General features: G+C 38.0%; 6 protein-coding genes and 1 non-coding gene across 18 annotated transcripts; 2 read left to right on the top strand and 5 right to left on the bottom strand.

The window, feature by feature from the left end:
* Positions 1–9,605: 9,605 nt before the first annotated feature.
* Positions 9,606–32,830, top strand: LOC104594126 (EH domain-containing protein 1-like). 8 transcript variants are annotated; one of them, XM_088901923.1, is made up of 17 exons: positions 9,606–9,966; positions 18,552–18,620; positions 18,737–18,816; positions 19,676–19,744; positions 19,821–19,878; positions 20,069–20,124; positions 20,207–20,246; positions 20,392–20,426; positions 21,178–21,291; positions 21,478–21,580; positions 21,708–21,757; positions 30,429–30,557; positions 30,637–30,888; positions 30,974–31,053; positions 31,772–31,898; positions 32,011–32,154; positions 32,252–32,830. In XM_088901923.1, the coding sequence occupies exons 3-17, from the start codon at positions 18,784–18,786 to the stop codon at positions 32,435–32,437; spliced, it is 1,476 nt and encodes a 491-aa protein (XP_088758049.1). In that variant the 5' UTR covers positions 9,606–9,966; positions 18,552–18,620; positions 18,737–18,783; the 3' UTR covers positions 32,438–32,830. The 8 variants fall into 8 exon arrangements, with proteins under 8 accessions (XP_088758049.1, XP_088758052.1, XP_088758053.1 ...); XM_088901926.1 differs by having other exon boundaries at positions 9,608–9,966; positions 18,737–18,800; XM_010254283.3 differs by lacking the exon at positions 9,606–9,966 and having other exon boundaries at positions 18,389–18,620.
* LOC148803373 (uncharacterized) lies at positions 15,069–15,539 on the bottom strand. The gene has a single exon (XM_088895455.1). The coding sequence runs from the start codon at positions 15,537–15,539 to the stop codon at positions 15,069–15,071; it is 471 nt and encodes a 156-aa protein (XP_088751581.1).
* Positions 32,831–41,649: 8,819 nt separating the features above from the next.
* Positions 41,650–41,723, bottom strand: TRNAI-AAU (transfer RNA isoleucine (anticodon AAU)). Its single transcript has one exon. It is a non-coding gene; the product is annotated as a tRNA-Ile (tRNA).
* Positions 41,724–42,780: 1,057 nt separating this feature from the next.
* On the bottom strand, positions 42,781–56,502 carry LOC104594127 (Ubiquitin-specific protease family C19-related protein). 2 transcript variants are annotated; one of them, XM_010254286.3, is made up of 4 exons: positions 55,652–56,499; positions 51,330–51,485; positions 43,649–43,860; positions 42,781–43,437 (listed from the first exon to the last, which is right to left on the bottom strand). In XM_010254286.3, the coding sequence occupies exons 1-4, from the start codon at positions 56,384–56,386 to the stop codon at positions 43,245–43,247; spliced, it is 1,296 nt and encodes a 431-aa protein (XP_010252588.1). In that variant the 5' UTR covers positions 56,387–56,499; the 3' UTR covers positions 42,781–43,244. The 2 variants fall into 2 exon arrangements, with proteins under 2 accessions (XP_010252588.1, XP_088758040.1); XM_088901914.1 differs by lacking the exon at positions 51,330–51,485 and having other exon boundaries at positions 55,652–56,502.
* A 24,548-nt stretch (positions 56,503–81,050) lies between these two features.
* Positions 81,051–81,617, bottom strand: LOC104594128 (uncharacterized). Its single transcript, XM_010254287.3, has one exon. It carries the CDS (start codon positions 81,615–81,617, stop codon positions 81,051–81,053), a length of 567 nt encoding a protein of 188 aa, XP_010252589.1.
* Positions 81,618–87,107: 5,490 nt separating this feature from the next.
* On the bottom strand, positions 87,108–92,699 carry LOC104594407 (GDSL esterase/lipase At4g26790). 3 transcript variants are annotated; one of them, XR_016084403.1, is made up of 4 exons: positions 91,700–92,695; positions 91,104–91,593; positions 90,630–90,939; positions 87,226–87,364 (listed from the first exon to the last, which is right to left on the bottom strand). XR_016084403.1 is itself a non-coding variant. In XM_010254695.2 (3 exons), the coding sequence occupies exons 1-3, from the start codon at positions 92,111–92,113 to the stop codon at positions 87,171–87,173; spliced, it is 1,098 nt and encodes a 365-aa protein (XP_010252997.1). In that variant the 5' UTR covers positions 92,114–92,699; the 3' UTR covers positions 87,108–87,170. The 3 variants fall into 3 exon arrangements, 1 of the variants encoding a protein (XP_010252997.1); XM_010254695.2 differs by lacking the exon at positions 90,630–90,939 and having other exon boundaries at positions 87,108–87,364; positions 91,700–92,699; XR_016084401.1 differs by having other exon boundaries at positions 90,630–91,593; positions 91,700–92,690.
* Positions 92,700–99,238: 6,539 nt separating this feature from the next.
* On the top strand, positions 99,239–104,426 carry LOC104594129 (GDSL esterase/lipase At2g42990-like). 2 transcript variants are annotated; one of them, XM_010254289.3, is made up of 4 exons: positions 99,239–99,741; positions 102,503–102,616; positions 102,737–102,992; positions 104,024–104,426. In XM_010254289.3, exons 1-4 carry the CDS (start codon positions 99,373–99,375, stop codon positions 104,215–104,217), a joined length of 933 nt encoding a protein of 310 aa, XP_010252591.1. In that variant the 5' UTR covers positions 99,239–99,372; the 3' UTR covers positions 104,218–104,426. The 2 variants fall into 2 exon arrangements, with proteins under 2 accessions (XP_010252591.1, XP_010252590.1); XM_010254288.3 differs by having other exon boundaries at positions 99,243–99,741; positions 102,503–102,992.
* The last annotated feature ends 19,257 nt before the right edge of the window (positions 104,427–123,683 follow it).

Genomic DNA, 123,683 nt, shown 5'->3' with positions numbered 1-123,683 from the left:
GTAGTCCATCTAATAAGAGACCCTTCCTATTACCTAAGCTAAGATATAGAATATTGTTCTTTCAGTCTCCACTGGACCTTCTTCCTTGAAATAAAAAAGAAATTATACTAGAAAATCATTCTCTTTTATGGCAAAGGTCTCCTAGAAGGAAAGTTGGAAAATGAAAAGAGATTATCACATGACATCCTTTGCATATATTGACATGTAAGAAATTTAAGGACTTTGTTTGTTTGTTTGGGGTGATTTGGTTAAATTCCTTCTTTTTTTTTTTTTTAGGGGTGAATGAATAATAGGACATCTCCTTCCTCTGAATGAGATTTTTGACTTTTGGGCATTGCTGTTTTTTGATGGATTTAGACATTTAATTGGTAGGGAAATTGCATTTAATAGTGCACATAATTTGATCTTCTTTGAACCATGTGGGCCCTTGGTGGTGTTTTCATTTGACAACATTTTTCTGTAAACTGTGTTTTGCGAAGACTCTCTGATCAACCAACCAAGGCCCACTATTGAATGCTGGTGCTGGCTATATCTGGGTCTTGGGAGAGTCTAGATTTCCTATACTTCCTAAGATATTCAATGGTTATGTAAGAAGTGTTCCTCGTGTGTAATGACCCACCCATATATGTGACAGTAACTAGTTTCACAATACCCGTTACACAGTGATCGGTTAGTGTAGGAAGTTTAGGAAATTCCAACTCATCTCTGGAGTGAACTTCATTAGAACCTAAGGTTCTTTTTTTCCGTTTTTATTGCAAAATGGCTGTTCTCAGACTCAAACCTATGTATGTTCTTATGCTTACCAGCACAGATTTTACCATTTTACAAACCAAAACCTGTGCAAAACATGAATGTGTCGATGATATTATATAAACATCATTTGGTTTATGCCAATTTGAAATTTTGGAATAAGTGGAAAAAACATATACAAAGGTGTGGAAATTTATATGATTTTTTTTGCAAATATATTAATCCATGAAATAGCATTTCAGAAGTGGTTTGCCCTCATTTTTAAATAGAATTCAAGTCATTCAAAAAAGTTGAGAGTGGCTAACTTGAATTCGGCAGCCTTTACTGCCTTGCATTGATAATATCTCCGTACTTGTGTGCTTTATTTCATGGGGATATATTCACAATGCAAAATTGCAAAAGATTGTTAAAATAATATGGGCACAGGTTTGCCCTGATAGAAGCCAATCTCGACTAACTCTACATTCAATTAAGAGGCTTCAAGTTTAGTCACGTGTCAAACCACTCTTTCAAAAGTGAGGGTAGTTAAATAAAAACAACTAAATAACTGATGCTCATCTCTATAAAAATAAAATTGATTAATTTAATCTCTTAAATTAAATAATAAAATTGGGTGTTAAACAAAAAGATAAACATACATAAGTAAAAATATGTATCAGAATACTAGCCCGTACTTAGTAAGGAAGCCATGCTTAATTTATGTATAACAGTAAGGTAAAGGAAAATAAAATGGGTGCATGAGCATCCAGTAGTGGTATTTAAATAACACAACTCAACATTCAATCTGAGGTTACTGTTTTTTTTTTTTTCCTTTGCACCCTTAATTTAATGTCTGCTGAAAGGTCATTGTCTCTCAGTGGACAACTTAATTGCCTTGAATAGTTATCAATTCCACAAATAATGTCATGCCATTCAGAAAGGCAACATCATTTGGATATTTATAGTATAATCTGCTTTGAGTTGGTGCAGTTTTTAATTTTAGGAAAAATTTTTGATTATTACTTTATACTTTGTGTCTAATGTTACTTTAGTCCCCGAACTTTAAAATGCGATAATTCAGTATTTAAACTTTCAAAATATGACAATTTAGTACATGTTGTCAATTAGCTTTTTACCAGTCATTAAGTGGCATTTAGAAAAGACACAAATGCTCTTTGAGTGTCATCTAATTTTCTTTATCAACCATCTAAACATTGACAAAAATTAATAGTCTCAAATCTTTACATTTTCTATTCAAGAAAGTTGGGGTCATCAGAATGTCCACTCAAACGTAACCCTAACTTTCTTGAATGGAAAAGGCAAAGATTTGAAACTGTTATTTTTTTGTCACCGTTTCGATGGTTGATAAAAAAAATTAAATAACACATGAAAGGAATTTATGCCTTTTTTAAATACCATTTAATATCTAGTTAATGGCAGATACTAGATTGTCATATTTTAAAAATTTCAGATATTAAATTATCGCATTTTAAAATTTGGGGACTAAAATGACACTACACCTAAAATATAGGATACTAATCGAGAATTATTAAAAATATTATCGATTATTTAACAGATAAAATTGAATACAATTTAGTGGTTTTCATTGTAGTCAATAGCACGGTTGAGCCTTATCGAGAAATTTAATGAGAACGAAAGCTGGAGATTGAACAGTTGGTGGAAACTTAAATCAACTTTCAACAACTTATCCAAAGGATCGTTGAGATAAACAAGCTGCATTTATTACATAACTGTTCAGAATAAAAAACGACAGAAGGTTCTAGGTCAAACATAGAAATGTTTTCGGGGACATCAGATTATAGCATGTCAGACTAAAACCATGTAGTGTCATAGTGTGTGCCTTAATGTGGCAAATTAGAGCCTATTGAGTTTGAGACGCTACACTTAAAATGAAAATAAATGATTCCGTTGTGGTTTTTTACTTATATTTTAGAGGGTTTTCACCCATATCAATTGTTTTTCTTGTTGTTAGTTATAAAAATTAAAAGTTCCACAAAAAAAAATTAAAAAAGGGTAAATTGTTGAAACCTTTTGATGAAAATTTTATTTGCAATCACCTTCTTTTGTACTTTTTATATAGTTGCAATTAGACCCTATATGTAATAAAAAGGCACGAAAATGTTCAAAATGCTTATATTATTACTTATGACCAAAATATTTATTTTCTAAAATTTTCCTTCATATCAATCACTACACTCAAGCCTCTCTAATTTATTTTTCGAAATTAATTTATTTTTTTTTAAATTTGTCCTTCATATTAGTAGTAAAAGGTAAACCTACAGCTTTAAACTCTGTTTTTTTTTTTTTTGTTAATGAAGTTTGTGTAAGGGGGTTGGGAGTGGCGACTAGCAATTGCAACAAGACCAACCAAACCTAGGTCAATGCAGATTAAAGATAAGTGTTGAATATTTTAGTACAGTTAATGAATATTCTAAAAATTAAGAAAACAATCTTGAATAAGAAATAAACATGAAAACACTCTAGAAATAGATCCAGCTACAAGGAAATAAGCATGTGATTAATAAGATAATTTGGAGGATAAGATAGTTTGGAAGTTTTCTCCGGATGGCATGTTCTCTGTTAGGACAACCTATAATGAAGAGTGTAGTGTTAATGGTAGAATTGGTAATTCCGATGGATATCAGAAAAATATTTGGAGACTGAAAGTTCCACCAAAGATTAAAGTTTTATTTTCCTTCTTCTCAGTGGCAAACTTCCCACAAAAAATAAGCTTATTGTGAGAAGGCTCAACGGCTGGTCTTGGATTCCAACTTGCCCACACTCGTTCTTTTAACGTGTGTAGAACAACTCCAAATCTTCAAGTGTCTAACACTTGGTTTCTTTCCGGTCCAAAGTTCATATGTTGTGTTCGGAACCGATTTGGTTGGAACCTGATTCAGCACGTATATCGCAGTCTCTAATGCATAACCCCAAAAGGATGTGGGTAACTCTGAGTGTATGAGAAGTGACTGAACCATATCCAATAAGGTCATATTCCTCATCTCTGAAACACTGTTAAGTTGTGGTGTAGCAGGAGGAGCTAACTGTGATACTATCTCGTTAACCTTCAAGTAGTCATTGAATTCATCAGAGAGATATTCGCCTCATCGATCTGATCGAAGGGCCTTAATTTCTCTCCCTAACTGTTTCTCGACCTCTTGTCTGAACTCTTTGAACTTTTCAAAGGATTCGAACTTGTGTCTCATTAGGTACACGTAACCATACCAAGAATAATCATCGGTGAATGTAATGAAATACATGTGCTGGTTACGAGTCCTAACACTCAGGGGACCACATACATCAGTATGTATAAGGTCAAGCATGCCTGTACATCTTTCAGGCTTACCGTTAAATGGCTGTTTCGTCATCTTACCCTAGAGGCAAGGCTCACAAGTGGTAAGATCTTCTACAGTTAGAAAATCCAAAGGACCATCATTTACCAGCCTTGTGATACGGTCAACACCGATTTGGCAAAGTCGGTAATGCCACAGGCACGCGGGATTAACTGTATCACGGTTTCTTTTATTGGGGATATCAGCCAACGTAGTTTCGGGTATATTAGTTTCTAGAGAAGAATGTAGAACATAGAGACTGTTCTCTAGTTCCCCGTATGCGATGAATCTATTGTTTCTTTTAATAGTAATCGTATTACTAAAGAAGACAAAATAACTATCCGCACATAGTTTTGAGACAGAAATCAAATTTCTTCTTAAATCTAGTACATAAAGATAATCTTTAAGTACAATTATTCATTCTCTAAAATTTAACTCTACGGTTCCTATGGCCACAACTGCAACACTTGCAGAAGTCCCCAAATAAAGCGTTACTTCTCCTTCACTCAGCCTTATGCTTACTTTGAACCCCTGCAGTGAGTTACACGCATGAGTTGAAGCCCCGGAGTCAATACACTAGGACGTAGAAGCTACCGATAAATTTGTTTCTATGATACAAGATTCGAAATTACCTTTCTTGGATTCCAGGTATTGAGGACAATTCCTTTTCCAGTGGTCGATCTGCTTGCAATAGTGATACCTATCTCCTAGGTGGGTAAATAACTTTCTTACATAGGGGGAAAGTTGCCAACACTTGAATGGGACAAAAATGCCCCTTTTAATAATGGATTTCTATGGCTAAAATGGTCATTGCCTTATTTACCTGAGAAATAAAAGAACATGGGTAAATGCACTTACCTAGGTAAGTGTTGTTTCTTAGAAAAACTTACCCAGGTAATTGCATTTACCTGGGTAAGTAACTTAACGAAAAACAAACGGGGCCTTAATGTAATTTGCTTTTCTAATTCTTGGGGTAGATTTACCCCCCTCCCCCCATCTTGATATTTAACCACATGTTTTTAAATATGTGTAAAGAACATTCTAGAGTAAAAGGGTAAAATGAGAAGACAACTTAAGAAACTTTGGAATGTGCACCCAAAAACTATAAATAGGTGCTTCCCATCCATTTCAATGGGGCCTTGGAACCATTCTTGCCCCCATCACATTAGTGTCACTCCATCCATCCTCCCCCTCTCTCATCCATATCAGGCTCTTCCCATCTTTCCATTCAACCATCCACCATTTTTGCCCTCTCATCACCAGAATTTTCATCTCCGGTGAATTACAATGGCCTGATCCCTTGTTGAAGGGTATATAGGCAGTCCTTTCGGGGGTCCAACCACTTGCTTCCCTTTCTTTTTTCTTTCCTATTTCCAATTCAACCAATTCCTTAGATCTCGGGGTACAGACTATTTCACGTCCACAACCTTACAATTTGTATTCTTTTTTTTTTTTGTGGAAACTAGCCTCAGTAGTAACTGCATAGGTATTTTGGACATTTTCGTGCATCTTATTAGAGGATTTTAGCAAAGGGGGTCTACTTGCAACTATGTCAAAAAAATTCAGGGAAGGTGATTACAATTACCAAACTTTAAAGGGGGCTTTAGCAACGGTAGAAACTTCAAGGGAGGTTTCATCAATTTACCCAATTAAATAAAACAAAACCAGCAAACTTGGATTCACTCCTCACAAAATGGTGCTCACACCATACTCATAGCCATTTGTAACTGTTTATTGGGAATATCTCCATAATTATATATTTTTATTCATGGGAAGATATTCCTGATGCACAATTGCAAGTGAATCCCTAGTGGAGACAAGATTATCCCCATCCTTATAGGGATCGCTACTCCCCGTGATTTTTTAATTTGTTTTTATTTTTTATTTTAGTTTCTAATTTATTTTATCAAGCTCGCCCAATCACCAGATGCCTGGTGGGGCTATAGGTAAGTTCACCGGAGACGAGAAGCACATCACTGTACTTGATTGGCTCCTGCTGTGACGCCCCTGTTCTTAGACTGCAAATCTTACTTGCAGCTACTGATTATATAGATAGAAAATGGACAATCGCAATGGACATTGAAGCTATAATAGTTCTAATTCAACCATTTAAGCTATAAGGGATTAATACACTACGGTGCGATGGAAATTAATCATATAGTAGATTAAAGAATCCGACAAAATTCCAATTGCCGACTTACATAATTGCTTTGCTGTCGGACGAAAATCACTACACACGTGTGTTGCCTCCTCAAGAACGCGATACCCACCTTTTAAGCAAAGTCAGATGAATCCGGCCATAGTATATTGCTCTCCTCCTCCCCCTCCTCTTCCGCCAAGAGCTCCACCATGACCACCTTTGCTACTACCATCAAGCACAAACCACTTGGAAGGCATATGTCGCTCATCTAATCGTTGTTCCACAGAGCTCAATGGCACAATGGCATTGTTAAGAAGTGATGTTAAAAAAAAGCAAAGCACAACAACAATTCCTGTTTATTATATAGAGAAAATTGAAAGTAAATACATCAAGATAAGTGTAGAATGGATGACTTAAGCCATGTTTGTAAATGCTTAAGGCCAAGTTTGATGATTAAGTGGTTGTTAAAAGTGTATAAGTACTTTTTAAAAGTACTTCTTTTAATAATCATTTAAGGCTGTTTGGTGACTCATTTGCCAAATCACTCATTATGTTTTTAACCACTTATTGGAGTGGGGATGTTTGGTAAGCTACTTTCCCCATAAGTACTTATATTGATACAAATGACAATTTTAGCCCATTCCTTTCCATTAACCCTCTCTTAGTTCGGGTGGTAGTGGAATACTTGATCCCAGATTTTTGCTATTAGAGTCAGAAGTGCAGATCTGCAAACTCTTCTAAAGTGCAAATCTGCAAATACATCAAACAGGGGAGTTAAGTTTTAAAAAAAACCCAAGAAAAATGATTTAATGAAAAGAAAAACTCCACAAAATGGCAAAGCGACAGGTCCGTTAGCCATTTTTCCTCACTGCCGATCGTCACCGGTGGACCTATAACTAGGTGCGCCACTACCTAGTTCGCTATGTTCGAATGAGAGGAGAGGGAAGTAAAACCCTTACATAGGGGTATTATGGGTATTAAAAGAAAATACCAGGGATTGATTTCTTCCATTCTATTGGAAGAAGTACTTCTCCAAGAAGTGTTAAAAAAACCAACTTCAAGTCACTTTTTTAAGAAGTACTTCTTTTAACAAAAAAGTACTTCTTCCCCACTTTTTTACCAAATACATAAATTCTTAAAAGAAGTACTTTCTAGAAATGAAATCAAACAAGGGCTAAGTTAAAAATAAATGCTTATTGAATAAGTGCTTAAAAACAACTACTTATTCAAATAAGCACTTATTTGCATTTGGCACCCAACTTTTTCAAATGCTTATTTTAAAATAAGCACTTATTTCATATTGGGTATTTGTAGGGGTGAGCATTCGTTTTTTTTTTGTTCGGTTTTGAACCAAAAAAACCAATATTTCAAAAATCGAATTAGCTAAATGACAAACCAAACCGAAACCAAAATACTGGAAAACCGAATAAACCGAACCTTTTTTTTTTCGGTTATTTTGGTTCTAACCAAAATATTTTTTATATTATTATTTAACTTTCAATAAATTTATTGAGCGGATCGGTTAATTTGAAGTTGTGACTTTTTGGGATGACCATTGAGGAAAAATATTAATTTTCAAACTGAATCTACACTCCACAGAACAGAATAGCCGGGTTCATCAGACGAATTACAAGTATATATATTACAAATATATATTAATGGTAAAAATAATGATTAGAGATTTTCAAAATGCCTTCAACCTTTGGTACTGTCACTTTCAGAATGTTGGGACTTTGGACTTCTGAAGAAGAAGAAGTTAATAAATACCTGTTGGCTGTTGTAAGCCAACTAGTGGTGAAGACTGAAGAAGAAGAAGAACCAAAGAACTCTGCTTGAGTGCAGAGTTCTTGCCTGAACTGCGACAGTCAGAAGTCAGATGGCGGTGAATACTGAAGAGGAAGAAGAACCGAAGAACTCTGCGTCTCTGCCTGAGTGCAGAGTGCCTGCCTGACTGTGACAGACGAAGAACTCTGCTTTGGAGGATTCTCGATCTCTGCCTCTCTGGAGTGATGGGTCTGCTCTTGGCTCTTGCTCCGGAATCGACTAATGACGAAGACGAAGTGCCGAACTGGAAATTGGAGTGCAAAGTCTGGACTCTAGAATGGAACTATGGAAGTCTCAACTCTCAAGTCTGTGTCTTGGAACTGGAAGTGCCGAGTGAGGAAGACGAAGAGACTAAGAGTCTCTCTCTTTCTATTTTCGATTTTCTTGTTGTTTTTGACTTTACGTAATAACATGAACGTGTCTAATACGCTGATGTGTGCGGAATTGCCTATTTTTTGCTAATTTGGTTAATGGTTGGTCTTATCTTATAGATTTCGATCTTCCATTTCATATATAAGTATATGTATTAATTAATTAATTACTAATTTGGTTTTTTGGGTTAATCGAATTGGGAAATATCGTAACATCGAAATAAACAAAAACTGAATAGGATAACTAAATCCGACCAAAAAACCAAATAGGCTGAATGGATTAAACCAAAACTGAAATTTTAGTTTGGTTTTTGGGTTTTAACTGAATTATGCTAACCCTTAGGTATTTGGTAGTCTTTTTCTCTAATAATCACTTAAATAAGCATTTGTGACTATTTTGTCCTTCATTTTCTTTTAAAATTTTAAAATATACACTTTGAAAGCACTTTTAAAAAAGTATTATGAAAGTATTTTTATAAAAGCACTCTTTTACTTTCGTAAAAGAACTTTTATAAAAGAGCTTTCATAAAAGTGCTTTCGTAAAAGTATTTTTATAAAAGTGTTTTTATAAAAATGCTTTTGTAAAAGTGTTTTCATAGAAGTACTTTTATAAAATTCAACTAGGAATAATTTTATAAGTGGTATTTTAAAATTCAATTAGGGATCGTTTTGGAAGAAAAAAATTGAAAATTTGGTCTTAAAACAAGTCCTTATTTTTTAAATTAACACTTATTTTGGGCTTATTTCCCAAATACCAATGAGTGCTTAATAGCCCAAATAAACACTTATTTTTTAAAACGCCCAAGCATGGCCTTAGATAAGCATTTTTCATTTTCAGAACTAAAAGAGAACATTAGTCAGATATGTTGATTGTGAACCAGGAATATTGTTACGTCCATTCCAAGCTGTAAAGCTGTTTTCTCCAACTCTGTAATGCCCTTTCTCCTTGCACACTCCAAAATGGTTTTATCAATAATAATGAAGTAGGCAGCAATTGAACCTGCAGACTGCAGATATAATAAGTAATTGAGCAATATAATTGAGGTTTGCCTTTGCCCAAGGGATTACACGAACCACAGCCAACGTTGGCACCACACTGACGACACATGCAACTGTTGTTGCCTTGGCTCCCACATAAACCCCTTCTTCAATACAACGTTTAGATCAGAGTATTTTTTGTTTTTTAGCAGGAGGAGCAATCAAAATTGATTTCCTTCTTTATATCCAGGTATCTCTCAAATCTATCGGGATCCCCATGTTGGTATTTTCTTCTTTCTTCTTTCCAAAGTGTTCAGACGAAAAGAAAAAGAGAACAAAAGGCCATAAGACCGGGGTTCAGGATCTTGCTAGTTGAAGAAGAAGATCTGAGGAAGAGAGGGGAGTTGGACACACACATATGAGCTGCAAAAACAGAGATCACAGCCATTAATGAATCGCTGACGATCTAGGCGAGACGCCAAATTTCAAGCTTCATCATTTCATTCCAGGCGAGATCACAACAACTAATCAATCGCTGACAATCACCGTCTACCTGTGATTGTTTCATCAAGTAAAGGATCTTCATTTTCTATAGATTGTATATTCATTCACAGTGAATTGATTAATGGGCCAATGAACTTGCTGGAAATTGACAATCACCGATGAAAAAGTTAGATTTCTCATTGCCGAAGATTTTTCACTAAGAAAGTTATATTTTTCCTTTCCCGGCAATGATCGGAAATATTTTTGGGTCACTTATGTTTTAAGAGAAAATGGTAAGAAAAAGAAAATAGAGAAAGGTTAATGGGGTATTTTGGTAATTTAACACCTTTTATCATATGAATTCAAATCTGTGCCCCACCCGCTCTGGCCCCACAAATGCCTCACACGCCCGTAGTGCGCTACCTGTCCCTTCACACGCTTTCCGCTTGTAGCGTGTGCGGGGCTAACGGGACGTCCGTTAGTCCCTCCCGTTACCCCAAAACTCCCAAAACATGTTATTCGAAATTCAAAACCCTATTCCCACCTCCTCACTCTCGTGTTCGTGCAGCTAATTCCCAGACCCCAAGTCCTTCTCCCCTCACCATAGTTCTCTTCTCCTTCTCTGGCAACGGTGATCTACAATGACAGCCGGTGGGTACTCTCCAGCTCAATTTTTTCACACATTTTTTATTTTTTCTTTATTTTTGATATTTTTGTTTTCTAGAAATCAGAGAAATTGGCAACAGAGTTCTCTTCTCCTTCACCACCTCAGCATCTCTGTTTAGATAACCTCTTTGATTTCTTGGACCTATTTCCTCCTCTCAGTGTAGACCCTCCATAACAGAAGACCAACTGCGCAACAGAAAATGAAACTAACTCGTTGAAGAAAAACTTCATATATTGACATATGGAAGGCGATGGAAATATATACAATGTTAGGGAACATTCCAGATGTCAAGAAGTAAGTACGCATGGGTAAACTAATTCGAACCATCTAGAGTTCTGGGACTATAAGTTACAGTTTTGCATATCCTTCTAATACCCCCCTTAAGTTGGAGCAAGGGTAGGTTGGATGCCCAACTTGCTTATTGATGATGCGCGATCCGGCCGGTCTTAACTGTCAACGACCTTGCCTCTGAATCGAGTAGCGGGGGACCTGAAACGGAAGAGATGAAGAAGCTCCAGGGAGAACCCAGTGTAAAGGCTCCGAAGCTTAAGTTAGAATCCTTCAAAGGCAAGATAAACCAGATAACGCAAAGTTTGCATACCTCCTCTTTGGGGGTGGAGAGCCTTTTATAACCACCTCGCGCACTCACTCCTAGACTCCTGTCAGGTCGGGAATGAGTATTTCCATGCTTCTGCCAGTTCAGGCGTCATTGCCTCTGCTGGGGCAGAACCGTCACTGCTCCTTTTGTCGGAGCCGTCTCTGTAACTGGAGGCAGTGGTGATAGGTGACGGTGGCAGGTGGCCGTTGGAAATGCGGCCGTCAAGCGTCAGATCCCAAGTCAGTCAGGTGCGCCGCCCTTGGATACGGACTCCTTCGGTGTCAGGTACGGCGTGGTTCGTCCAGTTCAATGCCCCGGAAGCGAAGTGCCTGGAGCGGTGCATGAGGCAAAGTCTCGAGTTTGGATAAAGGGGGCCCCGAACTATCATAAGACGAGCCAGTTCGGGTCTCTGCTTTGTGTGACTCGGGGTCAAAGGGAGAGTTCGGGCTCCTCGCAGGGAGTCCGACCACTAAGTAAGGAGTTCGGGCACCTTGCAGAGAGTCCGACCACTAAGTAGGGAGTTCGAGCACCTTGCAGAGAGTTTGACCACTAAGTAGGGAGTTTGGGCACCTTGCAGAGAGTTCGACCACTAAGTAGGGAGTTCGGGCACCTTGCAGAGAGTTCGACCACTAAGTAGGGAGTTCGGGCCCCTTGCTAGGGAGCTCGAACCTGTTGGTCCCTTCCCTTTGGCGTTTGTACCCTTGGTACGTTGTTTTAAGTGCCGAGCTACTTGCCTTTTTTGCCACGTGCCGTGATTTGCGAGGTCGGGCCAAATCTTCCTTCATCACTTACTATTGTAGAAAATGGAAGAGGCCCCAAAGGTTTGGTGAGGAGGTCTGTCGGCTAATCTTTGCTGGAAATATGATGAGTAGCAATTGTATTGTTTGCAATGTGTTAGCGAATGAAGTGACAGTCGATTTTGATGTGCTTGGTTCGTTCATGATATACTAGATTGTTGGCGATGTAGAGAGCCGCTTGATTGTCACAATAGAGATGCATAGGACCTTTGATGGTGATTCTAAGATCATGGAGGAGATGCTTGAGCCACAATAACTCTGAAGTAGCTACAACCATTGCATGATACTTTGCCTCTGCAAATGATCGAGACACCACGCTCTGCTTTTTACTTTTCCAAGATATAAGAGATCCTCCTAGCATGGTAATATAGCCTGTGGTTGATCGTTGGGTAGTGGGACATGAGGCCCAGTCAGAATTGCAGAAAGCTTTGAGGGTGAGGTCAGAAGTAGATGGTAGAAATAGCCCATGAGATATTGTGTCTTGCAAGTAGTGTAGGATTCGTAAAGCTGCATCCATGTGCACCTGCCGAGGTTTGTGAAGGAACTGGCTCAAAATATTGACGGCAAAGCTTAGTTCTGGCCTAGTGACTTGTAAGTATACAAGTCGGCCCACAAGTCTTCTATATTGTCCAGGATCTTGAAGTAATGTGCTAGAGTCATCATGGAGTGGTGATAATTGCTCCATGGATATTTTAGCAGGCCTACAATTAAGCATGTTTGTTTCTTGTAGAATATCATGAATGTACTTCTACTGACTCAGGAAAATTTCCGATGTAGATCTTTGAACCTCAATGCCTAAAAAATAAGAGAGAGGGCCCAAATCTTTGAGAAGGAAGCATGAGTGTAGATAATCCTTCGGCTCTTGAATGCATGACTTATGAGTACCAGTGATTATAAGATCATCAACATACACCAAAACTGCTGTGAAGGTATCTGATTTTTGTAGTGTGAATAGTGAATAGTCAGTTTTGGGTAGTGAGAAGCCATATTCTTGTAGGGCAAGAGTGAATTTTTCAAACCACATCCTTGACGCTTGCTTGAGCCCGTATAGGGACTTTTGTAGGCGACAAACTTTGTGTGGCTTATTTTTATCAAATCCTTGTGGGATGCGCATATAGACTTCCTCATGAAGATCACCATTTAAGAAGGCATTATTGACATCAAGTTGGTGAAGAAACCAACCTCGAGCTACCACAACTGCTAACAAGCAATGCATGGTTACCAGTTTGGTGACATGGGCAAAAGTGTCATGATAGTCCAACCCCTCAATTTGAGTATATCCACGGGCCACTAGATGGGCCTTGTAGTGATCAACATACCATCGGCTTTTAGTTTTATTTTGTAAATCCATTTTGAACCAATGGCTCTTTTTCCTGGTGGGAGATCAACGATGGACCAAGTGTTGTTTCGCTCAAGAGCTTCAATTTCTTTGGCCATGGCCTATTGCCACTTTGGATCTTGAGATGCTTCTGTATAATTCTTGGGCTCAATCAACGATGATGTGAGGGCATGGGACTATTGTTGCAAAGATGGGGGTATGGAGCAGATGTAGTCCTTTAAATGGGATGGTGCTTGCCTAGAACGAGACCGAGGTTGTTGATCTATGGTATTGGTCAGATGAAACATCATGATGGGAGTGTTGTGAAATAATAGTGGATTCAACATCCTCTTGGGGGAAAGGAGTAATAGGTGAGGGAACGGGCCGAATTGGATTTGGGTGGCAGTCCTTAAAAGGAAATTGGGTTTAATAAAAATTCACATCTCTAGATACAAATATGGTTTTGGACTCTAGACCATACAGGCAATATCCTTTTGGGGCATACGGGTATCCCACAAATATGCATTTTCGGGCTTGTGTGGCAAATTTATCATGAGTTGGTGGAGCTACCCGAGCAAAACATAAACACCCGAAAACCTTAAAGTGGGAATAAGTAGATCTGTTGAGCAAAACTTCAACTAGAGATTTTCCTTGAAGTTTGGGTGTAGTTTATGATGTAGGCTGCTGTAAGTATACACTCGCCCCAAAAAGTGATTGGAAGATTGGCTTCAAATCTGAGAGCACGGGCTACTTCCAACAAATGTTGGTGTTTGCATTCCGCAACACCATTCTGTTGGGGCATGTCAACACAAGATCATTGATGTATGATCCCTGCTTGTGAATAAAATTGTTGCATGGGTCCAGACAAGAATTCAGACCCACTATCTGATTTGATGTACTTTATAGTAGCATTATATTATGTCTTAACCATGTGACAAAATGAGACAAAAAAAACCAAAGTATTTGTCTTATGTTTCATCAGGTAAACCCACGTGCTGTGAGTACAATCATCCACTATAGTGAGAAAGTAATGTGCCCCACTATGGGAGGGCATTTTATATCTACCCCAAATATCACAATGTAACAATTCGAAAGGTACTGTAGATTGAGTGGTACTAATTGGAAATGGAAGTCTAGTAAGTTTCGCCTTGTGGCAAATTTCACAGCCTCGTTCTGCATCCCTAGGAGAATGACCAAAAATAGTGGTGACCCGAGGAGATGATGCATGCCCTAAGCATTGATGCCATAGCATGTATGTCAATGGTGGGGTAATGTCGTTGGTGGAGTTATGAGCTGAGTTGGATGGTGAGGTAGAAGGTGGGTGAAAGTAGTATATTCCATTCCACATCTTACCCCTCCCAATCTCCTTCCTCGAGACTAGGTCCTGTAAAATACAGAAATTAGGGTAGAAAGTAACTATACAATTCAGTTGGGAGGTTAATTTGCTGACTGAAAGTAGATTGTAGTGGAAATCAAGAACACAAAGAATGTGATCTACAGTGAGCTGAGGTGTGATCTTGCAAGAACCTTGATGTATTATAGGTAATGTGGAACCATCAAGCAAACTAACAAACTTTGGTGAATTTATGGAGTAGCATGTAGTGAGATCAACATTGGACGGTGACATGCGGTCTGATACTCCACTGTCAAGTATCCAGTGTATGGAATTTAAAGATGAGGTATGAGTGTTAGCTTGCAGCTTGCCTTGACCAATGAGTGACAACAGTTGATTATAATGATCCAATGTAAAGACAGGAGCAAGATTGTCTACAGTTGTAGAAACATGTGCTGCAGCAGCAGGTAGCATATTCTATTTCTTAGATCTATTTGATCTGTTATGATCCCAATTTGGGGGATAACCCACTAGTTTGAAGCATCGGTCCCTAGTGTGACCTTTCTTTTTGTAGTGATTACAATAGAGTTTGCTGCGAGACTGAGAATAAGGATCTTGCATGTGATGTCTTGATTTGGACTGGACGACCATGGCTGCGGCCTCAAGATTTTGAATAGTACAATGTGAAGCTACTGATTGATGCCATTCTTCTTGGATGATCAACGCATAAGCACGATTGATTCCAATAATTGGTTCAGTAGCCAGTATGTTGGATTGAATAGAATTGAATTTGCCATTCAATCCCATGAGAAATTGATGCAATTTTTCCCGTTCTCTTTCTGCCACATAGTCTTTGGCCGCACCATAAACACAGACAAGTACAGGAATGAGGGCATACATCTCATCCCATAGTCCCTGAAATTTTGCAAAATATGTAGCTACATTCATCGAACCCTGATTCAAGAGTGTAATGTCACATTTCAACTGGTGGATTCTTGGAACGTTGCCTTGTGAATAATGATCCTCTATGTCTTTCTAGATTTCTTGAGCTGTCTCAATGTATGCTATACTTTCATGGATATTTTTGGTCATAGAATTGAACCAGCCGATCACTGGAGGTCAAATATGGACACGACAGACTTCCATCTACAAAGGAGAATTTGTTTTTCGCCTGGAGAGCATCTTCATTGCATGCCTCCAAGTCGAATAGTTGTTGCCGGTGAGTGGCGCTGAAGCAAGCACTTCCCCTGGATTGTCCGATGGTTGAAGAAAGTAAGGAGACCTTGGATCGCTCTCGGCCATGGTGGTTGTGTTGGTATTCGCCATTAAAGAACACAAAAAAAAAAAATCAAGAGAAGAAAACAAGGAAAACAGGTGGGATGGATCTACCGCTCTGATACCATAATAGAAGACCAACTACGCAACAGAAAATGAAACTAACTTGAAGAAAAACTTCATATATTGACATATGGAAGATGATGGAAATATATACAATGTCAGGGAAAATTCCAAATGTTAAGAAGTAAGTCCACGTGGGTAAATTAATTCGAACCATTTGGAATTCTGGGACTATAAGTTAAGTTTTGCATATCCTTCTAATACTCCAGTTCGAGCTTCTACAACAGAACCCGACAAATCCGACCCCTTTTTCATCCTCCACAGCATACAAACTCCTAGAACCAGACGAACCCACAATGCTCCCCTTCCGCTGTAAACTGATCACCGATGAAGATTAACATGTGATTAATATGAAATATGCCTTGCTTACCTTAACTGATGCAAACAATATCTCTTTCAGCCTTAAACAACAATGGTCAGAGAAATTGAGGAAGAAAATTTAAGTTTGTCTGGGAGAGGGAAATGGAGAAATAATAGTAAGAACGAGCGAAGGGTTATAGTGTGATATAGGGGAAGAGAAGAAAAATGGGAATAATGGCAAGAAATTACATCTAGGAAGGGAGTTCAATTGTTTGTTGGTGTTAGATTTTGTGAGTTTTGGGGGTAAAAGGAGGGGCTAACGAACGTCTCGTTAACCCTGTACGTGCTACAAGTAGAAGGCATGTGAAGGACAGATGGCACACTATTGGCGTGTGGGATATTTGTGGGGCGAGAGCGGGTGGGGCGCAGATTTGAACTCCTAATTTAATGGTCGATGGGGTATTTGTAGCAATATAAAAATTCAAGGGGGTGTTTATCATAAAAAAAGCATAAGGGGTCTTTGTCATTGACCCCATATAATTTACCCAAAATATTGATATACACATACGTACATGTACATACATACATATATAAGCAGGAATCCCCAAGGGCGGAATTGAGAGCCCCATGGGGTGGGGAGTATTCTCCCTATCCTCACCCGTCTTTATCAATAGAGATGAAAATTTCCCCATCCTAATCCCCATAGAGGAAAAATTATTCCCATCCTTGTCCCATTCGAGTCAGATCCCCATAAAGGTTGGAGAAATGGGGAAATTGCTGTCCCTACTAGGGTGTTATTACACACATACGATTAATCCCTTATGCTATGCAGTCATTAAGTTCAAGTAATCCAGGTTCAAGTAAAAACAAAACCTAAGCCAATGATGTTGCTCAAAGAGACAGTCTGACCCTGATTTAGCATTTTAAATTGCTTTAGGCTTAGGCCTTCAGATCAGGTTCGTTCAAACAATTGGTTTATTTTTATCTTTTAGGCTGAGTTTGAGAAAAGTGTGAATACAAATATGTACTATATACAATGTTTATATGATATTTCTAAACCTTATATTTATACTGTATGTATTTGCACCCCTTCTGTAACAGAGCCTTTGGGGTATCAATTATAAAAGGTGTTTGTCAATATGTATGATTTTAGGCCCCGTTTGGTTTGTAGGAATTGAGTATGGAATCAGAATTGAAATGGACTATTCTGATTCCAATTATTTGGTTGAGTGGAATTGGAATCCCAATCCTGTTTTTTTGGTGGAATGTCATTCCCCCATTTGAGGAATGGCCATTCCCTCCACCTCTCTTGGGAATGAAATCCCATTTGTGTTGATTCCAATTTTCATTCTCATTCCTGTCTGAACCAAACAGACTATGAGAATAAACCATTCCAATTCCAAAATTATTTTGTAGAAAAATGTAGAATTTATGCATTTTTTTTTATAAAATGTTGTACTAGTTTTTTTATTAAGTATTATTTTTAGGTAAATAACTTACTTTCTTATAGAAACGGGGAGTTATAAAAACAACTATAGGATTAAAATGCCCTTACCAACACACAAAACCCAAAATTAAAAATGATTTTAAGTTTTTAACAGAGGAAAATAACCAATTTATACGAGAAAATGAGTTGGTGTAAAAGAACTAAGGGTCTGTTTGGTTTACGGGAAAAGGGGCCTGGAATCAAAATCGAAAGGGGTCATTTTGACTCTTCTATTCCAACCATTTGGTTGGGTGGAATCAACATTCCCTCATTTGAGAGAATGGCCATTCCCTCCTGTCTTCTTATTTGGAAATGAAATCCCATTCCATCTTATTCCAATTCTTATTGGAACCAAATAGACTATGGGAATAGATCATTCTGATTCTGATTCTAATTCCAATTCCCACAGTTGACCAAACGGACCCTAATATGCTCCAGACAAACGAACGAGGCATTCAATTTCAAAGCGAAGTGCATTAATAACTGATAAAAAGGGCATGGTAGTAAACAATCATGCCAATTCTTCGGGTATCAGGGGTAATTTAGTAATTTAAGTGGAAACCGTTTTTGGCTCTCGCCTGTCGAGCTGTTGAAAAGCGCGAAAACAGTTGAAAAACCTGATTCCTTCGTTTCCCCCCATTCATTGAGAGGCAGACAGCGATACCCCTGTAAATGTAATTGAAAACCGAGAATAAAAAACAAATCCGTTCAAATTCGTGGATTCGAAATATTTCAAATCTAAGAGAAAGCGCCTTGAATGATGGACATTGTTTCAGGTCCGATCGGTTCGTGTTCGAAAGAACATCAAAAGATCTATCAGGATTGGTTTAACTATGCCGACTCCGGTCAGCCTTTCTGCTCCTGCATTTCTTTCTGCTTCTGTTTCCTTTCTAACGGCCTTGTCTTTATTAATTTATCATATTCCACTTTCTCTTTCCCCTCTTTTTGTTTTCTTTTTCAGATGGCGATGGCCGCCTTACGGGAAACGATGCGACCAAGTTCTTGGCCATGTCCAAGTTATCTCGGTCAGAACTCAAGGAGGTTTCACTAGTTTCACCCTTTTTTTTTTTAATTTATTTTTTACCTGGGGGATTTTGCATTATTCGTTTTTTGATCGGTTTCGGCTTATTTCCTTTTATATGTTGTATCCTCTTCTTATTAGCCCTTGCATTCCACGTTCAAAGTAGCTCTACACTGGAATTCCATGGACCCACCAAGTGGTAACTTGCTTGGTTATCGTTGTAGTGGTTCCTGCTGAATCGATGAATTAGTAGCTGTTTGTGTGGATTTTGAAGAAATCCTTACGGCATAGATACGAGAATTTTATCCATACAATCATTGGAACGACTCTGTTTTATGTAACATTTAGTCGTGATTTTATGTATCTAAGGCTGATTTACATGAGAACTGTGTTTCTAATCTCTTTACTTTTAAATTTGGAGAGCTGTGGATTTGAGGACCTATATGTCCTCTGAATCCATTTGCTCCTTCTATACAAATGGGAACATGTAACAGGACACCCCCTACCCCTTCTTTTTTTTTTTTCTCCAAAAGATACTTCTTTTGGTCACTCACAGGTTTGTGGTATAATCTTTGCTTATACCGTTCCTAGGGCTGGGATTAAATGTTAGTTTATTTCACTTTCAAATATTTGTTTTCTCCTCCAATGTAGTAAATATACTAATACTTATTGGGTTTATGTAATTGTAGATTTTCATGGTCTAAAAATTTTGTTAGCTTGCATACATTGGGATTTGGTTACTAGCTTTTTGGATTTTGGTTGCTAGCTATATCTGTGGAAACTGTAGATTCTAAGTGACAATGTAAATTTCCATTGTGCTGACCATTTTTTAGCTTGTAATTATTTTGTATTAACTAGTCATCTTTTTTTGGTTTAAAGGTCTGGGCCATTGCAGATTCCAAACGACAAGGATTTCTTGGTTTCAAAGAGTTCATTACTGCAATGCAGGTCGTATTTCAATATCTTCTTTTATCTTATTAATTTGATAAGAACTTGGTCTTTACTGAATTCTCATGATGAACAGCTAATTGCTCTGGCACAAGCAGGACATGAAATAACACTAGACCTTCTTAGCAGTGGAAGTAAGCATGGAAGCACATTTTAGCCTTAGTCCTTCTATCATATGTTGAGCTGCAGTGCTTTATTCAGATCAGAGACAAGTATAAGATTGTAACTACTTATTGATAAGCATGCCTATCTAGTTCTCCAACTTATATTTAGCCATCTGATCTAGTTATTTATTAGTTTTGTTCATTCTTTTTTTGGTTGCAGTTGACCTGGAGAATTTAAACCCTCCAGTGATGGAAGGTTTGACCATTTTAATGGCTGTAAGTATTTAATATAATAGCTTATGTGATGCAAGTTAAACATTTGTTGTGTCTTAATATTCATTTTCTTATTGACTTTCAGAAAATTAAACAAGCACCCAAAAAACCTGAATCTGAAAAAGGTAACTAAACTCTTTCAAGCTTCTTCTTAACTCACCCTTTTCATTGACTCCCTTAAAAATTTCTAATTGGTATTATTGTTTTTTCCCGTAATTTTGGTATTGATGATTTTGTGTGGTAACTACCCAACCCAACCATCACCATCAGCTAATTGGTTTTCTTCTTCAAGATCTTCAAAGAAGGTAAAATTTTCATTGTTATAGTTTCATTTTGATATAATTAGATTTGTCTTTAAGCAAATAGGTTTCAATATGTCCCATATTTGTCATCTTCTTTTTCTGTCTTTAGCAACCTTCTGAGTACATATTTTTTCTAGTTGTGCTTTTGGCCTATTGTAAACCTCCAGTAGAACTGTCCATTTGACGATGATCTCACTCGGATTTGGAACCTCCTTGCATTGGATTTTCCAACGTGAAATTTAGTCCCCTGAGTGCCACATATGAATTGACTTTACACATCTATCCTCTATATTATTTATCCCACCAGAAACAAGAAGGCAGTACAATTTTGGAATTTTCTTTAAATGGTGCATGCTTCATGTCATTCTCGTCGGTGTTCTAAAAGATGACCTAGGTTTACAACTTACAAGCAAGGCTCATTTTGTTGGATGCACTTGATGATGGAATCGTTCTGATTGATCATATCCATGCAAACTTTACTTTTTTTTTTTTTCTCTCAAGTATACATTAATGGCAATTAGTTGTCGATAGTCTCACTTTGAATGAACACTAAAGCCCACACTTCTGATATAAGAGACTTTTATTTTATTTTTCTTCATTATTTTATTGGGAACTGTCTTGACTTTCTCATATATTTATATCACGTGACAAATTGTTTTTCTTTTCTATTCATATGCTTCTTTGAGTTGGAAATATCAATGTTTTGGGTTTGTAGCTCAGCCTTTTTACTCTATTTTTTTTTTCACATGTGCAGTTATTTTTAAACTCAGTTACCTCAATAGTTGATGGCTTGAAGAAGCTGTACACTGAAAAGCTAAAACCTTTGGAGGTTACCTACCATTTTAATGATTTTGTATCTCCCTTATTGGTGAGTTAATAATGTACCTGACTTTTCCTTTAATTGAAAAAACATCCACCTTTTGCCCCATCCTTTTTTACCTGAAATATCATGAGTTTTCATTGAGGAGAATAGTTAGATTTGGGAGATGGGTAGATGCTTGTTCTTCTTGGATTTAATCACCTATTTCGTTTGCCCTATCTGTTTAACTTGCAGACAAATAGTGATTTTGATGCAAGGCCTATGGTAATGCTTTTGGGTCAGTATTCCACTGGTAAAACAACATTCATAACACACTTGCTTAAAAGTAGTTATCCAGGTAAGTTAAAACTATCTCGTTTATTTGTTATTTTTTTATTCTTGCACCATTCTTTCATTTTTTCTCTTATATGAGATAGGAAGACGGCTCATGCTATTTTAGTTGATGTTTCCTTAATCTTTGCCAGGTGCTCACATTGGACCAGAACCCACAACTGACAGATTTGTTGTTGTTATGGTATCTCGAATTTTCTTTGTTTTCCTTGTATTCCCGAGACCTTTCAATTTTGAACTAATTAGTTTTTCTTAATATCCTTCATTCCTTGTGACCACATTTTTTTTTAAATTGGTCCTCAGTTGTTTATATCCTTACATTTTTCACTTATATGAGTCCGAGGGTGGCCACTTTGTTCAAAAGGTTAGGATTGTACCCAGTATACCCCTTCCAATGGACAGACATTGGATAATGGCCTTTGTTTTTCACTTATATTTAAATGAAAATTTTCTGGAATCTATTGGGCATTTTTTTCTTCATTTTCTGTTTGGAGAAATAGATTGAAATTGTGGAGAAATAGACTAGTAATTTAGTGAAGTCCCTGCCATATTAGTTGTCTTTTTTTTTATTTATCTGTTATTAGTCTTTCTGGGCCTACTATTATTGCTGTTATTGTTTATTAAGGAGTTTGTTGGGCAAGGGCATAGATGTCATTGTAGATCTTATTATAATAGAAACATATAAATACCTAATCTGGGCGGCAAAAACCAATTAAGATCTGTGCCCTTTCTCTTCTCATTCTTCTTCTATTCTCTTCCCTTCTCTTCCTCTCTTCTTTCTTCTGCTTTTCCCTTATTTCTTTTTGGTTTTTTCCTGCTGAAACTACATCAGAGTATTGATCAACTGTGAACAGCACCTGCCATCTTGGTATCAGAGCCAGGTTTAGGGCTTGTTAGGGCTCCTATGTAGGCTTCTTCCAGCTGGCCACATGAGGATGTATTAGGGCTGGATACTTCAGACTATCTCGCCTGATTCTTGGAGGTTGATTGGAGAAATTCTTGCTGCCCAAGATCTGCAATCTTGGAGATCACCAATAACCAGGAAGAATCAGAGTTCTTTGGATCAGATTAAGGTTTAGGGGCTAAACCTCCAATTGGTATTGGTGCTCAGTGGTTTCTGAGTAGAAAATAGTTCCTTTATGAGATTGACAGCTTGTAGGAAGTGATTGAGATCTTCTGGAAGGAGCGGCTGGGTCTTTTGCTTTTCTCTCTAGGCTGGTTCTAGGGTTTCTACTGAGAACAGGTCAGTTCTAGTGCTTTTTGTCCTACCCCATTTACCTCTACTGTCCTGATTTCACTACAGGTACTGGACTGTTAAGGGAGTAGTTCAGACCTGGAGTTTGTACTGGATTACTTCTTAAGCTGTGTTTCAGACCTGTTAAGGGAGAGTTTTTGAGGCCTTTGTGGTGTGATCAGTATGGACATAGGTGGGAAGGAACCAAAATCCTTTGGAGAAGGATCTATGTGGTCTGGGAGTATGTCAGATAATACTTTTCAGATTACTACTGTTAAATTTGATGGCACAAGTTACCTGGAATGGGCCCAATCAGCCATGATAGCCATTGGGAGAAGGGGAAAGCTTGGATATGTAACTGGAGACATTAAAAAACCATCAAAGGAAGACTCAACCTATGCAAAATGGGTTCAAGAAAACTATCTAATGATGACTTGGCTTTGCAACTCTATGAATCCACACATCAGTAGAAATTACTTATGGGTGAATACTGCTAAGGAATTCTGGGAAAATATGAAGGAAACCTACTCACAACCCCTTAATGTTGCTAGGGCATATGAGCTAAAAGGTGAAGTGAATAACCTTAAACAGGGGGAGAAACCTGTATCAATTTACTTCTCTACCTTAAAATCTCTGTGGCATGGGATTAATCACTTGGAGACCATTGAATGGGAAAGCCAAAAGGATGCAGCAACACATAGGAAGTTGGTTGAAACAAATAGAGTGTTTGAATTTCTTGCTGGACTGAATTCAGATTATGATATTGTAAGGCAACAGTTGCTCACTAGGGACAATGTCACCTTGTCTCAAGCCTATTCACTAGTACATAATGAAGAGAGTAGAAGGAAAGTTATGTTACAAATTCCACCCATGGAATCAGCCTTGGCAGCAATGAAATCAAAACCTATTAGTGATAAGGAGAGGAAAATGAAAAGGGAAGACAAGAGGGACATGGTGTGTGATTATTGCAAGAAGCCAAAACACACTAGAGACACTTGTTGGAAGTTGCATCCTCATCTTGTTCCAGCAAGATTCAAGAAAAAGAAGGAGAATGCCAATGTAGTAGTCACTACTGATTGTGCATTTTCTTCTATTGCAAAACCCACATCCCTAAATGCATTAGCTGCAGTTAGAGCTGTATTAACTTAGTTAGAGTGTGAAGTTGGAGCTTAAGGATCATCTTAGTCTTCAGCTGCTACATCTACTGCTACTCCCACTTCGGCTTTCGCTCACTCAGGTAAAAGAGCTACTGCATATCATGCTTCATCCCCAGGTAGTACTAGCCGTTTTTGGATTGTTAATTCAAGTGCTTCTGACCATATGACTAGTTTATCCTCCATGTTTACTAACTACTCCTTATCTTCTGGAAGAGAGAGTTTCTATTGCTAATGGCTCCCTTGTACCTATTTCAGGCAAGGGAGATATCAGAGTGTCTAATACCATCTCATTATCCTCTGTCTTGCATGTCCCTAAACTTAGCACAAATTTGATTTAGGTTAGTAGCATTACTAAGAATCAAAATTGCTCAGTAACCTTTTTTTCCTGATCATTGTGTCTTTCGGGATCTAGTGACTAGGGTGATTGGGACTAGCTGTGAGACAATGGAATTTACTTGCTTGAACATCCACCTAGAAGGAACAAAGATGTTGGGAGGTCTTTTGTGTCTCAGTCTGTGAGTCAGATTATGCTTTGGCATAATCAATTGGGTCATTGAAAAGTTTTTTTCCTACTTTGTTTGAGTCTGTCCAAGTGTTGGTACCAGAGGATTGTAGACCAACCTATTCTTTGAGCAATAAAAGAAGCATTGTTCCTTTTGGAATTGTGCATACCGATGTTTGGGGACCTTATCACATTAATGCAATGGGGGGTTACAAATATTTTCTTCTATTTGTTGATGACTATTCTTGTTTTTCTTGGGTTTATCTTATGCGGTCTCGAGATGAGGTACCTACTCTAACCCGTGCATTCCACTAGATGGTTTTAACTCACTTTGGAGTAAGGATCAAAATTCTCATATCTGATAATTCCAAGGAGTATTTCGCAAAGCCCTTGGCCTCATATCTACTTAGAGTATGGAGTTATCCATCAGAGTACTTGTCCTCATACACCTTAGCAAAATAGAATAGTTGAGAGAAAGAATAGACACATTCTTGAAATTGCTAGGAGCATCATGCTAACTTCTAATGCTCCTATTTGTTTTTTGAGGGGATGCCATCCACACAGTTGTCTACCTTATCAATAGAATTCCTTCACGGGTTTTAGACATGAAAACACCTTTTAACCTATTGTACCCTGATAAAGACCAATTCACTATTCCCCTTAAGACCTTTGGGTGCACTTGCTTTGTTCAAATCCTTGGGCGTCACCATTCTTAATTTGATCATTAAGGCAACCAAGTGTATTTTTCTTGGGTATGCACAAATCAAAAGGGATATTGCTGTTATGATCCAGTCTCTGGGACTAGGTTTGTGTCTATGGATGTTACATTCTTTGAGGATGTCCCTTATTACTCCAGGACTTCACCCCAAGGGGAGAGTGGTGAGTAGGGTGTTTTTGCTCAGGAAATTCCATTGCCTATTCCTATCAATGAAGGGGAGTGTAGTGAGGGGGGCTATCAAAAGTGTAAGGAGTTGAGAGTGTTCCACAGACGATGGTGGAAGCAGGTTGGTTCCGGTAATGAACAGTCTGGGCCGCCTCCAGTCTCCTCCGTGACACCAGATTCAGGTATTTCACCCTTGGTACCTACAACTTCTGTATATGATATGCCTACTACCATCACTGAACCTCAACCTCCCACAGATGATCTTGACCTTCCTATTGCAATACACAAAGGAAAGCATCACTGCACCTCATCTACTGCACATTGCATCTCTCAGTTTCTTTGTTATGACCATATTTCACCATCATATAAGTCTTTTTTGGTAACCATTGCTTCTGTACCTATCCCTAGAACTGTGTAGGATGCCTTAGTAGTACCTGAGTGGAAGGAAGCAAGGAAGGTTGAGATGGATGCACTTATAAAAAATGATAAGTGAAGTACAATGCAGATGGGTCAATTGAAAGATACAAAGCTCAATTGGTTGCTAAGGGATACACACAAACTTATGGTATTGATTATGTAGAAACCTTTGCACCAGTCGCCAAAATGAACACAATCAGAGTGTTGTTGTCTCTTGCTACAAACTTCTCATGGCCATTGTTCCAGATGGATGTTAAAAATTCTTTCCTAAATGGTGATCTACAGGAAGAAGTGTATATGGAGTTACCCCCAAGCTTCTATAATGAAGATAGTTGAAAAGTCTACCGACTGAAGAAGGCCTTGTATGGCTTGAAACAGTCTTCAAGGGTGTGGTTTGATATGTTTATACATGCCTTGGAAAAATTTGGCTATGCATAGGCCCAATCTGATCACCCTTTCTTTTTCAAGAAAGCATGTTCAGCTTTAACTCTCCTGGCTGTATATGTTGATGACATTGGGGTGACAGGCAGTGATAGTAATGAAATTAAATCTCTCAAGAAGCTTCTTAGTAAGGAGTTTGAGGTAAAAGATCTAGGGGATTTGAGATATTTTCTGGGAATTGAAGTGACTAGACCCAAGCATGGTATCTTCATACCTCTGTCTAACATGCCCAGATATTTCTTATGATGTTAGTGTTGTCAGTCAGTATACGTAGTCTCCCAGAACATCCCATATTCTTGCAGTTGAGAGGATACTTGCCTACTTAAAAAGGTGTCCAGGCAGAGGTATACTCTTCAAGAATAATGATCATATGAAGATAGAAGTGTACACTGATGTAGACTAGGCTGGATGTGTGGATTATAGGAGATCTACCTCAAGGTACTGTGCCCTTGTAGGGGGCAACCTTGTCTCTTGGAGGAGTAAGAAACAAACTTTTGTTGCCTGCTCTAGTGCTGAAGTAGAATACAAATCTATGGCTAATGGGGTAGCTGAAGTGTTATGGTTAAAATCACTACTTGAGGAGTTGGAGGTTGAATATGAAAAGCCCCTATGTTGTATTGTGATAATCAAGCCGCTATTAATATTGATCATAATCCAATACAACATGATAGAACCAAACATACTGAGGTGGATCGACACTTTATCAGAGAAAGAGTTGCCTCCAAAGAAGTGTGCCTTCCTTATGTTGCCTACGATATGCAGCTTGCCAATTTCTTCACCTAAGCAGTTACAAGGGTCAAATTAGAGACAGATTTATGCAAGTTGGGAATGACTAATCTCTATTCCCAACTTGAGGGGGAGTCTGGAGAAATAGACTAGTAATTTAGTGAAGTCCCTGCCATATTAGTTGTCTTTTTTTTTATTTATCTGTTATTAATCTTTTGGGCCTTGTTATTAGTCTTTCTAGGCCTTACTGGGCCTACTATTATTTTTGTTATTGTTTATTAAGGAGTGTGTTGGGCGGCAGGGGCATAGATGTCATTGTAGATCTTATTATAATAGAAACATATAAATACCTAATCTGGGCGGCAGAAACTAATTAAGATCTGCGCCCTTTCCCTTCTCATTCTTCTTCTATTCTCTTCCTCTCTTCTTTCTTCCTCTTTTCCCTTATTTCTTTTTGTTTTTTTCCTACTGAAACTACATCAGAATACGGATTGACTGTGAACAGCACCCACCATCTGAAATTTCTTACTTGAAAACAGCATAGATAAATCTTACCATATTATTAAGACATTGGATACAAAACCAGTGTACCAATGTAGGGAACAATTACATCTTGTCTCTTTGGAATAATTTTTCACTATAAAATTGATGTAGGATCAATAGTTCCGATACCAACTTATGTAGAATTAATAGCTGTGATACCAGCTGATGTAGGACTGACATGAATCAAGGATGAGTCTAGGAGGGTTAATATGGGTTTATAGATGATTTTGGGACTAAAGATATTGGCTAGGTTAGGGTCTAAGGATCTAACTACAACAATTACAGATTTGACCCACATTTGTTAAAATTTATAAATTGTGGAAAACAGGCCTAGCATTGGAAATTTTCAATGAAAATTTCCATGTAGATTAAAAAAATTCTAGGGTTGGAATTTTCTATGTAGGTCTAGGTTATGTATCTGTAGGAGTAAGGCTGTGTACATCTTTCCCTCCCCAGACCCTGCATTGTTAGGAGCCTCGTACATTTGTCCCTCCCCAAGCCATTAACCATGTTTCCTCTACCAATCATCCTCCCGGAGGCCAAATCCTAAAAAACACAAGAATGCAAAAAAAAGTTACTAAACAATTCAAAGAATGGGTAACTGCTAATGGATAATAAATTAATAAGCAACTTTGGGACATATAAGACATTTGATAGTGAGAGGCCAAATGATAGAGATATAGATCCTCGGCCAACAATGGAGGAGAAGAATCCATCAGCCAATCTCACTTTATCTCTACCAGAGAGAAGGGGTGTATGATTGGAAAATGGTTGACCTACCAGCCATATGGCTTGAAGCACCTGGATCAATAATCCATGGGGATTCCAGAGTGTTAGTAGAATACATGGAAAGCAAAGGTACTTGAGGAGGAAGCAAAAGAAGTCGAAGCTGTGGATCTAGAATCTACATGGTGAAGTGCCCTACCATACTGCTCCAAATGGTCACTAAAGGAGTTAATAATATCCTCCCTGAGATCAGAACTAGGAGGACAACCCTGAGTAGAACTCATAGTAGAAAGATTATTCTAAGGCTCTTGAGATGCTAAGTTTGCTGAAGTGAACTTCTGACTTGGTTTCTTGTTCTATTCCTATGTTGATTTCTTGCTTAGTTATTGTGCCCATTTAGGTTTTCCATTCAGTTTCCAACAATTCTCTTGGGTATGCCTAGATTTCTAGCAATGGGTGCACCACAACTTATCTTTATAATCCACTCTTTTCTGACCTTTCTCCCTTTTGTTGAACTTCGGTTATTTCTTACTGCTAGTGCAAGACTTCCCCCTCAGGAGAATTCATAGCTGATCTCCTACTGTCCTCAGATTGCACTAAGGATACACCTCTTGGACAGAAGGGGCGTCCTTACTGCCCAAATCTGCACTCTGACAGGTTCATACATGGGATTCAGCAGTGCCACCCCTAGGTTCTTTCACTTTTCCATTTATATATCCAACTTTACCCCTGGCTGTAATATACAGCCACATCTCCTTCGACCATCCCAAATATTTCTACCATCTAAGGGGGTAATAGTCATTGGGAAGTTTGCTGTATCATGACCACTGTTTAAAACACTCTGATTTGAAGTGGTTCCTGAAGTTGCAGAGTCTTCATAAGCCATAAGTAATCACTTATCAATGATCTGCAATTTCAGCCCACACACACAGGACAGCAGCCCCTACTTTGTAGAGTGATTTTTGACTCAAAGAGAAGTTCCAGAAAGTACAGCACTTGCTGTTACATACATTAACAGGTCTACCAGAGGTTCAACATTCACACAGTTCTGGATCTACAGATCCACAAATAGGGTTCAGACCACCCTTGTATCATTCAGCCAAGGCAGGCCACTGCCTGTTCTTGGTAACCAGACCAAGAACTGAAAAAAAGAAAGGGCTTAGTTCTTGTTCTTGTTCAGTTCGAGTAGGTTTCTGGAGATTCAAGCCCCAATATAGTAAGAAAAAGAGGAAAAAAAACCAATGACCTCTTAGAGAAGATTCAAAACACCATGCACTTATTTCTGGTATTAGTTCTGTTGGGTTCTGATCTAACTGTGTAAGAGAGGAAACGGCCGAAGTGTTCTCAGTGCAGGTTCGACCAGGTTTCTTCCATTCTCAGTCCAATGAAGAGGGGGAAGCTTCAGCTAGAAGAGGATAGGATTTACAGAGCCTAACCTGCTCTGATACCATGATTTCAGAGAAGAAGATTAGAGAGGCAAAATGTATTGCTGGCGGTGCCAGCGTATATATCTTAGGGTAGCTGAACATAACAAAAAATAAAAGAAAATGCAAAAGTGCCCCTTAAGGTACATAACAACTGAACAGTACATCAATTCCCATGCTTGCCATTTCTTTCCAAAGGATGACTTGTCCATTACATGGTTTTTCATGAACAGACTTCCTGATGTAGCAGATCTCTCTATGGAATTGCATTGTATTGAGATTGCACTAAGTTTTTTATTTTTATTTTTATTTTATATTTTAACTAACCATGACAAAAGGTAGCATAGCAACTCTGGTTTTCAATGGATTTTTCTTCCACTAGCATTTTACACTCAAGCTTGGTGGAAGAAGCATAGGAAATTTATAGGAATTGTAGCCTATAACAGCCATGTCCTAGTTCTAGTTTGAGTTATACATAAATACTCCTTGTTGCAAATGTATTTTCATTCTTGGAAAAGTAACAAATATAAGGAATTAGATTACTATATAATCTACTTTCAAAATTAGTGAGGTTGTAGTTGGAATTATAGTTTAATATCCCTTATTGCGAACTTGTTATCATTTCTGAAAAGTAATAATTATAAGAAATTGGATTTTGTTCTTGTCTATGGTTCTGATCTTTTATTTTAATTTTACATTTTTTTTAATTTCTTAGTTATTGATCTCCCAAGATTAGCTTTTATGCATCACAAACAAATTGTTCATATGATCTCTTCTAACTTATTATAATCTTGTTACACAGTCAGGGCATGATGAAAGGAGTATTCCAGGGAACACTATTGCTGTTCAGGCAGATATGCCATTTGGTGGTCTGACAACTTTTGGAACCACATTCTTATCAAAATTTCAGTGTTCCCAGATGCCACATCCAGTAATTTACCATTACAAGCTTATCATGACACATTTTTCCTTCTATTCTTATAGATTAACCATTCTTTTTATGCATGAAGCTGCTAGAGCATATTTCATTTGTGGACACACCTGGAGTTTTATCTGGAGAAAAGCAACGAACACAACGAAGCTATGATTTTACAGGTGTTACATCATGGTTTGCAGCAAAATGTGACCTCATTCTTCTTCTGTTCGATCCTCATAAGCTTGACATAAGTGATGAATTCAAACGAGTAATTGGATCTCTACATGGTAATGATGACAAGATACGTGTTGTTCTGAACAAGGCTGATCAAGTTGATACGCAACAAGTGAGAAAGCTTAGATGTTTTATTTTTTAGTTGTCATCATACTGCCTTTATATTCTTGACCTGGTTACTGGTTGGTCTGTTGTAGTTGATGAGAGTTTATGGGGCACTAATGTGGTCACTTGGGAAAGTTCTAAATACTCCTGAGGTTATGCGTGTCTATATTGGGTATGTGTCTTTCATAATGTTATTTTGCTGAACTAATTTTTCCTTTTGACATGTTTTCATTTCATTTCATCTCTCTCTCTCTCTCTCTCTCTCCATTTCAGTTTGTTTATGCTTTTCATTGTAAGGATCTGGTGGGCATCTTCTGAATCCCTAAATTTATCCATCAATAAAACAAACATTTTAATACATGGTTTATTTTATTGCTAGGACTACAAGCCTGAAATCCTTTAGAGTGCTTTTTAAGAAATCTGGATGTGACCGAGTTTTTGCACTCCTTAACAAACATGTAACAACTGGGAGGAATATGCTTAGGTTTAACTTAATTTAATGCATGTACTGTACTCTGCCAAATTTAAACTTTCTGCAAGTCCATTATTTGTCAATGGAAGATAGATGAAGAGATCAGCATATTTCCTTTATGTTATACTTTTTTGGAGGGGAAAGAGGATTCTTGTTGTCATCTTCTTTATATGTATCTCGAGTGAGATGACATAGAGTTCTTAATTTTCCTTGAAAGTAGTCAGATGTAAATGTCTTGGTTGGTTTCAAATGTTAGTCTAAAATTTACATTTTCTAGAACCTACTTCAGTTTGGGTTTTGTTGGCATTTTTAGATTTCACTTTGCTTAGTATTTGTTTAGATATGCAACTTTGGTTGGCCTTAATCTGAATATAGGTCAACTTCATTTTGGTTGACATTTTGTTCTCGACTTTGACAGTTCATTCAATGACAAACCAGTGAACGAAGTAGCCACTGGTCCAATTGGGAAGGAGCTTTTTGAGAAAGAACAAGAAGACCTTCTTTCTGATTTGAAAGATATTCCAAAGAAAGCTTGTGATCGCAGAGTATATTCACTGTTCCAAACCTCCAATTCTTTTTTCTGATATTTTTTTAGAGTAGAGAAAATTTCATCTGCTTTCTTCTTCGTACATCCCATTCAAAGTGGCATTTTCACAGATCAATGAATTTGTAAAACGTGCAAGAGCTGCTAAGATTCATGCCTACATAATCAGCCACCTTAAAAAGGAGATGCCAGCAATGATGGGCAAAGCTAAGGTTCAGCAGAGACTTCTTGATAATCTAGAAGATGAATTTTCTAAGGTGTCTCACACAAACAGATGCATGCTTACATTGTTACGGTTTTTTGTGATGCATTTTTTATCGTCATTTCATTTCTGCAATTATTTCGTTGTCACAGGTCCAAAAAGAGTTTCATCTCCCAGCTGGGGATTTCCCAAATATTGAACAATTCAGAGAGATTTTAAGTGGTTATAACATAGATAAATTTGAGAAGTTGAAGCCTAAGATGATAAAAGCTGTGGATGATATGCTGGGTTACGATATCCCAGAACTCCTGAAGAACTTCAGAAACCCCTATGAGTGAGAAGCTGTTAGTTAAAAGACATCAGCCGCTGAAGAAATGAGATAAGGTTGAGCAACTGCAAACCATATGCTGTAGGGCCTTGTACATCTGAAAATCCTGCTTTTTTCTTCTATTATGTCATTGTTCTAGTAGCATTTTGAGATTTTTCCATGCTCAAATGTGTCACCATTTGCAACCGGTGGACTTCTGAAGATCCAAATTAAGGAGAGCCAGCCTTTCTCTAAAGGTGAGTCTTGTGACTATGATTGGCTTCAGAATGGCTATTAATTTTTATTAATTTCCAATTACATAAGTTGGAAAATATTGTAACTACTCCTAACATCTGTATTCTTTTATCTGTATGCCTTTTTATATATTTATTCCATGGATGCAAGGGCATGCTACCACCATTCACTTATCCCTTTCTCTATGTTTTTCCCATTTAAATCTTTTGTCTGAGGCTCTTAGCCATCTGTTTATTACGTGCTAGATGAATCTGATATAGATCTTTTGAGTCAAGGTAGATAGAACAGTAAGGGCTTGTAGATTCAAAGAACTGCATGTTACACGCTGCAAAATGATCAGACAAATCGGATAGGGGTGCATCTGAATCCCTACCGGACAAGAATACGAGGCATCAAATTTGATAGGATATCAGATTGATACGTGAAACATATTTTCGAATTCAATTCATTTATGTATCTGAATATCTGATTCAAATTATCATATAATCCAAAACCCATTAAATCTATAAAAAAAGTATAAAACTGGCACAAATCTACAGATGTTCAAAAAAACGATACAAGAGATTATATGCTTGTAAGACAAAATAAGTCATCTAAATCTCAAATCCCACTTCATTCTAAAGAAGTTTAAATTATAATCTGCTGCCCCAGGCTTGGGGAATGTGAATTTAATAAATGTTCAACTATGCCTAATCTGAGTGGGTATGTAGATATCCAAATGAACTTGTGCGCAGCCTTCACATAGAAAAGAACGTAACAAATTGGCAAAAGGAATCCCTTTCAGAAAAATGTAAATAACAGTATCTCCGAGCACCAACCTTACATGGGGAATATCTGCTATGCTTGTTAATGATTGGTGATTTGGCCCGACCTAATAAGTAAAGGACATATAGATGTGGCCTGCTAGCCAGACGATAAATCAGCATGTGGTGCCATGTCAGCTGATTGGGGGACTTTGGGTGTTCATTCACTTTGGAGTCGGAGCACCTCGGTACCCACGTACGCCGATGTGCCACATAACCGAACCTAGAAACTTGCCAGTTGTTTTTGAACTTCTCGGGATCATGTCGCGTAACTGTAGGCCTTGTTCTCACTTTGCCCAAATCGGAGGGAAACGATAAGCCTTATTAGCTGGTACATTACCCTCCTTCCAAAGCGGAACGGGTTCCTACGTTGCGGGCCGAGGATTTCGAGAGCGTTTCGCGAGACCCACGACAACCCAACTATATAAGGGCATCAACCCCCAAGACTCAAGTATGCACGATTACTTGCTCACTAGCTTACTTGCATTCAAGCTTTCAACTCGCAACCAGAGTACAATACTAACTTAAGCATCGGAGCGACCTCGCTGGATTGGCCACCCCAGGTTCTCTGATCCTTTGTCTTGCAGCTTGGTCTAGCTCGCTACGTGACTAGTGTCCAGGTAATCTTCCAACTAGGAGCTTCTATATCGCGTTCCATCAATTGGCATCGTTTGTGGGAACCGATAGAAAGTTCAACCTTACACCTCATCCATCACCTTACTCTCTCTCAATGGCATCTCCAAGCAACACCGGAAAGGGCATCGACATGAGCGTCACTAGGGGGCAGGACCGCCCAGCATCACTCCCTTAAGGCCCTTCAGTGACTATTGGGCAGTTCACTATCCTGCTGACTGCCTTATGGGTCTCCCGATCAAAGCGACTTGAAACCAGTAGATACACCCTTGGTGGGGTTCAGCAGTGAAGAAGTCAAACCCCTTGGCCAGGTCACAGTACTAGTAGAGCTAGGGACGTAGCCAAACATAATAAGATTCGAGCATACTTAGTGGTTGCGACTTCATCCCCTTACAACGCGATCGTAGGTCAACCCATCTAGTACGTCTTACGTGCAATAATATCAACATACTACTTGGTGATGAAGTTCCCGACATATTATGGAGTAGGGGTCATACGAGGCAATCAACTCGAGTCTCACAAGTGCTACGTGGCTGCACTGAAAGGTAAGGCGAAGTTGGTGGATGATGTCAAGCTAGAGCAACCAGCAGACTACATCGAGGAGCAAGCTGCCCTGATGGAGGAGACAGTCCATATACCAATTTCCAAAACTGAGCCGACCAAGACCCTCCAGATCGGTGCTCTAATAAGCGAACCACTCCGAACACAACTAGTAAGCTTTTTTACTTAATAATTTAGATGTTTTCGCTTAGTCCACGGTAGAAATGCCTGGCATCGACCCTAGTGTGATATTCATAAGTTAAATGTGGATCCTTTAGTTAGGCCAGTTAGACAAAGAAAACACAACCTTGCCCCAGAGCGGTGGTGGGTGCCGATGAGGAGGTCAGGAAACTCCCCGCCGTAGACTTCGTCAAGGAGGTTCATTACCCGAGCTGGGTGGCTAACTCCGTGCTGGTGAAGAAGGCCAATGGAAAGTGATGCATGTCTGTCGACTATACCGACCTAAATAGAGCTTGCCCGAAGGATTGTTTCCCCCTTCCCAAGATAGACCGCCTGGTAGACACAACCTTAGGGCACGAGTTTCTAAGATTTATGGATGCCTACTCCGGCTACAACTAGATTAGGATGGGCATAGCCGACCAGGACAAGACCGCTTTTGTAACTAAGCTAGGTTTGTACTATTACAAAGTCATGCCCTTTGGTTTAAAAAACACTGAAGCAACTTTCCAACGACTTGCAAACAAAATTTTTGAACCGTCGATCGGTAATAAGATTGAATGTTATGTTGATGACATGATCATGAAGACCCAATTTTCAGACTCTTTAGTTGATGATTTAAATTCTGTTTTTCAAATTCTAAGAAAATTTAACATGAAGCTCAACCTGAACAAGTGTGTCTTTAGGGTCACGTTGGGCAAATTCTTTGGTTATATAGTGAACTGATGTGACATTGAAACCAACCCTGATAAAATTAAGGCCATATTAGAAGACAAAAGAGGTCCAGACACTAAGAGGCCAAGTAGCCACCCTAAACTGTTTTTATGTCTAAATCGGTGGGCTGGTGCCTACCCTTCTTTAAACCAATAAAAAAGAACAAAGGCTTTGTATGGACCGAAGAATGCCAACTCGTGTTTGATGAGCTAAAAAAGTACCTAAGTACCGCACCGGTTTTGACCCAACCTGAGGAAGGTGACAAGCTGAAGTTGTACCTCTCCGCGAGTGATGAGGTGGTCAGCTCGGTACTAATCAGATAAGTAGACCGGGTCCAACGACCTGTTTACTACGTAAGTAAAGTTTTGTAGGATGCAAAGACCAGGTATCCCCACATTGAGAAGTTAGCATATGTGCTAGTAGTAGCAGCTCGGAAACTACGTCCGTACTTCCAAGCCCATACCATTGTCGTCCTCACCAATAGACCTCTAAGGCACATTTTGCTTAAGCCTAAGGTGTCGGGTAGGTTGAGGAAGTGGTCCATCGAGTTGAGCGAATATGACATCCAGTTCAAGCCACACCCAACAATCAAAGCCCAAGTCTTGGTGGACTTCGTAGCAGAATGTACGTTCAGCACACTGGCCCCTAGCTGATTGAGCTCGCTAACATGTCAGAGGCATCAACCAGCGCGGCACCTATCCTAGTTAGGGTAGGACCAACTTGGGATGAGGAATCCTAGATCCTCCACGTAGATAGCTCATCTAACTAGTGAGGAAGTGGTGTTGGAATGATACTGTACGGCCCGAGCGAGGTGAAGCTAGAATATGCTCTCTGATTCGGATTCGAGGCATTGAACAATGAAGTAGAGTACGAGGCACTGATTGTCGGGCTAAGTCTAGCAAAGGAAATGAGTGTAAAACACCTCGTTGTGTGTAGCGACTCTCAGCTGGTAGTAAACCAAGTCAATGGTGACTACGAAACTCGTGATTCAACCATGGCAGCTTACCTCTCCAAGGTCAGGGAAACCCTACCGTGCTTCCATTCATGGTTCATCAAGCAAATACCGAGGTCCGAGAATGCTGTGGCCAACGCCTTGTCACGATTAGCAAGCACTAGCGACAACATAATGCGGACTGTATACATAGAAGACCTACCTCAACCCAACATTCTCAGTGGGGCAGAAGAGGTCACTCCTGTGTTGCAAGCAAAATCGAGCTGGATTGACCGGCTCGTTAATTATCTATTCAATGGGACCCTACCAGTAGAACACAATGCAGCTTTGAGGGTAGAGTGTCAATCAGCTCGGTATGTTCTTATCGACGGATGGCTGTACAGGAGGTCCTTTACGCTCCCCTACCTACGTTGCTTACGACCTTCAGAAGCTGAATTAGTACTTCACGACATTCATGAAGGACTATGCGGAGGACACTTGGGGGGTAGAGCGCTTGTCCAAAGAGCACTAAGACAGGGCTACTACTCACCTACCATGAAGGCAGACACACTTGAGCTCGTCAATAAATGCGACAAATGTCAGAGGCACGCCAACATCCTCCATCAATCTACTGCTGATTTGAAGTACCTGACCAACCCGTGGCCCTTCGTCCAGTGGGGGATTGACATCCTCGAACCATTTCCGCTGGAATTCGGGCAAAGGAAATTCTTGGTCATAGTGGTGGACTACTTCACAAAGTGGGTAGAGGCTGAGCCATTGGTGAATATTACAGCTCAAAACATGCAGAACTTCTTCTAGAAGAACATTGTGTGCCATTTTGGACTATCCAAGGTGCTGATCTCAAACAATGGAAAGCATTTCGAAGACATTAAGTTCCAGAACTGGGGTGCCGAGATGGGGATTTAGCAAAACTTCACTTCGGTGGCACACCCATAGGCGAACGGATAGGCTGAAGTGACGACGAAGAGGGGAATGATGACGAGCTTTGAACCAACTTGGACCTCATTGAAGAAGTACGCGACCTGGCCTATATTCGGATTGCGGCCTACTAGCAGCAAGTAGCTCAGTACTATAATTCTCAAGTCAGAAGATGACAGTTTCGAGTTGGTGACCTGGTGCTCCGCAAGGTAATGGCACTTGAGCTCGGCGTAGGTAAGCTCAGACCGAACTAGGAGGGTCCATATTGGGTGAGACGAGTGTTTGGAGAGGGCACATATGAGCTCGAGACTATGGAAGGGAAAACAAGTACCTCGAGTTTGGAACGATAACAACCTGAGGAGGTATTATCTATGAGCTCGCAACTTCAATACGACCAAAAAATTTACTAAGTCCACAAGACCACCGAGCTAGTCAAAAGGACATCGAGTTGGAGAGATGATTGTAAGTCGCTCCTAGAGACTAAGGACTATGGTGTTGAGTTAACAAAAGACCTCGGATAAGTCCTAGTTGCCTCTTCGGCATGGGCAGATAAGTCCTAGTTGCCTCCTCAGCATAGTCATGCTAAGACCTAGTTGCTTCTTTGGCAAGGGCAATTTAAGACCTAGTCTCTTCGGCATAGGCAACCAAGAACCCAGTTGCTTCGGCATAGGCAAATAAAATAATAGCTCATGCACAACAGGTTGAGCATATAACCTACAGTGTCTCTGTTCACTTCGGCGTACATTGAGATTGGGTTATTCCTACTTGGGCTTAGCTCATCAGCTTGACACTTCGGGAATAATCCATACTTAGAAAAATTTTGCACAACAAAGATTTTTGAAACTACTCCATTGTATTAATGAAAAGGAGTTCAAAGTACATGCAAAAAAAAAAGTTACATCTACTCAGCCAAGCTCGAACGCTTGGGACATCATATATGTAAGGGGGGTCCAAGAAAAGAGGCAGATAAACATCAGTTGACATGGGGCTCCTCGTCCCCAACAATAACTCCAACAGGCTGGTTGGTCTCCATACAATCCTCGGCAACAACATCTTTGTCTCCCTCCTCCGTTGTCTCTTCACCGAGGAGGTCATCGTCACTTTCCTCCTCGGAGTCCGGGTCCTTGGCAATCTCCCCGGCCATCTCCTTAGTGACTCTAGACGTGGTGATAGCGCTGAGGTCAAGCTTGGGGAACTCATGCTGTGTCAGCCACCTGCTAAGCTTAAAGCCCTTGCGATAGGCCGCTGTGCCAGTCTCGATCAGTAATTTGCATTGCTCCTCTGAAGACTTATACTCCTCGACAGCTTGGACCTTGGCATCCTTGGTCGTGTCATCGAAGATCTCTGTGCACTCCTTCACTAGTGCTTCGAGGTTCTCCTTCTCCTTCTCGAGAGCCTCCCTCTCCTCCTTGAGCTTCTTTTTCTCTTCCCTCAGAAGCACGATCAGCTCCTTTTGAGCTTGTGCATCCTTCCCTAGCTTATGAATTTCACCACGAGTTAAGTCCAGTTTGCACTAAATGCTCTTGAAGGATTCTTCAGCTTATTGAGCCTGCTCCTCAGCTTGTAGAGCCCACTTAAGGTGCATCTCGGATTGGAAAACAAGGAATGAATTGCGGAGTTCACCTATCAAGAAAGAAATAAAAGTTAAGTAAAAAGAAAGAATGACTAAAGGCACCGCCTAAGGACCAGATTACGTACCACCATGCAGTGATTGGCCGCTTTTGCCCCAAGCTGACCCAACGGTAGCTCAACCCATTCCATGACCTTCTTAGTGAAGACTACATCCTTGCTCTTGAGGAGACCATGCTTCGGGTTCATTATACTCTGACACGCTTGGGGGGAACCATCCCCTGCCTAAGTGGACTGGGGCTTGGGCGCTGAGGCCACCTCGGGCAAGTGATGCGGAGAAGCCCTACCTTGGTCTTCCTCGACCAAGTCGATGACAGGAGGTTCTGGGTGCTCAACGACAATAGAGTGCTCGGTGGCGGCAGTGTCATCGTCAGACATGGTGGCAACCTCTTGGGGACAAGACTCCTTCGAGGCCCTCCTCTTATTCCCCCTTTTCATGTTGTTGAAGAGCTCTATAGCAGGGGTGTCAGCCATGGCTCCTACAACAAGTAACGAACAAGTTAGTTGCAAAGTTAAAGATGAAATGTGAAGAAGAGAATACATGTGTGTGTACCAGCTTTCATGAGCTTCTCTTCGAACAAGAAGTCCTTCAGCTGCAAGTTAAGATCAACCCAAGATTGGATTTATCACCGAAGTTTCACTATTCAATTGGACTCCGAGGTTAGTAATAGTCATTCTCCAGTTTGTTGGGAATGACCACCCCCCGGCTACAGAGACTACGAAGTACCGCCTTTTTCAAGCCGACACTTTATTCGGGAAGCCATGCAAGACTTTATACCCAGGTCAAGGAGAGATGTAATATTTGCGCTTCTCGTCCTTAAAGACGCATGCCGAGTTCTTTTTGATGGCACAAAGCGAGCTAAACACCTCAAGAGTTAGAGGTCTATTGTACTCGTGGAATAGGGAGATGTCAACAATAGATTGGATGGAGTTCAGGTGAAGCTGGTCTATGGTGACATTAAAGAATTTAAGCATGTCGACAATGAGAGGGTGAAGTGAAAAACGGGGTCCAGTTACGAGCTGTTCCTCGTAAACAGCGATCTCATCTGGGGCGTGATCCCAAGGGTACTAGCCTAAGGGGATGTTGTACACGTGGTTCTCAGGAAACCTATAGTGGGAGGCTAAAGACTACAACCGTTCGGCCTTCATAGTGGAAGGGCCGAAGCGATCTGGCTTCCGGCTAGGGCGTGAGGTGGATGCCCCTTATTCGTACACCCCGCGGTTTTGCCCTGACGCGTTTGCCATATCCAAAGTAAAGTTCGGACCCTCAACTGAAGCATTTGCCCTGGTAGGACCGAACTCCTCAACATGGATCAAGGTGCCCACCTTGGCCCCGGTGGATTCTTCGCTCTCATCAAAAAGACTATTTACACTAACGCTAGACATATTGAACTAGAGGAAAAAGACAATAGGAAATAGAAACAAGGAAAGATGAACTCACCAAGAAGATCGAAGGAAGCGAAACGACCTCGAACGCAAAGGCAACTAACACTGACCTGGAAGACTAAAGCGCAACCTTAGCAAACTCGAGCACACAATATATGGCGAGAAAAGTGGGCCCCTCTAGCCCTTATTTATAGCCACCACGACTGGGACTCAACAGTCGAGATCTACATGATCCAATGGCTCCCAAGAAAACTGGTTGCACGCCACCTGAGGTCGAAATTGGTTGAGCGCACATCTTGACATCCGTGGAGTTTATAAACGGTGTGGTGTCCGCACGTACCCAGTATACGGTCTAGGGTATTCCTTGGTCGAGCCAAGCGAATCATGAAGGTCCGACCGAAGAGCCACCCTCTGAACCGCCTAGAAGTCGTGCCAAGTCGACCTGGGCTCATCATGAACTCCCCGCACCGGATCGAGAGCCAGACCTAATAATTAAAGGACACGTGGATGCGACCTACCAGCCAAACACCAAATCAATATGTGGTGCCACGTCAGCTGATTGGGGGACCTCGGGTGCTCGGTCACTTCGAGCCAGAGCACCTCGGTACCCACGTATGTCGAGGTGCTACATAACTGAACCTAGAAGCTTGCCGGTTGTCTTCGAACTTCTCGGGATCACGTCGCGTAACTGTAGGCTTTATCCTTACCCTGCCCGAATCAGAGGGAAACAATAAACCTTATTAACTGGTACGTTACCCTCCCAAAGCGGAATGGGTCCCTACGGCAACCCAACTATATAAGGACATCAACCCACGACAACCCAACTATATAAGGACATCAACCCCCAAGACTCAAGTACGCATAATTACTTGCTCACTAGCTTACTTGCATTCAAGCTTTCAGCTCGCAACCAGAGTGCAATACTAACTTAAGCATCGGAGCGACATTGCCAGATTCTCTCATCCTTTGTCTTACAGCTTGGTCCAACTCACTACACCACTAGTGTCCAAATAGTTTTCCAGCTAGGAGCTTACAAATTGTGCTCTATCACTTGTATTACTTGTATATTGTCCTTCAAAGGATATTCTCAAATCTCAATGCACACAGCCGTAACTTGATATGAGGTAGGTGTGAGATGCGCTCTATGACAACCAAATCCGAATTCCACTAACCTCCTCCTTCCTCTTCTCACCAAAAAAATAAAATAAAATAAAATAAAAACCTCTTAAAAGAAAATGGCCCATGCAGGTCTCGAACCTGCGACCTTCGCGTTATTAGCACGACGCTCTAACCAACTGAGCTAATAGGCCTGACGGAATAGCGTTCGGTATATATTGTAAATAATGAAATATTTAGTAAGCAAAATAATGCATACTTTACGCTTACACAAGTACACAACCGAATGTGCATTCCTATTGGAAATCATGTCTATAAAGGAACCAGCAGAGCAGATCCTCAGACCTTAGACGGTGCACGTTAAGTTTTTGGACACATTGATTAGCTGTCCTACAACACATTGTTTTGTCAAGATCTCAAGCGTTAGTTGTAAAGAAGTTGTCATCTACTGCATTTGCCACTACAGGGTGCAGCACCTCCCTTGCGAGAAGGATCATCAGTTTGTCTTTGTTTCTGCTGGTTGGAACCTATCAAAGTACCGACACCAATGGCCATATATATGGGGGTGGTATAAACATCTCTTCTTGGCCTCACCTCACCAGCCATAAATCACCCAAGTCACGTCTACTGTCCAGATCATTGACAGTCCAATGGATTGGCCCCAAATGCTTTCATATCCTCATCTATTACGTACCAATCTATGTTCATTAATGCTATTTTTCCAGGTTCCTGAATCGGTGGTGGCTCCACAATCCACATACACCCTGTTTCTCCTGGGCTGGTTCCTGGAAAATTCGTCTCGTTACATCACAAGGTGTGAAGGAATGAAGATGCATACTCAAACCCTTCTCTTGGACTCCTCTAAGTCCTAACAGGGGCCGGATAATTTCCTCTTTATTCCTCGCTCAAATAGATAAAAATGTCAGTCAAACCCATTAAGAGGAAATTGCTGCAGATACAACCTTAATAGAAACCGATAATTCTCCTTACCCAATAGAAACCTTAACTTTGCTGAGGATTCCAAATTTTAAATTCATTTCGCAAGCTCGTATGATCGTGTATCAACTAGAGGTAAACAGATCAACATTAAGTGCAAGAGGCCCTTAGCCAAAAAAAAAAGAACAATGATGCAAACTTCGTTTGATTTTTGAATAGATTGTTTGGCTGTGCACCTGTGCCACCATATAATCAATTGGAATGGTATGTGGAATTGGGAACCCTGCAATGAAGTCATTCACAAATCACCGATCATAGTAAAGCACAAACAAATATTATTTCCTTCAACTTCAATATTCATTCTACAATCAAGTGTGTCATAATAAACGCAACACCAACCACTTGCATGAGCAAAGAGGAACCCTTTGGGGCATCTTCGCCTCTTATGTACACAAAATCAACTGAAACCAAAATGTATATGACATCCCAATACAACATTGCCTACTTGCTTACCTCTTCTTCTTTATCCTCGTCCATTAGAACACAAGACATATTTCGCCTGTCTAGACTATCCTCACTTATTTTGTGATCTTCTATCAAGCTTCCTTCTCTCTGCATCTTTAGGCCCATATTACATACACTTAAAAAACCTGGCTTCAGTGGGAACAGGGTGATCCGGTACCAACTCATCTTTCTTTCCGGCTTCACCCGTACAATGTTGTCTTGCAACGTTACAATACACACTAGCGAAAGAAAGTTAAAGATGGCATGCAATATATTTACACAGGAACAACATCAGCATTTTGACTCTCATCACATGTCATGATGAGACCTTCAATGTACATGGGAAGAAAGCAGCGGGACCACCGGCACCCTGTTGAGGCTGGCTCTGTCGATGGGACGATCATAAGTACATTATCATGGCGCTGAACTACCCCCATCACGCTTACAGTGCTCCCTTCTTTGATATATCTGACATACAGAGTTTCTTTGGTTAATTCAAGAGCAATCCCTTTTAAAGCAGTGACATAGCATAGTCCCAGATCTGCCTCTTAGAGAAGCAAATTAATGCTCTGCTCCTTGTTATAAATTTCACAAGAAATGGCTTGCAACCTTACAGTTCCTATTTATGGTTTAGAGAATTTAAGGTTCATGGCTTGAGGCAGATCAATTTACAGCTTACCCTTCTTTCAGGCGCATGATGCGGTCATCACTGGAGAGGTTTCGCTCAGCTAGCCAACGTAGAAAACTTGGAGACAATTCTCGGTTTTCCTTGGTTACATCAACCACAGTAGCAGGTCTGACAAATGGGGCAACCTTTGCACCATAACCTGCTTTTACAAGTGCTCTTAACCCTGATTGGAAGTCTGATATATAAAAATCTGCCACATGTTTCTGTTCACAAGGGACAATGAATTGGTCAATATTCTGATAATAAAAGTTTGTTAAAAACCTGAGGACAAGTAAATACACACTTCTAAAATTACTTCTGCTAATCCCTTTGAACCGAGTTAAGCAGACAAATGAGTTTCAAATTTAATATTGATCATGCAGGGATGAATAAGCAGGGAATGTGAAGATTCTAATCATGACAAATAAAATGCACCATTTAACTTGATTTCTAGCCTGAAACACAATACTCTGGACAAAAACCACACAAAGATATGATAGTTCATAGCAGCATGTAGGGCATGATTTATCATGAATAAATGACTTGTAGCATCAAAAACTTGTGTGCTTAAAAAGAGAATGAGATGCAAGCAAATACACCCATAAGAGCCCATGAAAGTTAGGAACTCTCTTGGTAATACAAAGTAGTTTGACATATTACCCATACTTTACACCAAGAACCATCTAAATGGAAAAAGGCACTGATACAGGTAATTAGTTGCACAGCAGTTCATATACAAAGGTATAGATGAATAAACTTAGGTCTTAAGCATGATACTCTTCCGTCATTAATGTACTTACTACAAAACATTTAACTTCATTTAAATTTTGAATCCTTGGATAGTAACTACAACAGTTTCCTTCAAAGGTGAAACTAATATAACATTTTCAACTTTTCTAAGTACATGTTTCCCAGGGATCATTTGAGGTTGACACATATCACTATAACCATGGTGTAGGATATTTTCACAAATTCCATGTCTTTCAACTTATGTTCTCTACTATAGGTGTTAAGTTTGGTTTTGGGGCTCTCTACTATAGGATATTTAAGTTTTATCCATATAATTAAATATTGAAATCCATCCATGAAAAAATAAAACAAAATATTTAAAGTCTCTACAACAATTTTGCTAGCATGAGCATGTCTTGCACCACTGTTCCGGCTCCCAAGACCAGATAAAGGAGGGTTGGCATCAGTTTGGCAGCTGGCACTAAAAACCTGACAACCAAGGATCTTGATATGTCTTTTCATGCTCGTGCTAGGGCAATCTCAAGAAATGGCACGCTTTAACAATGGATATGGTATTAAACATAACGAAATGGCAAAACAGGATTCATATAGCTGACCCTATATAGTTGGGGGCTTGGATGATGATGATGACTGAAAGTCTCTATAACCCAAGAAGTCGAGTTGCAGAGGACAAATAAAACAGCCCATGGCTCACAAGACATAAGAAAACATTACACAAAGTTTGTTATTCCTAGTAAAATATTCTAATTCCTAGGTATCAAAACATTTTGCCTTCTGAACCACTCTATTGCACTTCATTCTACCTGTAAGGCAATGGATTTATATTAGTGCATTAACCGGGCTGACCCAACGTGAACCCGAGTCAGACCAGACTAGTTCCAACCAATTGATAGTGGGGATGATGCATGAACCAAAAGAGTCAAAATTGGAACTTTCTGATTTGTCATATATTTTTTATTTCATTAGGGGTGATATTAGTCATTTTGTTACTTTTTGTGGGGTCTGGCACTCTGGCCTCGGAGACTGATGTTGTCATAGTTTATCTTTAAAATTTCAAAGTCATCAAATAAGTAGCTATCTTTGAGTTGAAGTGGCATACTTATTGCTATAAAAAAAAGTTTCATACTTATCAAAAGAAAAAAAAAGAAAAAAAAAAAAAACAGATGCATTACTGTAATTTCTGTTTTCTTAGTTTGAGTGACCAACCTCTAGACTATATATGATGTGGTTATGTTATAGAAATTAGAAATCAATTAGTAATAAATGCATTCGGTTCAATTGAGTAATTGAATTCTTATATTGGTCTATGCTAAGACAGGTAAGTGACTCCCATGCCCTAGAGTGATTCTAGGCCCCTGGTTTAGTATTTTCGGCTTTCTCTCTTCTTTATCTTCCCATCATTTCCCTAATTCAGCAAATAACAATTATAATCAATAATCCACAAATTTTTCATCAAAGTGGAGGAGCATTCAACATCTCTAAAGGAGTAAAATTGGTAATGGTGCATTTCTCCTATTTCATTAGTTTCAATCTTTTCTATACCAGACCATCTCTGAGAGCCCATGTATTAGCCATCTGCACTAAGTCCTTGTCATCATCCACATTAAATTCAAACCCAAAGCTTTGTTTTAAATGCTCAGAATACCTTCAAATTAAATCGTCTCACACAGTCCACCATCCCAAACATCAAGGTTCAAAATATTGGTGTCGAATCATATCAGTAAGCTTGGATATGGATATGCACCACAATACACTTGGACAGTTGGATACATTGGGGAAACTCTTATAAATCCCAAACATACATCAATAACAATAAATCTAACCTTGAAATAAATATGAATGAGGTATAAACACACAAGAAATACAAATTTTCATAGTTTATATGAAGAGATACATTACAATCATTTACTAAAAATAAATCAAACAATGTTTGAACTTCCAATCTACTAAAAACTCACTACAAGGCACATTAAATTTATTATTGAGGAAAAGAACAGGAAAAGAGAGGGAAGAAGAGAAAGGAGAGGGAGAGAGGAAGGAAGAAGAAAACAAATGGTGAGAGAAAAAATAATAGGCTGGTAACACCAGAACTGATACATCTATATATATACCCTTGTGGCACACAACTAAGAACATTACATCAATTTTTTTTTTTCACTCTTAGAACCAGGCTTAAGGCTCTATTTGAAATTTTCTTTTCAATAAGTAAAAAGATTGTATATTAATAGTCACAAGAAATAAACAATACAAGCATCCCACGGAGAGGCACGAGACACTACCTCTCACTTAGACATTAGAAAAACAGAAATCAATTACAACTGAGCCCAATACAAGCCATCCTTGCTTACCCCTTGTTTAGCTAATCCATCTGCTATAGCATTAGTTATTCTCCTAACCCAACTTCTCATGTTCAAGTTCCTAGTCAGCCATTTAAATTTCTTCATCTCACCTCTATAACACCAAATTATCGAGTCTGGATCTTTCTACCAACCAACCACCAGCTTTGAATCCCCTTCAATCTCCAAATTTGCCACACCCAGTTCACTTGCAATCTGTACCCCCTTTCATGACAGCAAGCAGTTTCGCCCTCATAGAGTCTCCCGATCCCACAGCACCAGATAATAGAACCATAATGTTTCCTTCCTTGCTTCTCAACACCCTCCCTATACCTAAGGGGCCTGGATTGCCTTGGCTACTCACACCAAGGTTTAATTTCACGAAGTCTTCAGCTGGAGGTGTCCACAGAACCTTTTCTTTTACTCTTAAGGATGATTTTTTTGCCATTGCCTTCCAATTTCTCCATAAATCATCAAGGAACCAATGAGAGAAAGAATCCAGTGTCCAAAGCCAATGTATCACCCTCACCAATATACAATCTCTTACATCTTCTTTACTTCTCTCCTTTCTTGAGAAGATTCTAATGTTTCTTTCTTCCCCCAGAGTCCAAATCATTACTGCTCTAGCACTTCTCCACATGATTCTTCCCCTCTTTTTAGGCCAAATCAAGGTAGAAGGGTCAAAAAGCTTATCTACCTCCGCTGGCAAGGTCCAACTGCAACCATACAAAGAGAAAAGCCAGTTCCAAATATCTACAGCAAAAGGACAGGAAATTAGTATGGAAACAGTTCTCTTCATTCAATTTACATATAGTGCACCAGTTTGGGGATGAGCACATGAAAGGTCTTCTTTTTTGTAGTGTATCAAGAGTGTTGATCTTCCCATGATACACTTCCCAACAAAATGCTCCAACTTTAGGACGAATAGGCCAACACCACACTTCCTTCACAGGGAAAGGTTGAGAAGAAGAGGACAAGCAAAGAGATTTAAAGAAAGAAGCACAAGTAAAAGACCCTTTAGGATGAGGGACCCAAATACACTTATCCGGTTTAGTAGGATCAAACAGATTCAAGAAGTAGCAGCAACCCATTCAGCTCTGCAATTTCAGCATCTCTCAACCCTCTTCGGAACCCAAAATTCCAATTGTGACCCAAAGGAAGAATAAGATGAGTCATAAAGTCTGACAGACACTTATTTTATGCAAAGAGACAGAATAAAGAGAAGGGAACAAATCCTTGAGAGCTGAACAGCCAATCCAGACATCTTTCCAAAATTTTGCACCCTCCCTAGAACACACATCATACCTGATGAAACTGAGAAATTGGTGAAGAACACCATGAATAGCTTTCCACAGTGAGGAAAGGGTAGCCCATTGAGACACTCCTGCGTCCCATCCAGAGTTTACCCTGCCATGAATGCTAGCTATCGCATCATGCCACAATTTATCCCTCTCCAAAGGCCACCTCCAAACCCATTTTCCTAAAAGTGCTAAATTCATCTTAATTACATTACCTAGACCCAAACCTCCCTCTTGTAGGCCTTTAGTCACTATCTCTCAACTTACCAAATGATCCTTCTTCTCCTCCCCCGGTTCCCATAAGAAATCCCTCATCACTTTCTCAATCTTCCACGCCTCCTTCTGTGGGATCCTAAAACACAGACAAGTGATATAGTGGCAAGTTTGCCAAAGTTGATCTGATCAACATGATTCTCCCTCCCAAGTTTGCCAAAGTTGATCTGAACAGCGTGATTCTCCCATCCAAAGAGATGTAGTTCTTTCTCCACACTACAAGTCTCTTTGCACACCTTTCAACAATCAATGAGTTTGATACATCATTGATAAATCCATCTTATAGTTCTTCCTAACCATGAAAATGATTTAGAATATATAAAATAAATTATTGGCATAAATTATTGTTTTTTTATAGTTCTTTCTTGCAAATAAAACCATTTATAATTTTTTATAATTTTCTATAGATTGTTGGAACAACCCATAGAAGTTGTCAAAAAAAGAAAGAAAAAACAAATTTTTGACCTATGCTGACAACAATTGAGCTATATCAGCTGTCACTTCTGTTGCTATAACCTTTAGCGGTAGTCATGACCACTGCCATAGGCCTATGATCACCGGCATAGGTCATATTGTTTTCCACTCATTCCACATACACATACCTTTGGATACATGTAGAATACACTCCATATCGGACGTATCATGTCGATATTTGAAACCTTGTAAACATCTTTATAATGTTTCATTAAAAATGGCATCTCTACATTTAATTTCTCATTTTCTAAGGCCAATAGAGAGGTTGTAATATAAATCATTTTCTTTTAGTCTTAAAGTCATCTTAAACCTTTCTTAGCCCATTTGTTACCCTCTTAATCTCAACCACGAATCATGGTAAAAAAGGGTCCCTATGATACCTGAATGTTTATACATTCCTAGCACGCTAATGTAAAGCAATATTTATTCAATATATGACAGCACATACAACACAGACACTTTAAGAGTATAACATTAACACTTCTATAACATGTAAAATAATATATTTATAGATATCCAAAGATTATTTAAATTTGGTAAGCTATGACTAGTAAGTATTAATAAATGAAACTTAGGCTCAGTTTGGAAGGAGTACAAATGCAAATATGTACAATACAAATACATACAAAATTATATAAAATATAAAGGTTTTGCACTCTACATGTTTGTATTTGTACTCCTTCCATAGCTCAGTTTGGGAAGAGTACAAACTACAAATACAAATGCAAAACTTTGTATTTGTAGTTTGTACTCTTCCCACACTAACCCTTGGATGCAAAAACTAAACATAAAAAGCATGACCTAATTGTATTAAGTGGGAAAACTTACCAGCATGCTTGTCTAGGATCCTAGGTATTCATCAGCCATACTTTGTTTACCATATTCAGGTTCATGTATATGTCAATATTCATATCTAGGCATCATACGTATCCGCATACCCATCACCCCCATCCCTGGTGGCAGTGGGATTTGATCCCAAGTCTCCGCTACAATGAGCCAGTGACCCCAATCCTGGTGGTTGCTTTTTGGGTTGATCATGCTCTGCATCTAAAACTAGTCGATGCATCCTTCTCCTTTTATAAAATTTCCACTTGATCACCAGTAAATAATAATGGTAGTAACAACAATAACAATGGCATGAGGAATTGTTACAAGGACTATTTTGTGGCTGAAATCCTTAAAGTTCTTTGCAGATTATTCCTTTGAGGATTTAATGGGGAATTGGTCTGCAGTTGCCCTCACTTCCTTTAGGAAGCCTAGAGTTCAAGTAACTTGGACTCCGCCGATGGAGGGTTTTGTTAAGCTGAACTTTGACGGAAGTAGTCAGGGTAACCCAGGACCGTCTAGGATTAGTGGTGTACTGAGAAATGAGAACAGCAACATCATTGACTTTTTTTCGGGACTGGTGGGAATAGGAGACTGTTTTGATGCAGTTTCCAAATTACATTCAAAAGGAGGGGAGTGGGAGAGAACAACATTCCAAATTACGTGAGGCAAAGCTTTACCTCATGGGGCAGGGCTTATGTTAACAGTGAACAAGCATTCATTTACTCCAAAGGATTCTCACCAAATTAACGATCTGGACCTGCCCATATCATCTCTCTATGTGACAGAAATGTGGTAGGTCAAAAAGAAAATAAGCCTAAACTATCCAATTAAAAATATATTTCTAGTAAAGATATGCTACCATAGCCAAACATGGATATGGATACAAGAAACAGGGATATGACCCTTCATTTCCTACAATTCTATATACAAATTGGGTATGGGTATTCCTAGGATTCAAATTGGATTGGATGTACTTAAATCCAAGTTTGAGCCAATTAAAAATAAGCAACATCCAAATCCAATCCTAAATCCAAATAGATGTATGGGAGGTGGACTCAACTCTGATCAGATTTATTGGATTTTGGATTTTATCCAAGTCCAATGTATCTGTTAGTAAACTACAGCAATGGAGGAATAACAACAGCAAACTGTTGACACATGCCCATATACATGTCCTTTCTGACACATTTAGGCCGTCCATCGTACATGTAGTTGTGTGCCCCTAAATTTGTGTTAATAAACTTTAGGGGGAAATGCACATCATAGTGCATAAGACATATTCACAGATCACACCCAATTTTAGTATTGTATTTCTAATAATTAGATGTTTGTATTCATGAAGGAAAGGAGGGGTAAGTAACCCTTGATAGTTGATACAAAATTTAAAAAGAAAGAGTGGCCTTTTGACAATGCCAGATTTACATCAAGCAAAGCTGACCATTAGCTGATAAAAAAAGGTACAGCTAAACAGGAGTTAAAACTCAAAGAAGGTAAGGTATTTGTGTTAATAAACTTTAGGGGGAAATGGATGTTGATAGGTAAATTATGAAATGGTGAAATTGATGCAGCATTCCGGTACTTCAAGAACACAAAATCAGCCAACCAAACCAATGGAGCATGTGGAAAATAAACATTTGTGTTTCTCCACCATAGATTGAAAGAGAGAACCGTATTTGAACAAAAAAATATATAAAAATAGAGCCTAGATACCACTAAGAAGCTAAACAAACTAACCTCTGAATGCCTAACTCCCCATGAAAATGGACGGTGCTTGGAGCTTGCAGACTTTCCACCCCATCCTTTATACTCATACAATTCTGTAGATACATATACACACCTGGGCACCCTCTGGTACGACGACTCTAATGGAATGCTGCCACAGGTAACAACCTACAGGAAAGACATACAATGTATTACCTTTCAAGATTTTTTTATGTATTTTGAAAGAGATGATAACTTTATTCAAAAGGCAAGAGGACAAAATGAAAGAAACAAGTATTACCGATTTCAGAAACAAAACTGTAAAACAAATTGCAGATATTCCATTGCAGAATTTGATCTATACTTGGATTGAGAAAATGAAAGAAACAAGTTTAAAACCTCACAACACAGAATACTCTTTTTCAGATAAAATAGAATAAAGATAGAGAGAACAAAACAGAAATTTAGGATCCAATAACTCGGTTTTGCCAGTAAACTAAGTGCCTGTTTAGGAGGGCTTTCACAAAGCAGATTCTGGCATTACAAGGTATGCCCCACGTGGAAAGCCTTCAAACCATGTTTATTAAAAAACCTGGAAAGCCAAGAAAACATGTTCATGAGACAAGAAACCAACCATCCAGTGAAGCTATTCCTAGTAGGCTTCTCCAAAATGGCTCAGTCAACTCAGCTCAAGCAACACTGTCAGTTAAGCATCAAAAACCACAACCCTGTCAACAATCAACAAGATGATTATGGCTCCAGCAGCTCTGGCATGGTTTACTCTGATCTATGCTTTCTCTGTAGAAAATGCTAGATGACACAGACACTGTTTACAATTTTGTTGGACAAAAACTAGCCAATAGGAATAATTGGACTAGAAACCAAATGTTTACAAGATCAGAGGTTCAGAAGTACCAATATTTTGCAAGCTTTTGGACATGAATTAGTTAGTCCCAACTCCAAAGTCCAGACCAAGTTAAGGTCTCTAAGTTTCCAAAAACGATTAAGGTTACATTGTAGTTTATATTACCAACAAACTCGATTTACCCTATGCACGATGGGTGAGTTGAGTTGCATAAATAAGGGGTTCAGCTTGCAATGCAAGTGCATCCTTTCTCTAATTCAATGGCTTAACCTCCAAGGACAATTCAAACTTTTCCTCATATAGTTCATCAATATACTTTTTTATAATCTCTAGTCCATCAATATATGAGAGTCCCTCTCAAAGATGTTTCTCTCAAATCCCATTACAAATACTAATGCAAGTCTTTGGAGTGATGAAAATAGAACAGTGTAGTTAAGGTGGCTAGGCAACAACTAGATGCTTTGGACTAGCAAGGTGAGTTGATGTCTAGGTGACAAAAATGAATAACTAAATACATACATATTTTGTATTGTATGAAACTATGAATACATAAGCACTATGGCATTTCATGTTAATTATAAACTATTAATCCCCATATCAAATCAATAAATGAAGAGGTGACTACCAAGACTTGATTTTTAGAAATAATGACAGGACTTTTTAATAACTTCCCTTGTTAAAAGGAAATCACTAATGCAAAACCCTAATTTACCTCTACAAACACTACTATGAACAAAGCTGTATTGTACACGCTCATATGAACATGTTATAGGGGCACAATTAGTTATTTGTCCACACTAAGATGTTAATATTTATACCACCCACCTAGTTATTCACCTAGGGCTGAATCTCCCCAAGGCCTAGATGCCTAGGTGACACTTTTAACTATGCTGAAATACAGTAGTTTTGATCAAGCCTGTCAACACTACCAGCTTCAAGTAGAGTAGGAATGTAGGATAATGATTCACATTTCTTGAAATCTCCACTAATCCTTCATGCAAAGGATTGCCCTAAGAGCATCCATCAATATTTAGTCTAGTGGAATTCCTTTGAATGGGCAACAACATCTGCATAACATCCAATTATCCTTTTTTTTCCTTCTTATGGGTGGAGGGAGGGGTCCAGACCTTGCAGCTATGACAAATAAGCCCAGTGCCCTGGTGGATATTATTACACACATCACCTAATATACCTCTTCTATTTCTGGAATATCCAAGCAGACCTCTTCACTTTATCATACTACAAGCTTAAGGAGCAATTGAAGGTTACCCCCTCAGTTTTTTTATAATAATGATCAAAACAATGTCAGTACCCTAGTAGGTCATTTTCAGTTAAAAACATAAAATGAAGTGTCAAACATGGATTACTCTTACAGTGACAAGCCTTTAGCAACACAATCTAGAGACAGATAAACCAAAACAACTATTGGATCAACATTAAACAAATCCATCTACAATATCGAATAATTGACAAAGAGGCTAATCAAAACATATTTTTCAAGTTACCAAACCCTTAAAACATCATTATTACCATTTACTTTCACCCACCATTCCATATTCAAATGCAAAAACTCCATTTTTCTATTCCTCTCCTTCTAGGGGCATATTTTATGTTTTTGAATGTGTTCAAATATTTTCTCTCTCACATAAGCTCATGTCCTTTACTCCTTTATAGGATTTTTTTCTTGTCCTTTTAAAACCTTTGACCAGGAGTGTTGGTCAGTTAGGTAAGGTCGTAAACATGTCTTCACCCTTTCAGGTCAATCTTGGTTAGGTCTCGGTTGGGTTCTCTCAAACAAATAAAAAAACACTATAAATATCACCCTCACTAAGAATAGCGGTACTGTTCATGACTCATGAGGCAGGTCAGGTTCAGTAATCCTATCCCAATTAGACAGCTTCATGTTGGAATTACTTCAGGTCAGGTTCAGGTTGAGCCAAATCCATGCTGAACCTGAACTGCTGGCATCCTACCTTTTTTTTATCAGTACCACTGGCATCCTACCTTTAATGTGCACCAGATCACTCCTCTTCATTGTCTATTCATTAATCTTCTTTCACATGGCCAAACATCACAGTCAATTTCCTTTATTGTTTCAGGAAGGCAGTAATTGATGGAGGTGTTGGGAAGGGTAAGCTGTTTTAGACTTTTGGGGCCCCACTATTTCAGGTTAACAATTAGGGCTTTTCCCCTTTTTCTTAATGGCATGATCATGACAAGTTTAGTTGTGTGTCTTGTTACCATTTTTTTGATGAGTTATGTCTTGTTATAATAGCTAAATTCAGTTCTTGTTTTGTTCTCTATCTTGCACTCTACTCTCTTTTTTATTGTTTTTTGAGAATTAATTTTTATTTAAATCCAAAAGGTATCAACAGCAATACTCCTATACAAAGTACAAGTACAAATTTTCAGCTCATGTAGAACATTTAATCAAACCTTTGGTCCTTCTGATGTGAATCAAAAACCATATCATGACACAAGTTGAAGTTTAGCCTATCAAAATAAACAATAATGGACGCCCTAAAGAAAATGGCTTGTTCACCTTGCCCATCACTGATCATGACTCACCTTTCCCCCCCCCCCCCTCCCTACTCCAGCAGATTTTGAAAGGAATGAAATTCCGTAACATCCTAAAACAAGATATTATCCATTCTTTAGTGGAAGAATCCTAACAATTGTTATTGATATCTTCCACCATGGAAACAGCAAACCTTCCCCTCTTTTCCAAGATCCCAAGCTACTTTATATGCACAATTTTCCATGATTAAACATTAAAATTTCAAACTTCAAATGCTAAATTCACAAAAAAATGTTGCATGATTTTTCCAGACTGTACTGACATAGAAAAGGACAAAAGGACATCAATCTAAGAAAGGAGGTAGTGTGAAGATTCAATCACTTGCGGTTAAAAAATTATAACCAATTAGGACTCCAGTGAACCAAATAGTGTTACCAGAAAAGCCACCAATAAGCACCAAATAACTGGTACCAAGGAAGGAAAGGAAAATGATTTAGCCAAACGCCTTTCCTACCTGGATAAATGCCAAACTTTTCAAGCAATATATAAAAAAATCATTGGTTCAATTAAGAAGCTAGCTTCTCAGTGTAGATGAACTACACAATGATCTTGCTCTCACATTCCAAGTCCATTTTGTTGAATTTCACAGAACCGGGCGGGGAATGAATTAAAAAAGAGGATAAGAAGCGTAAGGTATAATATAATAGCAAGCTAAAAATTCACATTCAGTAAGAATTGAAGTATTGTTGGTGATGAATGTGTTTATATGTTATATTCCCAAAACCCATAGAGAATCATCAGTAACTGCCGCTGCTACTACGAATTCTGTTAAGATTTGGCAAAATTCAGAGCATACCGCAGCTTTAAAGTATAAAATCAACAAAACATTCTAACTTTCAGAACTTTAAAAATGACAATAGGAAGTGAACCATAATAAATTGTCGAAAGAGGAAAAGGAAGAAAGAAAATTACCCCCGTGACCTTGACATACTGTCCATTTTTAGCACCTCTAAGCTCCGCATCAGGATATCTTCTCAAGAACCCTAACAGTCCTCTCATTCCCCAAGTATAATTCCAGCCAACAAGCAGCACAACCGGCAGTAAAATAGCCCCAACCACCACTAATATGACCGGCGTCTTCACCGTGACCATCATAAATCCGCCCACCAACAAACCCATGACCATGACCCCAATGAAAACCCACATTATCAACTTAGACACCTTAAACCCGAATTTAACCTCCTCAGTCAGACTGGTAACTGCCGCACCGTAGGTAGCCTTGCTGATAGAAGTCGATGTCTCCAACTGCCCAGAACGCCGGGTCCCACCGCCGCCCGAGGAGCCGAGCGGACCGGAGGTGATTAAACCAGTGGGCTGTAACGGCATGGGACCAGAAGATTTCTTCTGCAAGGGACCGGAACTGGAAGATTTGCTGAGTGGGCCGGAGTTGGAAGCGGATCGGAGGGATCCGCTGTTATGCTGAGAGGAGGAGGAAGGGCGAGAGGTCTTGGACGAGGGAGGAGCATTGGAGGAAGGATCGACAGCGATGTCGAACATTTTGCCGAGCTCGCCCGATTTCTTGACGTCGCCGCCGGTATAAGGGACGGCACGCGACGCCACTGTAGGTGGGCGTTCCTTGAGTTGTTCCGGGCGGCCTGAGACGTAGAGGCCATTGCTGAGCTGGTGAGATGGAATTCGTGTTCCCATGAAACGAGGATTAAGTAGAGAGAGAGAGAGAGAGAGAGAGAGAACAGTGAAGTGTGAGAGTGAGTGGGTGTGTGCAGGCAGGTTTTGAAGACGGTGGTGATTGTGGAGAAGGAAGGAGGTGATGGTGGTGGGGGATGACAATTTAAAAGACGAGTGTGGGGCTGTTATTTTCTGATAATGCCGTGCATATCCCTGTCTCGAAATGGTACTACAGTATTTGTTTGCTACTTTGGCGAGCCTTTCACCCTGTTACCGTCTTCGGAGGTTGACGTTTTAGTACCCATTCTGTAAATTACCACTTTACCCCTGCTAATTTCTTTTTTTTTTATATATTTTCAATTTCTGAGAAATCGAATCCCATTCCCACACACGACACCAGGCTACAAAAAATCGATCGAAGCAAACCAAAATCTAAACCGTAAAAATAATAGGGTAAATAAATAAATGGTTGGTCCATTCCTGTTCCATGGCACGGTCCACAGTGAAATGTTGACAGAGGATATGCTTATCATACGGCCGGGACCACTTTCGGATAAAAAAATAAAAACGAATAGAAAAATAATTAGGTCCAGCTGTGAGGAGGGTCCCTCAAAGCCCCGTTGCCTCCCTAAACCTCAAAGACAGAGCATTTGTTTAGGGCTGTTCAGGGGAGAATTTCAATTTTCAAGCTTAGAAAGAGTAGGAGAGTAGTCGGTCGGTCACGTCCTATGGCAGCAGCGTAAAGACGATAATATCCTTTTCACCATGCAATTACAAAATAGAATATATATATATTAAAAAAATAATGAAAACAAATGAAACATCCTCTGAGCTCTGTGATTCTCACTTGCCGACGAGCATCCGAAGTCGGAGAGAATGCTTTAAATTATGAAAGTAGGTTTTTGATTGTTTGGAATGAAAGTTCGGCTTTTGAATTTTGATTTCTCTGATTCGAAATCTCTCCTTGATTGTGCATAACGCATGTACAAGCTTATTAGCTGACAACTGTCCAATCGATCTAGACCGTTCAATTGAAAGCCGCGGGATGTCGGACGGCTCGTGTTTGATTACATTGAATGGGATTCCAATCGCTTTCAAGCTTTTGCACTCCTTACAAGATTGTGAGGTGGGTGGATACGACTAATGTCGGCCCGATTTTGCTTCCTTTTTTTTTCGATTTTTAATCACAGTTCCAAGTTTTCAAGCAAACGTTTTCAGTTTTCTTTCAAAATGGGAATTAATTTACCAATTACGTATGAATTGGATCGATTATGGAAATGTCATCAACCGTAAATCGTTTCCACTCTTCTGGGGCTGGGGGGTGTGGATACTGTTTTGGCTTTTTTCGTTAGTCAGTAGTTGGTAGTGGTAGGGGGATCGAGTAGGGAGTAGGGACGTAGTAGACGGATGTTTCTTTCACAATGTTGGTGGTAGGGCTACGAGGAAGGAAGGAGAGAGAGAGAAGACATTTTTGGTTCTTTTATATGATTGATGATTTCATCCGAGTCCGACATCCCTCCTACTCCAGGGTCCAGCGTAATTGTGGTCAGTTACAATTCCAATTTCCAAACGGGATGATGTTGGGAGCTGGAGCTGGAGCTGGAGCTGGACCACTCTTTTGAATTTTGAATTTTGATTTCCTTTTTTTTTTAATTTTGTTTTCCGGATCTCTCTTTCCTCCCCACTACATATGAATGTGTGACGAACAAGTGACGGGCACGAGTCTGAATCACCTGCCAAAAAAAAATACGTTCTAATACTCAAGGTTTTAAATATCAATATATGTTCAACGTTTAAAATATCGATACAGGCCAATATGTTAATAAGGGCATAGATAAGGATGCATCGTAAAGCCATTGATACGATACAATACATCCGATATAGGGCGTGTCATATCAAAATTTTAAACCTTACACAATACTCTACCAACATTATTGACATCACATATCTCATATATGATAGGTCCCACTTTTATAATGGGTCCCAATTTTGAATTTGGATTAACTGAACACTTTAGTTGTTCACTGTGCTGTGGAACAAATGATGAGGTTCCACACTAATATTAAATTCATGGTTCTCATTGTAATAGATGCTGGCCCATCTATTTAACACTGGCGTGGAACCTTCTCATTGTCAGATCAAGTTGGTAGGATGTTGGGACCTATTTTTTTTTTTGCATGAACAATTTTTTGAAAATGAAGATAGGTAATAAGGGCCAAACCATACAAAAAAAAACAGCAACCGTTGCGATTTTGTAAATCGGAGGAATGTTTGGTTGCGAAAGACGTGTTTCTGTTCTCACACTAACTATTCTTCCCTTTTTTTCCCTTGTTAAGTTATCTCTTTTTATTGTAATGCGCAAGTTTATCAATGAAATCGCTTACGTTGAAAGAAGGATCTATACGGCTATACCAAAATGGACTCTGAGGCAACCAGTTAAAAGGTTACTTCTGGGGATATTAAATTGTTTCTTCCATGAGTTATGAATTAACTATTAAGGCTCAGTTTGTTTGGAGTACGAATTTTATTTGCTCTGGTGTGAATACTGTTTGAGTGTAAATTCTGTTTTTTTTTTTTCTTTTTTTTGGCTCTTATTTGATTTTCTCTTTTTTTTTCTTTGTGAGAAGTAAAATGGAGTTAAGTATTCTCACTTTTCTAAAAGTAGAAGGCTTTTACTTTAAAGAAATGTCTTAAAAATTGACCCAAAAAGAGAACCGTTTTTTGCATGGTTTTCAAAACCAGACCAGAAAAATTGGAAACCAATCATCCGTTTTTCCCCAAAACTGTTGATTTTGATCAGCAAACTGTTGAATCGGCTAGTTAACCATTCAAACGGTTTTGACCATTTTTTATTTTTTTTTATTTTTTAATTTTTTTTGTTAGAATGGGCCGATCGTTCGGGTCAACCCGATAACCGGACCCCTGACTGGTTGAGTCACTTGGTCGGTTTTAAAAACCATGGTTTTTTGCCACCAGGTTCTAGGTCAGTGGTTCAACCATCCAGCTCAAACAAATCAGCTTGTAATGTCATCACAAACATATCATCAGCACACAAACTATTGTCCTCATTGAACAGTTTCACGGTTCAACCATCCAAGTCAAAATACATTGACCAAATCAACATTTTTTTTTTTTTGCAAAACAACAATTCAAGGTGGTAAATGGACCCACGAAGGTAATTGGTTTCCAAGTCAATGATATTTTGAAGGGAAAATCTATGATGCGGGAAAGACATGGTATAGGAAGAGTTTTAATCAATCAAAACCCACCCATGAATTTTGATAAATAACGCCTGATTGGTTACCAAGTTTATTATTCTAGTTGATTGATTAACAGTTATTTTTGAAACATTATTGCTTAAACAAATAGCACCCTATATTTTCAAGAAAGAGTATCTAAGGAGTCATTCATTCCACTCTCAAATAAAAGCAATCTTCCTCATTCACATGTCTATCTATTCTAGGAAAAGTGAATAGTTGATTCCACCCTTAAAGGAAAAAATTATAATTTATGATACATGGATGCCCATTTTTAAAGAAACTCATTGTAAAAACTTTCAATTGTGTAAAACCAATTCTTTTAGATAAAATAGGATATTAATTGCAAATCCAAATAAGAAACTTAAATTAGAAATCAATAAATAGTGAACCTCAAAGGTATGCATTTGTGTTTGCTTGGCAAATTTGTCCACAAGTGCAACGTTCATCGCAAGTGCTATGGTGATCACCTATGTATCAATGATCCTCATCGCAATCCCTACGATACTGATTTTTATGTACTTATAGGTAGTTAACTTCATTTTGAAGAAAGGGATATTGTCTAAAACTCACCATGAGTTTTCAGCATTTCTCTTAAACTCACCACAACTTTTCAAAGCATCTAAAACTCACCATGTAGTTTTTATTTTCCAAAACTCACATTCCATTAGTGCACCCTTAATGTTTCTTAACAGAGGTGTCCACATCAGCATAAATAACAACTTTTATGACCAAATCACCCTTGAATGGCGAGTTAGAGGAAAAGAGTCTTTTTCATTTTTCAATTTTCTTTTTTTTACATTTTTAGTGTTTTGTTATAATTTCTAATGTTTTTTATAATTTCTGTTTTTTTTTACATTTTTCTATTTTCTAAAATCTATAAAATTTCCTGTATTTTTGTTATTTATTTACAAATTTTGTGTTTTTCTATAATTTCTGGTGTTTTTTCTACAATTTTTATTTTTGGATTTTGTTTTTCAATTTCTATATCTATAATTTGAAAATAATTTTTTATTTTGTGTGAAATTTCTATAACTTTTTATATTTTTTTGCAACTTTTGTGTTTTTATGTATTTTATATTTGAAAATATTTTTTGAACTTTTTCCCTTTTTCCATGCCTAAATATTAAAATATATGTATATATTTTATATTTTTCTATGAAGGTTAAAATTGTAATATATTAACAACCGTTAGTCTCTTTAACGTTAAGTTAGTGACATGGTGAGTTTTAGACATTTTGAAAAGTTGTGGTGAATTTAAGAGAAATGCTGAAAACTCATGGTGAGTTTTTGACAATTTCCCTTGAAGAAACACGTGGGTACGTATCAAAGAAAAGGTATGTAACTATGTACTCTAACTGAAATCCCCTATACCAAATGGCTTCTACTTCAGACAAGTAGTGGTGGCAATTGGGCGGGTTGGGTTGGGTTTGGTTTGGGTTGAGTTGAAACTCAACCCATTTAACCCGCCAACCCGTTAATAACCCAATTATGTAAAATTAAATGGGTTGGGTTCAACCCAAACTTGCTTTTACCCAATCCAACCTGCCCAACCCCATTAATCTTATATTTATGTACTTAAAACCAAAAACTAACTCCGTTCTAATAAATAAGTTGGTCATAGCTTACTGGTAATAATAGTTGTTATTTACACAAGTGGTGAATATTCAAATCATGTTACATGCATTATTTTTACATAACCAGCAAAGCCTTTTAACTATGTTCGGGTTTTGGATTTGACGAACCACTTAGGTTCGAACTGGTCAGACCAACTTGAACTATCTAATTGGGTTGTCTTTGAGCTAATCACATCAAGAGTGGTTGAACTGTTTAGATCTGGACCCGTCCGACCAAACCAGGTCTCGATTGGACCGGTCGGACTAGACCCGAACAGGTCGGATTCAGTCCGGTCGTGACCACACTCGATCGGTCCAATTCAGCTCGATCGGGCCAGACCCCGGGTGGACCGGTTCACTTCGGTCGGACCGGGCCGAGCCGGATTTGAGTTGGTCCCAGGCCAGAGGCTCCAAAGGATATAGGTCAGGTAGCATTGTTGACCCAGGCCGGATTCGGGTCGGGTTGTATGGATACGAGCCAAACCAGGCAAAGCAAGTGGGGTGGTTTAGGGTCTGGACTTCACATCGGTTCGACCCGCTTCGGATTTGGCTCAACCCGGATAAGCTTGTGTCAGGTTGGGCTGGGCTGTGTGAATAACGATTGGACCGGATGACCCAAACCGGGAAAAGCAAGCGATACCGAGCCATCCCGTTTGAGGTCTATTTCAAATTCGAGTTGACCTGGATTGGTATATGTTGGATCGGGTTTGTAACATCCTATTTTCCTAAGAAAAAGTGTATAGAGAGTAGGGGTGAGCATTATTCGGTTAAAACCGAAATATTGAACTGAAAATTTTGGTTTTGTTTTTTTTTTTTCAGTTAGGTTTTTATGGTTTTTGGGTAATTTGGTTCGGTTAGTTTGGTTTTTAAGATTTTCAGTTTTGGTTTTCAAAGTTAGAAATTTGGTTAACCGAAAAAATCGAATTAACCAAAATTCATTATATGTAATATATAATATAAAATATATAACATATAATATATAATATGCTATATATTTATATATTAATAATTTAATATATTTATATACAATGAATTATAATGAAATTTCATAATATATTATAAGTTACAATATTTAGTATTATATATATATTAATTAAATTCGGTTTTTAAGCGAAAACCGAACCGAAAATTTTGGTTTTGGTTATTTCAGCTTTTTTGTAATTCGGTTTCGATTCGATTTTTATTTTTTTATTACAGTTTTTAAAATTTAGATTTTTAACCGAATAAACCAAATGCTCACCCCTAAGAGTGTCTCTTTCCACTTTAAAATAAAAGCCTCCTTTTCCACTTTCAAAGATGTAAATTAATCTTTCTAATTTAATCTCCTAATTTAAATACTCATTATAAAGACTTTCAATGGTATGGGCTCCACTCTTTTAAATGAAATAGGTTATCAATTACAAATTTGATTTAATTTTTAAATTTAAATAAGGAACTCAAATTATATAAATAACATGTTATTGTTTACAAATAAAGTTTGATTTTTTCTCTTGTATAAAATATAATCAAAGAAAAAAACAACATAATGATGATAGGTGTCAAAAAGGTAGGTCAAAATGGTGGTCTTATATGTACTCAGTATCCGGTGGTCATTATCTACTATTACGTAAAATAAAATAGAGATAGGACAAAGTTATTTGTTTTGGAATGTGGTAGGAAGTAGGATGCTGTGGTCCTCACTTTATATGAGATTTGAGATATGATGAAAGTGGTGCAAATTCTGTAACAGTTTTGAGAAATTGCACTGCCATTAAATGTAATTCATACAACTCTCAATACTGAAACAGGTGCAAAATTTATATACAGATTTACACTGCAAACAAACAGAGTAGCGTGGTGTTGCAAACCACATAAGTAACGTGTCACAGCAATGTAGTTGTAGGAAATAGTAGGGAATGAGGTTCAAAATTGAAATCAATAGTTTGATAGTTTGGTAAGTGGTCGGGAGGCATTTCATCAGAATCCTATGGTTTATGATAGAATTCATAATTCAAATCATGAACCTCAAGGGTTTTCAATTCCAATATTATGTTTGTATTTTTTTATTGAAAGTCTCATTTTACTTTATTGAAGTTTACACTTTGGGGGTGTTCTTTTTTTGGATTTTGAGAGGGGAAAAGTTGGTCAATGGAAATTTGGTTCTTATTGATCAAGAATCTCATGTTCTTTTTTTATATTTATGTTGGGATTAAGGAAAGTTTATTTTCTTGGGTACTACTTACCCGGGTAAGTGATACCCATCTCCTAGGTAGGTAAATAACTTTTCCATCCAGGAGGAAAGTTGCCATCACTTGAATGGGACAAAAATGTTCATTTTAATAATGGATTTTTATGGCTAAAATGGTCATTGTCTTATTTACATGAGAAATAAAAGAAACATGGGTAAATGCACTTACTCAAGTAATTATTTATTGGGGTAAATAAATTACCGAAAAATGAAAGGGGCCTTTATATAATTTGAATCAATGTGGATGATCTGCCTTCTTCTCATTCCTTTGTTTCTTTTAACTTTTTAAGAGACTTGTGTTTTGTGTTTTAAAACCTTAATAGAATAAGATTTATTTAGGTTATTTGAGACACTTTTGGAAACCTTTGTTTCAAACTTGATTGTATCATCTCGTTTTCTAGTGTACAAGTATTAAAACTCCTATAGGAGACATCTGTTGAAAAACTTGCTGCCCCACACAAGAAATGAACAAATTTCTTTTGTAGTAATTATGGTTTTCAAAACCAGATTGGACCTGAAAACCTAGGAATTGGCCAACTAATCGGTTTTGTTTCACCCTAAAACCACTTTTTAGATAAAAACCGTTGATTTGATCACAGCGACCCACGACTCGGACAACAATTTTTTGCTGTTTCTTTTTTTTTTTTTTTTTTTTAAGTCAGAATGGGCCATTCATTCAAACCAGACGGTCAGACCATTCGATCTGAAAACTGGTATCCATAATGGTTCCCTGTCTGATCAAGTTTTAAAAACCCTGATCTTTGCAGACAATGAATAGGTGAAATTTAGACTAGAATTGGATGGTTCGGTTCAGTTCAGATGTCTTTTTTTTTTTTAATCTGAATCCTGATCATTGACCACACTCCTAGTCTGGTCTGCTCCTGAAGGTGATGCATGTATATTATAATACAGTAATAACAAGAAATCAGTGAAAGTCTGAAACAGTTTAATTTTGATGTAAAATGCATCTACCTGTGTATTCAGGTTGCAACTTGCAAACTATAGTAGTGGGCTACTGTGGTCAATGATTTAGACTATAAAGGATCCTGACTTCCAGTTTTATGGATGATGACCTCTCTAGACGAGAACTTTGGAACCTGGAGTTGGACAGTTTGTGTTACATAGCCTAAGAGAGTCCAACCTGTTTGAATATATCTCGTTCTAGGGAATAGCAAACTTATCACTAGAGAATTAAGTCTAATACATGACATGGCATGACACCAAAGCATTGAAGTGAATCCATTTGGTTCTATCGTATAACACTTGGACTTGGACTTAAATTCTCTAATTAAGCTGCATTTGGCATTCCTTTTTGCAGTTAAAGAACGATTTTTTAACTGTAAAAACGAAGATAAGTACTTAAAATAAGAAATGCCAAATGCAGCCTAACGCATCCTATGCATTCCTTTCCAATTGCCGATTTAGTACATACCATGGTCTCTTAATGGACCATTTTAATGCAAACAACCCATTTTCTCCCAATGGATGTTGGAGATAGACCTTTCAGAATGGGCTTCGTGGGCTTGCGAATGGGTCAGACTCATGTGATCCAAGACTGAGCACAAGTCCATTTGAAAGTCAACCAAGCTAAGCAAGGGGTAAGAGTTGTATCTCTTTCTTGAAGCCAGATTTAACCAATGCTTCTTACTCTCCAGATTTGATGGTTTTTGCCTCGTGGATTGAAACACGAATATGGGGAGCCAAGAGGGGAACCCCCTTAAACTTCAACGTCAATGGGTTAATTTAGGTGCTGTTTGGTTTATTTAGTTCAGAAGACAGTTTGAGCTTTTACATAAAGATCATAGTGGCCCACAAACCATTTGGTTGGGGGTGTGTCTTTCTATGTAAAAATTATATTTGAGAAGGCAAGAAAAGGCAAGAAGTTCCATCTCTAATTTCCCAAAATAAGCTCCAATTGAATTTCTTGCATTTTTTCAGAATGCGGTTTTTTAGCAGAAAGATCTTCCTTCAACCAAATGGAAGAAGACTGAAATACGAATTATCAAACTTCTAAAAAACTGATAACCCACGTAAAAAGATGCATCAAATGGGGCCTTAATTATAAATCAAACCGATCTCTTGACCGAAGAATCGGCAGAGGATGGGTTCAATTTAGCAGAAACTAGACAACTCTGATTGTGCCATGCACCTCAAAACAATTAAGTGAAGGCAAAACCTAAATTCTCAAACCAGTCGTCTACTGGACTAGGCCAGGCCTAGTCAGGACTCAGGACCCAGGAGTAGTTGGGTCCGCTGCATTTTCAACCATCAGAACTGTTTTAAAACCTTGGGTGCAACAAAAATTTGTAAATTTGGGCCGGCTGATGAACAAGCAACTACACGAGTGGAAAACTTGACACCGGGAGGAGGATATGGAAATAGGAAATTCACAAGAAAAAGTGCAAATGGAGTGGTCAATCGGCGTGGACAAAAATTCCAAGTCTAGGACCAGAAGGTCCATCATCCAACGTACAGTCTGAACTGTCCCGTATATCTTGGGGTGGGGGGACACGTAGGGTATTGGTATGACTCCAAACCAAGCTGCAACGTGAAAGATTATCTGAATTCTGAATAAAAATTCATGTTATGATATGTTTTAGATAGACATGGATAGGGTGAATTAAGGTACACACAGCTATTTTATTCTATTTATTTAGATTCATCTCAAATAATTCATATCATCGTTATCATCATCATCATCATCACCTAATGCTATCCCAGTTGTATGGGTCAGTTAACGTTACATGAATCAAATCATTTTTTGCTACTACAGTTCGTATCCTTATTCTTTTTAGTTCTTCAACTTGTAATAGATCACTTCTTATGTATGGTTCAAAAGGTCTTCCATGGAGCTGATCAAACCGTCTTTGTCTATTTTCTCTCATTTTTTCATCTTTTAGAACTACTCCTAAGTTACTTGAAATGATTTTGTTTATCCTTTTAAAATTTTATGACTAATCCATTTGAGCCTGCTCATTTCTCCCATATTCTTTTTTTGGACATGTTTTTTGACCTCTCAATACTCCACTCCATATAGCATACTTGACTTTCAACTATTTTATAGAATTTTCCTTTCAAAAGTGGTATCCACTTATCACATAAGATTCTAGATGCATCCCTTACCCATCCTGATATAATTTTGTGGGTGGCATCCTTTTCAACCTCTCCCTTGTAAAAGGCCATACTGAGTTATCTCTCGGGTCTCCAATTCTAAGTTGGCCCATCTTGCTATAATTTTGGGGGTGGCATCCTCCTCAACTTCTCTGTTGTTATGAATTATCAAATCAAGGTATTGGAAATCCTAAGTGTAATATGTTTTGCACTCCTATTATCACAAAATTTATATATCATGTATTTTGTTTTAATCTTATTTTAAAACCTTTTGCTTTTGAGGTATTTGTATCTTATAAATTTAATCCTTCATTAGTTTCATCAATTAAAAAACATCATAAACAAACAACATGCACCATAGGACCTACGACCTCATCCTAAATAAGTAAATATGTTTAGTCCATTCATTTATGATTAGTGCAAATAAATAGAGATTAATTTCTCAACCTTGACCAAAAACAAGTTGTATACTCATAAGAATTAAATACTTTAATGGTTTATATAAAGTGTAGACAATTAGGGTAGTAATTGGTAAATGTTGAAAATTAATGGGAAGAATTAAAGTATGCAATTTTGCATATTGACAAACATTCAATATACATATAGTGTTAATGTTTATAAATACATAATTTTTATAATCAATTTTTAACATTTATTGACAAACATTCAATGAGAATAGAATTTTTTTAAAGTTAAGATTCAAAATCCATATAATTGTGACAAGTAATTGAAGGATGGAGTGGTGGTGGATTAAAGATCAAAATTTAGATATTCTTACTTGTAGATTTTATACATAAACTTTGAACATTAGAATAATTACAGGAATTTAATGGTGTATGTAAAAGTTAATAAGACAACTTTGAAATTGAATAGTTCCACTAAATTCTCCTTGGGTCTATTAGGGGAGATGGGAGAGAAAGTGAGAGAAATAACATATATTACAAAAAAGGAGAAATTGGCGTGCGAATCCTTTAGCCAGCAAAGAAAATGATGAAAGATGTTCTCTCACAGTTTTTGAAGGTAATTCTTAAATTTTAAGAGATTTAGCAAGGCTTATTCAGGAAGATAATTTTGATTTGCCGATTATCAAAATTGATTAAATTATTAGGTTCTTTGTTATGCTATGTATTTTCTTTGTTTGAGCTTTGTTTGCTTGAGTTTTGGGATAAGGCGGGTTATATCCTTCCCTATTATTTCAAATTTTTCTTTTAAAAATGGGTAATAAAATTTAAGGTGGCCACCCTTTCATCAGAAGTAAAGATTGGGGGTAAAATATATTAAAAGATCTGGTAGAAACTGATACCATAAGCATGTCAGCTGACATTGTGGATACAGGTGTAAATGACTTTGAGTTTTGACCATTCCATCTAGGGGTGTCAATGGACCGCTTTTAGGTTGGATTCCGTTCAAATTAAAATCAATATGGATAGATTGGACGGATCAACAAGATATATTGAATTTGGATGGACTGAATGGACCAATATGACATGTTGGATTGGGCCTGGTCCATCCATAATGAATTTATATTGGATTGAGCCAATATCTGATCCATTATAGAAGATAAGAACATAGGTATCAACGGACCAAATTTGAGTTGAAACCAACGTAAATGAACAGATATTTGAACAGATTGGGCACTCTCTGAACCGACTCATAATGGTTCAAAATATTTATTTGACTGGATTGGACCAGGTCCATTTGTAATGGACTCACATTAGAATGGATTGGATTGGACGAAATCCAGTCCAATTGACACCCCTAATTCCATCCTATCCATAGCCTCAAAAAAACTGATGTGCATTTGTCTATATTGGCTGATAAGAATCAATACTGTAAACCTTGCTTGCCAATTTGAAGATGCCACAACAGTGCGTTTAACAATTGTGGCCAACAGTTCTTCGGATGGTCTCGATTAAGTGCAAACAACAGAAGAAGCTAAACATTCTGGTCAGCCTTTACCAGATTAAGAATCCAATCTGGGCACTCATGAACGAAAACGCCCTGCTCAATGAAACCCCTTTGAGCTAAAGCGTGAGCCATACCTTTGCATGACATTGTTCGTCTATATGAACTCAGTTAGACCTGTTCATGGTCCAGGCTTTAAGCTTGGCCCATGAACATTTTGTACTGCTTCGGGCTGAATTAATTCAAAATTAAGCAAAAGCTAAACCTAAGCCTGGCCCATGAACAAACATCTAATATGTATAACATGGAGAGAGGGTGTGGACAGCTAAGTGGCCAATGTTAGGGGTGATCATTTCAGTCCGGCCTGGAAATTTTGGACTTGGGCCTGGGTTTTCTTTTCAGCCCGGACCCAAATCAGGCCTGTAAATTTTAGGACTGGGCTTGGGCTTAATACTTCAAGCCCGACCCGGCCCACATATATTTAAACTTACACATTTTTTGTATAATGAATACATATGTATACATGTTATTTTACATTATATTATATATTTTATATATAAATATTATAACATGACATGTATAATTTATATTATATGTAATATTTTATATTATACAATGTATAAAATAAGTTTATATGCATGTTATAACATTTAATATATAAATATGTAATGTTTTATATATAAGTGACATTGGCCTGGAATCAGGGCGACCCGACCCGGGCCCATATAAACTCGGGCTAGAACTTATATTTAAAGCCCAAAACCCCAAGTCGAGTTGGGCCCGCGCCTAACTATAACCCTTATCATAAATGCAAAGCCCAGCCTGACCCATAATCACCCTTACCAACGTTCACCTATCAACTAAAATCACCTACACCTTTGACTTTAGTTTGTAAATATTCATTAAGATATCATAGCAGGCAGTGTTAGTTGAGGGTGCCAAAATGGATATTTGGCATGGAAAAAGAAGATTTTAATTTGATATATTTTTTGTTGGTATTATGTTTACATTATAAATGCAAATGATATTTTAATGAATATTTACAAACTAAAGTCTAGAAGCAGCTGAAGCCCCCTTACAATGGCATGCAATGCAAGTGAAGCCCAAATAGTGATTGGTTATATAACCCATTTATACAACCGTGCGACCAGCAGATTTTATATCGAAAAGGCCCACTGATCATATCAAAGAGACCTGCAGATGTGCAGGTTTGAGACAGAATGTCTTACGTGGGACGATAACTTGGGAGTTGAGAGTTGAGACCAATTCAACATCAGGATCTGCTACTCATAGAGCGTTTCTTACACCAATATTATAGCATGTATCAACCACAGATCAAGAACATCTTTTGTACTTTTATATTATTATTCATGGAAATGTTTCTAATACACGATGTGATGTGGCTGTGAGATCGGTGTGAGCAGCACTCTATGAAGAGCAGATCCCCATTCCAATTCAATTGCAAGTCATTTTGATTTTTGAGTGATTCTGAGTATGTTTTTTATTAGGTTATTAGCAAAGAAAAGAAAATAGTCTTATACTTAGGGTTCGTTTTGGCGCGTCTTTCTGTGTGGTCTTTCGGCTGTTTACAAGTCAGGAAAACCGATTTTCGGTCTATTCCTGTTTGGCTCGCATAAGATCTAGCCATTAAAAGACAATGCGCCGAAAAGACGCGAGAAGCCCATTTCAGACTGATTTCGGGAAGCTTCAAATGAAACTTCCCACATCTTTTGTGTATTAATCTCGCGTGGAAAGATGCGGGCAGACGTGCATCTACCAAACTGTCTCTGGGCTGCCCAGATCTTATGTCAAACGATCAATACGTCTTTTGACCGTCAGAACTACAAGAAAATCTTCTAAAAAAGACACGCCAAACAGATCCTTAATTGTTACTTTCATCGTTAGAAATCACATCTAACTCGGTGACTAATCAGATTTGTCTTGACTTCCAACAAGTTGGGCCGGTTTAAGTTGTTCAAATTTGTCTTGGCTTCCATGTTTGAATTTTGAAAACGATTTTAACCTGGGTTTTTAATTGATTGAGGTTGGTGGGTTTCAACTTTCAACTTCACGGTCCACACACACCGTTTGGGACTGGCATATACGCCTTGTTGTTAGGGTTGTCAAGGGACTGGATATTGGTTTAATTAGATCCGATCCCGTACGATTCCATTATAAATGGACCAGGTTCAATCCAATCTGATGAATAATTTAGACCATTCTGGACTTTTTCAATTTAATGTCTTTTTGATTCAAACTGTTTAAAACTTTTAATTGGTTTTGATTTAGATTAAGGTTCAATCCAAATTTGGTCCATTGACATCTATAGTTTTATCTAATGTCAATGAACTGGATATTGGTTCAATTTGATCCAGTCCAATATAAATTCATTACAAATGGATCAGTTCAATCTGATTCAATATGTCTAAATGGTCCATCTAACCCATTCAAATTAATTTTGACTCAGATGGGTCCAAAGCAAACCTGGTCCATTGACACCCCTATTTGTTATTTACCAGAAAGAGGCCTATTAGTCTAACAATAACCCCTCCATAACATTGATGCATGGCTGTTCATTGATACCAATTAGTTGATCAACAGGATTTGCAGACTGCATTGTTGATCATTTGGAATCTATCTATACTATATTATAAAGCGATTAGGTCCCACGTCAGCAGCCCTTTCCTTCTCCTATTCCCCATTCTCTCTTCTCTCCTTAAACCTATCTCCTTTCTCCCTTACCCCTTTCTAGCTCTCTCATTCACTCTCTCTTTTTCCTCTTCTTTCCTACCAAGTCCGCCCATTAAGCCACTTGGCAAGGGAGTTGGTTATCAAGGAAAGAAAGAGAGATTTGGTTTTATAACATCCAGCCAAGTGGCAGCACTTTCCCTCACCTTCCCCTAAATTATCTCTAATTCCTATTTATCCTCTCCCACCTTTGATCTATATCTAAAGAAAGTTTAAATTAAAAAAAATTAAGAATTATTTAAATATTATAATGAAATTATGTAATAAATTTAAAATATTTATTATAAACACAAAAAAAAATATTTTTATGGGTTATTCAATTTAATAACTAAATAATATTTTAAAAATTTAAATGAAAAAATTATTTAAACGCTATTCACATAATAAAAATTTAAAACTAAAAAATATTATTTAAATAATTCAATAACTAAATACTTTAAGAAAAAATATTAAAAATAGCTAACTAATTATATAATATAATATTGAATATTGCGTAATAACTTTAAAATAAATAAAAAATTAAATACTTGACATATTATTGAAATATTTAAATAACTAAGTATTTTAAATAATGAAATATTTAACATTAATAAATTTTAAATAGTTAAAATAACGAAATTATGTAATAAATTTAAAAAATTTCTTACAAGTAGGAAAGCAATTATAATAGATTTCATAATATTTGAATTAATAATATAACAAAATTATATAATAATAGTATAAATTGTAATTTGCAGATTACTAAATTCAATAAATAATTAATATTTTAAAAATCTAAATAATGAAATTATTTTAATAAATCAATAATATTGTAAATAACTAATTTTTAAGTAAGTTAAATATAAAAAATTAATAACTAAATCATATTTTGAATATTAATTAATAAATAAATCTATTTTTGTTTTGTTATTTAACAAAAATATTCAATAATTATTGAAGATTAAAATATTATTATTTAACTATTATATTTAATTTATTGTACTTATTGGATTTATTGTATTTTTGTTATAGTTTATTGATTTATATTTGTTAGAGATTAAACTATTATTGGATATTACACTACTTATTGACTAATTTAATATACATTTAGTATTTATTGTGTTTTCATAATTATTGTATTCAATGTATATTTATTAATTATTTGTTGTATTTTCATTATAAATTTATTTTTTGAAATTGTTTATTTTCATTATAAATTCTCAACAATAATCGGAGATTAAACTATTGGTATTTATTAGAGATTAGTCTATTAATTTAGCTAAAATTAGGAGTGCTCATGGGTCATTTTGGTTTGGTTGAAGGTTGTTTGGCCAACTAAACCAACTTGGTTGGGTTGGGGAGATGGTCACTCGAAACTAGATGTTCATGGGCCAGGTAGCCCAATGGATTGGCCTGGCTCGACCCTTTCTAAATCGGGCTTGGTCAACATTTTTAGCCCAAAGGCTTAGGCTTGGGCTTTAAACATTAGGCCTGACTATTTTTCAGGTTGGGCTCGGGCTCTCCCAAATAATCCTAACCCAAGCTTGACCCGATAATATTATATATAGTAAAAAATATAATATATATATATATATATATTATATAATAATAAAATTAGTAGTGTAAAAGGTATTATATGTTATAATATGTAGAATATTATAAAATATATAATATATTATTAATAATGTATAATTGATATAATATATAATATTTGTCTAGATCAGGTCGGGCTTAGGCTCAAGCCTGGTCATTTTCTGTTTATAAAGGGGAAAAGCCCGACTTGGGCCTACCTGTGTACAAGTCTACCCGGAATTGACTAAATATTAAAATTCTCAATAATTTTAAAATATCTAAATATTTTAAGTAACAAAATATTTAACAAAACTAAATTTTAAATAGCTTATTTATTAATAATAATTTTGAAATATTTATCTATATTTGTATATACTAATCTTAATATTTATTGTATTTTCAGTAATTATTTATTCTATTTTTGATAAATATAGTTTTAACAATTATGTATAAATCTAACTTTGTTTTGTTTTTTAATAGAAAATTTTCAATAATTATTGGAGATTAAAATATTAATATTTAACTTTTAAATTTAATTTATTGTACTCATTGGATTTATTATATATTTGTTATAATTTATTGCTTAATATTTGTTAAAGATTAAACTGCTATTGGATATTACACTATTTATTGACTAATTTAATATATTTTTAGTATTTATTGTATTCCGTGTATATTTATTAGTTATTTGTTGTATTTTTGCTATAAATTCTGAATTATTATTGGAGATTAAACTATTGCTATTTATTAGAGACTAGAATATTAATTTATCTAAAATTTGAAGAGATCATGGGTCATTTCATATCAGTTGAAGGTTGTTTGGCCAACTAAACCAACTTGGTTGGGTTGGGGAGTTGGTCACCGAAACTAGATGTTCATGGGCCAGGTAGCCCTACGGGTTGGCCTGGCTTAATCCATTCTAAATCGGGCTTGGACGATGATTTAAGCCCATAGGCTCAGGCTCGGGCCTTCACAAATAAGCTCATCCCAAGCCCAAGCTGATAATTTTATATATAGTAAAAAATATAATATATATATATATATTAATAATACATAAAATATATATTATGTAATAATAAAATTAGTAGTGAAAAATGTATTATATATTATAATATATAGAATATTGTAAAATATATAATATATCATTAATAATGTATAATTAATATAATATAAAATACTTGTCTAGATCGGGCTTTGGGCTTGGGCTCAGGCCTAGTCATTTTCTGTTTATAAAGAGAAAAAGCCAAGCCTGGGATTACCCGTGTACAGATCTACTCGAAACTGACCGACCAGTAGTAAAACTTGGCCAACTTGAGTTGTATCAATTGACTCAAAAGATTTAAACTTAAAAGTTAATTTTAAATTTAAAAATTAAAGCATTATTATTAAAAATAAATAAATAATTTAAATTTATAATATAAAATATTTTAGACTAAGAAATATGGAAACTTTCCCACTTTCCGTATTAAAAATTATATTTAAAATATAATATGGTCAGGTCAGTTTACAAATGGCCAAACCGAAACTGACCCGACTTGGTCGGGTTGGGAAATCACTAAACTAAAGCTTACCGAAAAAATACTAGAAAACTAACTAACTCAAGTCAAGTTTGGCCGGGTTGGTCGGTTTCATCAATTTGATGAACCATCTTAGCTGAAATTAATTATTGTTATTTTTGTATTACAAAAAAAATATTAAAAGTTGTATAATTATTAATTATATAAAAAATTAAATATAAAACAATTATATACTATTATGTATTTGTATTGTTTAGCTCTTTCTTAACAAAACTTGTGCGTCGCATGGTCCTCCCCCCCTTCCCCCCCCCCTCTCTCTCTCTCTCTCATGTTCTCAATCACTTAACCAACTCCTAAACTATCTCCCCCACCTAAAATTCCTCCTAAAATCATGTTAATCTATATTGCATGCCCAATAACCCATCTAAAAACAAAAAAAAAAATGTGGTTAAATTAATTAGTTAAATCAATTTGTAAAATATTTTTGATATTTTCAATAATTACTGATATTATTGAATATTATTCAATAAATATCAACACCTAAACTATAATTTTTTGTAATTTTCGTAAATTGGAAAACTTACTAAAAATGACCTTGCTGAAAATTACTTATTTTGGTCATTTAATTTCAGAAATGTTTAAAAATTAATTATTGAAATCAATAATTACTGAAAATTAATAATTAATTAAAATATTAATAAAAGGAAATTTAATAATTACAAATTCTTGGTAATTTTTCATTGGAAATTTTATTTCAATAAATATAATTTATTTTTTACATTTTCAATAATTTTGATATTATCAGTATTTTTTATCAACATGTAGTTATTGATATTTTCAATAATTTTGGTCAATTTATTAATATTTAATGATATTATCAAATAATAATTAAAACTTTTCAGTGGAAAATTAATTTCAATAAATATAAATTTATTTTTATATTTTTATTAACTTTGATGTTTACTATAATTTTTTGAGCAATATTTAGTGATTGTGGTAATTTAATTACTAAAAATTATTGATTTTGGTAATTTAATTCAGTGAAAGTTAAATTATAAGACTTCCAACTATTCAAATAAATAATTGAAAAATTCAATAATTTCTATAAGTATTGGACACTACAATTATAATACCATAATTTTTGGAACTATCATGGTGTTTGGAAGCATGGGCGCTTTTTGGGACCGATTTTCAAGAAAAAATGCCCATGCTTCCAAGACCCGTTTTCACAAAAAAAAAAAAAACGCTTCTACCACGTAGGTAGTGAGCAACACTATGCTCTTTGGTAAGGTGATTTTCATCGCCGTTTTTTTATGTATGTGCTGACAGGTAAGCATCTCATAGGATACACATTAGCCAACCGTTGGGGGAAACAGTTCATTGATGCATGAAAATCACCTTACCAAATTTGGCTTTTCATGCATCGGTGGGGTCTCGATTTTTGAGGCATGCCCAATTTTTTAATAATCGGCTCAACCAAACAATGAGATACATGGGTGCTTGTTAAAATGCCTATGTGGATCCGACGTGGCACTGTGTTTATGAAAAATGGCCTCCGCTATATTTATGGGTTTTGAGGGTGTTATGGGTTTGGGGGATGACCCCCTCGGGTAGAAATGGCAATGGGCGGGTTCAAAGTAGGGATCATACTCTTCATCTTGACCTCGAGTTTAATGTTAATCCCTATCTTTGACCTTGATCTTCATCGGAAAAATATTTAGCCTGCATCCCCGGTCCTCGACGGAGACGAGTTCCCCATCGGGGACTTGAATCCCCGAATTTATTAACTAAAAGTTTGTTTTTAGAAAGGTATTTACTATAAAGAAAAAGTAAAATGCAAATAATATTTTAAATATATTTTGAGATTTATAACATAAATAATATTATATATTTAATATAATGTATATACACATATATAATTGGGGTCGAGGCGGCGTGTGGACTTTACTCCCTGATGTAGGCGCTTTAGCCAGGCCTTTGGCGCATTGGCACATGGCCAAGGTCGAAGCCAGTCAATACATCATACAGGGTAGGGGTCAGTGTCCAGCGCGGGACCAATGGTGCGACCACACGCTGCGGTTCTCAGATGTCCTCCCGCCTAGGGCTAAGATCCCATCCTGACTGTCCACAGCGTCCGCCATCAGGCGACCTCAAGTATAAATAGGGTGACATTCCCCCAAGGTAAGGGAGGCCCAATCCAGAACTTGCATTCCCAGTTCTAGCTCTCCAGCTCCTGGGCGACCTCGTTCAAACCCCTCAGACCTCGTCCGCCCTCTTTATTCCACCCTACTAACTTGACCACCGGAGTCCCCACCTCGGGTCCCCACCCGAGGCATCTAACATCCCCTTTCTTCGCAGGTCCCGGTCCTCAGAGTCCTTGGCACTTCTCGGATCACGCTAGCCTTCGGCCTCGGCACCCCTCGGAGTCCTCGGCCTCCACCAACCTACGGCCTGGGCCTTCCTCGGAACCCATTGGTTCTCAACTAGATTTCACCAACCCTCGGGCTTAGAAGGCCCTCGCCCTCAACATTTCACAGATCCTCTTAGCTAGTTCGTCCGAGAGACAAGGTAAATTTACTGTGTTGTCCTCAGCCCATTCTGAGTCACAACAATTGGCATTGTCTGTGGGAACGACTGCTAAGTCTTCCCCCCAACGCTACGACTCAGCTTCCAATGAAATGGCTAGAAGCAAGGAAACTAAGTAGAATTTGGTCACCAGGGACCAATTTCCAATAGTCCTTGATCGGCTCGATGACCTCACGCAGAAGCTTGACAAGGTGCGGCAATCAGCAGGAGGCCACCCGCCAATAGTCCTTGACCGGCTCGATGACTTCACGTAGAAGCTCGACAAGGTGCGGCAATCAGCAGGAGGCCACCCGTAGGGTAGCCACCCCGCTGAAAGCTGGAGGCATTGCCGCGGACGCCCTTCGAGGGCTCTGCCAGCTAAACGCCTAGCCGAACCCCCTCGGTTGATCCCTTAACGTCTGGCGGAAGTATCCGGAGTGTGGATCAGCCGTCGAGGACCCTCCAGCCTTCCGATCAAAGGGAGAACGAATCAGTACGACCTCGCAACCGATGAGCCAAAAGGAACCGAGACGCAGCCATCCTATCCCTCGACCAGTAGATCGCCGACTTACGGGCACAACTCGACACTGTGAAGGATGAAGTTCGGTAAGTCAAGGAGAGTCGAGCTGACACCTCAGCAAGCCAGCACCCCTCCACCAAGATGAACGCCTTCACCGCCGCCATCACCTCGGAACCTCTTCCGCATTATTTCAAAGCTCCCACACTAAAAGCTTACGATGGCACCTCGGACCCAAACGAGCACCTAGAGAGCTTCCGTGCACCCATGCTCCTATACGGGTATTCTGATGGACTGATGTGCCGAGGCCTCTGATGTCCCCTTTCTTTGTAGGTCCCGGTCCTCGGAGTCCTCGGCACTTCTCGTATCCCGCTAGCCCTCGACCTTTGCATCCCTCGGAGTCCTCGACCTCGGCACCCCTCAGAGTCCTCGGCCTCGACCTTCACTGGCCTACGGCCTGGGCCTTCTTTGGAACCCGTTGGTCCTCGACCAGACTTCACCAGCCCTCGGCCACAATGCACCTCAGGCTTAGCAGACCCTTGCCGTCAATAGTTGATAGATCCTCTTAGCCAGATCGTCTAGGAGACAAGGTAAATTTACTATGATGTCCTCAGCCCATTCTGAGTCACAACACTCCCCATTCCCATCCTAGTCCTCAATTAGATATTCCTATTAATCCCATCTCCACCATGTCCCTGCTAAGGCAGTCTCCTTTCCATCCCCGCCTGATGGGGGAGGCCAGGTATTCGAAGGGGATGGGAAAAATTGTCATCCCCATCCTCGGGTTGTATAGTCCCAAATAGCAATAAGTCTTAACATCCTTTTCCCATACATCGCAAAAGGGCCCGCTAGTTAGTAGTTACTGTCATATTCTGCTTAAAGGTAGGTAGGATAACGGGTCTGGATATTGGTCTTACTATCATACACTATGAGAGTGACCTCTATAGTAAAGGATAAAGATAACAATTGACATGTATAATCAAATTGTACCAAAATCAAAGCAAGTATTTGCCTTATAACAGGATAGATTTTGAGTGCAGTATTGCGCTGTAGATGGCCAACTCTCAAGCAGGTTCACAAACCTGAATTGTCGTTCATCCAAAGCCTCCCTTCCTCTCAAAGATTCCAATCCGACTGATTTACGGAATGGGCCTACGGTTGGGTCTATTCAAGAGCGTTTCAAAAGGGTCAGGGACAACAAACTGAGTCAGAAACGTCAAGCTCCCGCTCCCGGTCTAAATTCTGAACCCAGAATGGTGGAATTTGGAAACATTGAAGCCCAAATCTTTGTGTTTGATTTAATAATTCAACTTTGTCGTACTCTTACTATCACCCCCTGACGTCCCTGCAATATTTAGAATTTTTAAGTCAAAGGTCCACCGTCCACGATGAAAATTCTTTACACAAGAACGTGGACCGGAGACCCATTCAAAATTTCAAACAAAGCTGTAGAGTTCTAAGCCCTCAACACCACCCCATCTAAGAATGGTTAGTTCTCCACTTTTCCTCACTACTTGATTGATAACTGAAACTCTGAAAGGTTCAACACTTCAACTTGACATAGACATGTTTCTACACGGTGAACCAAAAGTCTCGATGGCAACTACATCTTCTGAAACATAAAAAAATAGTATACCATATAAAATATAGTAGACCATGTTACGTGCAGTAAATATTAGTGAATACACTGTTTGAAGCATTAGGCTGGTTTTATATTTGATTTAATAAATTTAATTTATTCATTGTTTTTGTTTTGTTTTTTGTGAATGAAAAGCCTGGCATGGCTATGTGTTCGAGGGGTTTGCCACATGACAGTGCGGAGCTTTTCCGTTTTTCTGCTGTGAAAGAGGTAAGAGAGAAATGGGAACCGGCGTTTTTGGGCAATATTCGGCACCGGTGCTGTTTTTTGAGAAAATGACACCACGTAGGTGATACATAAAATAAAAAAAAAAAAAAAACTGTGCTTCAAACAACAAACCAGATTTCCTACCCACTCTATCCATCATGAATTGCAGCCATACATCTGAGATGTGTGGCTCCATTTCACAATAGGTTAGGTAGAGTGAGTAGGAAATCCCGACTATCAAACAATACCACCATTTTTTTTAAAACGGTGCGATGTTCACAGCACACTTGTGAGTTGTGATTCCCATAGACATTGAGCCTCTAACCTCGTAGAACAACCAAGCTTAATTAATTCATTGTTCAATTGAATGAATTGAGAGAATTTTTTTTTGGTAAGAATGAATTGAGAGAGTATCACCGAGACTTGAGCCACTTGTCAATTGTCATTGTTTTTTGATGATTCTGCCGGGAAATTGAGCAACTGACTTGGCCGAACACCCAAGAGCACCAGTATACTCGCCACTACATACCCAAAAAGATTTAAGAAAAAACAGGAATAAAGAAACGAGAGAACAAAGTAAGAGAGAGAAATAGGTTGGTGTAAATAGGCAATTTTAACTTAATGACCATATTACCCTCAATTAAGGTGTCCCAGATTCATGTGGTCGTGCTAGAAGCAACCTACCTAACCAAACTGATTACGAACCGACTAATAACCAAAGGGAGGATCCTTCAATTCCTTTGCTTGTTGGGCTCTTCCCAAGGGGCACTGCACTGGTGAGTGGTGACTGACCTATTTCGTAATTTGCCATGATCTCGTGACAATAAAAGATTCAAGCATTGAAAGAATAAATGCGTTTTGGGGAACAGTGGAAAAAGTTTGAGATGGGTCGGCCACCCTCTCTCGGCTTTAATCGAGCCCCACCTCCACCCACTTCGTTACTCGAGATGCGATAACATATAATAAGCAATTAGATGTTTCCGACTTTCCGTTGTTTCAGCACAACGCACACTCTCTCTCTCTCTCTCTCTCTCTCTCTCTCTCTGTAACAAAATCAAGTGCAGATTTTTTGGAATCAAGAAACAGGCACTTTTATAGAGTTTTGGAATTGCAGCTTCACGAGTTCTATCTTCTATGTATTAGAATTCCTAGATTCTGATAAGAGAGAAAATAACAAAAGAAAGAAAGAAACTCAGAAAACACCCCAAATACAGTTTCCCTCTAACGGCTCCGTTATTCCGAATGTTGGCTGGTTATTGCCCCATATACAAACCATATCAAAAATGGATTGAAACGTAAAAGATAATCAATCCAACAAAAAAAAAATCAGAATGATCAGAGATAAAGAACATTAAAAATAAGGAGAATGGGACTTCTATTGATGTTTCAACACTCAAAGGGAACTCGGAATAAGGGCAAAAGGAATAAATAACAAGTTGAAAAAAATGAAGATGACGCTTCAGTTGCTGCGGATGAAACTTAGAATCCTCCTGATTATTGATCGACTATCCGCTGAAATTTCATCATGTTATCAGAAAAATTCGGTCTGCTTCCATGCCCACCGATTGATTATAAGGAAAAAGAAAAACAGAGAGACCCATAGGAACGAAGAAATGTACAGAGAGGCACAGATTATGAGCAGAAGAAATGGAGCTTCAGAATAATGAAAAAATTACTCGTTCTCTTTTTAATTTTTACATTGCAAAAAAGTTAATTTACACAAAAAAAAAGTTGCGGAAGAACAGGGAAAAACTACATAGCAAAAAAAAACTCCTTTAACAGAGGATTGAACTGAACAAACCTTTTTTCGATTTTCTTCATTTTATTAGCCCCAAACACCCCAGATCCTCTCCCCGATGAAACTCACAAACCTCCTCACAGAACCCTTCTCCATCTCCTCCACTTCTTTATCTCCACCAATGTCATCACTACTCTCCTCCACTACTTCCGACTTATTCAGCTCCTCCCTACTCGGACTTTCTTCCAAGCGATTTCCGTCATCCGAAATATTGACCCTCTTCCTCCTCTCTTTCTTGCTTTTGATGTTGGACTTCTGCACCAAACTATCTTCGAAAGCATCGATTATCTCATGAATCAGCTGATGGTTAGGCGAAGAGTCCCACCGAACCCAATAGCTCGTATAGCACCGGAAGCAGTTGCAGTGAAAAGAAGGTGGGTGATCCCCAGTAAGATTCTTCTGATTGTTCTTAGCTCGACCGCCGGAAGTGTTTGAATAGCTACCGGAGCAAGATAAAAGATAAGCCAATACTTCCCTATCTTCGGGGGGCAGCGCCAAGGTGAGCGTCAGAATCGTCGCAGGAAGGAAAGCGAGGTGGTCAGAGACAACCGGAGGCGATGGGTGAACTTTGCCTTTTCTGTAGAGCTTCTTCATTCCCGATCAGTCTTCTCTCCTTTTTCGATTCTTTTCTCGACAGCTCTTCTATATTCTGGTTTTTAGATGGACAGGACGAGAGGCACACCAGAGGCGAGGGTTGAATTGAACTTTGAAGTTTGAAGGGTCGTTGGGTTAGATTTTACCAGAGAGAGAAGAGAGAGAGAAACGGCCATCAAGTCATCGTAAGAATCTTTGGGGAGCGTTCCTATGCAACGCGGTAATTCCGCACTGTGCAGTACGGTACAGTGATACAGTGTGCATGCGTAGCACGGTATATTGTAGAGATATGATGGGACCTACCACTCCCAGTATTGGTGGCTTGGTGGTGGGTCCAACACCCATGACATGTTACGCGTACATCGCTGTTTGGTTTAAATGGTTCTTACAAAAGAGATTCTCTCACGATTAAAGATCAAGTGGACTAGATGATTTCGGCTGGTTCTGGACTTGTGAAGTGTGGGCCCCTTACTTTTGGACCATTGGGGTGACTTTTCTACCGGTAGCGGGGCCCAGAATAGTTGAACACAAAAACACTGGTTCTTAGCTTCCAGTGTGTCATTTCTGAACCACTGATGGAACGTCGTTCATGCATGTATGACACGTAAGGTACGGTACTTTATACGCGGGGACCAGCAGACCAGGTGGAGCCCAAAATCCCCATTCACTTCGCCGAAAGGCAGGAGCATCTGATCTGATGTTTCCACGCCTAAAGTAGTAAAGCCCAACGAGGATCCAACAAAATAATCTATAATCTACAGGCAGGAGGATTGATACTATACAGTTGACTCCACACTTGTCTTTGATAGGCCTATTTGTATCCCGGCAGTCGGCACAACTGCACAAGCGAGTACTCTGCTGCTGGGTTGGCAGCCTTTACTGCCTTGTATTGAAGAAGAATATCTCTATACTGATACGTTTTATTTCATGGGGAGATATTCTCTTTACTGCCTTGCATTTATTTCATGGGGAGATATTCTCAATGCAAGGTTGGAAAAGATTTTTAGATCGGTGTGGGCATAGGCTTGTCCTGATGGAAATCGATCTCAACGGAATTTATATCAGAGCCCCACGTATCTTGACGGGTCCGGATGGAGTAGGCATGTTAGGTAATTAGAATGAGTGAGTGTGTAATAGTTGTGTGATACATATCCTAGCTAATGTGCTTTTCGTCTAAAGGTTTTTGTTTCATTAGATAGAAATTATTCGTTATTTTATTATCTTTGTTAAAATAATTATAAATAAAAAATAATAGGTTTTTTTTTCATTGTTTTTTATTTTTAATTATTTTGATAAAGATAATAAAGTAATGGATAATTTTTGTCTAATGGAACAAAAATGTTTGTATGAAAGACACATTAATTGGGATATATGCCACACAACTATTACATTTTCACTCATTATGCTTACTTAACGTGACGTTTTGTATGGAGCAAGGTTTAACCAAGTTTTAACTGTTCAGCAAGCTATAGAACCAATGGTTTCCACACTAGTATTAAATACATGGGACCCGCATTTTTTATAATAGGGCCCATAAATTTAATACTGGCGTGGAACCTCGTCATTGGCTCCACAGCTAGTTGAATAGGGGAGCAGAGAAGATGTTTCCAATATGCAACCGTTACATGTTGTGAGGTCCGTGTGAATAAGGGTAAGTGGGGAGTAGATCAATTCAGTGGGTTGTGAAATGAGATCAGCTTCCCTTAGGACAAGCTTGTGCCCACACCATTCCAACCTCCTTTTTCAACCTTGCATTAGGAATATCTCCCCATGATATAAAGCATAGAAATATGGGGATATTCCTAATGCAAGGCTATAAAGGGTGATGGGATCTGCTCCTCAAAATGGGCGCCTCACACGCATATCCACCATGTATTGGGAACATCTCCCATGAATATCTATTAATAAGTACAGAAGATAATCCCAATGTATGATAGGATGTGCGTGTGAGGCGCCAATTGTGAAGAACAGGTCCAGTCTCCCATAAAAGCTATTCAAACGGGTTTTGCCTTTATTGAAGTCGAACTCCTGGGGAGCCGATAATAAGGTTTCATGTCAAAAATAAAATACATGGAACTCGCACCCTTTATATTAGAGCTCATAACCTATTAAACAACCATTCCATTCAGCTAATTTAAATTATCAATTATAACCTTAATCCAACCACATCTTTCACTCTAGACCTTCATTTCTCGTCAAACCCACAACATGTATTAACTCGAAAATATCTCACGTGTTATGAATATATAATTAATTATTAATCATATATGATATATATGATATATGGTATTTAAATTTAACTTTTATAAATCAAATATATAAGCTCTCATTTATATGATATATATATATATATAAACATTTGGATCGGATCAGTTAGATTGCCTAAGACAGCCTAAACCAACTCTGAAAGGACTGAAACACAGTAGCTTCTAGCTTCCCAAGGTGGGTTTCACACACATATACACAGCATAAATTTATTCGGAGGGATTATGAACCAGTTTAGCTAAAATCTTCAGCTCAGCTCTCGCAAGCTGGCTTTATATTGGATTGGAATATTTTAACCTTAACTTATCCAATCTTCCATCCAACCCAACTATTTTTTAGGTGAATGGTGACGTTGGAGGTTTGACCCAATTCAAAAGTTAAACTTTACTTCTATGTCATTAATTATACAATTTACCATTTTTCATGGCAATCTAGAATGGCTTAGGGCGCTGAGCTATGTTTAGTTGGTTAGAAATGGACCAAACGGTGGCTTCAAAAGGAAACATATGAGAACATTTGGATGGTTAGAAAATTCTGTCGCCAAAAAATAAATATTTTATGAGGCTGTGTCTAATTGTTTAAACAAATGAAATGAAGATAAATTCAAGAAATGCAAATTCTTCTTGTGTGTTTGGCTGTCAATGACAAAGCAAAAATTAATCTCACATTTCTTTGGGTTTCTTAACTGCCACAGCTTCTCTTAAATTTGATGGCTACAACTTTTTGGTAAAATAAAGATAAATTCAAGAAAATTGTAATGGGAATGAGTGAGACCAATATTTTTAAAAATCCCTTAAATTTTCTTGGTGCCCTTTAACGTTGGGCTGACAATATATTTTGGTAAGACTCGAGTGCAAATGCAAAAAAAAAATCACTCCCATTTTATCTATGTGCAAATCGAAAATCACCCACGAGGCTGTCCATGTGCCCCAAGGTTTTTAAAACCGACCCGGATAATGAATCGGTAGGGGTTCAGTTCCCGGGTTGAATGGTCCGATCGTTTAAATCGAATGATCGGCTTATTTTGACAAAAAAATTTAAAAAAATAAAAAATGCTCAAAATCATTGAACGGTTCAACCACTCGGGTCAGTGGTTTACTGACAAAATCAATATTTTTTTTTTGCAAAAATCCGATTTTGAGGAAAAAAGAAATCAATCACCTAACTGGTTCCTGGTTTTTTATCCGACCATCTGGTTCGATCCGATTTTAAAAACCATGATATGCCCAGACAACATCAGAAAATCATTTGTCATACTTTGAAAGTCAAAAACTCACTGGTGGGCCTGCACAAATTCAAATGCAAACTAGAGACCATCTCTCACACAGAACTGCTGGAGCGAATCAATCACACAAAGAATTATAGCATGGAGTTGCAAACTTCTCTCCCATGAGGGTAAAGCCACACTAGTGAAATCAGTCATACAATCCATGCCAGTTTATTCCATGATGACCACCATGATTCTCAACAAGGTTGACAAACAGATGGACAAGATCACTGGGGATTTCTGGTGGCAAGGAAACGATCACTGTCATGCCAAACACACCATAGCTTGGAAAAATTTGTGTAGGCCAAAAGCAAATGGTGGGTTAGGTCTCCAACACTGGCAGCCCATGCCCATGAACAAGGCTCTTTTTGGTAAAAAAATATGGCGTTTACTCCAATTACCAAATTCCCTATAGTAATTTTATTTACTCTCAAACAGTTAATTAATAGAAAAATATTTTCTCTTTCTTCCTTTTTTTGTTTTAATTTTCTACTGTTTCCTTTCGATATCCATTTTCTCTCTCATCAAATACCAAAAGCTTTACGTTGATTGGCGGATGGGACATGAAAATTCATGTTTTTGGTGGCTCCGCCTTTGATAGGAAGGAATACAAATACAAATATGTTGAATGCAAAACCTTATATTTTGGTAAGAATCCGAATACAATTATGTACGATGCAAAACCTTGTATATTATATTTATAAATTTTATATATACAATATACATATTTGCATTTATAATCCTCCCAAACTGAGTCTTATGCCCAAATAATACACCAAAAGTATTAGCAATGGTGTAATGCCGCAATTTTTTTTGCTGTTTGAATAAGGTAGGCACAATTTTGTAAGCACGTTCAATGAATACTTAAAATTCTTTTTGACACCTGTCCCTTAAAATACCCTTACCCACATTTAAAAAATATTAAAACCCACTTTTGGCAATTGTCAATATACTTATCAAATACTCATTTAATGTGTTTACTTATGCTGTACTTACAAGATCCGTCCCATTTATTTATTTTATTTTCTGTTCAACCAAATAAAGCCCTGTTCCTCCCATATATGGTGGGGCCGGTGAATCTTGAGAAAGAAAAAAGGCCCATGGGCCAACAATCAGCATGAAAGGATGAGAAAAAGTTTTGGGTAAAGTAGTGCATATTAGTGAATAGGAAAAATAGATGGTTTTGTTTTATTTATCACATGGCATGGAAGGTGATGAAAGAATTTTGCTTACGTGTTAACTTAATGGGTGTTTTACATCCTGCATTCTTCTGTTTAAAAAAAAAAAACAACTGCCATATCAGCAAAAAGCGATAGAGTTTTGCTGATGTGACAGTTGAGAGAACCGACCTTGTTGTTTTGCTGATGTAGTAGTTATTTTGTTTTTAAAAACCAAACTAATTATGTTGTAGAATATTCCTTAAGTTGCCACATGGCAAATCCATATGAGCATTATATATGTTTGCTAGCAACAAATCCGTTTCATATTTTCAATTCATATGGTTCACGACACAGACTGTAGCTTTTCTTAACCCTTCAAGAAACTCTGATCAATTTTGTATCAAATGGGATTCAGTTGCCTGCTGGTGTAACGACTAATAAGTACAAGCCACAAATACAATATTGCTGTATTTGGTTGCTGTGCAGTTTTATTCACATTAGTATAAATGCATGGGAGTGCAAATGAAGAAATGTAAATTTTAATTTAATTTTGTTTTGGATCTTATTTTATTCTGTTTCTTGTCTTAATCTATTTCGTAATCAAATAAAATAAGTTAAAATTTGAAGGGGTAATAGTATATAAGGGCAATTTTTGGGGTTTAATATCAATAAAAAATTAATTTATTTAAAAAAATAGATTAATTTTTTAAAAATAATATCAATAAAAAAATAAAAATACTATTCATCTTCTTCTTACCAAAAACATTGTTTAATAAGATAGATAGTACAAATGAAACATCAAATGGGCAAATTAATAATATAATTAGGTATGTATAGACATTAATGAATTTGGATAATTTATCAGAAAAACACAGAAAGAGCGGTATTCAAAAGGTGATCAGAGATGATACGATTTGTTTTTTCTGTGGGATGGAAGGAATCCCAAAATACATATTTGTTCGCATCGGTGCATGCAAATGGATTAAATCGACCACAGAGGTAACTCATCTCAAATGTTCCTGTTGCGCAACATGCCACTGCAACACTCTCGAATCCTGTTGTCACATAGGATAATAATGTATAAGATAAAATTAAGGAGATAATGGCGAATAAGCACTCTAATAATCTAATAATTAGAATGTCACCTACTTGTGTTAATAATATCTTAAAAACTTAATATCACTCAAAAGGTATCATGGGAGAGGTGATCAATCAGGTGGTATTTATCAAAATTTAAGGATTTTAGTTTTTATAAAAAGAAAACTGATTTTTGAACCTCTTTTATGTTCATATCACGTTGAGATACTATAAAAAAAAATTGTCAAATTTGATCTAATTTATCTTAATCGATTAATTAATATATTAATTAACTGTATTAAAAACACAGAAAAAAAATATTAGCTTATCAATTTATCTATAGAGCTGTGAAAAAAATTCAACAAAAGATGATTTAATTGATCAAAGCTCTCTTGGTACCATGTCTGTCTGGTATCATAGATTTTGCCTATAGTTTGTTATTTTTTCTTTTTGGTTTGAGTTTTGAACTTTTGATTTGCACTTCTTTGTTTTTCTGCCGAATCAGTGGCTCAACCGTCAACTTATAACGTATGCGGCTGGACCGTCCCTCATGTTTCGGATTGGCATCTGTCATTCTGTGGATGAACGGGCCAGTTTGAAAATTCGAATAGGTGTTGGCCTTGCAGATTTGGAGAGAGAGAGAGCATATCCCCATGCAGCATTTTCATTAATGGAGAAGTACGGACAGGTCTATTGCAGAATTTTGATTTTCACTGCAGATTTACAATATTTCAAAAGTTCAAATTACCTCCACCCTATCCATTTATGCATCAATGCCCGCAGGTGAATTAGCTTTAATTCCGAGTTGGCATCTACCTCAACAGTATTTTATGCTTATTAATTCTGACCCTGGGTTGAACCATCATTCTCCCTTTCATTAACCGTTGCATGGGAGTGGGTGCCAACAATCACCCCTTTAAAAGGTGGGCCCTACTTCTATTTTTAAAAAGGAGCTGTTTGAGAATGATCAATGTGCCTAAATTAATTCATTTTTTACTGGATAAGTCTATAAGATAATTGAATAACTAGTTAAATAATAAAAAAATAAGGATAATGGTTAAAAATCCAACTTGAACTCTCAAAAATAGATCTGGCAAAAAGTTGACCCAATCCATGAACCTGACCCAACCCAACCCAACCCGTAAAAACAGGATTAGGGTCTCATATTTAGCTATCTGAATTTGAGAATGACTTAACCTAATCCAACCCGAAAAAAAAAAATTGGTTGGGTTGGACTGGGTTAGGTCATAGGTCAACCCATTGACCTGATTGTTAGGTCCAAATGAAACTATTTGTATATTCTTAGAAGGTTTCTCTCTTTCATCTTTACAAATTATCATTTATTCTTTGAATTGTTGAATGTTCAAAATTTTTCTTGTTTTATATTTGGACTTTTAAAATTAATTCCTCTAATTTTAACATTTTTATGTACTTTTCATTTTATAAAATTTCTATTATTTTTAAGAATAACCTGAATTGACCCGTAGATCAACCTAACCACAACATTTAGGGTTAGGGTTTAGCATTTGCTCACCCAACCCAGTGTTTTTCACTTCCATGTGAGTATGTGACATGTTAAAATAAATACAGTGCTTCTGACTTCTGAGCTACCAAAGGTCCCAGCCCACTCAACCAACGCTGACCCTTCACCAAAAACGATGCTACCCCAAATTTAATTGCCAACTACCCACAGAAAACCGGTACTATTGATCACTCCACTCAATTAACTAACCCTATGACTTATCATATATATAAATATGTTATATACATCCTGGGGTACGTCTAAAGTACAATAGTGTGTGTTAACTTAAGAGAGTTGCTCTAAATAAATAAATGGACTAAAATTTTGGTGGTGGTCGTCTTGACGTGATTCCAATTTTCAATAAATGTCAGGAGACACTGGAGCTTCTAAGACAGCACGCGTATTGTATATGGGTGTTTTGGTCAATTTAACTAAAGATCTGTTTGGTTTACAGTTAGAATCCGGAATAATCTATTTTTATAGTTTGTTTAATTTAGATAGAAATTGAAATGAGTATTAAATTCAATTAAAATGGGATTTTATTTTCAAGGGAGTGGGAGGGAATGAACATTCCCTCAAATGGAAGAATACCAATTCATCAGAAATGAAAATGATATTCCAATTCTACTCAATCAAACAGTTATAATCGAAATGAGCTTTAATATTCCTGTACACCAAACGGGACCTAAATTTTTGCAACAACTCAACAAAAAAACATATCTACATAAAGCTATTTCTTTTTCTTGGTAATTAGACCTGTTCATGGGCCGGGTAGCCTGACGGGCCAGCCCGGCCCCCGGAAGGGCTTGAGCATGTGTTTTAGCCCGCGAGCTTGACCTCAAGCCTAAAAGCCCAAGCCCGATCATTTTACGGGTCGGGCTCGGGATTTGTTAAAAAAGCCCGACTTGGCCCGACTTTTCCTAATTTGTCTAACTCTAACCCTAAATACTTAAAATTTTTCTTTTCATTCTCCTTTCTCACTCTCACTCTCAGAAGCGGCCCTCATTTCTCCCTCTCAACTCTCAGAACCGGCGAACCCAACTGCACCTGCGAACTCAGTCATCGGCGGACGATGCCACTGGAAGTAGTCATCTCTCTCTTCGGCGGTGATCTCTCTCTCTCTCTCTAGCTAGCACCATTTTCATCTTCTTTCTTCTCATTCTCAGTTCTCTCTTTTTAGAACTAGGTCTTCTATCTTCTCAGTTCTCTCTCCAGCTGGCGCCACCAGAACCCAGGCGCACCGTTTTCATTTTGCGAACTCAGGCACCAGCGGCTGGCGCCAACAGATCCAGATCGTCTCTCTCTGTCTCTCTCTCTGGTTGTCACTGTTGTCATCTTCTATCTTCTTTTTCTCAGTTTCTATTCTCACTCTCAAACTCCCAGGAATTGACGAATTTAACAAGCACCATTCTCTCAATCCTCAAAGGGCACCAACACTCAGGCTCCCAGGTCGGGCTTCGGTCTCAGGCCCGAGCTTTAGGCTTTTTATGAGGACCGGGCTCGGGGTCGGGCCTGAAAAATTTATGATAATAAAGAGCAAAAGCCAGCCCTATGAACAGGTCTATTGGTAATACACGTTAAAATGCACTAATCGTGATAAAACCACGTCAGCTTCCACTTACACGCGAGGATGACGTGGTGTGTCCTTATTGGCCTAGTTTTCCTTAGACCTAGAGGATTCGGAATGCGACAATGTTCGAATAGTCAAAAGCTCCACTCACCACTTGTAATGTTTCATCATGTTATGTCCATGCACGTGGGCCCCAACTAGGATTCGGGTCCATGACGGTACTCGTCGAATCTTCTCCGTGGGAGGAATGGTGTCCACCATCACATGCATCCTGTTGGGGCAGAGAAGTAGTTTGTTTCCTACTCCGTACGTCGTAGGTCCACCCTAACACCACCCAACTGCCTTATCTATGCAAATTGCAAACGAATAAAGCGAATGGCCACCTTACGTGTCATATAACCATTGGTCCTTACTAACATTTCACCTTGGCGGTGAGCCGATGAAGCACCTCCATAACTCTTCTGTGCGGATGTGCAGGTCCCACCACGACGTCATGTCATTTAGGGTGGGGCCACAACAATGTATGATCATGTATCCAAGGCAATGCGCATAACCAACCCGCGCCATGCATGAAATTTGTGAGTAGTGAGAAAAAGAACAGAAATTAAAGAGAACAAGGACTTACCAAATGAAGATGGATTCTGAATGATTTCCATGAGGATATCGTATGGGTTTGAGAAGACCAGTTTGATCCCAGGAAGCTCCTGGTTTAGCTTCGCTACCAGACTCTGTAACTTCATATTGAAATCGCCGGCCACCCTGTTGTAATCCTCGATACAACCACTCCCGAACATGTAGTTGAGGGTTCTCTCCAGCGGCAAGCATCCCATTGGAGGAAGTCCACCTAAAGATATCTTCCGCGCTCCCAGACCGTAGAGCTCTTTAATGAAATTTTCAGCAATCTCGCAGAGGAAGTTCTCGTACTCTTCCACCGTGAACTGGGACGATCGGCCTATCAACATGTAGTAATTCTCCAGGAAGTCGTTGGTCCCCAGACTCATCAGATACAAGGCTTCGCTCAATACCTCATTCGCCTTCTGCTCCCCAAGATAGTTCCTCAGTCTTCTTTGGTAGACCTTGTAGTATTCCAATTCCTTCCACAGAGGTATTACAGACTGCAGCGCCCGGAATTACGCAGAAGATGAGATGAAAACAAAGGAACAAGATGATTCTAGGCTTACCCAATAATAGATAACATGCACAAATACACAGGACACTTACTAATACGGCAGAGGTGGCATTGTCGTAGCCGGTGCCGGCAGAGGCAAAACAAACTCCGGTCGCGAAGTCTGTAATGTTATACATTGGATCCAAGTAGGCAGGGACAGTCGGCTTGGCTCCAAGAGCCTCAGAGATGAAGTCGGATGGGATTCTGCCGTTGGAAAACCGTCCTGTGGGTCTTCCTCCCTCAAAATCACGACCGTAGGGCCTGAAGTTGCTCTTGAGTATGGTTGGGATCTGGTTGTTGTTCCCCGAGTCGACTGAGGAGTCACCAAAGACGATAACGGCAGGAACTCTGGCGGTGGTTTGGTGAGCGAGAAGCAGCAGCAAGGCAATATGAGTTAATAAGAGGCATGGAATGGTCTGATGTGCCATTACCGTACTGCTTTCGATCACCTGCACGATAACATGCATACAAGGTTATGAATTATGAAGAAGATGAACCAGGTAGAGAATGAAAGAGTAAAGCTATCTGGGACTCTGGCCGCTGGGAAGCGTTCGTTGCAGGCTTGCAGCTAAGAAGGTTGGGTTTCTTAAATGGTTAAATTCAACAATTATTGTAATAAAACAGATCGGGAGAGCCATTATGTATTGTCAGAAATTTGTGAGGGTTCCGACTTCCTAGCTGCCAACCAGACGGCAGCCACTTTATCGCCAGTTTTTAAGGGAACGGTGGCAGAGACGACACGAGAAATTGTGAGGGCTTCGAGTCACATACTCACATGATCAGGCATGCTACGTTATATTTTAGGCTGTCCTGTCAATGAGCCAAGAGCAGGAAGCCGGGACCAGCTGCATGTCCAGTCTCCTGTTGTGGCCCTTTCACCATTGCCAATTAAGGCTAAGCTCTCACCAATTTATCATATATCTATCTGAGTTCAAATCAGCCCCCAAAACGTGCACATCCCCGCCGTAATACATGGCCGGTATGTGGCGCGGGACGTTGTGGGGCCGGACCGGACCAAATGGTGAGACCGGTTGACTCGGGAACCGGTTCTGTTTCATCCCCAAAACCATTTGTCAATTCAGACAATGGGTTTTGATCATTTTTTATATTTTTAATTAAAAACAAAACGATGAATATATATAGACTCCAATTAATTCTCAAATTATCATGACTCTCTGAACTAACTAACCCCCCAAATATGGCACTAAACACTAAACTCAGCCATGTACTAACACAAGCACTGTAGACGTATTTAGCATACAATGATAGAAAATCAAATTAATCCCTACACGTCACTAACAACGTACCGCACTTAATTTGTCAGACTTCTAATCACCTCATTTTATTTGAATCAGGATCTCCTGCCCACGAGAAATTTTGCCCACGTTTATCTCAATCATATATGGAGAATAGCTCATCTTCTGCATAGTACTACTACGCATCCAATTCACGAGAGAGAGTGTATTGTGGGTAGGCGTGGGCAGGAGATCGGAGTCATTTTACTTACCCACAGTCACTAACAACGTACCCCACTTCTACATACTAACACAAGCACTATAGACGTATTTGGCATACAATAACAGAAAATCAAATTAATCCCTACATGTCACTAACAACGTACCCCACTTAATTAGTCCTACTACTCACCCGATTTTACTTACCCACTAACCACCTTCAAACCATATCCCATTATTGAAAGGTACTATCTAATATCTTGACACGTGGACTCCCTTTAACAGACCTATGACACACACTGTGACTACTATCAAACAACAATGATGTAAATCTCAAAAAATCAATAATGGCCTCCTAATCAACGGTGTAAATACATACTTTCACCTCAGGGTCTTTGCCCAAATAAAAATCTGCGGAGGAGGAGCCCAACGTTTCTCCTATCACCATCCAGCTCTTTCGCATCTATTTAATGGGTTCAAATTGAGCATGAGACTGCTCCATTTTGGCGTCCAACCCCAATGGCTCATGGGGTAAATTGATTTCATTATCACTCTTGAACACTCATGCATATGCTGTGATTTTCTTTCATGCCTTTTGTGAAGTTAACCAGACAACTTATTGGTTGGCGAAACATACTCTCGACTCAGTTTCTCCTGTTAGCAATTTTCTCATTGTGCTTCCTAGGCCTCTAAAGTTCATTTGTTGGCACGGTTTTTGGGAAAAGGTTACTCCCAGACTTGTGTAGCTCACCTTTACTTTACCAAAAAAAGAAAACGCTCATGCATAATTAAACCAGTAATTTTTAGAGGTTTTCTTTATTGGAAAATCCCCTCCATTGCAGCAGATCGAGACATTAGAGGAGAGATTACTGCATCAAGTGGCATTGAATGTCAAGAACATATATACAGTTTCTATGGAAGCAATAAACAGGAAACAAATTCTCTTTGGCTCAGGCCTTGTTTGGGAGTGCTTAAAAATAAGTGTTTATTCAAAATAAGTATTTATTTGGACTATTAAACACTTAAATTAGTATTTAGGAAATAAGCCCAAAATAAGTGTTTTTTTTTAAATAAGAACTTATTTTTTAAGTCTAAATTTCCAGCTTTTTTTAAGTACTTATACAATAAGCACTTATTCAATTTTTTTCTTCCAAAATTATTCCTAGTCGAATTTTAAAATATCACTTATAAAATTATGCTTAGTTGAATTTTATAAAAGTACTTTCGTAAAAGTATTTTCACAAAAGTGTTCTTATAAAAATAATTTAGTAAAAGTGCTTTCATAAGGGTATATTTTGAAAACTTGAAAGAAAATAAAGGACAAAATAGTCACAAATGCTTATTGGAGAAAAAGACTACAAAACGTGTCAAATGCAAATAAGTGCTTATTTGAATAAGCACTTGTTTTTAAGCACTTATTTTTAACTTAAGCACTCCCAGACATGGCCTCAGTTTGGGAAGAGTGCAAACGCAAGTATGTATAATGTAAATACATGGTTTAGAAATATTTCCATTGAACATATTTGTATTTACACTCTTCCCAAATGGAGCCAATTTAATACTAGATTTATATACATTTTCAAAATTTCACAGAAAAAAAACCAGCCATAAGCTTTTTGTAGAGGAGTAAATTGAGTTGTGACGGGTTGTGCTTGTTACCTCTCGGATGCTTCAGAGGTCTAGCCCGACACAGCCCATGGCTCAGGCCCAAGAAGGGGTGGACTCGAGCCAAGCCGAGCCGAATATCTAGCTATTCAACCTTGGCTCGCCAATAAAGTTTGAGGCTCAAGCTGAGCTCGATTCGAGCTAGAAACTTGAACTCAAGTGAAAAGCTCGTAAGCTCAAGCTTGATTGTGAACCACGTGTTTTATAAAAAAATTATTTTTATTTGACATTTAAAAATTAAAAATTATAAAAACTAAGTCATTATTATATATAAAAAATAAAAATATTATATATAATATTTTTTATTTATGTATATATATTATTTTTATACGTATAATACTTTTATATTTATTATTTTTTACATGCATAATATGTATGCATGCATATTATGTATGTATGTATGTATGCATGTACGTATCTATACATATATGCAAAAGCTTGATTAGCAAACGAGCTTATATATTGGGCTCGAGCTCGGCTTGAAGCTCAGTTTAGATCGAGCCGAACTGGCTTTTTACGAGCCAATCTTGAATAGCTTGTGAAAAGCTCAACTTGTGGCCACCCTTACAAGTGGGACCAGATTGTGTTGTGGGCTGGGTTGGGCCAAGCCATGAGAGGTATGTTTAAAATAATAATAATAATAAAAATAACAAAAATTTTAAAATAAATTAACAAAATAGAAAAATTAATAAAATATATTAAAATTCTATTTTATATGAATTTTGATGTATACAATTGTTTATATATGAAATAATAACATAAAATTAAAAAATTACAATACAACTAGAATAAAATAGTATAATAAAATTGAAAATCTATCTATCTATCTATCGATCAACAACCTTGCATTACCCCAACCAATTGGTCCACGCCACCTTGCTTCTCCTTGTTCCATTACCCCAACTTTGCATTCTCCTTGATTCTCTCTCCTCTCCCCCTTCCCACCACTCCTAATTTGCCATCTCAGCACCCTTTCTCTCTTCATTCCTCTCTCTTCCCATTGGGTTCACTCTCTCCCCACAAATCAAACAATATTTATATCTATAGACATTATTTCAAGAAAAGAGAGGGGAATAAGGGGAATTTGATGTTTCCTATATATTTAAGGCATCTTACATTATTGCTAAATAATCCATTAGTTACGAAAATTATTAAAAATTTCTAGAAAATATTCTACCAAAAATAATGAAATAATTATTTCAGAAATAATCCATTCTTTAACAAACATTAAATAATTTAATAATCTACCAAAAGCTGATAAACAACCCATTATTTAATAATTTTTTGTTATTAATAAATGTTCAAAATTTCAACGTTTAGCGTAATTTACATTAATCATTGTAATTTAATATTTTCATTAAATTTTTACAATAATAGTTTATTGATAAAATATGTTACTAATTAGCGTAATTTACTAATTTCTATAAAATCAATAATTATAGTTAATAATTATCAAATATTTTAGGAACACTCTTTAAATAATAATCCATTATTATTTTTCAACTAAATAAATAATTAAAAAATATGAAATTAATCTATGAAAATAATATTCTCTAAAACTATTTAAATAATAATCCATTATTATTTTTTAACTAAATAATTATTAAAAATTTAGGAAATTAATCTATCAAAAATCATTTCATAATTATTTAAATAACAATCCATTATTATTATTTCAATAAATAATTATTAAATCATTTTGGAAAATTATTAAGTCTATTCACACCGATCTAGACCACTTTCTTGACTTCGATCATACCTGGTTTTACATTAATTAAAAACAAATAGTTTACTTTTAATTAAAAATAATGTAATTTACCATAATTACATTAATTTACTATAATTATATTTACTTTTATTAGTAGTAAATAATTTAGGCTTAAAAAGTAAATAATTTACATTGATTTAATGTTATTATAAATAATTAATTTACTACAGATTACTACTAACCAATAGCAATTTCAACATTTTTTTTGGAAATTATCATAAAATGTTGTAATTTATTGTTATTTAATTTACTGTTAGTTAATTAGTTATAGAAAATTATTAGAATTGTAGGTATAACAATTTTCGTTTTAAAACTGGGGCACTACCCTGCCCCGCCTCGAATGGGACAAGTTTTCTCAAATCTTAAACGGGGATGGAGCAGAGGCTGGGTGGGGACAAGGAAAATATTTTTGCTCCAAATTAGAGATGTGGTTTGCATATAATTCCTCGAACTTGATGTAGGGGTGGATTCAAGCCGAGCCGAGTCGAATACTTGGCTATTTGAGCTCGGCTCGCAGGAATAGTATCAGGGTCAAGCTCGATTCGAGATAGAGACTTGAGCTCGAGCTCAGCTCGGTTCATAGTTTGCAAGTTCGATCTCGACTCAAGCTCGAGCTCAACTATAATTTTTTTTTGAAAAATAAAAATTATATGTATAAAATTATTTTTTATTTTTTAAACAAAAAATTAAGAATTATAAAAATTATTTAATATTATATATACAAAAAATAGTTATAAAAATTAGTTACTATTATACATAAAAAATAAAAATATTAGATTAATAAAAATTTCATTGTATATAATAAAATTATTTAATATATATATATGTATATATATAATAAAAATTATTTATTTAATACTAGGCTTGCAAGCCTCATGATTTGAGCTTCATTGGGCTCGAGCTCGACTCGATTAGCAAACAAGCCTATATATTGGCCTCGAATTTGGCTCGAAGCTTGGTTTAAACCGAGTTGAGCCGAGCTTTTCACGACCCGAGCTCGAATAGCTCGTGAAAGGCTCAACTCGTGGCCACCCCTACTTGATGGTAAATTAGTAAAATATCCATAGATTTAATATCAATTTTTAAAATATCTCTAAGTTTTCCTCATATTCTTATAATCGTAGAATCCCATAATTTCATTTATAAAATGCCCCTGAGTTGTCATAATTCAATTCTTAAAATACCCCCAAATTTCCATAATCCTATTTGTAAAATATCCATAAATTAGATTTTTTAGGTATTTGCCTCAGGGTGGGGAAAATTTGGGGATTCCCCATCCCCGGTGGGAAATGGATGCCTCGCCCCAAACTTGCCCCGTCACTGGAGTTGGGGCGGGGATGGAGTAGGGTGTTTTGACTTACGGGGTTGAGGGGTGCCCCATTCCATGCATTATAAGGCCCTCGCTAGTAATATATATCGTGCTGTACCATGGGCCCAGGCCAGCATGGCCCGTGTTATCGTGTCCTGTCATACCAGCCATGGGCCTAAAAACCCAAACCTGACACAGCCGGATTTACAACTCTAGCTTTCTGCTGCATGGAAATAAGCTACAGTCTAAGTTTCGCTCTTTCCAGGAAGTAGGTATATACTTCCACTTTTCCGGGGCCAATATTAAAGCCTAATCCATATCTGCTGACCACAACACATTGCTAGTCATGTTCATTCTGCCGCACAACTGGAATAAGAGTTATTCCAACTTGTAGTTAGGTAAAAGTGTCTACCAACTCATTCAACATTCAAAAATTTTCAAAGAAACAAGGACTCTCAGGCATGGGCCTGCAAAGTTTGTATCATCTGATGGTGACGTCTTTGTCTTAGACAACCCACCACCCCGCCGGCCCGCCGGCCCGTCTTAGACAACCCAGACATTCAAAAATTCATCTGTATGCTTGCAATTAATAATCAAAGGACGGCTTGTTGTTCGACGTAAGTTGCAAGTAAATTCATTGACATTCAAATCTGTCCAAAATAATAATAAAGGTGCAATTGGAACCTGTAGGCTGTAGTCCTGCCTTTCCCTTGTTTCCTCTATCCGCGCTTTCCATTTCATCTCCCACACTCAGGTCCCAATTCTAGAAATAAGAGGAGCCCATCAGCCTACGTATCCTGATTGATACAATCATACAACCACAATCAAGATTTATGCTAGCTTAATTCTCTATTAATTTTCCTTTTACTGTGTTAAAATGATCAATTCAGATATTAACATGAGCTCAATTTTTTTTTCTGCAACATCTAGCACTATTTGCAACAAACCCAATACTGTACGACTTATTATAGCACCCGGGTCCCGATATTAACTCATCATGCTTTACACCTAACCTAACTAGGTGTTGGCTGCCGAGCATGCTCGTGTGGTCAGTCATTTGTATTAGTACAGCATTAACACAGCCCAACCAATATTAATTAATTAAAGAAGAGGATTGACCGTGAAGAATGTCACCACAACCCATAATCAATAAATCACTTTCTTTAATCCTATTTTTTGTTTCCTTCTTCTTTTTAATCAAAACGCTTGTGGAAAGAAAACAATTAATCCTGTGGTTGGAAGGAGTATAAATACAAATATGTAAAGGTAATTTAATTAAGACGGGGAGGTCCCATTTGTCAGAGAAGAAGAGTACTACTGTTGCCTCTTAACAAATCACAAACAGAGCCAACGGTTCTTCCGGCAACCTCATTACTGCATTTAAGCTACTCCCATGCGACCCACCTCCCTCCTAATTATCTGCATAAATATTACTAGTCGTAGCTAGTGCACGCAGCTTCGATCAAAACTTAAATGTTTCAGCTTACAGGGAGTGACAGCAGAAGAGGAGATAGGAGGTGAAGGGTGAGAATGGACCATGAAAGCATGTCGTGGCTTCTTTTGTTGCTGGAATTGTTATTGATGTTGGGCATGTTGGAGGCAAAGGTTCCTGCAGTTATCGTGTTTGGGGACTCTTCTGTTGATTCAGGCAACAATAACTATATCCCAACCATTGCCAGAAGCAATTTCCAGCCTTATGGACGAGATTTCGAAGGTGGAAAGCCCACTGGCCGGTTTTGTAATGGCAGGATCGCCACTGATTTCGTGTCGGAGGCTTTTGGAATCAAGCCAACGGTACCGGCGTATTTGGATCCCACCTATAGTATCAAGGACTTCGCTACCGGAGTCTGCTTTGCGTCTGCTGGAACTGGGTTTGACAATGCTACTTCCGATGTGTTAGTAAGTTGAATACTGAATACTACTGCTCATGCTAAATTTTTGTTTATTTCTTGATCATGAATCATATATATCGATGGGGTGGATGGTCGAGCTACAGTGATCTTGAAGTGGTGATCATATATAGCTGAAACTGAAAGTGCAGCCATCACTTCCAACTGCTGGGGCCTGGGGTTGATTCTTCTTGTGAAGGAATCGTTACTCCTGCTGCTTTGACAGTTCGTCGGTGGTGAGAAATTTGGACAGAAATTTTCCAGATTCCTCACTGTGTGGGTGCATTCAGTCCAGAGTCTATTAATTGGCTACATGATGAAACACGATTCTGCACGGGCGCACATATATACACACACCCACGAAAATGTGAACTGTGAAGGCCTATTATCTTTCCTTCGTTAATTAAAAACCTTTGAGAGAGAGAAGAAGAAGAAGCAAACTTCCTTCAGTTTGGAAGGAATACAAATACAAATGTGGTGCAAAACATTTTAATTTGTACTATTTTATATGTATTTGCGCTGCAGATATTTATATTTGTACTCTCCAAACTGAGCATATGGATTAAACAAGGAACAATACAATCGAAACCACAAAAAGGATACTGCACGGATCAAGGTTTAAAGTATTAATAGATACGACCTAGTGCAACTTTTGCGGGCCCAACCCTAGTCCGAACCGGCCCAATCCAAAATTTTACATGGGCTGGGTTCGGGCCCAAGAAATTAGATTTTTTTATTTTTAGGGATCGAGTGCATCAAATTACAGTTCGGGCTGGGAAAATCAGGCTTGACCTCGGGCCTTAAGCCCTAATTTTAGGGCTGGGCCCGGGTTGACCATAAACCCGGCCCAACCCACCCAACTTGCACCCCTAATACGACTGGTATAGGCATATTATATCATATGATGATCCTCCGAAAATTGTTTTTTATGGTATTTTAAGAAAATGTTTTTTAATAGTTAAATAATATTAAAAGATCTATTCTGAAGTTTTGAAAGAAAAAAATAAAAAAAATATGATGCTTTAGGCTTAGTTTGGAAGGAGTGCAAATACAAATTTATCGAGTACAAAACCTTGTATTTTGTATTATTTTATGTATTTTCACTGTACATATTTGTATTTGTACTCCTTCCAAACTGAGCCTCAGGTACAAAATACCGATACAACCCTTCAGGTGGGGTGTACGATACTTTAAACCATGGCATAGATAGCCGTTGTGTTTAATCATGATTGGGCTACGTAAAGCTGTTGTACATACAACACTTTATTTGTAACAGATCCCATGCCAAATGTACAGTCCGGATGAGTTGGAGACATAACCATGTGCACTGGGTTGGGCTACCTTTCACGAGTAAACACGCCAATGCTAAGTACAGATGGGCCGATGAGACTCACGTAAACACCGGCATGTTCACTTGTGATAGGTAGCCCAGCCCAATGTGCATGATTCCAAAGGAAGTTATATGACATTTGTAGCATAAATTAGAGGTTATATATAATAGAGACTAGAGTATTGGTTCTGGTTCTAATGGCCATCAAGGCTCAGTTTGGGAAAAATGCAAAACCTTGTATATGTATTTGTCCTGTATATATTTGTATTTGTAAATCATTTTGAAAAAACTATAAATATAAATATATACAATGTAAATGCATACAAAATAATGCAAAATGCAAGGTTTTGAACTCGATTTGTATTTGTACTATTTCCAATTGAGTCCAAAGAATAATTAACTACAAATTTTATAGCCTCTTAATTTGAACACTACATGTTTGGTTGGGGCTAATATTAGAATTTATTTTGGAGCACATATGAAAAGGAAAATGAAAACCATTCTGATCTCCAACAAATTGGAAAGAGGTCATTTCAGGATTTCAAGAAATGGGTTCATTTCCATTTTTTTCTCCAAACAACGGGTGAAGAGAATGGATCCAAACGATTAGTTATGATGCATTAATTGTAAAACCATACAACCGGAACGAGTCTATTAGAAATGGGTAGGCTTGAAAATGTGGATCCATCCAATTTTACAAAGCTGCAGAAAAAGAAGAGACGATGCATGCTTGCATGGACTCTCAGAGTCTCAGGTCCTTTTCAGCATAATTAGGTGAAGCCCATTTCGTTTGGGCCACAAAATGTTTAGTACTATCTTCTATTCCAATAAAAAGTAAAGGCAATATCCCATCTTTCTCTCAAGAGCAACCAACCCCATGTGCTTCTTTAAATACTTTGCGACTTATGAGTCGTACAAAAGATTGAGAAATTAATTCCTCCTGATCAAATTGCATCAGCAGCATAAGGCTATTAATGGGTTGGGTCCGATCCGACGGACCTGAATCGATTGGATTGGTTTTGATTTCAGGCCTACGTTGGTTTTGGGTCTTGATATATATATATATGTAAAATAATTTTAATATATTTATTATTCTTGAATCTATTGGGTCAAACCCATTTGTCTAAAAATTACAGAGTACAGACCCTATCAGGTCAATTCCGATTCCAACAGGACTACCCAACCTCCTGACATAGAGATCAGATCTGCTCCTCACGGAGCTCATCTCACACTGACCTCCCAGGCACATCCCACCATGCAGTGGAAACATTTCCTATGATTAACAATATATAAGTACGGGAGATGTTCCGATAAATACTGGGATATGCCTGTAAGGTCGGTGTGAGGTGCGCTGAGTGAGGAGCAGATCCAGTCTCGTCCCTAAAGCATGAAATTAAATGGTTCCATTAATTGATCTAATTCACTGAAGTTGCACTTACAGTCTGTAATACCTCTCTGGAAAGAAGTGGAATACTTCAAAGAGTACCAAAGGAGATTGAGGGGGTACCTGGGGAATTACAGGGCTAAGCAGATAGTGAATGAAGCATTGTACATGGTAAGCATAGGGACAAATGATTTCCTGGAGAACTACTTTGCATTTCCTGGTCGATCATCCCAATTCACCATTGAAGAATACCAAAGCTTTCTCATTGAAATCGCTGAGAACTTCATTCAGGAGATATATCGATTGGGAGCTCGAAAGATATCTATAGGTGGGCTTCCTCCCATGGGGTGTTTGCCAGCTGAGAGAGCTTCAAATATCAAAGACGGGTGTGCCTGCAGGGAGGACTATAACTTGGTTTCCAGGCAGTTCAATTCGAAGCTAGTGGCCCTTATAAACAAGCTAAACTCTCAACTCAAGGGAATCGGGTTGGTGCTCTCCGATATATATTATACCATGCTGGAAGCCATTGAGAAACCCCATTTGTATGGTAAGTTTTGTGTTCCTTTAGGCTGCTTTTGGTTGCAGTGCAAATTAAGGTTCAAAATATTGATACATCCAATACACCGGTAGAGGTGTATCGGACAGTATCGGTAGTTTTTTTTTTTTTTTTCAAATCCAGTTCAGAGGGGCTAGTTTAAGGTGGTCCGTCCACCCCTTGAACCGGTCAAAACCCCAATACACCCTTTGTAGGGGCGTATCGAGAAACTTCCGATACAATACGTATCGATACTTTGAACCTTGGTGCAAATCTGAATCAAATACAAAATTTGTACTTGGTTTAATTTTGCATATGTTTATTTGCAATGATGATTTACACTTCTACTTGATATAAAATTTGTACTTATTTACACCACTTTCCTCTACCTTCAATTCTCTCTCACATAGACTTATGAAGTTGGGCCTCCACATCATCTTGCTTCCCACCTCACTCCCAAACAAATAACCCTACTCCTAAGTCTTACCTCCATTCTCTTGCATATAGGGTAGGATTGCACCGTTTTACTTTTTAATTTATTTTTCACAAACAAGACAATGTCAAATATGAAACAAAAGTAATCCAAAATTTACACTCAGCCTATCTATGCTTTCATACATTTACACTTGTGCAGATGAAATTTCTGCTGCAACCAAACACTACTGATGATGAAAAAAAAAATTTCCATCCATTTTATATTGATATAAATATAGCCTACCCCTATAGAAATCAGAAACCCAGCAAGTGAGTATGGATTCAGTCGTTATAGAACCGTGTTCACACTGTGCTAATAGCCTTTTGGAGGGGAATATCTTTGTATTTATATGTTTTTATCCCCCCCAAAAAAAATAAAAAGAATAAGAATAATAAGAATAATCTAAGTATTGGAGACGCCGGAGGGCAGTACACTGGTTGCAATGTTGGGAACTTTTATGGCAACCTAATGTTGATGAAATGTTTGTCAGATTTACAATTTCCATTGTTAAACCTCAGAATGAAAATATGCATATAAGTTGTTCTTCTGGTCTGATCTTGTGGCCCAGGATTCGAGACAGTGGAGGTGGGATGCTGTGGGACCGGAATATTTGAAATGGGTATTCTTTGCACAAAATCAAACCCACTCACATGCACTGATGCCAGCAAATACATATTTTGGGATGCTATTCATGGAACTGAGAAGATATGTAGTATACTTGCGGATCATCTCATGAGAACAAGCCTGGCTGGGTTCTTATGACTGATGCAGGAATTATTAGTTTTTTTAAAGAAATTATTTCTGCCAAACAGATGTATCTCAATTGAATAATGCTGCTGTCAATGTGCACCTCTGTACATGTTCTACCGTAGAAGTAGGGCTCATTCAATATATAAATAAATAGCCACCTGAAGTCTGAACTGAAGATTTATGGTTTGGTTGGAGAAAACGACTAGCAACCAATCTATTAATTTTAGTAGGAGTTGATTGAGTAAATTTTGTTTTGGACTCTGACTCTCGATTTCCAACTTCTTCTTAATGGTTGGGCCTCTATATAAACCCACATTGATTGGCCTTATAACTAAAGACCACCTGTCTGGTCTTTCTTAATTAGGGGCATATGGGAGGCCCAGTAATAAATTTGCATGTTTCATGCAATTAGGGATGGTCTATGGTCTTTCAAAATGAATGCTTCTATCTTCTTTCAAATCAGATTTGAATACTAAAATATCTATTGATCATCTAGGGGTGTTGGGTTATGTATACAACCACCACATTAACAAAATCAAGGTGTTCTTCAATTTTCATGGTTGTGTTAATATGGTTCACTAATACAACCATTCGTTCTAAAAGGTATTTTCATTTTGTTGCTGATTTTAGAACCAGCAAATCATGGTTCCTGATTCAGCATAATCCTCAATTTTTAGAACTCCATGGAATGTAGATTTTTGAATACAACCACATGGTTCAAAAAGAAGCATAAACCTATATCATATAAATTGCAATATATATTTTATACAAGTGAAAAGATATATAGTTATATTTACTTTTAACATATTATATGCATTCTTGCTTTTTAACATATTATATTTTTAGTGTATTATATATAAATCAATGGGTATATGATCAAAGTTAAATGGTGATAAATTAATTGCTTCTATACATGTAAACTACAGGAAAAAAAATGACAATGTATTGAATCCAAAAAATGAACCATGAATAAAGCAGTTGTTATATGTGTCTCAAAACACAATCACAACATACATAATAGAAGGTCTATGATGATTTAAAACCAATACTTTCATTTTCAGAAAAGGCGGTATGGTTTTGGAATACAAAAACCCTTTTGCTAATCTCAAAACATAATCACCAATTTTTGTATTTCATTGGCCTGATTTGAAGTCAAATATAATTGTTAAGTGCTCTAGTGCATTTTAGTTTACTTTTTTTTTTTTTTCTTTTTCCTTATTTGCAATGTGGGTTTCATTTGCATTTGCATAAATACATGGCTGTGTAAATGGACCAAGTGAAAATTTTGATTTATTTTTTCCTTCAATTTTGACCTTGTTTTGTTTGTTTGTGAGAAATAAATGGGGTGTTTGGTACAATAATAGTGCATTGCTGTTGCATTTTGGACCAAGTGCTCTAGTGCATCAATACAAATTTGTATGAGAGAGATTTTTTCTTCGAATTGGTTAAAATACAAATTGCTATTTCTACCTAAAACATCAAATTTGGTGTTTCAATCACAAATGGCGATGATTAGTCACAAACATATATTTTCAAATCGAAGACACTCATATGATGTAACAACACAAATACATATTTCTCACAAATTTGTATTGATCTCCCTAAAATGCCCAAACACCCCCAAAATTGGAAGTAAAATGATATGTTCCCACTTTATTTGAAAGAGAATGAAAGTGGGAATAGAGTTATTCCTTTGGAAACAAGGAAAAGAGCAAGATGCCATGCCCCCCCACCCCCACTTTGTATGAGAGAGAATTGACATAAGAAGAAGGTGGTACAAATTCTGCATTACTTTTTGAAATGCAAAAATTCCATTATTAGTGTATATAAATCTATATTTATACTACTATTAAAAGTACAAATGAGAGTATATGTGGAACTTTTCTTTGACTAAAATATACTACTTTTCACCTTATTTAATTCCTTTTCATTAAGTTTTATATTTAAGGTATTGACTCCCATCATCTTTCTTTGAATTATTTTCTTGATTAAAATGCCCTTAATTGTGAGGGCAAAAAATGTAATTTGAACTATTTTTTACCTCATTCAATACCCTCTCATTAAATCTTATATTTAAGGTATTAATTCCTATTCCTCTCATTAAATCCTATATTTGAGCTATTTTTATCATTAATGAATTGTATATTTTTTTCTTCAAATAATTTTTTTTTTTTCAATTAGATCTATATCCAATACTTTTAGCAATACAAAACTCATGTTTAAAACCAACCAAAAAATGACACCATTCTTTCATCTTGGTGATGGATAAGTAATTCAACCATCTAAGTTAAATGGATCAATCCACGATGTTATAGTTAAATAATAAAACTTGTAAAATGGAAACAAATACAAAAAAATAAAAAATAAAATATAGAAAACTAGGCACATATCTAATATTTCATATTAATCATATTAAAGAAAAATGTGTATTGTTAAACAATAATTCTCTTTATTGATACTGAAAATGAAATACAAGATTTAAAATTGACCCAAAAATGAAATTGTTTTTCTATTTGGTGGAAGTTCAACAATTCAACCTTTTGAGCCAAATGTGTCAAACCTTCATGTCATAATTAAATAATAATAAATAAAAACAAAAAAAATGAAAATACAGAAATTCACTAATATTTTATATTAACCATATTAAATAAAAATAAGTGTGATAAGGAAGAATTGTTTTTATTGATGATGGAAATGAAATACAAAACATAAAGTCAACCCAAAAAAATTAAATTGTTTTCCTATTTGGTATAGAGTCAACAATTTAACTTTTTGGATCAAATGTGCCAGCCCTTGATATTATAGTTAAATAATAAAAATGTAAAAAAGATAGAAACACACGAAAAATTATGAAATAAGCAGAAATGTTGTAGAAAACATTTGGGCACATCTCTTATATTTTATTAATCATATTAATGAAAAGAATGCGATAAAAAGAGTTGTTTTTTATTTATGGTGGTAATGAAATATAAATTCAAAACTAACCCTTGATGTCATAATTAAATAATAAAAATTAAAAGAAAAAATGATGCAAGGACAAAAAAAATTAAAAAAGATGAATTCATTTTGGGTAGAGCTCTAATATCATATATTCATTATATTAAACAAAAATAAGTATTATAAATAAGAATTATTTTTTACACAAAAAGATAAAAATTATTGAAAATTTTGAAAACATATTATTACTATCGTCCTCATCATCTAAAATTGCCACATGAAAAGCACGTGGACATTTATTAGTGAGACAAAAGTAAAAATTTTGTATCATGCAGAATATAAATTATAGCTTCAGTTTGGAAGGAGCTTAGTACAAATACATACAAAATAATATAAAATACAAGGTTTTATGCTCTACATATTTGTATTTATATTCCTTCCAAACTGAGATAATTACAAACAAAAAGCTGCAAAATGTATATACGGTTCAGACTAACCTTAAGAACACATGAGGAGGTTGTGGATCTGGGTTATATTATGGATCTAAGCGTGATTTTAAATGCAAGCACAGTGAGTCTTGGACTTAGTTGCAGCATTGGTCGCAATTAGCACGACCTAGGCCTGAGAAGAAGATGGGCCTGACAAGTCCATATTAGATGAACAAGTGGGCCAATTCAGGTATCCACAAGGGAGAATTTTTTGTTACTTTCAAGAAAATGAGTGAAGAATGACTTTTTCTCGTGATTGATGGATCATGTGTAGTTTTTTAAATAATTAAGGGATTTTTGGGCTGCAATCCCCCTCAGAAATCTAATTTGCAACCCCCTTCTAGTCTACTAGTAGCCCACTTATAAACCACATCCTGTCCTTAAATTTGGCATCAATCCATGGGCAGGATTCGGTCCACCCCTAGTCTACTAGTAGTTCTACCTAGGGGTGGACTGAACGGTAAAAACTCCTAAAATTAAACTCATAACACAAGAACAAGATTCCATTTTATAAACACTTGTCTGCACCGAAGTAAAAGCAGTGCTTTGGGTCGTCGGTCCTACCAAAATCTTCTCCATCACAGGAAATTTTGGAGGGTAAAATACTAACTACTTTTTTTTTTTCTTTTTTTTTCTTTTTACGTTTTAGCAAATGGATTAAGACTTATTGTACTGTTTGAAAAGTCACTTAGGCTGCGTTTGGAAACGATGTAAATAAGTGTGACTGCAAATATGTAGAGTGTAAAATGGTTCATATAAATTGCAAAATTTGGTTAGTTTTGCACTGATAAATTTACCTTCTTACCAAACAGACTTTTAACTGTAATGGATGCAAAAATGAATTCCAATAAAGCATATGTTTTTTTTTTTTATCAAAAGTCCACTTGAATGCAAATTTACTTCTTTTTTATTGATGTACTTTTACATCTTATTGTCAATGTAAATATGTATTGGTCTATCATTTGTCAATGCATAAATGTAATGTTGCTAAACATAGAGAAAAGTGAACCAGAGTGCAAATTTACCCTGAACCTGGATTTACACTCCATTTGCATCGTTTCCAAGCATAGCCTTAGGCTTCCTCTGATTTCTTTTTGAAAAATAGGAGTAGTAACCTTGTAAAGGTTTCCCTACCTTTCCCTACTTTTTCCTTCAAACCAAACATAACCAAAGTGAATCTCACTGACCAATTTGATGTATTCCTTTTCTGGTAAGCTTTGAGCCCCATTTCCTATGTAATAAGTAACTTTTCCACTTAGAAGAAAATTTACAAAATATAATGGGATAAGTTTTCTCATTCTACCATTTGCTTTTTAGGAGTAAAAAAAAGTCAATTATATAACTTACCTAGTAATTAAAAGAATATGGGTTTATGAACTTAATCAATGATTTTACTTGGATAAGTGGACTTTTGAAAATGAATGGGGCCTTAAAGTATTCCTACATTTTATGACAATTGACAAAATTCTCCACTGCCATTAGTGCATCATTACAATTCGTTCACATATAATTTGTTACATGTTTTATATACTTTTTCTTAATTCCAAAACTACCCTTTTATAGTTGATTTTACCTTCATTCTTCTTCAAAATTTCAAAATAAAACCCGAAGGACAGTTACCCCAACTCCACATGCCTTCTGATGGTCCCTTGAAGCAAAGATACAAAATTTGAAGTGCTCCAATTAGCTTCATCACTGAATGGCGTAAATTTCAAATTTATAATCAGCATCCATAATTAGGCTTGTTTTATCTTTTTCCCATTCAATTATAAGAAGTTTATTAATGGAAGCTTCAGCCCCACCTTAACAGACCTGCTGAGTGCTGACAGGGTCCTTTCAGTTCTCCACGAAACTGAGGGAAAAACACAATGAGATCTTATCAGACATGAGCACTTTGTGAGTTCAAGAATAGGAAAAGAGGTACGAGAAGGCCAAGGAAGAGGAGAAGGAGCTAGGGGGTGTTAATTGTATTCAAAAATCCGATTATAAATTCGAGATTGGATATAATCGAATCGAATTCGAATAATTTGAATATTTAATCGGTCAAATTTAGATATTACTTAATTTGATTTGATAAATATATGAATTTGACTAGTTACTTAATTCTTATATATAATATATAAAATATTTAAATGTTTTATATAATATATATATATATATATATATATATATATATATATATATATATATATATATAATTAAGATAAATTATAAGGACCCCCTGTACTATGGGGTCAGTGAAAAAGACCCCCTAAACTTTGACTGTTAGACAAAGACCCTCTCCGTTAGTGTTCAGTCAGGTAACTTCAAAAAAATTCCCATTTGAATATTTAAATTTTCTAAATACCTAAACTACCCTTTACTAATTTATTTTTCTTTAATTTATAAAATTATCTAACAATTTATATTATTTATCTCTGAGTCTCTAGCCTACTAACACAACACAGAGCTTTTGTGCCCCACATGGAAGAGACGAAAACCAAAAAGCTCAACCCATTTATATCTTTCCACGAGACAAAGGAAAAATCAAGACAATTACCAGTTGCCTTTATTCCATCAACCCAAGGAGTAATCTTCACTAAAATAATATTGACTATTTATCATACTGCAAATATTACATAGAAAATGGTCAAGCAGTGTTAGGATTACAAAACTTACTCATATGCTCATTGTTATACATAAATACCCAGAGACAATAATCCCCACCCTCTGGGTTTAAATAATGAGTCGATTTTGGGCTGAATCTAGAGTCCTAAACACGTGGTTTAGTAAGTTTTTTTTGAAAGATTTTCTAGAAGCTCTGATAGTTAAAAGACGATTCGAGCTTTTGCATTAAGATTTTAATAACTTGAAGACCAATTGGTTAAAACACGTCTGTTCATGCATATTTCCTCATGAAGGCAAAAAGCTCTATTTGGAACTTCTTAAAAATAACCTGAAATGGATTTCTCACATCTTTTCAGGGCTATGACTTTCTGCAATTAAATCTTTTCTCAACCAATAGGAAAAAACTAAAACGCAAACTATCAAACTTCTAAAAAACTGATAACCCACACGAAAAGACACACCAAACAAGGCTACCATTAAGTTTACTTCACTCTCCTGGGCAAGGCAGTGGCTTTTGGCCCTGGAACGGTCCCAAATCTGGGTAGACACTCGACAAATGTATTTATGCAAGTTCTTTAATCACTTTCCATTAACTATTTTGATAAACTGGGATTTTATCTGTCCCTGTAATGGAGAAGCTCCAAGGACCCATGAACGGACTGCATTTACTTCTCACCACGCTTTGCATTCAATGCAAAGCCCTGTTGCTCCTCAACATTCTATTCTATTATTATTCTATTTCGTCTTTTTCTATTTCCTCTGTAAAGACTGAGCAACCCCACCTGATAGGTGAAAGCTGTTTGTTCTTGCATTTCATTGAACCAAGTAAATAAATGCTTGTTCTTGCATTTGCATTTTGCTAGTCTTTTAGCGAGGATTAAAGGTAATTTTTGGGTCAATTAGGTATTAAGAGAGAGTGGCAAAAAAAGAGAATAAAGAAAATTTAGTAGGGGTATTTTAGTAATTTATTGTCTTCTTTCATTTGACTTAATGGCCGAGGAGTTCTTTGTCTAACGACCAAAGTTCAAGAGTCTTTGTCGCAAAAAAGTGCAGGGGGTTTTTGCAATTTACCCTAATAATTAAATTATATAAATAATTGATATATTTATATACTTTATATAAATAAAATATTTATTTTATATATTTATTAATTATATAAAATAATAAATTGATCGAATTCGAATCGAATATTCAAATATTTAATCATATTTAAATTTAAATATTAATTTTCAATATCCATCGGATATCAAATCGAATTCGAATATCAAATTTTCTAATTGGATTCGAATTCGGATATTACCTGATTCGATTCGAATTCTATCCGTTTACACCCCTAGAAGGAGCTTAAAGAGAGGCCAAGAAGGTGATGAAGTGGGTTCAGAAAGCAACATCAAGGATGGATGTTTCTTTGATTTAAAAAGTGATGGATGTTTCTTGAATTGAAAAAATGAAAAATGAACCCAGGTGATGATCCCAAGTGACTTTACTTAAAACATCTAGCTTATGTATTTGTAATTCCTGAGAACATGGTTTTATGAGGAATTATTCATTCAATATCAAGTTTTAAAATAGCAATACTGCCAAGACGGTTTGCACTATTCATTACTCTCGTTACTCTTAGCTTTGTCTTGTACTAGCGATGACCCGTGTGATGCACGGGATGTTGTTAAAAATATACTTTTTAAAAGAGAAAATGAAGTAATAGTGATTCACCTATTTTTCTTACATGCAGAATAGTAAAAAAAAATAATTTTTTTTATTTTTTTGTTATTGAGCTTCAAAATTTCCTTTTCATATAGCTTATATAGTATGAGAAGGACATAAACCAACTGATGGTGGCTAGTTGATACCTTATCTAGCTAGTTGTAGCAGAAACCAGGGTTGGGGTGATGGATTACCTTCCTCTATGTAGCCCTATAAAGCAAGGTTTTAAAAACTGACCCAGAATCAGAACCGTTTTGGCCTTCGACTTCCAGGTCAATGGTTCAACTCTAATCCAAATGGATGACTTGTTCCAACGAAAAAATAAAAATAATAAAAATAAAAACAACCAAAACTGTTGAATGGGTTGAACAGGTTGACGGTTTGACCTTCAGGTCAACAGGTCGCTGACCAATTCAACAGTTTTTGGCTAGTGACTGGGTTTGGGATAAAACGGAACTGGTTACCTAAACGGTTCCTGGCCCCGAACGGTCCAACCGTCCGAATCAACGGCAGTTTGAAAACATTGCTATAAAGCCAAGAGTGTGCTTAGCATTACATTAGTAACCAAGTTAAAAAAAAACAATTTCAAAATTGAACTAATGAAGATAGTGAAAGACTCATGTTAAGTTCTTTTTTACTACATTTTGTTTTTGAACCAAAATAGTCTATGAAACAAATCAACATTAAATTAAATTAATAACAACAGAGGGAAAAGCTTGAACCCAAGGAAAGGAGCAAAACAAAAGAAAAAACCTAATAACCTAAGGAAAGGAGAAATGATTTGTTTAGATTGGTTCACCCCATGTACTGGTGGGCAAGTTTAGGCTTTTTGACATTAATTTGGGTTCAAGCTAAGGTTCATATTTAAGTTGACCCTTAACCTAACCCAACCCATCTAATTTACACCATACTTTATTAGAGTGAGCCAAAAAGTATTAAGAGATATTTAAGAGGAAAATAAAGATTTAATGGAGAGGGTTGATGTTAAAAACATTGACTAAAGGTTAGGGTGGGAGAAGAGAGAGAGAGAGATTGGCGTAAACAAAACTAAGAATGATCTTTTTTGCCATCTTTGAAACTTTATTCTATTACATTTGAGATGCATTATGAGTTCATGATTCGCATTGTGTTTTGAAATTCACATGGGAACTAGCAATCTAACACGAATTTAAAAATCTCCAAGATAAGTTTGTTCACTATGATTCTTGAACGAAGATTCTCAAATGCCAAGCAAGGGTTATATTGGCAGACATGTGGCTCCACGACATCTCAATGCCATGTAAGCGGACTCTAAGAGCATGATAGACACCTTGCATCTGTCACAGACCCCTCGGCTCCACCTCGACAGGGCGAACTGCATGTAGATCGAATGATGACAGGTCGACATAATAGGCAACCTGCCTCCGCCAACCTAGTAAGGATCTAGTTAGCGGCCTGTGTGAAGCTGTGGGTGACCTCCTCGAGTGAGTTGACGCCTCCGACTTCCCCGGGATCACATCGCCACATCAATGGAGCTAACTACCACCCCACCCACTTCGGGTGCGACCAGATAGGCACCCCCCATTTACGTGGAGTCCATCTTCTAGCGTGAAACCACCTCCAAGTCAGACGGGTCGGAGATCTCAGACGTTCTTCGTGGAGCTCACCATTGTTGGCCTATATAAAGGCATCCCCTTTCTTAGAGAAGGTATGTGCGATTTAGCTCTCAAAATCTACTAGCTCTCTCGCTTTCTAAGCTATACACCCAGTTCATTGACTTAAGCATCGGAATGCCCCCCTGGTATAGCAACCCAAACACTCTAATAACTCTTCTCTTGCAACTCAGTTAGGCGAACTACACAGTTCAGCGTTCGAGTTGTTTGCCAGTAGAGAGCACCAGATCAAGCACTATCAATTGGTGTCGTCTGTGGGAACATGCTACACCTTGTCAACAACGAGGTGTTGATGGCACTATCTCCCAACTTTTACTTCAATGGCATCTTCAAGCAACAACCTCGTTAGCAACGAGAACGTGTGCATTGATGGCACTATCACAGGGAGGTATGACCGGCCCGCAATGCACACTAAGGTCTCCTCTATTACCATTGGGCAGTTTACTGTGCCCCTGACTATGCCAGGCATCCCGGTCACGCAAGGCTTGAACCTCCCTCTGCCTGTCATGAATGCACCTCTCTCATTGGTCAAGCCATCTATGGTTCCCACTAGGATTGATGGTTTCCAGTTCCACATGCTAGTACAGTACAACCGTGGGATAGACCTGCGGATGCAGCACTGGGAAGGTCGCTTTGCGACAATCGCTGGGGTGCAGCCACAACTTGCACCCGAAGTGTAAATATAGCAATAACAACAAAACCAGAACGCCGCCAACTAGAACTTGAACCAGGAACAGGTGTCGGACCCTCCTCGCCACCATAACGACCACAATTAGGCGAGAACCCACACCTTGGAAGCCTGGGACCTGACCTATGTCCCATAGGAGGAGACCAATCGAGCGACTTCCTTAGCTAGAACTGAGACCACTACTTCCACTAAGGGGTCCAGGAGAAGGTGTCGTAGACATTCATGCCACACTACCAGAAAAAGCTATTTCTCCCCAAAGGACGAGGAGCAAGCAAACAAGGAGGAAGAAAGAAAAGAAGCAAGCCAAATCGCCACCTCGTCGACTCAACCCATATCCTGCACTTCAAGGCCCCCAGCTTAGAATCTTACAACAGCACAACCGACCTGGTCGACCACCTCGATAGCTAGGGGTGAGCATAATTCGGTTAAAACCGAATAACCAAACCAAAAATTTTGGTTTCGGTTTTTTTGGTTCGGCTATTTCGATTTTCGGTTTTTGGAATTAGAATTTCGGTTAACCGAATTAACTGAAATTTTTATTATTATATAGAATATATAATATATAATATATTATATATTAATATATTATATATTTATATTAATATATAATATACTGAAACTCGATTGCATAATATATATTTTATAATATATAATATATAATATATTATAATATATAATAAAGTATATATTATTAAAATTTGGTTTTAACCGAAATAACAAAAAATCGAACCAAAAATTTCGGTTTCGGTTATTCAGTTTTTCTAAAATTCGGTTTTTATTTTTTTAGTTTGGTTTTTAAAATTTCGATTTATTCAAACCGAATAAACCAAATGCTCACCCCTATCGATAGCTTCCAGGCCTTGATGCAACTTCACGGGGCCAATGATGTGAGCCTATGCATGGCTTTCCCAACCACTTTTTGGGGCACAACTCAGATGTAGTACTCAGGACTAGCCATTAGCTCAATCAAGAGTTGGAGTTAGTTCGCCGACCTCTTCACCACCTACTTCATGACGAGCAAGTGGTGTTCGAAGTCAACAACCTACCTCCTAAATGTGGTCCAACAATCTGACAAGAAACTTTGGGACTACATCAAGTAGTTTAACCTGGAGCAATTACAGATTCCAAACCTCAACCCGGCCATTCAGCTCACTGCAGCAGTCAACGGCATCCAACACCCTGACTTCTACAGGGAGGTCGAGTTGAACCCTCTGGGCACTATGGAGAAGTTCCTCAACTAGGCAACTAAATTCACAAAGGTTGAGGAAGTGCTCGGGTCCTGGTTAGAGCTAAGCCGAAAATGAAAGAGACCAGAAGATGAATAGGGGAATAGCGAGAAAAGGAAGAAGAGCATGTCATCATGACACAACAAGTCCCCCTGTAATCAGCGAAGCAAGTTGTCATGTAGAAGAAGCAGATCTCCCCATAGGAGTAGCCAATCTTTAGGCCAGTTGAAAGTGAAGAGAGGGGAAATCCTCATACAAATTAAGTCGCCCAAGTATGTTAGATGACCACCTCGAATGAGGGGAGACCCAACAAATTGCAATCCCAATAAGTATTGCCATTTCCACCACGACATCGGTCATGATATCGAAAAGTGCAGTAACCTCAAGGACAAGATCGAGGAGTTGATCCACCGAGGTTACCTAAAAAAGTTTATTAAGCAAGAATACCATGACCGGCCTGGGAACTAGCCAAGAGAAATGCCACAACCAAGCAGGGACTAGAACAAAGACCAGCCTCCATGAGACCCACCACCAACGGAGCGGCCCCTCCGTTGTGTAATCAACATGATCATGGGCGGGTCCATAGTAGCAGGCTGCAGTACGTATGCTGGAAAGAACTCAGTTTGGGAGCTCATGCACAAAGACGAGCACCCACTGAAGCGCCCTCATGTGGAGGAAGTAATCTACTTTACTGAGGATGACGCTCGTGGTATCTAGTATCCACGTGATGATGCCTTTGTGGTCAAGTTAGTGACAAACAACTTCGAGGTAAAGTGGATTCTGGTCGACTCAGGCAGCTCGACAGACATTATCTTCCTAGAAGCGTTCGAGCGGATGGGGCTGGAAAAGAAGGATCTTCTTCTGGCTGACGTCCCAATGGTCAAGTTAGTGACAAACGACTTCGAGGTAAAGTGGATTTTGGTTGACTCGAGCAGCTCGGCAGACATTATCTTCCTAGAAGCGTTCGAGCAGATGGAGCTAGAAAAGAAGGACCTGCTTCTGGCCGACGTCCCTATGGTTGGCTTTAGTGAAGAGGTTATACGGCCCCTAGGCCAAATTAATGTACCAGTAACAACGGGCTCAACACCGAACCGAGTGCAATTCAACCACGACATCTTAGTGGTTGAAACCGCCTCTCCCTACAATGCTATCTTAGGTTGACCTATCCTACACGCCCTCAGAGCCGTGGTGTCGACCTATTATCTGTCGATGAAATTCCCAATAGACTATGGAATTGGAGTGGTGCGAGATGATTAGCTCGAGTCATGGAAGTGCTATGCTGTCACGTTGAAAGGGAAGGGCAAACAGGACACCGATGTCGAATTGGAGCTACCTTCGGAGAACGGCGATTAAAGGGTTTGCCCCATGGAGGACACTGTCCTAGTGCCGATCTAAGATACTGACCCTGCGAAGGCAGTGTAGATCGGAGCACGCCTTCAGGAGCCACCACGATCCGAACTAGTAAGTTTTTTAATTCAAAATTTAGATGTTTTTGCTTGGTCAATAGCAAATATGCCCAACATAGACCCCTTTGTCATAACACATAGGTTAAACATTGACCCTTTAGTCAAATTAGTCCAATAGAGAAGAGGAACCTTGCCCAGGAGTGGTGGAGGATAGTAGATGAGGAGGTTGGGAAGATCCTCACAGCAAACTTCATGAGAGAGGTCCAATATCCGAGCTGGATTGCAAACCCAGTGCTCGTGAAGATGGCCAATGGCAAGTGGCGCATGTGCGTCGATTACACCGACCTCAACATAGCCTGCCCAAAGGACAACTTCCCACTCCCTAGGATAGATCGCCTGGTATATGCGACCTCGAGGTTTGAGCTGTTGAGCTTCATGGATGCCTATTCTGGTTACAATTCAATCCAGATGGATCTAATCGACTAGGAGAAGATGACTTTTGTAAATAAAATAGGTTTCTACTATAATAAAGTGATGCCCTTTGGCCTAAAAAACGTTGGGGCGACTTACCAGTGCCTTGTAAACAAAATCCTTTTCGAGTTGATTTGAAATAAAATTGAAGTTTATGTTGACGATATGGTTGTAAAAACACACTTTTCGAACTCCCTAATTTCTAACCTAAATAGCATTTTTAATATTCTAAGGAAACATAACATGAAGCTCAACCCAAACAAGTGTGTCTTCGGTGTCATGTCAGGTAGATAGCGAACCGACGTGACATCGAAGCCAACCTAGATAAAATCCAAGTTATCCTAGATATGAGATCCCCTATGTCAATTGAAGAGGTTCAAAGGCTAACAGGTTGGATAGCCACCCTAAAACGGTTTATGTCCAAGTTGGCTAAGCGGTTCCTACCATTCTTTTAAGCCATAAAAAAGAACTAGGACTTTGGGTGGACTAAAGAGTGCAACCTCGCGTTTGACAAGAAAAGATTTTTAAGCTCCCAACCTTTGCTAACTAGGTCGGAACTCAGAGATGAGCTAACACTCTACCTCTCCACGAGTGATGAGGTGGTCAGCTCGATATTAATTTGAGAGGTGGACAAAGTGCAGCGACCTATCTACTACGTAAGCAAGGTCTTGCACGTCGCTGAGACCAAGTACCCTAACATTGAGAAGCTAGCCTTCTCACTGGTATTAGCAACTTGCAAATTGCACCATACTTCCAGGTGCATACTACCATTATGCTCACCAACAGATCCTTGAGGCAAGTTTTGCAAAAGCCCGAGGTATCAAGGAGGCTGACAAAGTGGCAATTGAGCTCAGCAAATACACATTTGGTTTGAACCACGTCTTGCAATAAAGGCACAGGTCCTGTCTGACTTCGTCGCCAAGTGTACATTTAGCACACCGACCTCTAGGGACGAGCCCGTCAACACCTTGGAGGCCTCGACTAGTACGACACTCATCCCAACCTGGCACAAAGAGCCTTGGATCCTCCATGTGGATGGCGCATCTAATGAGAGAGGAAGTAGAGCCAAACTGATCCTCTATGGACCTAGCGAGGTCAAATTGGAGTACGCCCTCCAATTCGCATTCCAAGCATCAAACAACGAAGCTAAGTACAAGGTGCTTATAGCTGGGTTGTCGCTAACAATGGAGGTTGGTGCAAAGCATCTCATCGTCTGTAGTGACTCGTAGTTGGTTATTAACCAAGTGAATGGGTAGTACGAGGTTCAGAAGCCCGTCATGTTAGCTTACTTAGCTAAGGTTAGAGATCTCCTCTCGTACTTCAACTCTTGGAACATCCAGCAGATCTTGAGGTTTTAGAACATCAATGTTGACACACTCTCAAAGCTGGCCGGTGCGACAAACATTACGAAGATAATAGTCTACATTAAAGACCTGCCACGACCTAGCAAGAAAGGGTGGTAGAAGATGTCGCTCTTGTCTTGGCTGGAGAACTGAGCTAGGTATATCTGCTCGTTGACTATCTGTGCCACGGGACCCTACCCACACAACGCAATGCAACATGGGGGTAGAGCGACAGTCAATACGCTATGTGATTATTGGTGAGCAGTTGTATTGCAAGTCGTTCACGCTCCCCTACCTATGCTACTTGCACCCAACAAAAGCGAACCAGGTGTTACAGGAGATCCATGAAGGTCTCTACGAAGGACACTTGGGGGGCAGGATGGTGGCCCAGAAAGCCTTACAATAAGGCTATTACTGGCCAACCATTAAGGTAGATACAATAGAGCTCGTTCGAAAGTGCGACAAGTGCTAGCAACACACTAACATACACATCATCCCGCCGCCGACTAGAGGTACCTTACTACCCCGTGGCCATTCACGTAGTGGGCGATAGACATCCTTGGTCCCTTCCCACCTACGATTAGACCTGTTCATGGGCCGGGTAGCCCGATGGCCCGACCCGCACCCCAGTTGGGCTTGGTCATGTAATTAGGCCCGTGGGCCTGACCTCGGGCCTAACACAGTAAGCCCGACTGTGTTACGGGCCAGGCTCGGGATTTGTCAAAAAAGCCTGGCCCGGCCCGACTCAGCATTATATATTTTATAAAATACATATGTATTTTATATATTATATAAAATATATAAATAATATAATATTTATTGAAATATATATATTTATAATTTCTTTCTCACTCTCTCTCTATTCAGCCACTTCAGCAGTAGTAACAACATGGGCTAAATTTCGGGCTCGGGCCTAGGCCCAGGCTTCGGGATTTTTATGAGGGCCGGGCTCGGGCCCAAGTTGTAGGCCCGATGGTCGAGCCGGGCTCGGGCTCGAGCCTTAGAAAAATCTGTTAATACAGAGTGAAAGCCCGGCCCGGCCCGACCCATGAACAGGTCTACCTGCGATCAAGCAGAGGAGGTTCTTGGTGGTCGTTGTGGACTACTTTACGAAGTGGATGGAAGCCGAGCTGCTAGTATCAATAACAGCTCAGAATGTCCAAAACTTCTTTTAGAGAAACACGGTCTGTAGGTTCGAACTCCCTAGGGTGGTAATATCAAACAATGGGAAGAAGTTTAAGGACATTAAGTTCCAAAATTGGTGTACCAAGATGGGAATCCAACAGAACTTCACCGCGATGGCCCACCCCCAAGCAAACGGTCAGGCCGAAGTGACGAACGGGGCAATACTCCGCGAACACAAAGCTCTATTCTCTCGAGCTAAGGGTTTGTGACTGGACGAGTTGCCCAATGTTCTTTGGGCCTACCAGACTATGGTCAAGACAACATCCAGTGAAACTCCCTTCAACTTGACCTACGAGACAGATGTCGTCATCCCAACCGAGATCGAAGTGCCGACCTTATGGTCTGAGGTGTACGACAAAGAGGCTAACGAGATCGAAGTGCCAACCGTCTTCTTAGGATAGGAAGAAGTATCTTGACTTTTGGTTCACTATTTTCAAAGGGAAACCGCTCAGGAGCTTAAAATTAGGTTGGTAGCTCAAGTAGAAGCATCAAGTCTCATGGAGCATCTTCTTTATTTGATAGAACCCATAAAAAATATCTATGTTGAGCTCGAAACCGAGGTGGAAACAGATAGAGATCATCCCCACTATGGTCCTAATCGAGTTCTGGTGAAGCTGTCCTAGAGAGATGTCATAATGTTAAAGGACCTCGCAGATGAAAGGATGGAGTGGGAAGCGAAGTCTGACAATAAAAGCCTCTTCGAAGACATAGACTTCAGTTCTCCCATGATTCCAAGGGAGTTGGTCTTCCCGGGCAAAATGAACCCATAAGATTGGGGTATTTGGAAGGTCGTCGCCAAAGCAATTACCTCCTCACCATTGAGTTCGATACATCCAAACTTTGACCTAATCCTAGGTTGTTCAGAGGTCGAGGCCCCTTTATGGGATCCTCATCGCTCTTGAGTCGAGGTCCTCACCTCGCCTCGAGTGGCTCGGGGATACTCGCTCTCCAACCCACTAGACATAACTCAGGAATGAGGACTTACCGAACTAAGAAAGAAAGCCAACCTTGTGTGTGAGTTGCTTGACCACTTGTTCAGCGATAGTCCAGAAAACTCCCAAACAGTGCAGTGGGGACCCGACAGGGGCCCCCTATTTATAGCGGAAGAGCATGAGAATTGACGACGGAGATGCACTTCATCTAACGGCCCAAAAAGGCAACGTGCACTTTCAACACTTAGCGACATATTTGAATTTTGACTTTGCCTACCTAATTAAGCCACCTCGACACTTGGTGGCGGAATTCGAAATTTGAACTTGCACGCCCAATTCAAAATTTGAGCTTAATGCATGCAACAACTCACTCTCTTGACCAGATGGGCGAGCCAAACTAAGCTTGTAGAGAACCAACCAGACCCATCACTCCGAACCAAAGGCTTGCGGTGGACTACTGCCTTCACCGAGTTGACCTTGGCTTAGGAGTGTGGGGCAATTGATGAGGGGTAATTTGGCCCTCTAGTGACATCACGATACATAGCTCCACGACAACTCAATTCCATGTAAGTGGACTCTGAGGGCATGGCAGACACCTTGCATCCATTGCGGACCCCTCGTCCCCACCTCGACAAGGTGAACTACATAGATCGGACGATGACAAGTCGGTGTAATAGGCGACTTGCCTTTGCCAACCTAGTAAGGATCTAGTTAGCGGCCTGTGTGACACAACGAGTGACCTCCTCCTCGAGCGAGCTGACGCCTCCTACTTCCCCGGGTCACGACGCCATGTTGACGGAGCTAACTATTGCCCCACCTGCTTTGGGTGCGATTGGATAGGCACCCCCCGCTTATGTGGAGTCCGTCACTTGGTGTGAAACCACCTCCGAATCAGACATGTCGGAGATCTTGGACGTGCTTCATGGAGGTCATGGTATAGCAACCCGGTTCGCTGACTTAAGCATCAGAATGCCCCCGGGTATAGAAACCCGGACACCCTAATAACTCTTCTCTTGCAGCTTGACTAGGCAACCTACTCAATTCAGCATTTGAGTTGTTTGCCAGTAGGGAGCATCAAACTGCACACCATCAGATTTGAATCCAAATCCGGTACAGTAAGAGTTGGATTTAGATACCTCCCTTGATCCTAACAAATTGAATCGGAACAGGAAAGTTGATCCGTTTAGTTAACGGATCGAATTCGGATAGACCCCGATCCGATCCGTTAGTTATGAAAAATTATATGTTATATATATTTATATATTATATGTATATTTATATATTCTTTATATAATTATTTATTATATAGTATTATATTATATAAATAATATAATATTATTTATATTATATCATCACAATTTTTTATTAAAATTCTAATCGAATCGGATTTGAATCTAATATCCAATGAAATATTCAAATTCGAATTCGGATTAATCGAATTTCTTATTGGTTAGATATACCATTTACCGAATCCAACCCGATCCATTTGCAACCCTATTGACAATGTTTCAATGAGCTATACATGTTTGGTTAAATTCATTTAGAACTTCCCCCAACTATATGTTTTTATATTTGGTTGAATTCATCCCCAACCCTATTTTTCTCTTTATTGTCTCTCACATTTCTCTTTTCATTGATTTCTAGGGATGGCAATTTCCCCCATAAAACGGGGCCCCCGCCCTGCCCCGAACGGGGTAGATTTTCCCCGAACCGGGTACAAGTTGGGTCGAGTTTTGTATATAATTCCTCGAACCCCCCCCCGGAACCTGAAGGTAAACTAGTAAAATATATCTGGGTTTAATATTGATACTTAAAATATCTCTAACTTTTCCCTAAATTTTTAAAATCCTAGGATCCCATAATTTTAGTTTTGAATTACCCCTAAAGTATTATAAATCAATTCTAAAATACCCCCAAATTCCTATATCGTATGTATAAATTGTCCATAAAATAGATAATTTTTAAGTAATTGCCTTGTAGCGGGGAAATTTCGGGGTTTCCCTGTCCCTAATGGGGAATGGATGCCCTGCCCCGAACCCGCCCTGCCACCAGGGACGGGGCGGGTACGGGGAGGGGGTGCCCCGCCCCAAACCTGCCCCGTTGCCATTCCTATTGATTTCATACCTCTACACTGAAATTGGATTTGATGCCAATGGGTCTTTTAACAGAATACCCAATACCAAGGTTTTTAAAAACCGAATAAGAAATGAAACCACTTTGGCCACTGGTTTTCAGGCTAGTGGTTTGACTATTTGAGTCAAATTGTTCAAACATTTCAACAATTAAAAACTTAAAGTCATGTATATCTCATCTTACCATTGGATTGAAATATTAGGTTAAAATGGATATAAATATTATGAGAAGGGGGTTGAGAAAGAGAGTGAAAAGAGGGCTTTGTTGGCTAAGAAGAATAAACTTGGAAAAGAAAGAGGACTGAGAAGAAGAAGAAGGGAATGAGAGTGATGATGATAGTGACCTGTAGCGGTGATGGCGACGACGATGTTTGGGTCAAACATTTAAATGGTCAGACTGCTCAACGATTTGTTGACTAATTCAATAGTTTTTGATAAAATGACAGTTTAGTACTAAAACCAAACTAATACCTTGGTTGGTTTTCGGGCAGAACAATCTAACCATCTAGGTCAAAGATGGTTTTAAAACCTCGACGGCTAACCCAATAAACCAAGGTTTTTAAAACCGACCCAGACAACGAACTGGTCAAGGTCCAGATACCGGATTGAAGGTTCGAATGGTTCAACCACCCGGGTTAACGGTTTGCTGACCAAATCAACGTTTTTTATTGGCAAAAATCCAATTTTGGAGAAAAATGGAACCAGTC

The sequence above is a fragment of the Nelumbo nucifera genome, chromosome 1 (assembly GCF_055504915.1).
Source record: "Nelumbo nucifera cultivar China Antique chromosome 1, China Antique-T2T, whole genome shotgun sequence".
Taxonomy (NCBI): domain Eukaryota; kingdom Viridiplantae; phylum Streptophyta; class Magnoliopsida; order Proteales; family Nelumbonaceae; genus Nelumbo; species Nelumbo nucifera.
The sequence above is the reverse complement of the archived record's forward strand: the minus strand, read 5'-3'. Positions and strand labels throughout refer to the sequence as shown.

Coding starts and splice junctions, on each gene's coding strand:
- LOC104594129 (XM_010254288.3), top strand. CDS start 99,373: ATGGACCATGAAAGCATGTCGTGGCTTCTTTTGTTGCTGGAATTGTTA. Junction 99,742..102,502: donor ATGCTACTTCCGATGTGTTA/GTAAGTTGAATA, acceptor TTGCACTTACAG/TCTGTAATACCTCTCTGGAA. Junction 102,993..104,023: donor TGAGAAACCCCATTTGTATG/GTAAGTTTTGTG, acceptor CTTGTGGCCCAG/GATTCGAGACAGTGGAGGTG.
- LOC104594128 (XM_010254287.3), bottom strand. CDS start 81,617: ATGAAGAAGCTCTACAGAAAAGGCAAAGTTCACCCATCGCCTCCGGTT.
- LOC104594126 (XM_010254283.3), top strand. CDS start 18,533: ATGATGGACATTGTTTCAGGTCCGATCGGTTCGTGTTCGAAAGAACAT. Junction 19,879..20,068: donor AGACCTTCTTAGCAGTGGAA/GTAAGCATGGAA, acceptor TTTTGGTTGCAG/TTGACCTGGAGAATTTAAAC. Junction 21,292..21,477: donor ATTTTGTATCTCCCTTATTG/GTGAGTTAATAA, acceptor TTTAACTTGCAG/ACAAATAGTGATTTTGATGC.
- LOC148803373 (XM_088895455.1), bottom strand. CDS start 15,539: ATGAATGTAGCTACATATTTTGCAAAATTTCAGGGACTATGGGATGAG.
- LOC104594407 (XM_010254695.2), bottom strand. CDS start 92,113: ATGCATGTTATCGTGCAGGTGATCGAAAGCAGTACGGTAATGGCACAT. Junction 91,594..91,699: donor ATGCCACCTCTGCCGTATTA/GTAAGTGTCCTG, acceptor CGGGCGCTGCAG/TCTGTAATACCTCTGTGGAA. Junction 87,365..91,103: donor TCAGAATCCATCTTCATTTG/GTAAGTCCTTGT, acceptor ATGTGACAACAG/GATTCGAGAGTGTTGCAGTG.
- LOC104594127 (XM_010254286.3), bottom strand. CDS start 56,386: ATGGGAACACGAATTCCATCTCACCAGCTCAGCAATGGCCTCTACGTC. Junction 43,861..51,329: donor GGGGAGTTAGGCATTCAGAG/GTTAGTTTGTTT, acceptor CCTTGTGAACAG/AAACATGTGGCAGATTTTTA. Junction 43,438..43,648: donor ATCATGCGCCTGAAAGAAGG/GTAAGCTGTAAA, acceptor TCTGTATGTCAG/ATATATCAAAGAAGGGAGCA.